General features: G+C 36.8%; 1 long non-coding RNA gene across 1 annotated transcript; it reads right to left on the bottom strand.

Moving 5' to 3' along the window:
- Positions 1 to 47,204: 47,204 nt before the first annotated feature.
- On the bottom strand, positions 47,205 to 138,524 carry LOC147579802 (uncharacterized). Its single transcript, XR_015251825.1, has 4 exons — positions 138,470 to 138,524; positions 125,816 to 125,946; positions 47,927 to 48,023; positions 47,205 to 47,281 (listed from the first exon to the last, which is right to left on the bottom strand). It is a non-coding gene; the product is annotated as an uncharacterized LOC147579802 (long non-coding RNA).
- Positions 138,525 to 144,179: the final 5,655 nt, after the last annotated feature.

Raw genomic sequence — 144,179 nt, 5'->3', positions numbered from 1 at the left:
AGAAGAAGAAGAGAAACAAAGAGCTGAGAACATTCCAAAAATGATGAAAACGGCATAGTTTATTAAGTTCATAATTTTTCTCATATTATCTTGACTGGAGAGTGCTGAACTTCTTAAATCTCTGGGGTGGTGCCTTTCATCTGTTTTAAAGTATTCTTGTGCATTATATCTTCAAACATTGCTTAAGTACCATTCTTCTGCTTTTTTTTTTAGACCCTACTTATATACTGGACAATGTCCTGCAAGTCTCTTAAACTCTTATTCATTCAAATTTATATCACCTGGCCTTTGAATTCACTAATCTTATCTAGCATGTGCAATCTAATACTAAGCCATTCCCATGCAATCCTAACTTCAGATATTGTTTTTATTTTCAGATCCATAGTATCCGCCTAGAAAAAAAAATTATATTTATCTATAGAAATTCTCCACCTTTTTATCAAATTTATCCATTTTTTTCTATTTTCCATAACAAATTTTAATAGTCATTTCAACACCCTTGTCTACTAATTTCAACATCTGGATCATCTGAGGGTCTGGGATGTGTATTTCTCTTTGATTGTGGATCACATTTTTCTCCTTCTTCATGTTGCATAATTGTTTTATGTATGCCAAACAGACAATAGAGACTGAACTTGATGTTATTTTCCCTTAGAGGGCATACCTTTCCTCTGTCAGGCAGACAGGGTGACTGGGTCTTTTGAACTAATTAGAAATTGAGCTGGGTAAGTGTTGGGTTGCCACTTTAGTTAGACTAAATCACAAAGGTGTGAGCTGTTCTGTTTATTATAAACTTTCCAGCACACAGAACTTTGGCTTCTAAGTATTAGGACCTAGAAATAGTTTTTATTGAGTGTTTCAGTCCAGTCTCCCTCCTGCAGAACCCTAGAAAAGAGCCTCGTGGAGAAATATGGTTGGGGAAACAGCTATACATTTAGGACTTAACAAGTTTCCAAGTGGCTATGCCATCCCTCCATTCAAAGCTCCTCTGATCTCTCTTTCCCTCAGCAATGTCTGTCTCAAAACCACAGCCTAAGACTGTACTTGGTAAAACCCCAGAGGGACATGGTTGCCAAACTCTGTCAATACAGTACATGTCTTCAGTTTCTGGAAATTAATTCCTCTAGACCTCTTGACTTTCATAGACATAGATATAGAGATATAAATAATATGTATATATAATTTCTAAATTCATCTAGGTTTTCTAGTTTTTACAGAAGAAGCAATGTTCTGCCACTATTTTATATATCCTAAAGGAATGTAGAAGTTCCTGTAACTATAAAATAATTTAATTCAATTAAAAATTTTCCATCCAGAAAACTCCATGCCTGCATGACTTCATAGGTAAATTATACCAAATTTTTAAAGAAGCAATAATACTAATCTCACATAAGCTCTTCAAGAGAACTGAAGAAGAAGAAACACACTCTTATATTTTTAGGCAGCATAACCTTGATATCAAACCTTATAAGAAAGGGAAATCACAGCCAAATCTCTCTCATGAGTATAATTGCAAAAACAAAGCAACAAAAATTGTGAGATTTAACTCTAATCTAAATTTATTTGCAAACAAACACCAAAAGAATAATACATCACAACCAGTTGAGTTTACTTCAGTAACGTGAGGTTTATTATTTGACAACATAACTTCCCATATTAACAGAGAAAGAAGTAAAATCATATTTAATATCTCAATATATTCAGAGAAAATACTTAATAAAATTCAACAATAGTTCATAATAGAAGCTCATTGAAAACCAGGAGTAGAAGACAACCTTTTTAATCTGATGAAAATTATTTCAGTAAAATTGTAGCAATGCCCTACATAATAGTGATATTTTGAAAGCTCTCCCTCTACTATCAGCAACAAAAAAATATTTCCATTACCACAAATTTAATAAAGATATATGAGAAGTAGCAAAGAAGAAATAAAAAGGATAAGATTTAATACACAGAAAAGGGAAAAGAATCTAAAGATTGGGTACAAAGTCAGTAAATAAAAATTAATAGTTTTTTTAAGCATCAATAAATAGAAAATAAAAAATTTAATTTTATCATCTATAACAGCATCCAAATACATTACATTTTTAGTAAATAATCTAAGGAAATATGTAAGAAGTCCCACACAGAAAAATATAAAATATTATGAGAAGAAATAAGCAATATTCAAGTGAGAAGTGAGCCAATATTTTCTGTAAAGAGTTAGATAAAAAACATGTTTAACTTTGCAGGCTAGATGGTCTCTGCCACCTTCACCACCCAACTCTGCACTGTAATGCCAATGTGTTCCAGCAAAACTATTTTCAGACAGACAGGAGACCGTGTTTAGACAACGGACTATAGTTTGCCAGTCCCTGATTTAAATAGTCGGAGGAATAAAATATATTAAGGTATAATGAAGGCATAATAAACATATCTATTCTCCCCAAATTGACCTTTCCATTCAAATCTCTTGCAGGCAAAATTCAGGAAGTGGGTTTTTGTCATTGCTGCTTTGTAGACATTGACAAACCAATTCTAAAATGAAGTAAATTTACCCATGGCAAAAGTTTGCCAATCCTGAAGAACAGAGCTAAAATACTTTAACAGATGTTGAGACTTATTTTAAAGCTTCAGTAATTAAGAGAGCATCGTATTGCCAATAGAAAAGATGCCAAGATCAACAGAACATAACAGACAGTCCATCAATTATTTACATATACATACAGTAGATTCATGACAAAGGTGGTGACAAAGCATGGAGAAAGAACGGTCATTCTAATAAATTATTCTACGTCGTCTAGATAGGCATATTATAAAAGAAAGTATTTCTGATATTATGTATAAAAACCAATCATAGGTATATAATAGATCTTAATAAGAAAGATAAAACAATGAAGCCTCCAGAAGAAACTACGAAAGAATATCCTCAGTACTTTGAAGTAAGCCAAAATGTCTTAATCCAGGACATATAAAGTACTAATGCTAAAGGAAAAGACACTAAAGGTTAGAACTTCCATTTATCAAAGGATATTTCAAGAGAGCAAAAAGGTAAGCTATTGATTGGGAGAAGATATTTATAGAGACTCAGTACATAAAAGAAGATCTCAAATGAAAAGATGCTCAACATTTTGACACTTTAGGAAAATGTAAATCAAAACCACAAGAAGAGGGGCATCTGGGTGTCTCAGTCGATCAAGGGACCGATTCTTGATTTCAGCTCAGGTCATGATCTCACGCTTTGTGGGATCAAGCCCCATGTCAGGCTCTGCACTGACAGCATGGAGTCTGCTTAGGATTCTCGGTCTCCCTCTCTGCCCCTCCCCTGCTCATGCTCTCTCAAAATAAATAAATAAACATTTTTTAAAAACCACAAAAAGACATCAACACATACCAGTTGGAATGGCTAAAATAAGACTAGTAATCCTAAATGTTGATGAGAATATGGGACATCTAAAATTCTCATAGAGAGTAGATAGATTCTAATTAGTAGAACCACTCTGGAAATATAAATTCTATGCTAATATTAAATATATATATGTACTATTAACAATTCCATTTTTAAGCATATTTCAAAGAGAAATGTATGCACACAGGTATGCATACACGAGAATGTTCGTAGCAGCACTATTCATGATAATCTCACACTGGAAACAACCCAGATGTTAATCAATACTAGAGTGGATAAATATTTTGTGGCATAGTCCGTCAGTGGAATATTACACAATAATAAAAATGAATAACCTGTCCCAAACACGATATGGATAGATCTCACCAACATAACATAGAAAATAATTTGCCAGACATATTATTTCATTTAAATAAATGTTTAAAAACAAGTAAAACAAGGGGTGCCTGGGTGACTCAGTTGGTTAAGTCCTACTTTGGCTCAGGTCATGATTTCATGGTTTGTGAGTTCAAGCCCTGTGTTGGGCTCTGTGCTGACAGCTCAGAGCCTAGAACCTGCTTCGGGTTCTGTCTCCCTCTCTCTCTGCTCCTCCCCTGCTAGTGCTCTGTCTCTCTCACAAAGAATAAATAAAGATTAATGAAGAAAAAGTTTAAGAAAATAAAAATAAGCAAAATGAACTATAATATGCTAAGTCACAATAGAAATTTTGGGAAAGAAGGAAAAAGTAGTCACAGAAAGAGCATATAAGAGTTAGCTGGAGGATTTGCTATACTTATTTCTTAGGTATAACATAAGTGATAGGTGATAATTACATACTTTTAAATTATTCTATTAGTTATATGCATTCACATTATGTTACAACATTTGCTTAATCAGGTAAATGAATAAGGATTGTTTTTTTCTAATGCATGGAACAATGACCAGAAGGATAAACATCAATTTTAAATGCTCATTTCTAGATGGAGGTTTTGCATACTTATTTTAATTCTTATTTGGATCATTATACTACTAATTTTCCTCTTTTTAAAAAATAGGATCTTGGGGTGCCTGGTTGGCTCAGTCGGTTGAGCGTCCGACTTCAGCTCAGGTCATGATCTCACGGTCCGTGAGTTCGAGCCCCACATTGGGCTCTGTGCTGACAGCTCAGAGCCTGAAGTCTGTTTCAGATTCTGTGCTCCCTCTCTGACCCTCCCCCGTTCATGCTCTGTCTCTCTCTGTCTCAAAAATAAATAAACGTTAAAATTTTTTTTTTAAATAAAAAAAAAAATAGGATCAAGCGTGCCTGGGTGGCTCACTGTAACCAAAGTGTGCAACTCTTGGTTTTGGCTCAGGTCATGATCTCAGGGTTCATGAGATTCAGCCCCCTGCCTCTCTCTCTGCTCCTCTACCCCTCAAAATAAATAAATAAACTTAAAATAACAGGATCCTACATTCTTCTATATTAAGAAAAAAAAACAATATGATTTTTTAAATTAAAAAACAATTCAAGTTTGTCAGGACTGAATGTCTGAGAGGATGTGAGAGTCATTCACCAATATGGATAACAATAAAGGGAAAGGGGCAAGTTTTGGCAAAAAGAAAATCCTGCTGAGAACTTAGTTTCCTGGAGGTGGAAGTAGCAAAATAGAGGAGTCAATCACAGATAAAAATTGAGTCAAGGAAGAAGGTATAGATTTAGGTCTTGTCAACAAAATGTGACATTTCACGGAGAGAATGGGCAAAATTTTAAAGGGAAATGTGGATCGTAAATCTGTGTGCCAATTTTTATCAAATATCAAAAGTTTTTGATTATGAGTGTGTTGGTTATACACTTGGAAGGAAGTCTTTACTCTTGGATATCTCTATTTTATTATTTTTATTTACTACTGGGATGAATATTGTATTACCTAGCACATTACCTCGTACATGGTAGTTTTAAAGTGAATGTTTGATTAATGAAATAAATGTTTACCAAATTTGCTGATAATTCAAATCTAGGAAGAAAAGTAAACACCCAGGTATCAGAATCAGGACTGAAAATATCTCAATAGGCTAGAACAGTGTAACCAAATTTCAACATTACACAATAAGAATAACTATTGTGTGAAGTCCCGAATATAGTTAAAAAAAAATCACTTCACAAGTATAGGATGAGAAAAAAAATGTATCACATAGACCTTAATGTGAAAAGACTTAAGGTTTTAAGTGACACAGAGCCCAAGATAAATTCATGAGGTGTACAAGGCTACGAAAACCTAGGTCAGTTTTAGGCTATATCAATAAATGTAGCGTCCCAAACAAGAAAGTTAATAGTCCCATCAGACATTTTGCTGGCCAGAACAAACTGGAATGTTGCACTCTGCTCTGGCTGCATGTCCAGAGGAAGGCAGCCAACATGGTGAGGTATCTGGAAACCTGATTTAAGGATGGTTGATTTTTGGAAAAGAAGAAACCTAAAAGGGACAAGGCAGCTGTCTCTGAGTACTTAAAAAGCTGTGATGGGTAAGAAGGATGTGATTTTCTATGAGACTTTATAGACCAAATAAAGAATTAGTGCTGAATTCTTTGGCTTAATGTAAAGAAAGAGATTATAAGGTAGACATGTCCAAAACCAGAAATGGTTATTCATGAGATCACTGTGTCACTGAAACTTTTTTTTACTATGTTGAAACATTTCATAAAGTGGTACATTAAACAAATTTCAACAGTTTAAACAATAATAATATTAAAAAAAACATGTATTTTACCCTAAGGTTAAGGAAAAATATAGTATTTTAGAAGATATTTCTATCTTGACTTCATAATTATCCCGTTTTCTTTAGAGTTTTACCACCTATGTAGGTTTCCCTAAATAATATATTGTTAGCATTAAAGTACATAGGAATTAATCATGCTGTATATATTACTCTGCTTCATGTTTTTTTCCCCCTTAACAACCAAAAAATAGTATCCAGGTATCAGAAAGAAAAAGAGAAGAACTCATCAGAGAAATAGGAAACAAAAAATAAGCAAGCAAAAAACCATAAAGAGGTTTATACAGAATATGAAACACAAATGGTTCATAAACATAAGAAAGCAATTCAACCTCATTTGCATTGAGGGAATAACAGATTAAAATCCCCATTAGATACATTTCACATAACAGCATCCATGCTGATAGTGATGCATAGTGATGGTTTGTTTTCACTACTGAATAGCACTCCATTTGTATGAATATCTCACAATGTATTCATCCACTGATGTGCATTTCAGATGTTCCCAGCCACTCTTAGGCAAGACCCTACTAAGAACATGTTTTTTTTTTTTTTGTATATATTCTGTGATGCACAGTAAGGAGTTTCTTGGGGTTCTAGAGCAAGAAAGATACACACAAGTTGACCTTCACTTGGTAACCCCAGACAGTTCCAATGCAGCTGTACCAATTTACCATCCTGCAGCCTCAGATAAGAGTTTCTATGGCTTCAAGTTATCACCATCTCTTGGTATTTTCAGACTTTTAAAGTGGCCCATCTGGTGTGTGAAACATATCTAATTGGGATTTTAATCTGTTATTCCCTTAATGCAAATGAGGTTGAATTGCTTTCATATGTTTATGAACCATTTGTGCTTCATTTTCTGTATAAACCTCTTTATGGTTTTTTTGTTTGCTTGTTTGTTTGTTTGTTTGTTTCCTATTTCTCCGGGTTCTTCTCTTTTTCTGTCTGATACCTAGATACTAATCCTTTTTGGTTGTTTGTTTTGTAATAATCTTCTCCTGGAATGTGTTGTGCTGTTTTGCATTTGTTACGGAATTTTGAAATATTAATTTAATGACTTTAAATGTTAATTTAGCACCATTTATCTGTCTTTTCCTTTATGGTTTAACTTTATTTAACTTTTTAAACAATTCCTTTCTGCCCTGAATTCATAATATATTCTTCTTTATTGAATCCTAAAGTTTTCTCTAATTTTCACTTTGGCATTTAAGTCTTTATTTAATCTAGAATTGATCATTATTAATGGTATATGGTAGGGATTCAACTTATTTTATCATTTTCATATGATAATCACTGATAGAAAAGGTCAACATTTAATAAATTTTTATATATGCATGAGTGTGAGAACTCTTTTTTCTGTTCCATTTGATATATATGAAAACATTCATATATATATTTTATTAATTTTATAGCCTTTTTCAGTGTTGACATGTGGTAGGGAAAGATGTACATACACACATACATGTGCACTCATGCACACACACACACTGGCTTTCTTCTTCAGGAGGATGGGGCCTTAATTTCTTGGACATTGCTCTACAATATCTATTTTAGAACCAGCTTATCTAACACCATAAAAACAAAACAATACGATATAAGAAATCTTACTGAGGCTTTGTAGAGAATGCCTTTTAACCTATAAATCAACTTGGAGAGAATTGACAACTTAGACCATTGAGTCTTCCTATCCAAGAACATTATCTAGGTTTATTTGTTTTACTGTTTTTCAATAACTTAAAAAAATTGTTTCATAGAAATTTTAAATACCTCCTGTTAGGTTTATTCACTTTCACACCTTTTGTTGATCAAACACCTCTTGTGCATCATTTCATGACCTCTTGGCCATGCCTCTTATTCCAGCCCTCATGACCATATAATTTCTAACCAAATTTGGCCAGCTTAATCATGTGCAAACTTATATATAGTACAGAGCCTTTGTTCACATTTCACATGGGCTAATACCTTCCCTGAGCCTCTCTGTTGCACAGTGGAAGATACTCGTGGAAACTCATCGCACTCATCTGTAGGCAATCTGGAAGTACAAGGGAGTTAGCACTCATGGGCCCATCCTTGAGTGCTGGTTGGACAGGAGCATATGGGTAAATGCGTCCCCCTTTCACACCAAAGTACGACATTTCTGAGATGTATTGCATAAGCTCTCAGAAGTTCCTGTGGCCAAGGGTACCTGGGTGGCTCAGTCGGTTAAGCATTTGACTTTGGCTCAGGTCATGATCTCGAGGTTGGTGGGTTCGAGCCCCATGGCAGGCTCTGTGCCAGGCTCTGTTCTGACAGCTTGGAGCCTGGAGACTCCTTCAGATTCTGTGTCTCCCGTCTCTCTCTGCTTCTCCCCCGCTCTCACTCTGTCTCTCTCTCTCTCAAAAAAATGAATAAACATTAAAAAGTAATTTTTTAAAAAAAGAAGTTCTTGTGGCCAGATTACTAACACAGCCTTATCTTGGCTTTCTTTTCTTCTTTATTTATTCCCTAATCTCTCACAACTGCTACATGACATCACATTTGCTACCTACCTAATTACACAAAAACTTTTGTTTGGGGCTCTACTTTTTTTTTTTTCCAGTGTTTATTTACTTTTGAGAGCGAGTGTGTGTGCATGTGCTTGAGCAGGGGAGGGGCAGATAGAGGGGGACAGAGGATCTGAAGGAGGCTGTGCTGAATGGGAAAAACCTGATGCTGGGCTCCATGTGGGGCTCAAATTCACAAACTGTGAGATCATAACCTGAGCCCAAGTGGGACGCTTAATCACCTGAGCTACCCAGGCATCAGACTCTGCTTCTAAGTAAATCTAAGCTAAGACAGTAATGTGAAATGGCATTATCTAGTTGTTGCTGATGTACAGGGATGCAATTGACTTTTTTCAACATCAATAACAATTCTACCATTTGAGTTTCAAGTGATAACTGCTTTATATACATTACCCACTTTAATCCTCACAGACTCTATTATGCAGTTATGTTATTATACCCAACAATAAACTTTAGCATATGACTTTTGTATCTAATAATGTTGCTAAATTCATATTAATTATAATAAAACTCCTATAGAATCTTTATAATTTTCTATCTAAATGATTTTTAGTTCATTCTTTTTACTGCCTATCCTTCATTATGGATAAAAAGGAGTGCTTTCAACATTTTATGGTTAAATATGATGCTTATTATAGGATTTTTATAGATCCCTACATTAGGTTAAGGAAAGTTTCTTTTATTACGAGTTTGCTAGGAGTTTTTATTTAAAATGGATATTCCGTTCCATCAAATGCTTTTTGGTTGTTTTAACCTATTTAGCAATTTGACATTTGGTTTCCTCTACTCTGTTAATGTGATAATTTGTTTAATTGATCTTAGACTATCATTGAGATAAGCCTACCTTAGTCATGATTATCTTTTTTATATATATCACTCGATTTTATTTGCTATTGTTATTGTAACCATGTTTAATACTAAAATTGACCTAGTACTTCTTAATGGTCTTGCCTGATATTCAGTATCAAAGCAATATTAACCTTATTAGATGATCTGGGGAATAATCTTTTTTGTCTTCTTCAGGAGTTTGTGTAAATCTAGAATTATCTTATCACTGACAACTTAGTATAACGGGCCCATAAAACTATCTGAGCATGGTGCTTTCTTTATGGAAACATTTTTAAACTCCAATTCAGCTTTCTGAATGATTATCTAGTTAGTTACATATTTTTTCTTGGATCAGTTTCAGAAACTATATAAACTATTGACTTCACCTAGGTTTTCAAACATTTTGGCATAGGTTTTTTTATAATATCCTAGTTTATATAACATATATCCTCCTTTTCACTTCTAATATTGTTTATTTTTAATTTCCACCAAATTTTTTTATTTATCTTGTCAGTGTTTCATCTAATCTGTTAGTATTTTTCAAAGAACCAAATTCTAGTTTGTGGATTTTTGTTGTTGTATTTTTCCTCATTTTCTATTTTATACTTTCTGTTCTTAATATCTTCTTCTAGTTTTTTAGGATTATTTTGCTATTCTAATATTTTAAGTTCAATGCTTAAGATTCTTATTAATTTTGAGCCTTTCTTTCAGGCTAATAATTTCCTTCAAACATAACAAGGTTATGACAGTAGTTTCATTATTATTAAATTATAATTATATTCTAAATTTATGATTTATTTTTGGTCCATGAGTATATTTAATAACATATATTTTAAATTTCAATCATTTTTTCCCCTATTTTTAGGGAATTTATGATCTCTGACTTATGGCACTGCAATTAGATAATGTGGTATTTATGCTATCAACCCTTTGAAATTTGTTGTGGCTAACTTTATGGGATGGCACATGACCAGTTTTCATAAATGTTTTATATGTGCTTGAAAAGAATGATTGTCATCTAATTGTTGTTTGCAATGTTCCGTATAGGTGAATTATACCAATTTTGCTGATTATGCTGTTCAAATCCTCTCTACACATAGATATAAAGTTATTTTAATTGTCTTGTGCTAAAGACTTAGAGATATAGTACCAATGCTGATGGTTTGGCATACATTTCCCTGCAGTTCTGTTAGTTTTTAAATCAAACTTCTGAGGTAATTGTGTACATAAAAATTGAGAATGTTTTAATTTTTCCCGAAACGTATCCTTTTCATCATTTTTAGTGTTTCTCAAAATCACAAGTAATTCTTTTTGCCTTCATGTTTACTTTGGATGATACTGATATTGATGTAGCCACTTCTTTTGGTTAGCATTTGACTTGAAATCCAGAAAAGTTGAATGACAGGCCCAAATTCACACAAATAATCCACAGAAGGAGAACTAGGACCCAGACTGCCTGCCTCTCAGTACAGTACTCTTGCTAAGTGTCCCAACAGAATGAGTAAAGAGAGCAGAAGAGAGAATAGAATGAATGTATGTGACAAGGAACCATGGGGAATAGCAGTCACAGCTATAGAGGAACAATGGGGGACAACTAAAGTTAATGCAGAGTTTGAATTTTATGACAAGGTGTCATGACAAAATAGGATTTAAGGGAGCCTATAATTTTAACAATATCCAGGAGAGAAAGAAGGAAATAAGACTGTTTAGGAGGGTCCTTGCCCTCCAAATTTCATATAACGTAACGAGAGCTGGAATCAAGGCAGTGGGAATGAAGAGGAAAAGGTAGACTCAAGAGCCACCTTATGGAGAAAATGACATATCAAAATGACTTCGTGGATTTTAGAGATGAATAAAATTGTAGAGTCAAAGATACTACCTCATTTATGTCTGTCATACACTGACAGCTTCATTATTTCTTAGGTTTGAAACCAGAGTTGGGAAACAGTAGTTGGCCTAGAGGAAGAGAGAAAATAATGAGTTTTCTCTCCATGTATTGAGTTTGGTATTTCTAGTAGACAAGTGGAAATATAGGATTAGGAACAAATCCAGATCCAGATATGAAAGGTTTTTTGTTTTGTTTTGTTTTCTTTGCTGATGATGAAGGGGGCTACTTGCATGGAGATGATAGTTTGGATTAGGCTCTGTGTTTCTTAAACATTTCTGTTTTTTAAACATCAAGTATCATTTTTTGCCAAAATTTTTGGATTAAAAATTTCTGTAATTTTTTACTGTCATCTTTTAAAAGTTGATATCAGGGATAATGGCTTCATGAACAAACTTCTGGACAGCCCGGAGAGCTTTTTTGGACAACCACTGTACTCCAGGTTGCTCTTGAGAATCACTGTATCAAAAAGAAACGTTTATAGCTGCAGACCTTTCAAATTCCTTGTAGACCTCCCCTTCAAGTATCGACAAGGCTCAACCCTGTTTAATTCACAACCATTAAGATCAAAGCATTAAGTGGTACATCTGCTTGTGTAATTATCACTAATGCCAGAACACAGCTTTGTGAATTTGGTCACAATGAACTCTGAGGGAATAAGCAGCTGGAAAGACTCTAAGAGCTTTCTCCCCAGAATCTAAAAAAGTGTACTCAACCCAGTGAATTTTTTTTGCAGTGAGTTTGGTTTTGTTTTTTGTTTTTCCAACTGGATATAATAAAAATGTCTGAGATTTTGCTACATAATATGATCTTTTTGGAAGGGTCAACACTAATGTTTTAGGCCAGTGCAGCAGGCTTGAGTTCAACTCTGGAAGTATATAAGTTTCAACAGGATTCTAACAAATCCACCCAAAAGAGCCGGCATTTGTCCATAGATTATGTATGTTGACCTCCTCCACTGTAGAGTAGGGGAGTCCTGGGGGAATCGTTTAGTTGTCTGAGTATCAACTGTAAAATACTTAGAGGTTCTGAAATCACTAATTCAAATCCCCACAAGGCCCACTCGGCCCTCACTACAAGGTACATTTATGGAGTATAATACTGTCTGCTAAGGAGGGCTCCAGGATGAGACTTTTATATTAATGCCAAGCACATGGGACTCTGGTTTTAAAGATTCTGAGCCATTTTTGATATCAGGAGAGGCTTGTCTTAGCGTTCTCAGCCAAAATTTCTGGGACTCAGCTGAAGATTTGGAGCCATTGAAAACTTGGCTATATATATGTAATCTCAGATTAATAATAAAAGACATATTTCTTTGTTTAAAATATCAAAATATATTAGAAATCTAGAGAAAATAAAGTCCTTCAAAAATGTCTCCCTACAATAGAACTAGAAGAATCTATACTGGCCAAGTTTTCACCTCTGAACTTTATATAGAACCATGAAGCATTTCCAAAAATTTCAGTAAATACAAAGTTCTTTACAGCTTCTTAGAAAAAGAGATTTTTTTCTTCGCTTTCACTGAGAAATCTGCTAACTGTCTACTGTATCTTCAAGTACCATGTCTTGTTCCTCTCATCCCTTTTTCATGCAAAAATGACAGGGGCATGAATGAGACTAACTCTACTTCTCTAAAGTCTGTCTCAGGGCCCCTGAGTGGCTCAGTCAGTTGAGCATCTGATTTCAGCTCAGGTCATGATCTCAGGGTTCATGGGTTGGGGGCCCATGTCGGCCTCTGTGCTGACAGCTCAGAGCCTGGAGCCTGCTTCAGATTCTGTGTCTCCCTCTCTCTCTGCCCCACCCCCACTTGCGCTTTGTCTCTCTCTGCCTCTCAAAAATGAATAAATGTTAAAAAAATTTTTTAATTATCTCTCTCTGTATCTCTGTGTCTCTGTCTCTCTCTGCCTTTTCATGTGTAGTTCCTCCTGCTGTCTAGGTTGACCTCTCCTACACTCTTTTAGTTAAATCCTAAGAATACTTTAGCATTCAAGCTGAACTGTCACTTCTTCCAGAAAACTTTAGAAACTCTGTCTTTCCTCTCCTTTGGCCAGGTTAGGAATCTTCCCCTACTTCGACAGTCACTGTTGCTTCTTTCTGTCATAACACTACTCCGTGTGCCTCACCCTCCATGGAGAGTTCCTTAAATCCAGACTTCCTTACTTGTACCTGTAGTCCCAGCACCTAGTTTAATAAATATTTGTTAATAGGTACCTAATGAATCTCTGATAAACTACTTTTTCTCTCACTTGGAAGAGGGACAAAACAAATGGTCATCTTTTAAAGTTGTTAACAGATTGCATTCATTCATTAATCCCTTAAAGGTATTTACTGAGAAGCTGTTATAAGTCTGGCACTTTAAATACAGAAACCAGAGGATGAACAAGTAAAAAATTGTCTCTCTTCTCATAAGTTTGTATTCTAGTTGGGGAGGCATACAATTAAGCAAACCAAAGCAAACAAACAAACAAACAAACAAACAAGTAAATCTACAATATGATATCAATTAGTGTTAAGTGCTATGAAGAAAAAGCATTCAGAGCCAGGGATAGAAAGTGAATGTGTCGAATGGGGTAGGAGATCTTGCGGGTGGGGAGCTCAGGGAAGCCCTTTCAGACCTGAATAATGTGAGTGAATGAAAGCTAGCTGTAGAGAGATGAGCATTCCAGTTAGGGGAACAGCAGATACATGGATTCTGAAATGTAAGCACATTCGATGTGCATGGAGAACAAGACCCAGTGTGGTTAGAGCAGAGAGAGTGAGGGCAGAGTAGGAAGAGATGGATATAAAGGTGGTTATAAGGAGACAGATATAAAGAGCTCAGACCATGGAATCTCTTAGAGACTTTATATGAGATGTATACAATGCAGCTGTGAAGGGAGCCCATTTGAAGACTTTGATAAAGGACATGAGGTGATCTGATATATGTCTTAGAGGGAACATACTGGCAGCTAGGTAGGAATCAGAACATATGAGCACACAGAAAATCTTTAGGAAGTTCTTAGAGCCATCTGAGCAAGTGATGATGGTCATTTTAGCTAATGTGATCACAGTGGAGGTGGTGGAAAGTAGTCAGATTTCAGATCAATTTTGAAGGCAGAGAATAGGATTTGGCACTTAATATTGCGAAGTTATGTTATAAGTTTCTTACAGAGTAAGTTAGGATCAGGCTAATCATATGACTAGTTACAGTGTTAACACACACACATACACAGACACACATGTGCAAATATACGTACACCCAACAGATACAGCTAATGACACAGAATACAGGAAACCGTTGGTTTGGTCTTATCTGAGGTTGTAGGTACCATTTGCGGATGCTATGGGTGACTTAGGATTCATCTCATAACTGCTGAACAACTGCTCCAAATGAACCACTTCTGGATGCTCTACCCAGCTGGTTGGTCTACAACCATAATTCATCAGCATTCACTTCACACGTGCATTACCCATTACCACACATGCATTCAGCATTACTGAATGTTAGTGTGCCCATGGGAGTTACTTCTACCCCTCTGCTATCACAAAACCCTGGTTCGGTGCCAGCCCAGGGAGGCTGAGCTACCCCAAGATGCACTCCAGAGATATGATAGAAAAAGGAGAGGTCTGGAGTTTGAATCTTTACTCTGCTACTTAGCTAGCTGAGTAAACTTGAATTACTTACTTAACCTCTCTGAAACTTAGCTTACTCATTTGTGAAATGCAGATGTTTAACAAACTTGAAGAGATGAAAAGAATCTTCCCCATCCTGCATCCTGTCCTTCTGGACCTCATTCAAAGTCTTTCCCAGAAAATTATGGCATCAAGGTAACACTGGTAAAACCACCAACAGGGACATCAGTGGCATATTCAACATTCACAGCCACTTCCAAGGTCAGAATCTGTCTCTGCTTTAAAGACCTTTAGTTTGGAACAACTCGCGTCTACAGTGACATCACCGGGACCGCTTGCTGTCTCTGTAACAGAGTCCAAAGACAGCTTCCAGTGTCGAGTTTCCATTAAAATCCTTGGCACTCTTGAGGGTAATAATACTGTCAGCATGGCAATCCACAAACACAGATGATAATGATGTCTCAGAAAGGGCCATCAAACTGAGATGTTTTCAAGATTTGGCAAGTCAGTCTCTTTATCCTGCCCTTTCGGTCACTGAAGAGCTAAGGCCACTGTCTTTTCATTAATTTTAAAGTAGCGTTTTAAGATAAAGGCTAAAATAGCTCCCAGTGGGAGGGAGAGAAAGAGAGGGCAGATAAGAGCCAAGGGTTGAGTGTTGAGTAATGTGTCAATACAAACAATGGAAATCATCAGCAGACACTGAGGGCAAATTGCTTTCATATATAGAAATTATACCACAATAAAAGACTGATAGATGCTTACACAGCTGTGGTTATTAGGGTGACATAACAGCGTTTGTTCAAAGCAAATAATGGAGTAAGAAGCAGGCTCGATATGACAGGCTTTCAGACCTTACCAACAATAAAGAAGGGACAAGTACCAGATAAGGCAATAAAATAATCAGGGAAAAAAGAATAAAGTTGGAACCCTAGGTTGATGAAGTGGCTGAAATGTGAGAAGGGTTTTAACAAGGCTACTTTTCTAGTGTATGAGGTTAATTCTAAATATCTAATAGGTTAGCAATTTTCAGACAATTTGACAACCTGTGTGTAATTGAACTGGTGTTTATGAGTTACTTGTTTTGTTTCTATTTGAAATTTGATTTGGACCGTGTAATGATGGGTGCCAGAAGGGAGATGGCATTGGCAATTGGTCCTCTCTAGAAGGAGACACCTATGAGCCCAACAGATAATGTAACCTAAAACCTCTTTCCTGGAAGTACCTTAGAATGTACAATTTGGATAAAATGTATTATTGGATATGGTGGTAAAGAATGAACTAAAACAAGTTTGTGTCTCTTCTGTTGACATCATCTTTTGATACACCCCCTCAATTAAAACTAGGGTCTCTCTGCCCAAGTAATGATATGCCTTCTTCCTTTCCTCGGACAAATTTTACCTGAGCAATAGCATTTGGTTTTGATAAAGATACCCTTCAATGCCATAAGAAAGACAATCACTGTATTTACTACGTGTCTCAACCTGATATGTGGTTCTGGAATGCCACTCATTGAAGATGCCAAGGAGATGAACAACTTCACCTATCATATAAAGTTGAGTATTATCGTATAGTAATTATTACATAGTCATATTTCCAAATTTATAGCAAAAAGCAGAATCTATACGTATTGTTAAAAAGTGATTGGCATTATCAGCCAACAAACACTAATTCAAGGAATGCTATAACCCACTGACTATAATCCGCTGATTATACTTTCTGCCAGCTGTATCTCAGGCCCTGTGACACACTTAAACATGTCTTGTTTCTTCGGAGCATGAGAGTCCACTGGCAATGGAAGAGTTAATCATGAGTTTGTAAAGCTTAATGCCTTCACAGTCTCATTTGTTTCTTTTTGTTCAAAAGAAAGAGGCCCGGAGAAAGTTTGACTGACATTTATGATAATTACATTTGAAGATTAAAATAATTTAGGGTTTCGAAAGGTTTAAAAATTATACACCATATTGGGCCTCACATGATTATGGCTTCCTCCATATCATTTTAGTCGGGTGTTGAAATCCATTTGATGTGAATGTAATAGTCATTTTAATGGATATTGTTAATTCCTTGTTTTCAGCATAATAGATAAAGGGGGTTTTAATTAAATTCATTGTGTGAGCACTTATCAGGGGTAAAAAGGTTCACAGAATTATTATTTTTCTGGCATGACATGTAAAGAACATTGTAAAAGGGAAGAGAGCAAAATCAAAGTGTGGCTGGCATGAGAAGTCAGGCTGGCTTCGTGTCCTGTGCAGATGATGTGATGGGCAGGCTTCAAACCCTGCAAAGTAGAGCCTTGAAACCAGAGTTTCCATAAGGCACCAGCAGGATGTAACAACATTGCTCTCTTTCTTCTTCACGCCCGATGGAACTCTTAAGGTCAGAGTTCAAGTTTCCCCAAAAGCCTCAACAGAGAGCCAAATCCTACATCCTATAGTGGTCAGCTAGAAAAATGGCAAGAAATGGCAAGAGCCTTTCCACTTTCTGCACCAGCTCGGAAAACCATAAGGCAGCCTCTCCCTTGGGGTTTCAGGGCACTTCTGGTTATGATCACTGGATAATCACCAAAAGTCATTGGCTTGGTCACAAAGGAGCTATGACATCGTGGAGGGTAGCGTTCAGGGAAAGAAAAGCCCAACAAAAACTGCTGAGATGGTAAGTTTATGTTGGTGGAAGAGGAAAACCTGAATTATTTATTCTGTAGAATTTTCACTACATATTATCGATTGACCATACCTCTTTGGGTCACTAAGCTCAGAAACTCTGCCCTTAGCTTGCTACTCACAAACCTTTGTCATAAATTCCTCAGTGTTGTTAGACTACATTCAAACAGCATTATCATTAAATGTAAAATTATACTTGGAGCTTCCACTGGAAAAAAAATAGTTATAAGTAGTTCCAGCCAGTTTAATAGCAAACGAATGCTACAATGAAGAACTCCCTACACTCCTATCTAATCTTTAAAATTAGGATGCTAGATTTAAGTTATGCAATAGGTATACATATGCACACATATAATATGGATATGCTCAGAGTTTTTTCTGGGAAGAGGAGTTACACATGGTTTTATTTTCTTCTCATATGATTACATTAAATGATAATGAATATGCATTACTTTTAAAATCTGTACAAATGCCCTGACAAATTGAAAAAGTAACTAACTTATATACAAAGGTCTCTCTCTCCAACACTTGTGTGTATGTATGTGTGCTTTTCACTTTTCCCAAATCAAATCCAATTCCTTACACACTCAACATTTATCCTGACAAACTCTTCAAGATTCAGAAGTAGTTGGTGCACAGAGGAAGTCATAAAATGTAACTACATCACATTTCTTAACTTTCTCAAATTAAATGGAAGGGTGGTTTTAACACATATTTAGGGAGACAATTTCTACTTCTAACATGAATTCCATGATATCACTCTTCCATTCTTGATTAAAATTCTCTGGGGCACTTCTTGCCTTGACCCCCTTGCCACACATATCTCAGTGTTTACCACATGGCTTCTACTTCCCACCCCCTAGTCCCTTAAAATTCCTCTCCCAAACCTCACCAATGACTTCCAAATTACCCATTTATATTTTTGTTTGTTCTTTCTCTCCTTTGATCCTTCTGCTATCTTTGACACATTTATACTTTCTCCTCCTTCTTTAGAAATCACAGGTAAACTGATTTTTATTACTCAACATTCTTGTCATTCTTCTCTAATTCCCAATGGCTATTCTTGTCTTCTCTGATTTCAGTGGCTATTCTTTCCTTCTTTGTTTCACCCATTCTCATTCTTTTCCTGGCTTTGCTTTCTCCTTCCACTCCCCATGTGAAAGCCATTCTCCAAGTCTGTTTCCAGTCTTTGTGCCATTTATTTCAGCAAACATTAATGAAAAACTTGCTCTATATATAGCATTGTGTTAGACACTGGTTTTGGACTGAAAACAAAGTGATGTGCACACAAAGGAGAAAGTGGCAGATTCTGCTTGCAAAGGGGTCTGGAATGACCTCTACTGGGAAGGAACAAGTCTCCTAGGTCATAATATAGAGATTAAACTTCTTAGACTTCATCCCATGGACAAAAAGAAACTGAGAATTTTTAAGCCAGGAAGTAACATCAATTTGCATTTTAGAAAAATTGGTGAAAGCAGTGAAAGCAATGGAAGAAAATGCTCAGCTAGAGTTGAGGGGACTTATCGGAACTGTTGGCCAGGTGAGAACTGGTGCAGGCATGGCCTAATGCAGCATCAGTGAAGATGGAAAAAGGGAGATGGAGGACAGGTGCAAAGGCAGTGGAGAAGAGTCAGGATAGAAAAGGGAAAATCTACAAGATTTGATCCTGATTCCATATAAAAAGGAGGGAGAGAGAGAATGGAAACAAAGATGACTCCTGGGATTCTAAATGAATGCTGCTGCTGCTGTATCTTATAGATAGGCAATATAGGGAGAAGTGGATGTTGGTGGGAGAAATGGTGACTTGGGAGAAACAGTGAAATTGAGATACTCAGGAAAATCCAGGGAGTGGTGGCTAGATGGGTCCGGAGTTTATGCTTTAAATTGGAATATAATTTGATAATTTGATATTCATAAGTATAAGAGAGCTCAATCATACGATTATAATACGAAAATAGATGAGGCAGTCAGGGTGACAGAACAGAATAAGGAGAAAATAATATCAAGCCAGAGACTAGGAAGTAATCAGCACTTAACTGATAAGCAAAAGAAAAGTCAGCAAAAGAAAAATAAATGCTTGCCAATTCTAGAAACCTACCTGCACTGGCAGTCATATTCCCTGTTTTCTTTCTTGCTACAACAAGGTTGCAAACAACCTTGCAAGTAACTCCAAAATCTGTATCAATGACTCAGTCTCTCTTCTAAACTCTTTAAGAAGGCTCTCCAAATCTGAATCAGGTCTATTTTCTCCAGACTTTCCTACCATAACTCTTTTACACAGCCCTTGATTTTTAGCCAATCCAAATGACCCCTTTTCTTCAAATTTTGCATTCACTACTCTGCCTCTCTGCTTCTACTCATGCTGCTCTCTCTTCCTGGGATTACCACGTCCCCCACACCCAGCATCTCCATCAGCCTTAATTCATCATGTTTACCCATGGCTAAGAGAAGCTAAAAGAGAGCCCAAACTGAGATCACTAACATCAAAGGGTAAAGGAGGAAGAGCACTAATATTTATTCAGGATTTGTTAATATGCTAGGACTGTGCCAGTCTGTGAATGTGTGAGTGCTTGTGAATAAATCATTTAATCTTCACAGCAATGCTAGAAAGTCCCTTTTATATATGAAGATACTGAGACTCATTCATTACTTAATATTTATCAAATAAATACCTATTATTTTCTGGGCAGTGTGCTAGGTGTTAATAAGTAATGGTGAATCAAACAGAGTCTCTAGGTTGCCCCTAAGAAGGGCTAACAATTGTGGGAGAGACAAATAGTAAAAATATAATTATGTAAATAATGTATAATAACAAGTTGGAGCAAGGGCCATAATGTAGAAGGCTGGGGAAGATAATTCAGGAAAGCAGGCTTCTTTTCTAAGGTAGGAACACTTAAGCTAAGACTTCAATGATGAGTACCAATGTGAAAGGAGGAACAATGATGTGCCAGGCAAAGGAAGGACTCTGTTGAAAGTGTAAGGAACTCATGAAAGGCCAGTGAGGCTGGAGGGGTTGGAACAAACTGGATAGAGGTGCTCTGTAAGACTGAAAAAGTAGGCAAGAACAAGATTTTGCATGTCCTTGTAGGCTGTGTTCAAGAGTTTAGATTTTACTCACCAAGCAATTAGAAGAGATTGAAGGATTTTTAAGCAGCACAGTTACATAAGGCTAACATTTAAAACAAATCAGGAAAGCTAAATAAATAAAGTCATTCAGTTAACAAATGGTAGAGCCAAAGATTAAATGCTGGGTCTGGTGCCTACCATTCGCAGGAAATTTGTAATCTCAGTCCAAAGCTAATCTGAAATTAGGTACGGGTTTTGGACTGAAAACAGTGATGTGCACACAAAGAAGAATCAGGAGAACTTCTGGTTTGGTGTGGGTGGTCTCAATTCAGATTCTGATGCTTCTCATTCAAGCTCAAAGACTTAGCTGACAACCTGAATTATGTAAACTTTCTCTTTGCCACATGGAACCCTAGAGCTATCTTTCAAGGGATGGGTGACTTAAAAGGGCATCAACCTTTAGCAAAAGCAAACTTGGGTGCCTTTCCACTCAGTATAATCCCCTAGAATGACATTTGTGGTCCAATAAAGTGTTTGGGATGGTGCTGCTGTGGCTTACTAGAAATACAGCTAGCTAGCCAAAGGAAGCACAGGATGATGGAGACTGATTGCCCAGGCTCCAAATCTGGCATGACTGTTCATGAGCTGTATAACCCTGGGATAAGAACTCTGAGCCTACTTTCTCATCTGTGATGAAATGGTGGGGATGGAGATCATCATAACAATGATACTTCACTCATAGAGTTGTGACGATTAAATGAACTAATATATATAAAGAAAGCACTTCAATAATACCTAGCACAGAATAAGTGCTGTCTATGCGATACCTGTTATGTCACCAACTAGACCCCAAGACCTGATCTTCACTGCCCACCTGCTAGTACTCACTGACCTTTGGCCCCACATATTTCCTTAAGCTCTTTTTCCAGCTTATCTCTTAACTCAGGCAAATAGAAACTGAAACCACCCCTTGAGAAATAGTGACTTCCCTGATAAGACCTCCAGCCAGCCCAGACCACCCAGACCAGTTTCAGTGTAACCTCCCCCGCCCCCCCCTGCCCCGCCCCTGACTCGCATCTGCCTAGATGGAACACAGTGTGACCTCTAAAATGACCAAAAACCAACTCTACCTCATTATAATATTAAAATCTCCACCAAGGAGGAGCACAAACCTAATTTACATAACATATAATATATGTAAAGGCATGTTTCCTTAAGGTGCATGTGTGGACTTATGCCCACATTTACATACGATGACAAGGTTTCCCTATCTAAATATTCAGCCTAACCCTAAATAAAAGGAACCTATCCACCCTTGCTCAGAGAGCCATGGCTTTTCCCCATGATCTCCTTATTTGCTGCAAATAAAGTTTACTTTGTGCGACAATTCCACCTGATGTATCTGTGACTAACCAAGGAGTAAACTCATGTTGGTTGGGTTATAGGATTACTAATAATTATGAAGTCATTCTTAATTTAAGGTGTTCCTTAGGGAGAAAAATGTATATAACCATTTGTAACCATTGTTTATAAATAAAACTGGACTTTTAAGGTGGAGAATACAAAGCAAAAAAAAAACAAAAACAAAAACAAACAAACATGTTCTTTCATATCCCCACTGCAATATGTAATACTTGTGCTTGCCAGATGTTTCATGACCACTTTGGTGCTTCTGTCCCTACATGAGAACTAGGAAAGCCCATGTAAGTGGGCTCTGTCCCATCTGGAGTCTAGTGAAAGGTGTATCCTCAAAGCATCACTTGTGAAAACACAGTGGCTGACAGGATCCAAAGCTATCCAGCAAACTTCTGAGATTGTTTCTGGTGCTTATCAAATCAACAACCACTAATAAGGAACAGAAACAAACCTTAGAAACCATATCAGATTGAACACTTCACTAAGGGGACAACTCCTCAAAAGATTCTAACTAGATTCTAGACAAATTATTTGAATAATATTACAACTGGCCTCCACACAATAATCCCTGCAAGAGAGAATGCAGAGCTGAGGAGGGAGGAAGTGGGTCCTTCCCTGATCCCATTACTAACAGGGAAGAAATGCAAAGGCTTTGAATTCATTGGTTATTTAAATGGAATGAGTTACTCTGGTGTATTTCTGCCATGTTTTGCCCGTGCCTAAATTGATGTAAGGAGAGGAAAGAAAGGGAGATTTAAAAAATATTTACAAAACCAAGAGGAAAAAAAAGTGTAGAAGGGGACAATGGATAAAATCAGGGTAACCTTAATTGGGAATGTGAGGGGCTATGGCAAGGAAGGAAGAGCAAAATATGAGTAACTAAGCACAAACATACAACTTTCACATATTACAACTGAAAATTGATTTAAAGAATAATAAGGAGGGCTGGGGCGCCTGGGTGACTCAGTGGGTTAAGTGTCCGACTTTGGTTTGGGTCATGATCTCACAGTTCGTGGGTTCGAGCCCCATGTCGGGCTCTGTGCTGCCAGCTCAGACTGAAGCCTACTTCATATTCTGTGTCTCCTTCTCTCTCTGCTCCTCCCCCGCTCGCACTCTGTCTCTCTCTCAAAAAATAAACATTAAAAAAAATTTGAAAAAAATGGAATAACAAAGAGGGAAGAATGCTGGGGAAGAAGAAAGAAGCAATTCTGCCTTCAGCCTTATGCCATTGTGTACATGACACGAGGGGGAGATCAGACTGACTTGAAGGAAAGTTACAAGACTCAACTGCATACTTTGGAAGTCTGACATCCAACTCTACAAATTTACCTTCCTATTTGGAATGTTGGCATTGAAGCCAGAATTGCACCTATCTTAGGATAAGTGCAGTGTATTTCTCGTTGACAGTGTATGAGTAGAGTAGGTGAGGGGGTAGGTGCATAGTTTTGCATATTTAAAATATTTTCTAATGAAAAAGTATTTTAAAAGCATTAAATCCCTATGATATTAAATGCACCCATCAATTAGAAGATATTTCACAATTCCAAGAATAATAACACGTGGCGGTGGCTGGGGGGGGGGGGGGGGCGGGTCCAATGTATAGTCAAGAAGCACAGTGTTTGCAGACTGCCTCAAACAGCATCAACAATGAATAGAGCAGTACCTATAATTTTTCCTTTTTAAAAATCTTTTTGAAAATTGGAGTTGGGGTTTTCTTAAGAGAAAATAGGTATCCTTGGCTCATTCTCCTCTTGCCTTTATGTTAGGCAGCTTCCTTCAAACATTTCTAAGGAATGAATGAGTTTCTTGCATGGTTTATTTGGAAATCTGATACAAGTTATGGACAAAACAATTGAGCCAAAAAAAAAAAAAAATCATGAGAATGTATGTATTACAATATCTAGCCCAAACCAAAAACAGGTTGGAAAAGACAAGCTGAAAAATGCCCAAGGACTCAATTCCTTGTGTGACTCATTTGTTGACTTTAAATTACAAAACATTTCTTTAAAAATTTGCAAACTTACTATTTTATATCACTTATTTAGACCACAAAGCAACATGTATTTATTATATCCAAAGACAAAATTAAGGAAAAATTTTAAGTCTTCCATACTATTTCTGCCTAGATAATTGTTAACCTTTTGACATGGATGCTTATATTTTACATAGATATATTTATATAAACTTAAATAAAATTGGAATTATCTTTACACATTGTTTTATAAGCTGGCCTTTCACTTAATTAACACCTAAATTTTTACTCTTCCAAATTATGATCTTTCATAATTACATATAATCTTCTTATATAGCTATACTCTAGATTATTCAATCAATAACTCATTGTCGGTTATTTCAATTGTTTGCAATTATAGTATTGCAATAAGCATCCTTGACATAATTTTGGGAATGTAGCAGATTATTTATTTATACTAAGTACATGGAAGAAGAAGTATTTGGTTAAAGAATATAAAGATTTTTAAGACATGTGATATATATTGTAACTTGTACCATTAAAGTGTACCAATTTGCCTTTCTGCTAACAGTATATACAATCATCTACATTGATTAAAAGACAAACTAGAAACCCTGAAGTTAAAGCTACATAACAACTTCTGCTTCTAACTAGCACCAACCAAGAAGATGTCAAGAACAAAAACTTGTAAGTAAAGCAGAGTAAACATAGTTTTTCTTAAATATTGAGTATATAAAATTGATGCATTTTTATGCATTCATTTCTATGTCTCTAAACTTTTTAAGAATCTCATCTAATATTTTAAGACCATGGTAGAGAATGATTTGGATAGGCTTTGGAGTGAGAGAGAAGTGGGTTCAAGTCCTAGTTCTCCATTTGAATACTGTGGATTACTGGAACTCTATGAGGTGAAATTCTTTCATTTGTAAAGTGAGGGTAAGCAAAGGAGTCTGGTTGTTGGCAAGAGATGATGAATGGAAATTGTCTAGCACAGTGCTTGACTCTTAGTGCTTCTTCACTCCTAGAGAATCTTCCATCTCTTTTATTTTTTTTTAATTTTTTTAAATTTTTTTTAACATTTATTTATTTTTGAGACAGAGCGAGACAGAGCATGAAGTGGGGAGGGGCAGAGAGAGAAGGAGACACAGAATTGGAAGCAGGCTCCAGGCTCTGAGCCATCAGCCCAGAGCCTGACGCGGGGCTCGAACTCATGGACCGCGAGATCGTGACCTGAGCTGAAGTCGGACGTTCAACCAACTGAGCCACCCAGGCACCCCACTTCCATCTCTTTAAAACGTGCTCCATTCATGGTATTTTTTAAATACCATGGGACTATGCTGGGAAGTTGTTGCAATGAATCTAAAAACTTTTGTGCCCATTCTTTTGTTAAGTGTTTTTCTTTCAGCTGGCAATATTAAGAGATACAGTTAAACTTTGGATTGTGAGTTACTTGCTCTGCGAGTGTTCCGTAAGACAAGCAAACATTTCTAACCTAATAAATGAGCAATACCTTACGAGTAGTATGTGACACCAAACATCACATGATCACAACTGAGCCAATGGTTCTTGAAATTCACTTCGATATACAAGTGTTTGGATTATAAGCATGTTTCCAGAACGAATTATGCTCACAAACCAAGATTTTTAATGTAGGACACAAATCCTCACATAAATATTTAGGAGAAAGTTTTACTTGTGCAAAGTTTTAAAAATTAGAAATACCAATTCAAATTGAAAAAAAGCAATATCTGTCCAGAAAATACCAACAGTGGTATCTAAACCCTTGAAACCCTTTCCTCAGGGAATCTGCCCATTAAAACAGCCATTTTGGTCTCTTTGTCCTCATTGTTTTCATGTATTTTTCACATCTTCTCTAATGATTAACTTTTCCCATAAAGCCCATGCATCCTGATTTCTTCCTTTCTGCTCCATTTTGTGATTTAAATTCTATCAGGCAGGAGGGGTGGGGGGCCAAAAAGCTTATAATGAGAGACACTGAAGGATAAAGTGGTAGAGACTTGTCTAATACACTGATGAATAGCTAACATAATTGACTCAAGCATATGAACAAAAGAAAGTCATGAGAATTAAAAATGTGTGGGCATTGAAATACGTCATAAACAGGGGATTAGCCCAATGAGTCACAGAACCATGCTGTCTGAATATGAGAATATGGATTGAGAGAGGAAAATAGATGAATTTCTACCTTTTGTTCCAGAAGGTTTTTTTCATTGTGAATGTTAAAACTTAACATTTTAAAAATTCTAATACTGAGTGTGAGTGTATGTGTTGACTCATGTCATCTTGTCAGCATTTAATGTTCGCTGCAAAGTTACCCTTGCATTCCCTCACCCTGGGAATCAGCATTCCATTCACGAGAGCTACAACTGACCAAATGTTCATATTGGCCTCTATCATGGCACAAAGATGAATGCATTTCAAAGGAGGATGCTTGTCCATTAGGTTTATATAAAATAAGGGTTTTTTAAAAAGAAATTATTAAGTTGTTGCTATAAACTGAATGTTTATGCCCCTTCCCTCAATTTATATGTTGAAGCCTAATTCCCAAGATGATGGTATTGGGAAGTGGGGCCATTAGGAAATAATAAAGTGTGGGTAAGGTCATGGGGGGTGGAATTCTCATGGTTGGATTTGTGTCCTGTGAGTACATAAAGAGTGCAGAGCAAGAAAACAGCCATCTATGAACCAGGAAGTGGGTCATCATTAGACATTGAGTTGATTGGTGTCTTGATCTTAGACTTTCCAGACTCCAGAACTATGAGAAACATCTCTTATTTAAGCCACCCAGTGTATATTTTTGTGGTAGCAGACTTAGCTGATTAAGACAGTTGTCAATACTGATGAAGTTTGTCACAGTACATCAATAAAGAAAAGAAAAAATAATAGGATAAAGGATTTATTCTATGTGATTATTAGCAAATGGAAGCAGGTAACATAATATTTTCCCAATGAAGTCTATTTTAGTTTATCATATAAACCAGATCATACACTTGTCAAATCTTACAGAGATTTTGAAGGTAAAAATAGAGTTCAAACTATAACCTTGGATCCAGTACTGTATCTCTATGTTATCAACACATCAAAATAGTCTACAAAAAAAAAAATTGTCCCACATTTGAAACCATTTTTTTTTCAATTCTCAACTATAATCTCACGCTAGAAGTTACTCAAAGAGGCAATTTCTATAAATGATTAAAATCAAGATAATATATACTGAAATGGTCACCATTCCAAATGTTTAATCTTGAATAGAAAACACAAATCTTGTGTCTGTGCATAGTAGACACCACTGGTGTTATTTTTTTGTTATTTTTTTATTTTTTGCTAAGAAATCCCTGATGTTATTCTTGTCTTAGAAAAGAAATATGTTGAGAGAAAGTAAGAACCTCCTCAGACATTATTGTTCTAAATGAATCACGGGAATTCCATTTCTTTTTATCAGTGATGATTTAGCAGGAGACATCTAAACTAGTTCTAGCCAATGAGACATAAGAATTCAGGTCTGAAAGGGTCTTCTGAACACAAAGGGAGTGACCTGAAAACAAAACCATCACACCAAGGGTGGCAGGATGGAAAAGTAAAACCTGAGGTCAGTGCACACTGGCATCCTTCTAACAATGAATGAATCCTAAAATTCAACACCTTATGGCTTCCTGTGTAATGATATAATGCATGTTTTCGTTTTGTTCTTTAAACTACTTTTAATTAAATATTTTGTTACTTGCAGCTGAAGTTACCATAAGTTATCATGGGTTAGATATTAAACATTACCTCCAGAAATGGTCATAAACTGCACACCTACTTAGCCTCTAGCCTAATCCTTTTCTATATCATTGTGTCTTTGTCCATTATGTTCTTTCCATCTGGAGTCCCCTTCCTCTCTTTCTTTCCTGAGCTAATGACCCAATAACTCTTCTGCAATGCTGTCCTACACCCCCCTGAAAGAATAAAATTACTCCATTACCTCTATTTCTGTGTAATTTAGCCACCATAGTTATTATTGCTATTATTGCACAATTACCAAACATTATACTTATACTCTGTGCCAGACATGGTGCTAAACGCTATACATGTATTGCATCTTGTAGAAGATTGTTCTATTTTTTCACAAATATTTATCTGTTCTTGCTGTGCCATGCTCATAGAAGGCAGAGTACTCTTATTTTCTATTGTCTTGGCCATGTGCCTTGATTTGTAGTTAGATATAGGTGGAGAAGGAAGACTTAAGGGAAACACATACAGGACATATTAGAGTTCTCCAGAAAAACAAAACAAATTGGATGGACGGATGATGAATGGATGGATGAAGAAATATTATGGGGAATTAGGTCATGCAATTATGGAGACTAAGTCCCAAGCTTTGCAGTTGGCAGCTAGGGACCCTGGAGAGCCAATGCATGACCCCAGTCTGAGTCCAAAGTCCTGAGAATTAGGAGAGCGAATGGTATAAGTGCCATTCCAATATTGACAGACTGAAAACCCAAGAGTTAATGTTTCAGGTCAGAAAAGACCTATGTCCAGCCCAAGAAGTCAGCCAGGAGGAGTTCCCCCTTACTCAGCCCTTTTGTTCTATTCAAGTCTTCAACTGATTGGATCGGGTCTGTCCATATTAGGGAAAGCGATCTGCTTTACTCAGTCTACCAATACAAGTGTTAATCTCATCCAGAAGCACCCTCACAGACACACTCAGAACAATATTTGGCCAAATGTCTGGGCACTCTTTGGTTCAGTCAAGTTGACACATAAAATTACCCATCACACAATATTTCCTTAGGTAACAAATATATACTCAATGTGTTAAATGCCTACTCTATGCTTGGAATAAATCTTCCTACCAACATCCCCATAGTAAATGAATTTTCATCTTTCATCAAAGAATTTTAAAGTGATCTTCTTAGAAACTGTGTTGTTCAACTGAATCATTTATACAGGTAAGAAAAATAAGGTTCAGAGATAGTAGGTGACTTTCTCCAAGCAACATAATTTTATTGGTAAAGACAGAGGTAAGACTAGAGCCGAAGTCAAGAGCAAATGCTCTTTCCATTATACTGCATGGTTTCACTTCTCCTTCTCAGTATTTGATTGTGAATCCCAATCCCAGAAAGAAAAAGAAATTAATAGACATACATGCATAAGCCTCGTGAAGTGTTTATCTTGCTGCAGATTTATACACACCAAGCATTTATGAACACAGAGAGAGATAAAAGCTTTATTATAGCTTCCAAGCAATAGTAAAATACATTTAAGATATAAAAGACAAGATTCCCATAGATAAAAATGCATCCTTTGTAGTTTTTCATCCATTAGAAGGAAATATAATAAAACACCCAATTTCTATTCCTGAATGAAACATTTCAGAAGTTTAATTTTTCTTGCTAACATGCAAGTAACCCAATGATGTTCATCGAAAAATGAGGGCGAAAGGTATTAAATTCATCAGCATATAAATGACTTTTCTAGAATGTAAAGATGGATCACAGTGAAAGACATCCATGATTTCAAACATTATTACTTACCAAGGAAAAATAAAGTTTTCACACTATCATTTACAAACTATTTCACTGAACTGTTCTTGATATTATCATTTTCTGTTTTATGATTTTCCCTCAGAGAAACCAGCTAAAAAATAATGTGTATGACTCAATATTCTTCAAATATGAACACATTTCTTCTTTCATTGTTTCCCTAAACAATCCTGTTAGCACAAAATCATCGGTAATTGATCCACACCAACTGAATATAGGTGGCACCAGCTCAGAGTGAATTTCAAAATGGCTGTCATTTTGTTTCCATGCCAGAGAAAACATGATATAACTATGAAGACAGATAGGAATAAATGCTGGTAAATGCTTACATACTGCAGTTTAATTTTAGTACATAGATACATAGATAGTTGAGGACTATTATTTTATGATCTCTTATGAGCTGTTAATAAAAGTATATGATCAATCAAAGACCTCTCATAAATTGACTAAAGTTTATTATTCATTCATCCATTTACTCAGCAAACATGTCTTCTTAGGCTAACAAAGGTCAGAAGCTACGCCTGGTACTATCAAATATTTTAGAAGCTGATTCATAAAACTTAATAGCTAATTGGATATGAGTAGAAAAAGAAGAATTATATGAATACAATATGGATTCTACCTTTAAGGAGGCACAGTGTTCAGGGTGGCCTAAGTAAATAATGGAGTCCAGGCATGTAACAATAATCTATGGAAACAAGGGAAGAGGACAACTACTTGTCTGACAAAGATTCAGATGGCTACTCAGAGGTGATGACATTTGAGACCAATATTTTTTTAATATTCTTATTTTAGAGAGAGAGTAAGAGAGCATGAGTGGGGCAGAGGGAGAGAGAAAGAATATCAAGAAAGAATATCGAGCAGGCTGCATGCTCAGCATAGAGCCCATTGTGGCGCTCAATCCCATGACTCTGGGACCATGACCTCAGCTGAAGTCAAGAGTTGGACATTTAACTAACTGAGCCACTCAGGTGCCCCTTGAGGTCTATCTTTATCTGTCAATGGAAATGGATAAGGTTATTACTGAAGAGTGTGAAGAATATCAAAAAGTCTAGAGGCATAAAATCTCTAGTTTTTGTTGAACATTGAATAGTTCAAAAAGAAAGTAGTATGTGCAGGTATGAAAGATGGGACTGGAAAAGTAAGTTGGGGCTAATCTGTATGGTGGGCTGATATATTTAAATATATCCCTTCACCAATGGAGTTAACACTGAAATGTGACAAGATTAGTGATGAGCTCTAAAAAAAAAATAGAAGGAGGAATTTAAGAGAGACTTGAGTCAATGATAATAGTTAGGCAAATATTACAACCCAGGAAAGAAATTCTGAGCACAATGAAGGAGGGGGATTCAAATGTACAGTTGATCCTAAGTACTTGAAATTACTCCTACTTACTAAATTTTTTTGTAACTCCCAAATCAATACTTGTGTTCTTTTCATAGTCATTTGCAGACAGTCATGGAGTGGTGAAAAATTTGAGTTGCCCAATGTGCATATTCCCAGCTGAGATCGAACAAGGCAAAGCTCTGCTTTCCTATTTCAGTTTTCATATGGAAAACACATGTCCTTTTTTTAAAAAATGTTTCAAGTTTTTATTTAAATTCTAGCTAGTTAACATATAGTGTAAAAAACACATTTGAGTCTATTTAGTGCCATGTTTTTTATATCTTTGTGCTTTTTGTTGGTTATTTCACTGTTTAAAATGGTCCCAAGCATAGTGCTGTCTAGAGTTCCTAAGTGCCAGATGACTGTGATATGCCTTATGGAGAAAATACATGTGCTAGGTGACTTCATTTAGGCATGAGTTATAAGGCTGTTTGCTGGCCATGAATTCAATGTTAACAAATCAACAATATATCATAATCATGGTTTCTTTAAACAAAAATTCATAAACAAGGTTATCCATTATTTAGTTGACAAAGATGTTGTGACCAGAGGCTCACAGGAACCTAACCTTGTATTTCCTCTAGTAGCAATGGTTCAGTATTCCTAATTTATTGTTCAAAGTGACTTTACAGAACATAATCACTGTGAAAAATAAAAATCAACTTTATTTTAGAATTTATAAGATTCAACTGTGGCCTGGATGTGGGGGACAAAGGAGAAGTCAAGAAAAAAATATTATCTTGCTTGAGTATCTGAGAAGATGATAATGCTTTAACTTGCAATAGGCAGACAGAAGATGGTACTAATTTTAAGAGTTGGCATTGACTTAAATTTTGAATAGGTTAGATTTGAATATGTTCAATCTAAGAGACATACAGGCAGAGAAATTTAGAAAGCTTTGGAACATAAAGGTGTGAGATTTTGGGGTAAGGCCAGAGCTGGTGATATAGACTAGAAAGTCAGCAGCATGGAGATCAGGGTTGTAGTCAAGGAAATGAATGGAGCCATGATAGGAAAGACATATAATAAGAGAAGTGGGGCTGAGGGAGACCAATTCTTCTTGCAACAGTAAACAGAAAGGAGTCAGAAAGGGGCTCATAAATAAGCAATAATTTAGGAAGAGAGCCAGGGGAAAGGGAAAAATAAAAACCAAGGAAAAGGAGCAGGGTAAGAGGATCAATCCTCCAAAAGAGTCAAGTGAGAAAGAGACTACAAAATATGACCCAATCTTATAAGTGGAAGACCTTTGTGACATCAGTAAAAGGAACTTCAGGAAAATAGTGGTAGAGAAGCCAGACTGTAATGGGAGGAGGAGGTAAGGAGGATGACCCATCAGCAAAGGAGTAAAGACAGTTTGCTCTTGCAAAGGCTTTGGCAGTAAAGAAGATATGAAAGGTAGGCTCTCAGCTTGAGGACAAGGCAATTTACTGCAAGCAGGCAAGCAAGCAAGTTAATAAATAAAATAAAATAAAATAAAATAAAATAAGAAGAGAGGAGTTCATGAGGTTTGCCTTCTGGGATCATCTGGAAATTTTAAGTAAGATAAGTGTATTCCTTCACTAATGGTATCTGAAAAACTTGATTTAAATTACTATTTCAATAAAAGGGAACCTGGGTGGCTCGGTCATTAGGCATTTGGCTCTTGATTTTGGCTCAGATCACAATCTCACGGTTTGTGGGATCAATCCCCACATTAGGCTCTGTGCTGGCAGTGAGGAGCCTGCTTGGGATTTTCTCTCTCTCTCTCTCTCTCCCTTTATTTAAAAAATAAATAAATGAATTAATTACTATTGCAATTCTATTTTTTTAATTGCTATAATTTACCTGAAGCTTAAATTGCCACTTATCATTCATGCACTCAATACATTTTATGGAAACCTACCATGTGCCCAGCATGATTCTAGACACTGGGGATATAGTAGTAAATAAAATAGACAAAAGTTCCTGTCCCTATGAAGATTATGTCCTAGCATATCATGTATTCTAGGAAGAAAAAAGGCATTCTCCAAGTATAACATTAGCCAATAGATATACAGGAAAGTCAGAAAATTACAAAGAAAGAAATAAAAAATAAAGATCATGTCTTTTAGAATTTTGTTAAGAATATAAAGGAGTTTCCAAAAACTCACAGTAAAGAATGACAAAAATGACCTTACTAACCAATGAAAATAGCAACTGAAGATCACTTCTGGCAGTTTTGTGGTAAATAGAATAGCACAGAACATTGGAACTCTACTTGCTTATTTTAAAACTATAAAGTATAATTTTTCAACTGGCACACAAGCCTTTTGAAGTACCAACTGAGTATTATATTCCTTTGGCAAATCCCCAATAACCCTCGCATAGGGATGAATCCATCTAATTCAATACCTCAAGGGCATCCTTATATGCCCCTCAAGGATAGTTAAATAAGACACATGATGCTTCTTGTTTCAAAATCAGAGATTCAACCATCCTAGAGTGGTATGGCCTTGGGGTTGAAATCCAGTGTAAACATGAAAATCCATCTTCAACCTTTAAACTGCTTATCCCTTAAGTGACAGCTAAAGATAGACCCAAGACTGACAGAAACATTAATGGATTTTGTAACATGGTTGAGTATCCAGAAACACAGTATAATGACTGTTTTGCAGTTATAGCAATGAGTAATGATGATTTTTAGAAACTTATATGCACCAGTTATCAACCTATATAAACAATTTGATATATAATAATTGTTTTGTTTGGATGTAATTTTAATCCTGGGTATCCCTGAAGCTCAAACACTTTATTAGTTAATTCCTAATCTACTCATTTTGAATTTTTGCTAGACCAGAAAAAGGCTAAAAGAAAAATGGTGTGTTATTGAAATCACAAATGAGTATGGTACTGCAAAGTTTAACAGAATAGAAAAATTTTTGAGTACCTAAGTTTTTTTTAATCAATCCTTAATTAATATATTATAAATTCTTCTTATCCATTCACTTTTTAGGAATTTAACAAATTCCTCAATGGCCTTTGACCAACACTTTAGTTACCAATTGGAGGGATTAAATGGTACAAACTTGCAATTATAAAATAAGTAAGTCATGGAGATGAAAAGTACAGCATAGGGAATATAGCGAGTAATACCATAATAACTCTGGTGACAGATTTTGACCACAATTATCATGGTGAGCATTTCATAATGTTTATAATTGTTAAATCACTATGCTGTACACCTGAAACTAATATTTTGTATCAATATACTTTAATATATATAACTCAAATTTAATATTTCTATGACTATGTCTCAATTAATCTCAGTTGCTAAGATTTAATGCCATTCCTATTTGGTTTCTAGCTGAAAGGCCCAATTTTTGTACATATCCTGGATATTCCTAAATAATTAACTTCTACTAGTCAATATCAGTAACTGTACCTATTTGAGATCTCAAACTATTTTTATTTTTCTTCTCGATAAAGACAGGCTATCTAAATTACTTACATCAGTAAAACAGTTGTCAAAATATTTCAAAAGAATTAAGCTAGATTTTTAACTCTGAAGAGACAACTGTTAATTTATTCATACCAGGACATTGGAATCTTGATGCTACCAGTTGCCTTTTGAAGTGTTTGCCAAGAAAACAAAAGTGAAACACCGACCAAAAATCCACTGTTTTATTTATGAAGAGATGATGTGAAATAAGAATTTAGATGTAAGATAAAAGAATAAAGGGAGTTGTTTTTGTTTTGTTTTGTTTTTAACTGGAGTATCAACCTAACCTAAAATGGAGACATCTAGGCACATATGATAGAGGCAATTGAGAAGTCATTTTAAAAATGATATGAATTTGTATGGGTACCCACCAGAAGAACTAAAATTAAAATGTGGGGGAAAAAAACCTCACAAAACTGGTGACACTAGTAAGGATGCAGAGCAAACCAGAATTCCATTTGCTGCTCTTGGTGTATAAGTGGACACAACCACTGTGGAAAATTGCTTGGCAATATCTACATACCCTATGTCTTAGCAATTCTACCTCCAGGCATAAACTCAACAGAAATGTACCATATGTTCACCAAAAAAATGCACTACAATATTCATAGAAGTACACTTCATAATTGCCCAAAACAAAATATGCCTCAAATGCCCACCAATAGCAGAGAAGTTCAAAGAAATTATAGGATATTTGCACAATGAAACACTATGTGACAATGAAAATAAACAATCTACAAGTATGGGCAACAATATGGATGACACAAATAAAACAGGTTAGTGAAAGAAACCAGATACAAAAGAGTATGTACTGTATTCTTCCATTTGTACCCAGAAAAAAAAAAAAAGTAAGGGGTGGGGGGGGGGGTGGAATCTATTGTTAGAAGTTTTGTTAGAGCGCCTGGATGGCTCAGTTGGTTAAGTGTCTGACTCTTGATTTCAGCTCAGGTAAGGATTTCACACTTCATGGGTTCAAGTCCCACATCAGGCTCCACACTGATAGCATGTAACCTGCTTGATATTCTCTCTCCCTCCCTCTCTCTGCCCCTTCCATACTCTCTCTCTCAAAAAAACAAAAAACAAAAAAAAAAACCAAAAAACAAAAAAAACCCTTGAATTTAAAAAAAGAGAAAGAGAAGTTGAGATTGTTAACTCAACCACTATTAGAAGTTCAGAGAGTGGTTAGTCATGACAGGTGGGTAGTGACTGGAAAGAGTTACATGGGGGTTTCTGTTATGCAAGTATTGTTCTATTTCTTGAGTGTTGTTTATAAAAGTTAACTTCAAGTTTATTAAAATCCACCAAGCTATATAATTATGCTCTGTGCACATTTTTTAAAATAGACATTTTTAGAGCAGTTTCATGCTGCTCCTCAGCATAATTGAGGGGAAAGTACAGAGGTTTACCATATAACCCCTGACCCCACATATCCTCCCTGCATAGCCTCTTCCACTGTCAACATCCCACACCAGAGTGGTAGATTTGTTATAATTGATGAACTTACATTGTTATCCCAAGTCCATAGTTTACATTAGGTTTCACTCTTGACATTCTGTGAAGTTTTAACAAATGTATGACAAGTGTCCACCATTATAACACCAAATAGTTTCACTACCCTAAAAATCCTCTATGCTCCACCTGTTCGTCTCTTTCTCTCCCCAGCCCTTTGCAACCATTGATCTTTTTACTATTTCCATAGTTTTGCCTTTTCTAAAACATCATATAGTTAGAATCCTACAATGTGTAGCCTTTTAAGATTGGCTTCTATCACTTATCAATATGTAGTTAAGGTTACTCTGTCTTTTCATGGCCTGGCAGCTCATTTCTCTTCAGCACTGAGTAATATTCCATTGTCTGGGTGTGGTAGAGTTTATCCATTCACCTACTGAAGGACATCTTGCTCGCTTCTAAGTTTGGCAATTATGAGCTGGCAATTATGAATACAGCTACTATACACATACCTATGCTGGTTTTTATGTGGATACAAGTTTTCAACTCATTTGAGTAAATACCAAAAAGACTGACGATTGCTGATGTAATGTAAGAGTATGTTTAGTTTTGTAAGAAATGGTCAAATTGCCTTTCATAGTGGCTGTACCATTTTGCATACCCACCAGCAATGGATGAGAGCTCTTCTTGCTCCACATCCTTGCCAGCATTTGGTGTCAGAGTTCTGGATTTTGATCATTCGAGTAGGTGTGTAGTGCTATCTCATTTTTGTTTTAATTTGCATGTCCCTAATGACATGATATGGAGCACATTTTCATCTGCTATTTGCAATCTGTATATCTACTTAATGTGCTATCTTTTAAAGCCTTTAGACCATTTTTTAATTGAGTTGTGCATTCTCTTATTGTTGAGTTTTTTTTTTTTTTTTTTAATTTTTTTTTTCAACGTTTATTTTATTTTTGGGATAGAGAGAGACAGAGCATGAACGGGGGAGGGGCAGAGAGAGAGGCAGACACAGAATTGGAAACAGGCTCCAGGCTCTGAGCCATCAGCCCAGAGCCTGACGCGGGGCTCGAACTCACGGACCGCGAGATCGTGACCTGGCTGAAGCCGGACGCTTAACCGACTGCGCCACCCAGGCGCCCCTTATTGTTGAGTTTTAAGAGTTCTTTGTATATTATGGTAATAGTCCTTTTTAAATATGTCTTTTGCAAATATTTTTTCCCAGTTTGCGACACTGTTTTTGAATATGTGTACTTTTTAGTATTGACATTATATCATTATTTTGTATTAAGCAGTTTACCTTTGTTATTGTGGTATATATACATAATGCAAAATTAACTAAATTTAACCATGTTTAAGTGTACAGTTAAATGGCATTAAGTACCTTCACATTATTATGCAATCACCACTACCTATGTCCAGAACTTTTTCACCATCTCAAACTTAAACTCTCTGTCCATTAAGTAATAACTCTCCATTCTCCTTTTCCCCCAGCCCCTGGAAACTACTATTCTTTCCATCTCAATGAATTTAACTATTCTAGGTATCTCATATAAATGGAATCATTTTGCCCTTTTGTGTCTGACTTACCTCACTTAGCATAATGTTTTCAAGGTTCATCCATCTTGTAGCATGTGTCATAAGTCCATTTCTTTTTAAGGACTGAATAATATTTCATAGTACATGATTATTTTAAAATGTCACATAAATGGTCATTACATCAAAGTCATGAAGCCAGACATCCTTGGCCAACTAGCTGATAACTTGTATAATACCATGAGCAAGTTGTCCAGAATCATGTGTAAATGATATACATAATCACTTCCATATATTATTTAAGGGAAGTGAGAGTGCCCTTGCATTCTCAAATGTCTCCCTTCTTCCACTCCGATATGTTATTGCAAATTCTATACAGGCTATTTCTAAACTCAAATATTCCTGAAAATAGTAACTTACAAGACAATAACACCTTAGGATGGTTTAAATATACTGCTTTCTTTTGTGACAGGAAAGATCTTAAGAGGAAAAGAAAGAAAACATTTCTTCTGTTTCAAGTACATTGTGAAGTGTCATGTAATGCTCATATCCGCTCCATAAAGCAGGACTGATAATCCTCCTCTTGAAAATGAGGAAGCAGAGACTCAGGTTCAGCAACTAAGACCAGATGAACAACTGGTTTACGGGAAACTGGATTTCATTTTAAGGTCTAATACTTTTCTACTAAACCATGCTGCCTACCAGGAAGAGAAAGTGTTCATGAAAGAAGAAGAAAAAGAAAGAGAATACCAAGAACAACTTTATCAACTTCCTAATTTTGTTTAAAGCTAGTATAGGTTGTCAATTCAACTGATCTATTTTAGCAGAAGTTGATCCTTATTATGAAATGACTATGAGAGAGAGAAATGAGAGAGAGAGAAATGAGAGAGAGATAAATGATTATGAGAGAGAGAGAGAGAGAGAGAGAGAGAGAGAGAATATGAGAATCTTAAACAGGCTCCACACTGAGTGTAGAGGGACTCAATCCCATGAACCTGGGATCATGACCTGAATGGAAATCAAAAGTCACACTCAGCTGACTGAGTCATCCAGGAGCCCCTAACATAAAACACATTAAAGCTAATTTAAAATTTAGACCATACTGAACTTTCCTAATTAAAAAAAAAAAATTCCTGGGAGGAAAAAAGTGTCTGATTTGTTCATTGGACTCCAAGGAAGTCCTCTACTTCAAACCATTATGTCCACAGTGGATCCCATGGATTGTTTTTTTCCTATGGATGAGAGAGAGAAAAAAAAAAAGACAAGCTTATGTTGGGTAAGTCATGTCAGTATTTGAAATCTTTATTGTTAGGAATTTCTTCCTTAGACATTAACAAAATTCTTCTTGCTTTAAAACTATTTCTCAGAATTGATGGAGACCAGCTGGCCACTATTTTTCAAGATTCTATCCTAGAAGATTGTCAATAAGCTTTCTTTCTCCAGGTGAAATAATTTTAATCTCTTTCATTCTATCTCCTAAAATAATCAGAATTGTCTTAGACTTTAATAAGAAGTGTCAAGACTGAGAAAGCAACAGTTCATCTGCAGCTATTCAGCATCAGCCATAATCCATAAATGCCAAGTGTATCTGCTAACATCAAGCATAAACATGAAAGTGGTTTTATTAGTTTAGGCACATTAAACTGACATAATCTAAACTGATATTTATTAAAACATGGGAAGACATAACTCTATCACCCAAATTTTAAAACGTATTTTACTTTAGTGTTGTAATTTTATAGATTAAACTATAGAGAGAGATAGAGATAAGAAAAGGGAGGAGTAAAAATGGAGATAGAAATGGAGATAAAGATCATGAAATTAGATTGCTTGAGATAAGACTTGAAAAAAAAAAAGTCACAAAATCTATTGTTATTAAAGTTCTTTAAAAAGCCCTAAAATCAACAGTAAAGGAATCACAAAAGTTCTCAACTTTGCAGAATGAAGTAGTCTTTTGTGTGTTTCTTGAAATGTAAACAAAGCACATGATACCTTTGTGGTGGTCTGTTACCCTACAATATAGAAGTCAAGCAATATTAGATCATATAATAGTCCAAGAAAAACCACTTTTCCCTTCGACCTAGTTTCAAAAGCATTTTCCCTTGGCTTTGAAGATGAATAAATATGCTTGTTAAAGTATTGGATCAGGCTATCCACTCTTAGTAGTGGATTCTATTAATTATCAACTAGTCCCTGTTAAAATAATTTTAAAATTTGCTTGGAAAAAACTCTTTATTGTATAAGCCATCTAATTTCTCTGTTATTTACTATATAGTTGCATATTGGTTGCTCAAGAGATTTCTAGTTGTATTTAGCCTTTGAATATCCCTTTTAATAGAAATAAACTTAAACAATATTCCCATTGCTACACAAGTATCACGATTAAAAAACTTAAAAATAACCTCTCGTTTTAAACCCCTTAGTTATTCCATAAATGTTTAAATAATGGAATTACCATCTTCTTCAATGAAGACATTTCTACAAAACAGCCATTATTATCTGTTATATTTCTTAAGCACCACTATGCCTGTTATATAAGCAAGATTTATAGAAAGTAAATTTTTGCCCAGCAACAGCTAAAGGAAAAACATTAGCCATAATCCTTGGTTCTATTAAGACAGAAAATATTGGCAAAGAGATTGTGATCATTTCCTTTTCAAATTGGTTGGCATTTCCTAGCTCCAGATGCACTAGAAATTTGAAGCTGACTTGGGAGAATAAGTAATTTCATACTTTTTGTCTAGTAAATGGTTCAGTAGTCCTCCCTTTAGTACTCAGACAATACCTTAAGTTGAATTGCTAATTGAACAATAAAAATTTTAAGATAAGAATACATTTGCAAATTAGCATATTCCCATTGCTATTTTGTGATAGATATAATTGGTTTTGGAAATGTTCAATTTACCAGTATCTAAAAGGTAGTACCTTAAGAAACTGTCTAGTTGTTTATCTTCTCAGTAGTTTAATAATGATAATTTTTTAAAAAAATGAGTTTTATACATAGGCAGTCAATACTAATTACTAGTATGAATCTGAATGTTTGAAAACTTATCAGAATATTTACAATTAAATAAAAACTAGACTTGGTTGACTATTACAATTGCTTTCTGATGAAAGACAGTAAACATTTATCAAAGTTCATCTTTCTTTTGGTATGTTGTAGAACTAACCATGTTCTACAAAATATTTAGTGGAGAGGAATATTAAAACGAAGAAAAAAAGATGTTTAGCTTTAACAGGCAATGACGATATCTACTAGACTCTTTCAACCTTCTGCCCTTCCACTACTATTACCTGTCTTTGTGGGTAACAAACTCACAACTCTGTGAGGAAAGGGTTTATGGATAACAACACCTACATTTTAGAGAAGTTAAATAAATTGAGGTCACACTGTAAACAATGACAGAAACTTGATTCAAGTTCAAGTGAGTCTAACTCAAAAATTACATGGGCTTTTTTTCATTGAACCATTATATTATGCTTTTCCCTAGAGCAAGGACAGGTACTGCTATCCTCACTACCACCATCACCAACATCTTGACTCCTAATCTCTTGAACTATATACATCTAAAACCTCACATCAGAGTAGTATGTATGTCCTAGAACAATTTAAGATAGACTTGGGGATTCCAGGGAACAGAACCTAACTTGAAAGTGACCTCAAATCTGTATATTAAAAAAGTTATAAACAAGAAAGCTTGTTCTGCATAAAAGAAGCCTCTGAGAACAGTGGAGTCAGAGTAAAAGGAACAGAGAAAAGCAGAGTGTAGCCCACATGTTTTCAAATGCACCACTCTGTACTATCTCTGCGTTGGGGTACTTCTCTACCTCATAGTTCTTCTAAAGAACCCATCTACATCAAAATATTCATGAATAGTGGCAGATTTTACTGAAGATTTTGTAGGGAAGATGGAGGAAGAGATTTAAATTGCACATTATCTCCAAAACCTTTAAAGTCTTCCATTAGATATTTCTTTTCTTTTCCAAATCACTACCAGGACTTATTTTCCCTCTTCTCTTTTTCCACATGCTGCCCAATCTTATTGACTCTTCTCTCTCCCAAATTCTCAGGATCTTCAAACACCTCTCCCCTTCAAGATGCTGAAAATTTCAGCTCTGCCCCAGGGACTAACTCCAAATTGCATCCAGTGCCCTTGACACTCAGAAAAATAAAGACTTTCTGATTTACATCATCCATCTACCCCAAAGGAGGCAATGAGAAGTTATATTTTCTGAAATAAACTTAGCTCACCAGAATCACTGTCCATAAAAATTTATCCAGATCGCTGTCCATAAAAATGGTGTGAACTGATACATTCTCCACAGAAACTCTGCCTGTCTCCATGTTAATTCTGAATGTCCTCACTTCAACCAGACTTTCACCCTTGGTTACTTCAAATCTTGAACCTCAAGTCTGACTTTGGTCAAAAATCAGAATGGACCCTGCTTCCAAAGATATCCATCAATAAAAATCAGCACCACCCCCATTTATTTCGCATTTCCTGTGCACTTGGCAATGTTCTGAATACTTTAAGTAATTTAAACCTCCCAATAAGTCTATGAAGTAAATATCACTTTTCACATCTGCCCCTTGACCTTTTCCTTGCATGAAACAAGACTTTCATCTTGGTGCTCACACTTTAGTGATAAAGAGACAGTGTTCTCAGTAACAGCCAGGTATAACAGAGATGGGTAGGTAACAATTATTCAATACTGACCTTGATCTCACATTTTAATAATTTAATGGGACAAAGTATACCATTATTTAAATTTAATTCACAGAAGTTATGTAGTGGTTAATAACTTCTCTTCCCCCCCCCCCCACCTCTCTCTCTCTCTCTCTTTTAAAGTAGTCTTCACACCCAGAACAGAGCCCAATGCAGAGCTTGAACTCACAACTCCGAGATCAAGACCTGAGCTAAGATCGAGAGACAGATGTTTAACCAAATGAGCCATCCAGGCACCCCGAAGTAGTTAATAACTTCTTAAATGGTGTTGCCTACATAATCTTCCCCAATTTTCACAGCAATCTGAGAAGCAAATATTGTTGTGGCATCATTTTCACATACCAAAAAAGGACACTCATAAATGCTAAGAATCTACACAAAAACATACTAGCAAATGGCAGATATAACAGCTGTCTTATGCTCTCCCTCCAGACTTAAGCACTTCAAATAATATTGTGACTCTATATAACTATATATATATTATATATAGTTAACTATATAAATATCGCATTAACTATATAAAACTATATATATTATATACAGTTGAGTACAAAATACACTACACACACAGATAGTAGTATGTGTTATAAGGGTCAAGGACAAGATGAACCACTTTGGCATGAAGATTATTTTGAGCTGAAGGCAAGCAAGCCCTCACAGCCTCAAGAAAAACTTTTGTCCTTCCCTTAACTACATAGAAGAATCTAAATTGGGGGTCTTCCTCAGAATAAGGCTGATTATCAAAGATAATTTTTATGTGAGTAACCTATTTGTATGGCAAAGTAAATATCTAAATACTGAACATCTACTTTTCTTATTACTCTGTAAACTGCATTCCTTTCTTCTGAACTCCCAGATACCTTACCCCCCTCTCCTTAACTCAGGATGTCATACATACTTCATTTCACCTGTCTTTGAAATTTCCAGGTCTGTGTGGATTCCCCATGTGTATGCCATTAAATTTGATGTTCTCCTATTAATTGGTCTCAGGTCAAACAGATTCTAGTCTGGCTAGAAGGACCTTTGAGGGGACAGGAATTCTTGCTCCCTAGTAAAGTGTATATGTGTGTGATTGTGTGTGCCAAAGGAATGGCAACTGGCTTAACAAGACTGACTTATTTAATACAGAGACTAATGACTCAATAGTTGCCCCTCTAAAAAAAGTAAAAAGGTCAAGTGCTGTGAATTGACTCAGAAATTTATAACCATAACATGAAAAATCTACTTTAATTTCATCATTTAAGTCTCATATTATTTATCTGTAGAGATTATTGTATTATAGAGATATTATTATAGGGTTTTGCATTATTTCAAAAAAATACAACTTTACTTTGATTTATATATGGATGGGTACTGGGGGGTAAGGGTACCACAATGTGTTCACAGCTGAGGGTTTCTAAAATTCTAAACCCAGAGCTGATAATATAGAACATTCCTTCAAGCCATGTCTAATGAAAGGAGAAAAATAGGGTGGTAGCTAGAAGGAAAAATGTACGTAAGGAACCTATGAATGCATAGGTAAACTGAAATCAAGACAACATACATTACATATATTACCAAGTGAATATGAATGGCAAAGCACAGATCAAGTTTCATATACAAAAGAGCTTCTGAGGTGTACCTGGGTGGCTCAGTCAGTTGAATATCTGACTCTTGACTTCAGCTCAGGTCATGATCCCAGGGTCATGAGATTGAGCCCTGCATCAGGCTCTGTACTGAGCATGGAGCCTACTTGGAATTCTCATTCTCTCTCTCTCTCTCTCTCTCCCCCCCCCCCGCCGACTCATGTTCATTCTCTCTTGCTCTCAAAAATAGAAAAATAAAAATAACTTATGAGAAATGAGATGATGTCAATCACAACAATAATTAACATTTTGTTTACACAGGATAATTTGCCAATAACATTATATGTGTCCTTTGCTTAATCCTTGCATTGATTCCATGATGAATAATTATTATTATTATTATTATTATTATTATTTTATTATTATTATTATTATTATTATTATGCCATTTGTAATTCGGTATGTGTATATATATTTACTACTTAACCAAAAGCAGTTCTTTCCGTTATATGCCTTTAGTTTCCCAAACTAATAGTTTTGTTGACCATTTGAAGTCCCAAGGTAAACACCCAAAAAAGCAATCAGACAATCTCCTTAGGCATTGTTAAGGAACAATACCTGAGCCAACTGTACCATGAGGTATTATTATTATCATCATTTTGTAGACAAGAGAGTAAGTCCTGAAGGAGTTGCAAGAGCTCTGAGTCACCCAGCTTGGGACTGGCTTTAACCACCTTTTCCAAAGTGTGCCACCAGCAGTGGCATTCTCTCAGGCAAAAGAGCAAAATGTGGAGCTCCCAATCCACATTGATTTACAAAACAAAGAAATTAGAGTAATTTCAAACTCAAAAGTTGAAAACAAATGGAGTAATTCATGGCAACTCAAACATTAGAAACTGAGGAAGTTCTGTGGCAACAGAAGCTTAATAAAAAGAATAAAATAGAGTATAGGTAGGTAAAATGTAAAATTTAACAAATGTGTTCAAGCTAGTTCTTCCTGTGGAGAATCTGTGTGATGGGGGAGGGAAGGAGAGCGGAAGAGAAATAATGACTAAAAAAGAAACCAGGGACACATCCTAAGAGTAATGCAAGGAATTCCACTGAGGACAATGAAAAGAAAATAGGAAAAAGTTTTGATGTCATAAAATCTCAAACATTTGGGCAAGTAAGTATTTGAGTTAACTGCTTGAAGCAAGGCTTGGAAAATGATTCTTTAATGTCTTCTTAGAAAGAACAGAAGAACATTAAGTAATTTGATCACAATCATTAGAAGAGAGGTTTATATAAAATTCCCTGTTTCTCAGAGCCTCCCCTTAACTCTTGCTACCCATATCACCATTTTTGATCCCAGAATACTGGAAGCCAAGACTGTGCAATCATGAATAGAAAGCAAACATGCCATGGCGGGTTTGTTTGCCCTTACTCAGGCTTTTTCTGTGGGGTGTATATGGTAGGAGTTACATCACACATGTCCAATTGTATTCAGTTCATCAGCTGATTACAGACATCCCTTCCAGGAAAGCTTCCATCCCTGATATGCTCAACTCTATTACCCAACTCTGAGCCACAATGAAAGATTCATGAGGACAATGACAGTGTAAAGGTGTGAAATGCGAGATATCCAGGAGAAGATGACATTCATTGCTCAATCACAATGTGTTTTATATAATACAGTGTGGCAAGTTGCAGACATGATCAAAAACATTTCTTTATAAACTATGGCACCTCATACTTTAGTTATCACCTTTGCAGATATGCAAAGTAATAGCTCACATAGGCAGAATGTTAATGATGAGCAGAAGGTGGCCATACCTCTGAACAGCTAGTACACATTTACTTCCAAAGCTCATACCTGAAACTTCCATATTTCATTCAGTAAAAAGTTTATTGGACTCTCACTTAGAACCTTTTTAGCTTTATTTTATACACAATTCTAAGAAATCTAGTAAAACATAGATTAATCTAAATCAAAATCACAGGCTCTCCCATATATTAGTTCCCATGTATTAGTAGGAGATTTAACCTTTCAAAGCCTCCATTTACTCACCTGTAAAACGGATATTTCATAGGATAAGTATGAAGATGTAATCAGCACACTCATGTAAAGTATAAACACAAAGCAAGTGCCCTTGAGTTTAAATGCAGATATTGTTTCATGGAATCTGGTACCACATTGTGAACCAACTATCTGATCGTCAGGGAAAGAACAATCCTTTCCAATGCCAAAGAAAAATGGGCTCTTCTGGAATTCTTGAGAGACTGATTATACATTGATCTCCACAGAGGAAACTCCCTAGGGGATTTTCAAAGGTAACTGTAATTTATATGATTGTCTTTTATTGCTAGTTAATATCTCCTTAAGAATTCAAAGTGCAGAGCAATCTTAACCTAACTAGCCCAGAGGTAAACAGCTCTTCCTAACCTCATTGTACTGCATTACAGCACAATATAATAAAAAATGTTCTTGATGATGAATAAAGTCATCAAGAAAGGGTTAGGTGTATGTTTCTTCACTCTGACAAAGACAATGGAATAAACAGAAATGTTTAGGAAAAATATCCATTTAAAAGCCTAGAATTTTTTAAACAATGTTTTCTCAGGAAACCTCTAGGTTTCAGTCAAGAAAACTCATTCATTCAAAACAAAGCTGATCACACTGCCAAAATGAAGGACCACTGTCTTCCCATTCATTTACAAAGATGGTTGAATACTGTATTTTCAGTACTTGGACTCAAGACTACCAAGGTAACTTCTTCAGGTGGTAAGAAGAGTTACCTAAATGTATGCCATTCACTTGCTTGCTCTACTAAGTTATCTTTTCTTATTGACTTGTGGGAACTCTTCACAATATTTCCGAATTGTAAGAAAAATTTCCACAGTTTACCCTTTGTTTTATGGTTACTTTTTTTGACAGGGGTCTTAAATTTTAGTGCAATGAAATGTGACATATGTTTCTTTTATGATCCCTGAGTTGCTATCATGTAAAGGGAAACTTTTTCCAATCCAAGATGATTAAAATATCCTCCTATGATTAAAATATTTCTCCTATTTCCTCTGTGGCTTTAGCTTCACATTTAGGTCATTAACCCAATTGTAGCTTATGTTTGCATTATGCAAGGTAAACAAATTCCCAAGAAAATGTCTTGTTTGAAAATATAATTCTTTGCCTCTTAATCCATGCAAATAAAAGCATGGATTTTTATACTATGCCTTGGAAACATAAATGAGATAAATTTTTCATGTTATTCTAAGTTATCAAACATTCATATCTGTTAAAATAAGTAAACATTTTGGTGTCATGATGAGAAGGAAAAGGGAACTAATACTTACAGAATGCCAAAAATGTGCCAAGCACTGTCCTAGGTATTCTATATACACCATTTCATATAATCCTAATGTTAAAGCTGAGATTCAGAGGGGATGATAACTTACCCCCAAAGTCACATCGCTGGTGAAGTGTAGCAAGTTCAAAAACAGTTTGTTCTGATTTCAAAATGTATATTCTTTCTGCACAAAGACACAGAAATGTTACAACATGTCTAGGGGATGCAAGATTATAATTTTAAGTGGTTAATGCTATTGTTTCCCCAAATGCTAAGTAGCCCATTTAATGCTTGGGATAACAGTTATTATCATCATGTTGTATCAAAGTATATAAAGAGACTAATGGTAATATAAATGGAACTCTATTCCTGGGTAAGATGAGGGCTGGAAAATGTATTATTATCCTTTTTTTTTAAATTCTGCTTTCTGAATTTTTAGACTGGCACATAGTAAAGAAGTGATATGATAATCCACAAAAGTTATAGGAAGTCGGGGAATTTTGTACTGCGAGGTATAGCACTCAGCCTCTATCTACTCATCCATATGACTAAGGATGTAGGTATAAACCACTTTGAGAAATAAAATCAAAATAAAGTAAATTCTGGTGTTTTGCACATATAGCCCCAAAGAAATATTTATGTTAATGTTATACATACTAATTTTCCTATTAATACCATATCAACACAAAAAGTTTATAGCACATTGGTGCACAAAAAACATTACTACATACATTATCACAATTGAGCTCTACATTCACCACATAAGAGGAAAGCAAGGCAGGCATTATTGCCTCAGCTTTTACAAGGTGACAGAAGTTGTGTTACTTACCTAGATCTCAAGGCAGGGAAATGAATGAATGAATGAGCAGGGGCTATAACTCAGCTCATGGGATTCCTAATTCAGTTCTTCCCACCCTGCTGTACTCCTTTAAAAAGAAAATAAAAACCCAGCTTTAATTTTAAAATTCAATGAAAGTCTAATAAAGTAGTTTTTAAGTGATTTATTTTATTAACATCTGCTCTATAGACCTATCCTCTTATAATTTCTGTCCCTAGAGCTATTTGAGAAGTTAATAGGACAAGTATCTGTCCTTGAGGATTGAAAAAAATAGCAGGTAGACAAGAAAGTCTGCTGGGTTTCACACTAAGCCAATAATTAATGTTCATAAAGGATTTACAACCACTTTCATATATTTTTGGAAAAAGTTCAGTTCTGGAAGCACTGATACACCTACTATGTACAGAGCATTTGGAGGAATACTAAGAAAGTACATGGTAAGGGCGATGCTTACAACCAATATTTACTGTGGCTATCTCTGAGAGTATGGGAGTTCTTTGGTATAACTCTATTTCCAAATTTTTATGTAACTAGCATGCATTTGTTTTGGAATAAGAAATAAATAAATAGAAAATGTATGGAAAAGGTATAGTGCTTTTTGTTTTCCAATAGAATAGGCCTCCCATGTTAAGCCTCTTTGAAAAAGACTGCTATGCTGAGAGATGAAAGCCACACTGATTGAGCAATGTCTATGTCCAGGAATTTTCTTAGATGGTTAGAAACATTAATCTTACTTACTTCTCACCACAACTTTTCAAGGAAAATATTATCATCCTCATTTCATATATCTAGAAACTGACTCTCAGTGAGATTATATAACTTGCCTTTGGTCACACAAGGTTTCAAGACCCCAAGTACAGTAAGTACTCTTTTCACATCCCCATGATCCCTTTTCTTTTTAATCCTAGAGACAATAGGCTTGCCTGATGCTGAGAATGCCCATGTGATTTATGACTAAACCTGAAAATCATGGGAAGTCCCTAGGAGTGCCATATTTATTTTTATTTGTGGTTCCCTAACACACCAAATATTAATTCTTAATGAATTATTCCTAGCTCTAATAAATTATTGCACTGAATCTATTCTATCCAACCAATTGGTTTGTTTGTTGACCAAGTTTTCCCATTAGATAAATGGTAAAAAAAAAAAAAAAAAAAAAAAAAAAAAAAAAAAAGTCAACCACTTGTTTTAAGCTAATATAGTTCAAACAATTGTCTGAAGTATTCCATAATTGATATTAACTACATAGCTAATGCCACCCTGAAATTTTAAGTTGTACATTCCAGGTTAGAAACAAAACATGGAGCAACCAGAAATGATTCAAGTTGAACATAAAGAATGCCACTCAATGAAATAAAAATTCTAGAATTATAAAATTAGCAAAACAAAAGGGTTTTTGAAAAGTCAGCATGTAGTCAGGAAAGTTCAGATTGAATTCATATGGATCATTAAGACGCTAAAGATTCCAATATGTAAAGAAAGATTAATATTTACAGTAAAAAATAAGTAAAATGATTAGATGTATTTTAGAAATAAAGTTACTTCTGGCCATCAGGAAAATGACTTTTCTTGGAAAGTTTTGGTGACTGAAATAAGGGACAAAGGGATTTCTGGGTTATCAATGAGGTTCTGTTGCTTGATGTCAGTATTGGTTAAATGTGACGCTTAGTTTGTATATTTTCAGTTGTATATATCACAGTTCAATAAACATTTCTAAGAAATGACCTGTAGCAGTGAGGACTAAAAGCACCCTGACTGATTTTTAAATGATGGTTTTTGTGTCTTTGCACTACAGATTTTTAAAGAAAAATAAACAAGAGCCATGAAAAAAGCTAAGGTATAGTGGATATCTATTCATTTGCAAAAAGAAAATGACAAAAGAAAATCTCTTAAAATCATTTCACTAAAGGAAAAAAACATGAATTCCTCTTAGGATTCCATAAGTATTTAACCTGGGATAAAAAGGAGTGATCCAAAAGCCTCAGAAACAACAGGCCCCCAATTAACTTTCTTCTTACACACATATGCAAACATGCACAAATAGACTCACACACAGATACACACACATGCATGCACTCCAAATCATGTATACCATCCCTGAAAATAAGTCTTTGTTTTATAAAGAGTCACTTTTGAGCAGGACTCAGACATTTACATTTCTATGGATTAACTTTAGGATAATTTTTATTAGTGTCATAGCTGACAAGCCAAGAATGCATTGTAGAGCTATTGGTAATCCATGAAACCTTTATTTTTAAAGTTGATTATTTGAACCCCCAATTCTATTTAAAGCCTATTGGAAGATAATTTTAAAATAGCACACTTAATTTCAAGAGAAGCTAGTTCTCAGACTTCAGAATTCATAAGGGTTATCTGGAACATTTGTTGACAACACAGACTTCGAATCTTTATGTCAGGACCTCGATTCAGTAGATCTGTGGGGGCAGTGCCAAAAATCTAGGCTTTTCAGAAGGTAATTGCAAAACAGATAATCAGCACACCACACCTGGAGAAACACTACGACTATTAGAACTTCAAATATTAAGTTCCTGCCAAACTCCACACGGGATTCAGAAAGATCACAATACAAGCAGTGTGCATGGACCCAGATAACCAGAGGGTTTTCATCGTGGAAATCTAACAGCCAGTGATTTAACACCACGCTGGAGTAAAGCAAGGGAGAACAGCACAACAGGACAGGTGACTTCACGATGTTCTCTTAATGAGTTTACCAAGATGTACCCTGGCTGAAGTATTGTACATTTATAAACTTTGTTCCAGTACTTTCACCAACCTTCATCTTTTGAGCCACAACAGCTTATGTGAGGGGAATGGGTACAACTCAGTAAACTTTTATGACACTGTGACCCATGGTTGGCTAAGACTGAACAAAGACTTTGGCTAGCTAGCAGGCAAACCCTCCATTTGGAGACAAGTTCCATCCATGGAAGCTGTGACTCAACTTGTCAGAGCAAGTATACAAGCATTACATCTGGACTGTCATGAGTTGTCAATCACAGGGTGGCTTACTAAGTTTTCTGCAATCCAGAACCTCATCATACCAGAAGCAACAACTACCTTGTTTACCGTCATTCTTAGGCAATCTTTCTCTACATTATCATTCTGATCATTAATGTGCTTGGGTTGACAAGAGCCAAATAAAATTCAAATGCAACCCAGAAACAACAGAAATGTGTCATCCTGGAAAGGACATATGGTCCGTCCAACCTAGGCACCTGCTTCTCATGATGAGTAATGCCAGATGTTCCAGGGGAAGATATAAGTCTCTATTACACATGTGCTTTATGCAATTGTGCAATGATACATCACAAGGGAGTTTTCTTTTTCTGACCCTGGGTTAACCATCAGTTGCAGCCTAATATTTCAAGACATCAGCCCTTGAACTCATTACCCCTACATCCTTTACAATACTCTTAAGAAAAGAAAGGAAAAAACAATATTTGAATATTTGTTCAATATGTTTCCTGATCAACCCTGGTCCAAAGCAATTATACTTGTAGACAACATTTTCTGTTTTCCATTAAGGAAATGGCCAGATATTTGATATAAGGACAATATTTGTTGGATAAAGTAGATAAATAAGACTAGCTCACATTTGCAAATAGCTTAAAAACAAAAATCACTATACCAATAATGTTTAAAGTTGGTATTAAGTATTAGATTCTGGTATTCCAGAATCTGTATAACTAAGCATAATCCAAGTAAAAATGACAAAAAAAAAAAAAACAAACAAACTAGTAACAATTGCAGGAATTATAAACACTAATGATTTCTTTTTGATTATATACTCCTGAAAAAAATTCAATGAGCAAGAAGCATAACTATACTATGGTTTATTCGTTTGTTGAACAGATATTTATTCACTTCTCATTCACTGTGTTAAGGGCTAGGGAAGTAGTCATGGGTTTTACCATTATATGGTCCAAGAAGGGAAATGGACAGTTGTTAGGGAAATAAATAGATAATATAATGGCAAATTGAGATATATGTTCTAAAGGAAATCAACATGGTTATAATAAAGAAAAACTGGAGGAACCTCCTTACAGTTTCAGGTAAATTTTCTCTAAGAGGTGACTTCTAAGTGGAAATGAAAGGTTAAGAAAATTAAGATTATACCAAGAGCAGAAGGGGAGTATTCAAGTAAAGGAAATAATGAGGCAAGTCTTGTGGGTAAAACCAAGCTTGGTGTGTTTTAAAAGCTGAAAGGAAGGGGAAGTCAGTGTGCCTGGGAGTCGGTAAGAATCAGATCTTGCAGGACTTTGTAAGTTCTTGTAAAAACTTTGGGCTTTATAATAAGTGAGATGGGACGCCATTAAAGAACTTTAAGTAGAGAAATGGCATGAACATTTTTATATTTTTAAAAGATCACACTGGATACAAGGGGGAGAATGTAATAGAGGAGGCAATAAAAGTATGGGGAGGTCTGTTAGAACACTGATTCTCTAACTTTAAAGTACACATGAACATCTGGTGATCTGGTTAAAAGCAGATTCTGTGTCTCCAAGTCCAGGGTGGGGCATGAGATTCTGCATTTTTTTTTTTTTTTTTTGAGATTCTGCATTTCTAATAAGCTCCTAAGTAATGCAGATGCTACTGGTCCAAGGACCATGCTCTGAATCACAAAGTATGAGAAAACTTTTACAGCAGTCCAGACTTTTGTCTCTTTCAAGATGATGGCTTGATCTAGGATCAAAAATGTGCTAATAGAGGAAATTTGACAGATTTGAGATATATCTGGGTGTTAGAACTATAGCATGCTTCTTTACATTGTAGCAGTGTATGTATTAAAAAGGCCTCTGAAACCAAAATTTCAGGGAACCAGAAGTTCTGGTCTCAATACTAGGTATGGATGGAGATAACAGGGGAGGAATTAAAAGCAGAGATGGAAACTTTCAATGTGTAGGACAGCTTAGCTTGAGGGGGATACAGCTGGTGTTGAAGGAGGTGGTGGGTGGGATAGAGCTATTGCTTGGAGCTCAGCCTGAAAGCCAGGGAGTAATCAGCAGTGTGTCAGTGAGAGTAGGAGACCACAGATGCACAGGAAAGAAACCTGAATCTCAAACTCAGAAATTTTATTCTGCCTCATTTTAGTTCTATGTCTCTGAAAAAAAGGTCACTATTTTTCTATTTCTTCGTTTAATAAAATATGATGCAATGAGATCATGCACGTGAACATTTAGCATGGCACCTATCACAATCAGAAGATATTAATAAATATGAGGCAAATTACACTTACAGGTTTCCATGGGCAATCATTTCTGTTTCTTCTGAAGATATGAAAAGAAAAATGCTTATATAGCTGTAGGAGGCAGTGCTTTCATATCATGGAGTGTCCGTATGCAACCCATGTTATTTCTGCTCTGGCAAAGGTACTTTCTGACAACGAAGTTAGAAAGCCTTTTCTTAGTTACAGGCAATAAATAAATATCACCTTTAAATTCAAAAATAGTCCACACTTCCACAAATGCTTCAAGGGTAATTTCCAATTAAATATAATTTTGTTAATACAGAACTAAAAGAGCTTACCCAGTCCCTTCACCATATATGAAAGCATCCCTAAAAGGTAGCAGACTCTTATGTTATTGAAACTCTTAGGAAGAGTTTGGCAAAACTGAGGCTGGCTCTTTCAGGTCACCTTGCAATGGCTAACAAGATTTTTTTCTTGATTCAATCTCAGTCTTCTACTGTTGTTTGTTATATTACTTGTATTAAGAACAGAGCTTGTTGACTTTATCTTTCCTGGCTATATTTAAAGTCATTCATCTTTTCCACACTTGGAGAGAGAATGGAAAATAGCTGGTCCCCATACTCTATTACTCAGGTCTGGTGCAAAGTTAGGCTGACTTCAATTAAGCCTCTTTTGTAATCAACAGCAAATATTTGCATACAAGCAAAGTTTCAAAAGTCCTCCCAAAGCTGTTTGATCTCTAAGTGGGTAAAACATGACCCTTGTAAACATACTCTGCAGCATTAATTCATAGGGATTAAAGTTTTCCCAGTGATATAAAGGCAAACTCCATCTTTTCAAATTATAAGTTCAAACAATTAGCTTCTTTAAAATCTTAAAGGTCATGGGCTTTATAGCTCATTCAGGATAGGGAAGAATTTATAGAGTACATCTTGTACAGCCTTATGAGTTTATTTACTTGCTGGACCCTCTGCCTGAAATAAATGACCCAAGGTCTTCTCCTAAAACCCACTGTATCAACCCCAGGCAAGGCAGATGGAGTCTCAATGCCCATGGTCTTTTTCTTTCTCTCCACTAAAATAATTCTCAAATTCTGAAAGAAAGTCTCTAAAATCTCCATTAACAATCCAATCTGATAGAAAATAAGTAATTATTTTGGTCATTATCATTGTGCATGCTCTCTTAGGCAACATTTAGGACCACGTCCAAAATGTGACATGCAACTCTAGCACTCTATAAGAACTCACAAAATATTTCTAAGTCAATTTCTCAGTTGCACAGAACTTCTCCAACTCAGAGGAAACATCCAGGCATTTCCCACCCCTGTGAAGCAATCACTCTTCACTTCCACTCACAGCCAGGGCAAAGAATTAAAGATACCAACCACACAAACTATGTGAATCCTACAAACCAGTCCTTCCCTTCATTTGGTCTCATAATAAATAATGTCAAGTATTTGGGTTTCAGAGATGAAAAATCTTTCAAGAACTTAACAGTTATCTCTCACCTGTACTTCTGAAATGGCCTTGATCAGGTTCTCCCTGCTTCCAGTTCACTTCACTTAAATCCATCCTACACACTGACCCCAAAGGGAGACATCCAAGATGTAGATTTGATCATGGTGCTCTGGCAATGGAAAAGCTTGTCTTTAACACATCAAACCCATTGATATTCTTGTCTGACTCTCTCACTAACCTGTAACACCTTTAAGGCAAGGATCAAATCATATTCATCCTATTAATCCTACAAGCTAACACCAGGCATGGCATTTAATAGATATTTCATAAATGCTTATTGAATGAGTAAATGTTAGTTTTTCAGAATCACAGATTCTCTTAAATGGAGATCAAGGAAGAAAGTGGGAAAACATAGTAAATGACAAAATGCCAAACTACAGACTTTCTGTCACATCCTCCTTTTGTTCTGCAGAGCAGTTAGAGTAATATCTGAAATAAATACTTTATATCACAACCTTCTGCTACATCCAGAGCTTCTGAGGTCACCATCACATTCCAAGTGATATGCAGGGAAATCACATTTCTACCAACACATTACTACTGAAACAAAGCAAAGCTGTGCTCTAGGTTTTAAGTAGAATGGAATAGAATGATGTTTTCTGAAAATTTTCACTAAAATGGATTTCAGTACATATCCTCCAGTAATGATATCCCAATATCATCTGCCTCTCTGTGCCCACCACATACACACATGCACACACATACATGTTTCTGATACTGCAAATCTTACTTAGATATATGGGGGCTAAAGCTTACTCACCCTTAACTACCATTCCTCCTCAGCTCCCCTAACTGCATTATAATCATAGTCATTACTGCCTTAATGATAGTAATAATGCTTTGTGCTTCTACAGCACTTGTCAGATGATCTCAAAGCATGACTGCATCGTGACTGTAAAAATTAAGAACGTTTGCCTCCTCTGGAGATGGTGTTTATAATAAGGGCGGGAGCTCACAGACTTGTCTGACTCCCACAAGTCAAAATTATGAGGAGGCTTGCACAGATTTGTTTCTTTTATGTAGCTAGGAAAGGGTGATTTTATGGACACAGGTCAAGACAAGTCTCCAGAGGGGCCCATCAAAGAAGAAAGACCTATTTCTTACCCAACACTCATGACCTTATCAAATATATTTTATACTGACAAGGAGGAAGAAAAAATTTAATGCTTACATAGTTTAAATCTGCAAAGTGCCTTTCAAGAAATGACAACAAATTGACCAGCTAACTGATGTAGTCTTGGTCTCCGGTCTCAAGCCAAACTTTCTGTATGACTCAAATTTCTCATCTCCATTTTATGAGATGCTTTCAAAGTTCCCTCCATATATCGCTGCAAGTTCTATATGGTCGCTATTATAACGATCTTCCCACAATCCCAGGAAATCACTTAGGAAACTCTAGAAAACATAAGATACCCAATTCATGCTTCTTGGGGACTGACCCATCTATGAGAGGGGTCCTAATTCATAATAGGCAAAGATATATCGGCCCCAGTCTAAGAAATTTCCCTCACCCACCCCTCCAGAATATATTCAGTAGTTGCCAAGTACTCATGTAGTGCCAAGATAAGGCAAAGCACTGGGAACAATAATAGTAGAGATGTAGGTAGTCTCCATCCATGAGGAGTGCCTATTCTTTTAGGCTAGAGATCATGAGAGGGGAGAGAGATAATTGATTCTGCTTTCAAACCATGGCTGACCCAAGAAGTTTAGTCTCTGTTTGGGAGAAGAAAGATGAATTTAAAATACAAATGAGATCATATTGTTCACCAGCTCAAAACCCTTTGATAGCTTCTCAGCACACTTAGAATGATACCCAAATTTGAACCATGACCTACATGGAGGTCCCTGATTCTCTTGCTGCCTGCCTGTTTCTCTAGTCTCATTTTCTTCCTGTGACCCTTCCAACTGAAGGCACACTCACTTCCCTTCTCCTTCTCTAAAAATCTAAGCTCAATCACCTCCAGGCTTCTGCACTTGCTGCTCCATCCTCTTATAACATTATCCAACTTGCTCCCTCATTTCATTCAGTTCTCTCCTCCAACCTCAACTTCTCAGAGAAGCCTTCCTTGACCACATCCTCTAACATGGCTATCCCAGGTCATCTCTATCTTGTTAGCCTACTTTGTATTTCTTCGTCATACTTATCCTTATTTGGCATTATAATGCATGTGTTCATGTGGTTGATTGGTCACTATTGGTCCTCCCCACCAGAATGTAAGCTGCATATGGGCAAGGATTTTGTTGTGTTCATTGCTGTAACCCAAGCACCTAGAAAGCTCTCTGCACATAGTATCTGATCAATAAATATTTATTGATAAATAAGTAAATAGTGGAAAGGGTCTCTATACCCACATTTCACCTAATAATACTGTAACTGGATCACCTATTTGCTCTTATACCCTAGGGATTCTTTAAGGTCTTCAAGATGAGAAAAGGAAGGGAATGGGTTTTTACCTGCTAAACCAAGACACGCGGATATAGGCTTCAAGTAATATCTATGTGCCCGGATTCATCCTTTACTGCCCATAATCCCAGGTCTCTCTCTCCTTTACACATTAGGTACTATAATTATGATTTTATTACTGGAGACTGACTGTCCAGTCATCAGGAAGCATCTTTCACTGACATGTGTTGCCCTATGGACATAGATAGACCTGATAACTAAACTTCTTTGTCTACATCTGCTCGTATTTCTTTTGAGCATGCTTAAACTTGATTCATTCACATATCCCAAGAAAGTATCCCTATGAGAGCAATAATAGGAGTTGGATTGCTTTCATAGAGTTTCATGTCTATCTTGTTAGCCTCCAGGGGTCAATTTTTTTATCTTGCTTTCTTGTGGGGTATTTCAAACTATCAAAACAAGTTTGTGCAATGAAAAAGCTACTTGGTTGGATTCACCAATAGTCTGGATGCCTATCTACAAACACACAATCATTCTTTGTGAAAAATGTTAATGGGCAAAATGCAAGGCCACAAAAACTCAAGCCTACCAAAATGAAAACACAAATCATGAGATACAGCACATTGGTGCTTTTGAAATTCTGATAGGTTCAAATAAGTCTTGGAACTTAGTGTAAATGTCTCAATCATAATTGCCCCAATTCTGTATAAAGCTGCCTCCCCAACAAAGACTGCTACCTCCTTTCTACCCTAATGCCCAATAAGGACATTGGTTCCTATTGCCAGGAGGCACCATTCTATGGTATGTGATAAAACTGGCTGATGGCACAGTCTTTATACCTCTTATGTGATTTAAAAATCACTTAACAGTCAGCTTGGTCTCATTGGCTGACTGCAATACTAATTCAGAAAATGTGGTTTACAATCACAAAGTATAAGCCTTGTTTTCTCAGCAGTATTTCATGTCATCACCTGTCTTTCTAGAAAATGAGGTAAACACCGCAGTCTTAAAAAAATATATATTTAGTAAAAGTCATGATGTTGGTTTTCTTATAAAACCATATTGGGCTGAGCTAAAGAGAATATTAAAAACTGCTTCTCCACTTCTGAACCTAAAAGTGAACTAGAGCTATGTAGTCACACATCCATCTGTTCATCAATTCACCTATCCTTTCTAACATGCACTAAACATCTACTCCAGGGAAGACCCTGCTGGAACCAGAACTGTAAGTATTAACATGACACGGTCCTTTCTCTAAATCAATTATCTACTTCAACCAAAGTTTTTGTCTTCAACAACAGCACTAACTTTTAGGTCCAAACATATGTAGTCTGGGTAGCTTTACTCCTATTAATTTCCCTTTCATGACTCTCTACCAAAGCTTTAATTGAATCCATACTACATATCTATGATTTGGGATTCTCATACTTCCCTGATTATTCATAGTCTATAATTTCTGAAGTTCTTTCACATGTATCATTTCAGTTGATCCTCATAACAATCTGTGAGGTAGGTATCATAAACTCATTTTGTTTTATTATTTTAAGTTTTTATTTTAATAACCCAGTGCTCATCACAAGTGCACTCCTTAATCTCCACCATCTATTTAACCCATCTCCCCACTTACCTCCCCTCTGGTAACTATCATTTTGTTGTCTGTAATTAAGAGTCTATTTCTTAGTTTGCCTCTCTCTCTTTTTCCCTTTTGCTCATCTGTTTTGTTTCTTAAATTCCACATATGTGAAATAACATGGTACTTGTCTTTCTCTTACTTATTTTACTTAGCATAATGCTCTGTAACTCCATCCATATCATTGCAAATGGCAAGATTGCATTCTTTTTTATGGATGAATAATATTCCATTGTATGTATCATAAATCTCATTTTACAAAAGCAGCAGCAATTTCAGGAATGATGTGTCACTTGCCCAAGGTAGAAATGGACATTTCTGACTCCACATAACCACATTGTGGCTTTGAGTTATCAACTGTATTACCTCCTTTTAGTCTTCTTTGGTTGCATACTCTACTAGCCCATATTTATTAAGTATGAACTAATTGTGTGCAGAATATTCACTAGGCAGAAGCTACAACTAGCTTCCTCTATAATTTCTAGACGAATACTATAAAATATCATGCAGAATCTTACTTAAGTAAATATCTACATCTCCACGTCAGAAAGGTTCAAAGCTTTTCTCCATAACTCATATTTGTTTTTAAGCTGTCTTATTTTGCATAGTTTTTAAAATTTTTTAATGTTTATTTTTGAGAGCAAGAGAGCGAGAGAGCACGTGCACGTGCTTGAGTGGGGGAGGGGCAGGGAGAGAGACACAGAATCCAAAGCAGGCTCCAGGATCCAAGCTGTTAGCACAGAGCCTGATGGTAGGGCTTGAACTCACGAACTATGAGATCACGACCTGAGCTGAAGTCGGACCCTTAACTGACTGAGCCACCCAGGTGCCCCATGCATAGTAGTTTTTAGCCACAGACCCCTTTCCCCATGCCCCACCTAGAGAGAAACATAAGTGGATTAGAGGAGAAAGGGTAAGTCATATTGCAATTCTTTGGCAGTACTTGAGAAACACAGGCAGATGAGCAGCTAGATGCACCAGGGCCCATGGCAAGGGTAAATGGGAGGCCATGAATGTAGATGACTACACCAAAGTTCAGGTTACATAGATAGTTCTGTTATTTATGCTTTTCAACCAGAACCACTTCCCTCATTGCCTTCATCTCACACTTGCTGCTTGTTGAGCTACTTTAAACCCTAGTTCAGAAAGATGGCCCTTAAGATAGAAAGATGTGAAATCAAAAGCAGATGCTTTAATGTACTGGGGTCATGTCTGGGTCGGGAAATGGAAACAGGGACAGCAGGTTTTTATATTCTCTTGAGCAAATCCCAGTACATTCTTTAAAATGAGGCAGTCAAAAAATATAAATATTTCCATTAGTCAAAGGATACCAGACCGAGGTTTGTCAAATCCAGTGACTGTGAGAACTTCTCCAAGTGGAAATGTTTACAAGAATACTGAGACAATCTCTGTTACCAAGAATTTTAGTGAGACATATGCACCCTTCTCTCTCATTTTCCAGATATTATAGCATGGAAAGGTAAAGAAAACAAGAATTAAAGGACATAGGAGCTGAAAGGAAAAGGGTGGGGAAGGTGAAAAGAAATGAGGACAGAGGGTGGCTGGTAAAAAGAAAAAAAAAAAAAGAAAGAACAAGTTTTGAAATCAGATCATCATTAATTTAAATTCTGGCTTTTGCTATGTGTCTTTGCCCAAAGTGTCTTATCTCTATGGTGGACACAGTTACATTTAGTCTAGGATAAATGTAAATATTGAATGAGACATTAAATGTAAAGAGCCAGCATGGTGCTTGACAGAGAAGATCCTCAATAAAGACAGATGGTAGTGAGTGGTTTTTGTTTGTTTGTTTGTGTTTTGAGTAAAAGGATTAAAGAAAGAGATGTTCTTACTATATAACATGTCATTCTCAAACTAGAGTTTTAAGAACTTTCTATTTCTAAAAAGCTGTCCAGAATCTTTGAAATGGACTGTCATTTGAACTTTTCTGATAATTCTGTAGTGTATGGATAGAAAGGTAAAGCTTCCCAAGATAACAACCGAAAAAAAATTTTTTTGAGTGCACTGTTCTCAATCAGAAACACTTGTGGAACTTTTGAAAGAAATCAGATATTCAGGTCTGACCTCCACCTAATTTGTTTTCAGTAGGTCTTGGACAGAGCTTAGACATTTGCACTTTTTTTTTTTTCAGGTCCACACATGCATTCCAATACCCAAACAAGGTTGTACATTGCTGTTGTAAACACTACATAAAGTTGGGCATTTGGGTACTGTGAGGCTCCTCCTACCACTATCCTAAATCAATGCAAAACATCAGTAGGAAATAAATAGACATTCAACATTGCAACTTTCTTTATCAGATTAAAACCTACAATTTTAAGAGATTTTATTTTCTGCATCTATTTACCCAAACTTCCTCTGTGTTATACCCTTCTATAAAACCAAGATGTGCCCTATAAGGAAAACTGTGGAAACGCAGTAAACCCTTCCTCTAGAATGTACTCCAAGCTTTAACCAGTCATGGGTCTATATAATGATATTTATCATTTAATGACAACTACTTCAAATGTGTAGAGAAGCACACCCTTGAGATTGGGGCAATGACTGGATGCAGCATGTCATGTTCTCAAAAGTGATGGGGGTAACACTACATAACTTGACATTTTGCTTCAATTTGTTTGGTGGCCTCCATCTGCTCAAGAATAGATTGGTGCATGGAAAATGAATTACTTCACTTCCAAATGGGTCACCAGGGAATTAAAACAATCAAGGCTAAAAGGCTAATAAAGTACCAAGTTCCAGTAGAAGACCCCTCATTGTCCACTGATCCTTGTGGAGTACAATTTTCATTCAAGATTACAGATTTTATTGCTTACAAAACCACCATTTCCACCATTCTAAAAGAAAAAAATAGTTTTAAGAACACAAAGTGCTTTTTCTTATAAAGTTAGCCATTTTGCAAAGTTTGTTTGCAAAACCCAAATGAACTTATAATGCATTTGTTTTTAAATATGCAACAGAAAAATTGTTCCAAATAAATTTTAAAATGAAATGCCAGAAACTTGGGAAAATGTACTCAGTGGGCCAAGAAAACAAAAGAATGGATGGTGATGAGAGTTTCCCTTCTCTTTCATCAGGTTCCACTTAGCTAAGGTCAGTCATGAAATTATAGATAAACAAACAAAGGAACTTACATTTAAACATGGTACATTCCTAACAGGACTTCTCAGCATAGAGGGAAGAGGCCATCTCGGTGCTTCCCTACCTCATGGAAGGACCAGATGCTTCTCATCGCTTGGGGAGCAAGTTGTGAAGGACACTAGTGACTTATAATTAAAGTGAAGAAATTCCATTCAGATGTACTCATAAAGGGAAGTGACAGAGACACAAAAGAAATGCATAAATTTAAAAAAAATTAAACCCACTAAAACCTTAAAGGCCTGAAGTGACCCCAGATTGTAAAAAAACAAAACAAAACAAAACACAGATTAGCCTTAAAAGAATAATCCTTTTGATAGGAAACCACATCAATTGAGATGAATTTTGAGGAAAGAAGGCTGAGTTGGTCAGAAAAGAACAAATATCTTTCTTTAAATTTTAAAAAATGTTTATTTTTGAGAGAGATAGAGACAGCTCAAGTGGGAGTGGGGCAGAGAGAGAGAGAGAGAGAGGGGGAAAGAGAGAGAGAGAGAGAGAATGAGAATCCAAAGGAGTCTCCAGGCTCTGAAATGTCAGCACAGAGCCTGACATGGGGTTCAAACTCATGAACCAGGAAATCATGACATGAGCCAAAGTTCAACATTTAACCGACTGAGCCACCCAGGCGCCCCAACAGATATCTTTTTTATAGATTAACAATACAGATCAGCTGGTGAAAAGGGAAGGGTGGCAGCTCATTAGTCCTCTAATTATTTATCTTCTTTAGGACATTGGAGGCTTTTACAGGAGTTTCCAACACTGAGTTTACTAGTAAGCTTAGTCTTATCCAATAAGTTTAAGGTAAAATAATTTTGAGATACCCTAAATATTTTCTGTTTCTCATAAACATTTAGATATAATGGAAGTTTCTATTCAATATGTCATTTTATTCCATGGCTTATTTGCTCTTTCTCTCTCCTACATCCTCTGTCTTCTTTCTCTCCTTCTCTCTTTGTATTTTTTTAATGTTTATTTATTTTTGAAACAGAGAGAGACAGAACGTGAATGGGGGAGAGGCAGAGAGAGAGGGAGACACAGAATCTGAAGCAGGCTCCAGGCTCTGAGCTGTCAGCACAGAGCCTGACATTGGGCTCGAACTCACTAAGAGATCATGACCTGAGCCAAGTCTGATGCTTAACCAACTGAGCCACCCAGGTGCCCCTCTCTTCTTTGAATAGAAGAAAAAGATCCAATGTCTTTATCTCTGTGTTCTCAAGATGTCAAAGCAGAAACACACCTCTGTGATGATGAAAGAGATTAATTTTTCCATTGAAATAGTCCTTCATACATTTTTGAACCTGAAAGGAAATTACAGAAGCAACCTAGCCCCATAGGCATTGCCATACAGGCAAGGGCACCATCCAAAATATTTCTGTGTGACATTAGTTGAATTAGTACAGTGTGGGTATATGGCAAAAGAGTGGCCTGATATGGAAAAGGAAAGAAGAAAATGATGCATCAAAGATATTTGTACCATTTGCTTGCAGGTTACCAAAATACTGGCCTCCTCTTGGCAGCAGGGATAGCTAGGACCCTCCAGCTTTAATTTTTATATTCACATACTGAAGTCACTGACCCTAAATTGACTTGTGTCACTGGGGGTAACTTTACATTATAAATGACTAGTTCTAGTATTTGAATACTTGGGAACCTATCTTCAATGCACAGATGTTAATGAAAGTCTATTAAGACTTGCTTACCAGATTCCACCAGATGTTTTGATAACAGCACATTCATAAGCCTCACTCTTCAGAAGTAGCATGAAATAGAGGAAATCACAAGAATTGAATGAGCAATAGAGACCCCATTTTATTTATTTAAAAAAAAAAATTTTTTAACATTTATTTATTTTTGAGACAGAGAGAGACAGAGCATGAATGGGGGAGGGTCAAAGAGAGAAGGAGACACAGAATCCAAAACAGGCTCCAGGCTCTGAGCTGTCAGCACAGAGCCCGATGTGGGGCTCAAACTCACAGACCGTGAGATCGTGACCTGAGCCGAAGTTGGACACTCAACCGACTGAGCCACCCAGGCACCCCTAGAGGCCCCATTTTAGACCCAGCTCCACCACAGGCCATGTGACTTTGAAAATAATAACATTTACTGAGAAATTAGTATTTTCCAGGAACAGATATTAGCACCTGACATGTTAAGTATAGTCTATATAATAGCTGTATGAATTAGATGATATTATTATTTTATTGATGTTGAAACAGAAAGAGAGTTTCAAATGGCTAGTTAGTGAAAAGCTAATACTTGAACTCAGGGTGCTAGCTGTTCAGCCATGTTCTTAACCTCTATGCTATATCATTCTTCAGCATAATTTCACTTGTTTGACCCTCAGTCTTTTAATCTATGAGAATGTAAGGATTGTGATGATTACATAAAACATGAAATGTCCTTAAATTTTAAATAGTTATCCTTCAGAGGACTTCTAATCCCAGCCAGTCATGTGGAAGTAACAGACCAGATTTATCCTCCTACCTCAAATAAGAAAACCAGGGAGGTCAGAGCAGAGCGGTGGGGGGTGGGGTGGGGGGGTAATGAAAGAATGCTATTCAAATATTTGACAACTGGCAACTCAGGCCAGTGATCCTTGAGAAAAATGAGACAAATAAAATGATCTCTATGATTGCCCCTGCCTACTGTGTGCAGTGTTTCCAGGTTGCAATACAGAAAAGGGATCCCAAATAGAACCGGAAGTCTTTCTGAATTGAGGAGACAAGAGATTGGAACTCAAGGAGGCTAAAAAAGCTAGAATTAGTAGGGCAGAGTACTAGAGAGGGGGTTACCCAGAGAGCAGCACCCAGAAATCTGAAGAGGGGATGATCTCAGTTTTTGGCTAAATACTGATGATCATGTGTGTGAGAGGAAACTATCCAAGGGTAAGAGAAGAAGAAATGAACAATTCCTGAAACTCACACAGGACTGAGAATAGTTCTGTTCCAACCATACTGAGTAGGAAAATCTCCTTATACCTGGGGTATTGAGTAGAGTCCTCAGTATGGCGTTTCCTTAGAAGTTGGGCTAAATTAGTCTTAGAATGAAGGCTGCCTTTGGATCTGTCCTAATGAAACTTAAAAACAAGGCTTAAGAGGATCAAACTGAAACAATAAATTTAATTGTAACCTAGAATAAAGCCAAATAGTACTTAACAAATAAAACAGAATTCATCATTCAAGTACATATGGTTCACAATGTTAGCATCTGATCAAAAATTACAGGCATGCAAATAAAGGGGAAACTCTGACACATTTTTAAGAGAAAAATCAATCTATAGAAATAGGTCCAGAAATTAAAATATGACAACACTTGTAGACAAGGATATTAAAACTAAAAAAGTTTTCAAGAAGGTAGAGGGACAAAATAAGATCATGATAAAGAGAGAAATGGAGTATGCAAAAAACACAAATCAAACCATATCTGACATGAAAAAAATGCAGTGAATGGGATTGAAAATAGATTAGACATTGAAGAAGAAAATATCAGTAAACTTGGATAGAGCAATAGAAAATATCCAAAATAAAACAAAGAGAAAAAAAAAAGACTAAAATATGAACATACCATAAATGTGGGACAATATCAAATGATCTAACATGCAAATGGAGAGGGGAAATATTTGAAAAAAATATTGGCAAAAATTTTCTGAATTTAATAAAAACTTAAACTCACAGATCCAATAAGTTCACCACACCCCAACATGAAGAAAACCAATCCAATGCAAATCACATTTAAATTGCTGAAACAAGTAATAAAGAGAAAATCTTAAAAACATTCACTGGAAAACACATTACATATAGAAAACTGAAGATAATAATTACAGCAGACTTCCTTTGAGAAACTATGGAAGCAAGAAGACAATGTAGTGACAGCTTTAAAAGTACTGAAACAAATTAATAAATAAACAAACAAACAAAAACCAAACACTTTCAACCAAGAATTCTACATTTCTATACTCAGGAAAAATATATATCAAAAAAGAAAGTGAATTTAAAACTTTTTCAGACACACAAAAATTTTAAGAATCTATCACTAGTAATCTTTCAGACAGAGGGAAAATGATACCAGACAGAAATATGAACCTACACAAAAACAAAGAGTACCAGAAATGGTAATATGTGACTAAATACAAAAATTATTTTTTGCATTTTTTAAATTCCTTTCTTTGGAAGATAATTGCTTAAAATAAAATTAATAATAATATAAAATGGACTTTACAATGTATGTAGAAGTAAAACATATGATACTAACAAAGGATTTGACTTGGCAGGAGTCACTTAATTTGAATTTAATGATGTACAAATGGGAGTATTTATACTAATTCAATCACTTCATTGAAAGCATTTAGCATAGGCCACCTGGGTGGCTCAGTCAGTTAAGCATCCAATTATTTTATTTTTTTAATTAATTTATTTATTTAGAGAGAGAAAGAGACAGCAAGAGTGGGGGAGGTGCAGAGAAAAGGGGAGACAGAATCCTAAGCAGGTTCCATGTTGTCAGTGCAGAGCCAGATGTGGGGCTCGAGTCTAAGAAGTTGTGAGATCATGACCCAAGTCTAAATCAAGAGTTGGAGGCTCAACTGACTGAGCCACCCAGGCACCCCAAGTGTCCAACTCTTAATTTTGGTTCAGGTCATGATCTCGAGATTCATGAATTCGAGACCTGACAGCACAGAGCCTGCTTGGAATTCTCTTTCTCCTCTCTCTCTGCTCCTTCCCTTGCTCACCTTATTTCTCTCTCAGAATAAATAAAAATTTTGAAAAGAAAAAAAAAAAACACAAATCACTTAGCATAATGTCTAGAACAGAGTCATTCATTAATGTTAACCATTGATCTTACATATATTCCTGAATAGTTTTATATGGAACGTATGAGTACATTACTCAGTGCCATGACAAGCCATACTGAGGTTGAGGCAAAAGGGAAAATCAGAAATGCTGATCCTGTTATTTAAATTTTGATTTTGTGTTCATCATGGACGTCTTGCATTAATTTTTATTTTTCTTAAATATTGTGTTAACATATCACTAATTGGGAAGGGGTTGATGCCTAAATCTAGAGCCTCACCCTAGTCCCAGTCCTATATCACTTATGTAAATAAAAGAAGTTAGGAATATTCCTTGATTACATAACCCGCTGATCAAATATTGTGGAGATACAGGCCTGCTCTGAAAGAATGGGAGATGTTAGTGTCTTGAGAGTGAAGCGTTTTTTCACTATTCAAAGCATATCCTATACCTTCTTTCAAATATGCTGCTGTCCTAAAAATGTTTCTGGAAAAAATTCAGTTTCCTTAAAAGTTACTTGCACAACTCTTCGTAAAAATGTTTTGCTGGCAAAATGACCTCAAACAAGAATAGCAATTTGGCAATACTCAGTGTTCAGTTTGTCAGGTATTGTCCTGAGCATTCTACATATGTAAAGTGACTTCTCTGAACAGTCTTATGAAATAGGTAGCATTTTTATCTCTGTATCTATAGATGAGGAAATTAAGGTCCTTTAAAATTACATGACTTTCCCAATATCACACAACTGAAAAGTGGCAGTCTGGATCTTCAACTAGGTTTCTTAATCTGGAACCTCACTCTTAACCACCACACTAGATGGCCTTTCACTCCCAAACTTAGGAGGCAGAAATCAGGATGTTGGTAGGCAACAAACACATCCAGGACCCCTTTGTTCCTGCTTTTTATGTTCCCGGATATTGACTAGTATCATGGATGGGTAATCATATCAACAGCTGGCTCCACTATCTAAAGATTCAGGAACATAAAAGAACATTCTCAGTGATTTATAGTTAAACCGGCTGATCATTGGTAGAAAGAGACACACAACACACACACAGACACATCCTGGGAGTATACATGGGAATTCATTCCACTTGTCAAGAGAGATTTGTGTAGAAAGCAAGAACACTTGGATCACTTAGGCATGTGCCCCCTTTTTCTCATTATGATATCTTTGCAGTCATGAAGTCCTCTGACAGCATGTCAATTTGGAAAATGGTATCTGTGCTGAAAGCTTGATGAGTACATCTTATTTTTAATGCTAACTAATTCCTGCTTGCAGATAATCCTCTTCGAGTGATGTTTACATAAGATACACAGAAATGACAGGATAAAAATAGTTACTATGAAATTCTCCACAGGCTATAAACAGCTTTAACTTTTGGCAAAAGGACTTTATTATTTACATACTCAGACAAATATAGGTCACACTCTTCTCAGATTATTAATGTTCTTCTGCAAATAACTGACAGTGTATAAATATACCAACTGAACCCCTTACTGTGTCTTAATTAAATTTCAGCAATCTTGTTCAGAGTCTTATATATTTGGTTTATCTTAGGATCATCATTAATATATATCAATAATATTGCAGTCAGAGATCTTTTCTTGCCTTCTTTTTTAAAAAACAAATACAGCCAGAAGTAATTCATTTCCAATGATAGATAATGTCTAACTCCAGAATTCAAGTTTCCAATCCCTGATGGTCCAAATGTCCATAAACTTCAAATAACATCAACTCAAATACCATAACCCTAGTTGTGAATTAGGTACAGATTCTGCAACTGAAGTAAAGAGCACACTGGTTTACATTAAAACAGTTATTTCTCTGTCAAATCCTCACAGCAAGAACAGAATCTCAGTTCAACTTTTTTAGGCCAAATGAAGCATCATGTTTATAAATAAAGCCTTCAGTCCTTTTCCTCTCTATGCAGTAAATTCTTTGCAACCTCTGGCGTTTGCAGTACGAACATTTGTCTGATTTAGTTGCAGGACAAAGGTACTCTGTTATGGAAAAAGAAGCATTTCTTCACTCACCCATATCCCCAAACATTCCTAAAACGTAGGTGTCTTACAGGGTCTGTGGTAGGTGGAATAATGAATCCGCAATATATGTCCACATATTCATCCCTAGAACCTGTGAATTTGTAAATTACATAGCAAAAGGGACCTTCAGATGTGATTGAGGTTAAGGACCTTCGGATGATAAAATTATCCTAGGTTATTCAGGTGGGCCCAATTAATCACCTGGGTATTTAAAACAGGAAAACATTTGTCAATTGGGTTTAGAATCAGAAAGAGAGATATGAATACATAAGAATAGCCAGAGAGATGCAGTTTGCTGGCTTTGAGACAGAGCAGGGACTGCACTTGGGTTCCCTCAACTGTGACCATGAAATCCAGCTTTACTTGTTGGCTGAAACCCTATTCCTGTTGAGTAGCATGTCTTACAGGATGCAGAAACAGGATGTTTACCAAAGGAAGGATTCACTACAAAGACTGGTGAAGACCAAACCTAACCTGTCTACACCAAAGTAGACCCCAGTGCTGACCTTTCACCCACTTTTTCTCTCATTATAACACTAAAATTCATACCCCAGGGTGGAGATTTAACATGCTAAAGAGACATGCACATGTTCTATCCACTCTGACTGTGGGCCCAACTTCCTGTATCTCTCCCAACCCCTACATGTTTAGATGTCACTCCTTTCCTGCTTTAGCCTCTTTAAAAAAACGTTTCCTGGCCTTTGTTCTGAGAATCAGCATGAAGGACCCTTTCCTTGTGCTGTTTCCCTTGTGATGGAGCATAAGCCTTGCATGGAAACTCTCATTTAGCCCCATTTGGCTCCATTACTTGGAGAGCCCAGGGACTGGAGTCAGTAACAGCTCTGAAGATAGAGGAAGGGACCACAAGCTAAGGAACATGAAACACTCTAGAAGCTGAAAAAGTCAAGAAACAGACTGCCCCTTAGAGCCCAAAAGAAATACAGTTATGGCAACATCTTGATTTTAGCCCAATCACACCCGTGTCATACTTCGAATCTGCAGAACTATAAGAAATATGTGTTTTAAGCCACTAAATTTGTAGTAATTTGTTACAGCAGCCGTAGGAAACTAAGACAAAATATATTCAAGTTAAGAGGCAACTCAGGCACTTCACAAGGAATATCACTGCACCTTTACAACAGGTATTTTTAGCATCTATTCCTACCAAAAGAAATGCATTGTAATGGTTAATTTTATGTGTCAGATCAACTAGTCATGAGGTTCCCAAAATAAACTTTATTTCTGGGTGTGTCTGTGAGGGTGTTTCCTGAGGAGATTAGCATTTGAATCATGGACTCAGTAAAGCAGATTACCCTCTCAAATAGGCATCATCCAAACCATCAAGGACCTGGATTAAAAAAAAAAAAAAAAAAAAAAAAAGGTGAAGGAAGAGGTAATATTCCCTTTTTGCTTTCTGCCAGCCTAAATTGGGACATCTCATCTCCTATTTTCTGCCACTCTGACTAGGATTTATACCCTTAGCTTCCCCAGTTCTCAGGCCTCAAATTAAATTATACTATGGGTTTTCTTGTGTCTCCAGCTTGTAGATGGTACACTATGGGACTTTTTCACCTCCATAATCTGTGAGCCAAGCCATCTCGTCAAAATAAATATGTTTATCTATATATATACAGCTATACATGTATCTTACTGGTTCTGTTTCTCTGAAGAGCACTAATACAAGAACTTTCTTCTCTTTACACAGAACCATGTATGCTATTAGGACATAAAAAATTCATTAATCTCCTGTTTTCCAGGAAATAGAGTGTTCTTAGGTACTGAAACCAAAACCAGAGAACTGTAAACCTCAAACTTCAACAATTTCTCACATATCTCTAAGATATAAGAGCCCCAGAATTTCCTAACAATGAGCAACTTTGACTTCTCAAATCTTGGGTTTGCCATCAGGTTGTAAGGATAAGAGGTGGGTAGAGGAGGAGAAGTAAATGACACAGGCCTGAGTCCTGGGTGGTTTCCTTAGAGCACCAGGTTTCAAATACACCTGGCAGACCAATTTTCATTCCTTAAACAAAAGTAAACCCTTGGATTGTGAGTAACTTGTTCTGTGAGTGTTCTATAAGACAAGCAAACATTTCTAATACATTTTAACTTGATAAATGAGCAATGTCTTGCAATACAAGTAGTATGTGATGCTGAATGTCACATGATCACAACTGAGCCAATGGTTCTTGAAATTCACTTTGATGTACGAGCGTTTTGGATTACAAGCATGTTTCTGGAATGAATTATGCTTACAAACCAAGGTTTTACTGTATTGACTGTGCATCTATAATTTCCTGGCACCATGCTAGGTGCTGGGGATAGAGTGGTGAAGATGACAGGCTGTGCTTCCATCCCAGAAAGTGGAATTTACTGAGTTTAGAGAACAATGAGAGCCAATAAGACTGTAAGAATTTCTCTCCAGCTCATGAGCACCTGGGCGAGAATTTTGCCAAGTATGAAGAGAAATGACTTAGTAACTAGTGAGACTCACTTCACCCTCCAGGTGACTTCCAGCGTTGCATCTAAACTCATTCCAGACCGCAGAAGTCTTACAACTTTATTCTATCCTCTGCTCTACAAAATGTTTTCCCTCTGCATAAGCTGAGCAAGCCCTTTACCCTGGTTGTTCTCAAATTCTAGTGTGCAAAAGAACCACTTAGAGTGCTTGTTTACGATATAAGTTCCTGAGCTCTCACCAAGGTAGCCTAATTAGGTGGGTGTGACATGAGATCCAAGAGTCAGAATTTTTAAACAAATAGTCCAGGTGAAATCTGATGAGATGACTGCAGATTATACTTTGACAAATACTGATTTAACTCCTACATGTTTCATATCCATAACGCTATGATGTTATTACCTTTTAAAAGTATATAATTTCTGATTTATTCTGAATTTTAAAAATGTTTATTCATTTCTTCATGTTGAAGAAAAAAAATCACACAAACAATACATCAGTCCACCTTCTATTATACAGAGATAGCCACTGTTAATATTTGGTAGGTCTTCTTCAATTTATTTCCTAAGTGAATTTAAAAAAAAAATTGAATTTATGCTGTATGTCAAGCTCTGGGTTGAGGCCCCTGGGTGACTCAGTCAATTAAGCATCTGACTCAGCTCTAGTCATGATCTCATGGTTCATAAGTTTGAGCCCCATATTGGGCTCCTTGCTGTCAGCACAGGGTCCGCGTCAGATCCTCTGTCTCCCTTTCTCTCTGCCACTTCTCTGCTGGTTCTCTCTCTATATCTCAAAATAAATAAACAAACTTAAAAAAAAATAAAGCTCTGGGTATTGCCAATTTCAAGGAAATATTATAAGCAATTACTTATGTAATTAAATCCTTCAAAAACAGATTCGATTTTTATTAGTCTTCTTTTAGGTTGCTTAGTAAAGCTTATGAATTTTCTGTCAACTATATATACTTCGTGATAACCTTATTCTTAGGTATTTTCAAATTTTGTGACTATTGAGAAATCGTTTCTATTGTTTTCACATTTTAAAATATAAACGTAGGAAATCTACTAATTCTTATTGTTTAAGTTTAGAAGGATACCTTATTTCATTGTCTTGCTAGTTCTAATTAGCACTTAAGTTGATTTAGCTTTCTATATGATCTTCAAATAGTAATTGTCTCCTCCTTTCTAATATTTATAAGTCATTGACTTATTCCATCTGTTAAAAAGCAATAATAAGTGGTAATAACTGATATATTTACTTTATTCCTGATTTTGACATTAGTCTAGTCTTTCACCTTTAAATATTACATTTTCTATTTATTTCAGACTGATAATTTTAGTATTTTAAGCAAGTTTTCCCCTGTCATAGGTTACTAAGGCTCTTATTTTTCAGGTCAAGAGGTGTTGCATTTTACCAAATTTTTTGCATCTACCAAGAAAACAATATATATATATTTTCTTATCAGCTTAGTCTGGCTTTGTAAAACAAATTGAGAAGAGGTCCATCTTGTACTAAGCTTTGTTTCAGAGAATAGATTTATCTTTTCTTCAAAGATTTTAAAGAATTTACCTTTAAAAAACAAAATTAAATTTCTGAAAATTTATTTTTGATGCCGTGATTGTGAAAAATACGTTGACTGAGTATAAAATTTTTAAGTCAAATTTTCCCCCTCAAAATGTGAAGACTGCCTCATAGCATTTAATATTTTAAAAGAAATTTAATTCATAAACAACTTATTTCTTCTGCCTGAATGTTTGCAAGAATTTTTCCTTTTTTCCCCAAATTTAAAATATGTTGAGTTTAAGTATAGGTGCAGTTTCTTTTTATTTTGCCTGAATTTGATATGATGATTGCTTGCAAGGTAAAAACTCAAGTGTTCACCTGTGGGAAATTTCCTCCTTTTCATATGCTTTTTATTATTTATCTGTCCTTTTTTTTTTCTCATATTACTAGATTGAATAGCCTGGGGCTACTCTTCATATTTCTTACATTTTCTCTTATAATTGTTAAACTTTTGCAAGAGTTTTGTGATAATTTCTCAAAGATAGTTGAAAATAGTCATAATAGATTCATCCATGTGTTTTCCAGTTTGTCTTCTATGTTTATTATGGCAGCTTTGAGTTAACTAGGAATATCCCTATGAAATGCCAACTTCAGATGGATTTCTACTTCATTTAACAGGGTGTTTCAATCAAGCACGAACTATAAGCACCATAGCAGTAGCTCAAAATATATGTATCAGATTTTACTGAGATTGAGATTTGTGTGCCACTTCCTATATCTGCTGATTACCCCACGATTAAATTGTCCCAAGACTATGTCACTCTGAAGAAAGAACCAAACAGCCTGTGAGTCCCCACAAGCAAAGGAAACCAGCCTGGTAAAATCCCTTTAATATATGCTAGTTCAGTCTCTCCTTTATTAGATTCTAAAAAAAATTTAATTTAATTGTATTATAAAATTTTTTGTGGCATGTAGACCTAGTGTTCAGGGTGATAAGGGGTTTCCCTTCTTATTATGGCCCTTTGCAGATGGGCATGTGGAACAAAGACTAAGGTGACAAACAGATTCAGACCATGTCATCATATGAAAAGAACACCATCCTTCTCATAAACACTTCAATATAAAGACAGAAAACAAAAGAGTGGAGGATTAAAACAAAGCATTCAAAAACTGTGGGATAATAGCAATGGTTTAACATAAAGATTACGGAAGTCCAAGAGAGAAAGAATAAAACATCAAAAACATTGAGACAATGGCTAACAGTTTTCTAAAACTAATGAAAAACAACATACCACAGATCTGATAAGCTCAGAGAATTCCACACTGGATAGACATGAAAAGACACACCTAGACACACCATAGTCAAACTGATGAAAAGCAAGGTAAAGAGAAAATCTTGAAGATAGACAAAAGGAATATGCATAAGGAGAAACAAAGATATGAATTACGCCAGATATTTTGTCAGAAATTATACAAGCCTAAAGGTATTAGACTTACATACTTAAAGGATGGAAGGGGAAAAAAAACAGTAAGAAAACAAACAAAAAACTGCACGGCCAGAATTGTGTATTTAGCAAAAATATCTTTCAATAATGAAAGGAATTTAAAGTCTTTTTCATTGTTTTTCATTGTTTCATCGTTAGATGTGTACTCAAAAAGTTTTAAAGAAAAATCTTTCATGAAAGAAGTATGATACCACTTAGAAATAAGGATCTTACAAAGACAAATTAAGAGCAAGAGAAATAGCTTTTTAAACGGAGGCTCTATAAGAAAGGTACATTGTTCTTATTTTAATTGCTTTAACAACAATTAACTGTCTAAACCAAAAATAATGTCTTGCTGGATTTATAACATGTAGAAGTAAACTGTATGAAACGATATCACAAAGTATGAGAGGAAATTAAAATATATGATTGAAAGTTTCTTATGCGATATGTGAAATAGTTTAATATAATATCAACTATTTTAAACGAAAGTTATGTATTCCAACCCTGGAGCACTTTTGAAAAACTGTAAAAGAGGTATAGCTAATCAGCCCATCATGAAAATAAAATTGAATCAACAAACGTAGAAAAAGAGGAAAGGGGGAACTAAGAATACATGAGGCAAGTGGAGGAGAAGCAGCATGTCAAATCCAAGCATGTCAGTAGTTGCATTAATATATTGTCTAACACCCCAATTAAAAGGCAAAGATTGTTAGACTGAATTTTTTTAAAAAGCAAGACACAACTATATTTTATCTGTAAGAATCCACTTTACCTATAATGATATAGACAGGCGAATAGTAAAAGGTTGAGAAAAGATATGCCATGCAGACAGAAGTCAGAAGAAACTGAGAGTGGGGCGCCTGGGTGGCTCAGTCAGTTAAGTGTCCAACTCTTGGTTTTGGCTCAGGTCATGATATCACAGCTCATGGGTTCAAGCCCTACTTTGGGCTCCATACTAATAGCACAGAGCCTCCCTTGGATTCTCTTTCTCCCTCTCTCTCTCTCTGCCCCACCTCCTCTCTCATAATAAATAAATAAACTTAAAATAAAAGCGAGAGTGGCTGTCATATCAGAAAGACCTCAGCACAGAGAATGCTCCTAGGTATATACAAGGACATTTCATAATGAAACAACAACTGTAAATATTATTGCACCCAAAAGCAGAACTTTAAAATACAGAAAACAAAACTAAAAGAAAATGTCAAATCTACAATTCTTGTTGGATATTTCCAAGCTCTTCTCTTAGTAATTCATAAAACAATAGAAATCAGTGAGGATATAGAAGACCTGAACAACACTATCAACTAAATTCATTAAATTGATATTTATAGGATCTTTCATTCCACAACAGAATAGCACACATTATTTTCTAGTAATATGGAACATTCACCATGATAGGCTATATTCTGTATCTGAAAATGAATTTCAACAAATTTTTAAAATTTTATTTTATTTTATTTATTTTTGTTTAACGTTTATTCATTTTTGAGAGACAGAGAGAGAGCATGAGTGGGGAGGAGGAGAGAGAGAGCGAGCGAGTGAGCGACACAGAATCCAAAGCAGGGTCCAGGCTCTGAGCTGCCAGTGCAGAGCCTGACACGGGGCTGGAACTCACAGGCCATGAGATCATGACGTGAGCCAAAGTTGGATGCTTAACTGACTGAGCCACTCAAGCACCCCAAATTTTAAAAATTTTACATCATACAAAATATAATTTCTGACCACAATGAAATTAAACTAGATCAATAACAAAAAGATACCTAGAAAATACCCCAATATTTAGGAATTATAAAATTGTTTTCTCTTTAAGTCTCTCAAATGTATTTTTTTCTCCTTAAACCTAAATCTATTTTTGGGGTTTTGCCTCAGAGAACATCAGCAGCTTCCCTTGCTCTAAGACATTAAACTTTTCAAGTTTTTTCTTTTAATAACCCCCCAAACCCCTCTATCAAACATAGAATAATCTGTTGACAGATTTGTGATACTGCCTCTGAAAAATTTCACAATCCCACTTAGCCCCAGTTCAGGTTCTTATTACCTCCCCTGTGGCTATTCTATCAGCTTTCCAAACAATCTTCCTTATGTCAGTTACTCCTTCAATCCAGTCTTACAACAAGTGTTATCTTCCTAAAACAGGGTTTCCAATGAAGTGTGCACAATGATCTGTTAATCCTTTTAGATATACTATCATAAAAGCATTTCTGTGACCAAAAATATTAGGAAAACATAGCTTATTACATCCATCTCTCTGAGCCTTAAAATGTCTCTTGGCATATTAAGATTATTTGAAGTATTGAAGAACAAAAAAGAACTCTTTAATTTTGCTTAATCTACCATGTCCCAAATTTGTTTGAAAATTACATTGCTGTTGGTTTTCTTCATATAATACCTACCAATAATCTAAGAATAAGTGTTTAAAGAATGTCCTTCAGCAAATACTTTCCTAAATCACGACATAACTTCATTTTTCTCCTCCCTTAAAAATCTGATGGTTAGAAGTGGTTATGAAATGACACCCAAGTTCTGTTGCCTAGCTACAAAGCCTTTCATGGTCAGGCTTCAACCTTCTTTTGAGCCAGTCTTCCTTATACACCCCATGCTCAGTTACCCCAAACTGTTCATGCCTCAGCAATTCTGGACTAGTGTCCATGACTCAAAAATACCTTGTACTTTCTTCCTGCTCATCTTGTTCTTTCTCCCTGTGTTTCCTACTTAATTCCACCTATCCTTCCATATCCAGCCCAAATATAGCATCATCTATGATGAGATATCATTCATTTATTCAGAAAATGTTATCTACTACGTACTAGGTACTGGGGTCTATTCCAAGAAAGCTCCGGCAGACAATAATCTCTCTTTCCACAGTAATTCAACATCAAGCTCTGCCTATATTACATCTTTGCTTACATTTTACATATATTAAAACACTTATCGGGGCGCCTGGGTGGCGCAGTCGGTTAAGCGTCCGACTTCAGCCAGGTCACGATCTCGCGGTCCGGGAGTTCGAGCCCCGCATCAGGCTCTGGGCTGATGGCTCAGAGCCTGGAGCCTGTTTCCGATTCTGTGTCTCCCTCTCTCTCTGCCCCTCCCCCGTTCATGCTCTGTCTCTCTCTGTCCCAAAAATAAATAAACGTTGAAAAAAAAAAAATTAAAAAAAAAAAAAAAAAAAACACTTATCAAAAGCTGATCCTCAAGCACACTAGGCACTCTCCTCCTAAGGTTTACAATTGCTATTCCCTCTCCCGGACTACTGTATGGCCACTTCCTTACTTCTTTAAGGTTTTGATACAAATGGGAGTTTCTCCATGAGGCCTCTCTCACCATTCTTTTTTTTTTAAAGTAGATGAACCTTCATAATGTGGGTGGGCATCACTCAATCAGCTAAAGGCCATAAGAGAAAAAAAACCTCAGCTCCCTCCAAGGAAGCGGGAATTCTGCCTTCAGACAGCATTCAAGCTATGGTACAACTCTCTTCTGAATATCCAGCCTGCTTTCCTACTATGACAACTAAACTTGCCAGAAACCACAATCTTCTTACCCAATTCCTTAAATCTCTCTCTCTCTCTCTCTCTCTCTCTCTCTCTCTCTATATATATATATATATATATATATATTTATATATGGATATAGAAATTTATATCCATCTGTGTCTCTATCATCTATCTATCTATCTATCTATCTATCTATCTATCTATCTATCTATCTGCCTACTTATCTATCAAAAGAGAGATACTACTGATTCTTTCTGGGGAACTCTAATATAGTAGGCACTCAGTAAATATTTGTTGAATAAGTAAATGGTTTATCATTAGTTATTTACAGCTTAGACTCTGAGCTCTTTGAAGAGAGTATAACTTATCCTTCTATTTGTTTGGTGTCTAACACCATTAATCATTCATCCATCCACCCATTCAACATATACTTGTTGATTACTGACCTCATACCAGACATTAAGCCCATTCCACATACATACCTTGTACTTCCCTACCTATGGCTTTAACCTTCCCCCAGCCCTGCTCACTTATTCTATCTATCCTTCAAATTCCAGTTCAAATACAACATCTTCTATAAATAGGAAGCCATTCATCTATTCAGCAAACATTAATTAAATATCTACTATGTACCAAGTACTGGGTTATGTTTGTTGAATAAACATATGAGCTTCTAAAAAGTGTTACATAAAGAGAAGGGGGCATGATTAAGAAAAACATGTTCATTAAATTTGAACTTGTTAGAGAGTCTATATGTTAATATCATCACAAACAGCAAAACTGCATACATCAATTGTTTGGAATCATCTCTGAAATGGAGTCACCAGTCAGCTGAAGGACCATAACACTGGAGCATTTAGTACAAGAAAGAAGCACATTCGTATGAAATCAGAAGGTCAAGCAAATGCAGGAGGTAAGAAGTGAACAAGTTCAGATAGGAGTACAGCAGGTTGGGGTAAAAAAGAAGAAAAACAGAAAAGGGTTTTCAAAGGAACATCATTTTTGCACCTTGGCCATATTTTTACCATCCATCAAAGGTGATTAGTCCAGGTTAAGCATCAGCACTAGCAAGCTAAAGCTTTATGTATGAGGTGAGAAGCAGTCTTCTTGGCTCTTGCCTTGCACTAAAATGATATATGAGAATAACAGAGATTGACAGCTTGAAAAGGTCACTTGTCCAGTCAGCCTGGCATACCTCATCTTGCTTCCATGTCATAATAAACTTCACTTGCAGACCCTGTCTGAAAGCCATCCATATGCTTTGGATGCTCTGGGAATGGAAAGGTCACGTTGGACCTGAGTGCCTCTCGGTCACGTGTGGGTGCTCCTGTTTGCCACTGACTTGCATATATTTCTATTTAAAGCCACAACCAGGTAAGTTGCCATCTCTTGTTCAGCCTGTCAGCCTGGGTCTGAATCATAAATTATCTTTTTTTTCATTTTACAGTCAGAAAAATCTCCTCTTCAATGATAATAAAATCAGTGGACCAGATTGTGCCCTTTGTTACTTATGTACAAATCCTGCTGAAGTCAGCAGCACTTAAGGGCATGCAACTTTGGGCAGAATATATTCCAACTTTTTTTCCTTGCTGGATTTTTATTACCTGACATCTTTCTGATTCCTCTAGATTGCACAATAAGGGAAGGGTGGCCCAGTTTGGGTAAAATAAAAAATGACCCAAACCACTGACCTAAATCCTGTCTTTGAAATTTAAAATTACATTTACTAGGAAGGAAAATAGTTTTTTTGAGTGTGGGTGGTTTTCTTTTTCAAAACCCATTTTCAAATGTTGACCTCCTGAATGTTATCATACCAGTTTGGATTGGAAAACAGAAGGGTAGGTAAACATTTTTTTAAGCTTGTTGGGGGGAGGTCATCCTTTCTGAATTCATTATCTGCAAAGAAGCAGGAAATACCAAGAACTTTTTTTTTTTTTTTTCCAAAAGATTTCCTGGTCACATTGCCAAATTTGACTCCAAAAGTAAATCATCCAATTTTGTGAAATATTGAGACTTTTTGTCTTCCCTTCCTTCAAAGCTGAACTCAGGTAGTGAAGAAGCAAAGGCAAGAAAGCTTTGCTTGAGGAAATAGATGAGGGATGGAGGTGAGGTGAGGAATTCTCCTTTGCACAAATAAAGGGGCCACAGGCATGGTTGTCACATAAATGACAGGCCCTCATGATCTGATGTAACGACAAAGACTAAACCTCACAGCTTTTCCCTTGAGATGCCTACTGATGTCAGCCTTTTACAATAAGATGCCTCCTGCCTCCTCTAGAAGCACTCTGTAAAATATCCGACATAGAGGACTCTAACGCATTGTAACCATATACTCAATTATTTAGCAATTCCCTATCTGAGATTAGAGCCCTGACTTAATGGGACATGACCATGCAGGCACATTTCAATAAGAAAGAGGAAGGATAGATGTGATAATGGAGGAAGGAAAGATTTGGAGCAAAGCTCTTGGTGCATTACATAAACACTTATCCCACTGTGTTGTCATTCTTTGTATAGTAACTAGTCCCTGACCTAAACTGATCTTAAAATTGGGATCCTTGGCTCGTTTATTTTTGTTTTACCAGCACCTGGCATAGTGCCTGATCACATGGAAGCAGTTTAACGTAGTGCTTTGATTTTACAGTCCTGGGCTTGAGTTCAAATTTTGCCAATTACAAGTTCTGTGACTTTGGATAAGATCCTGCACCTCATAAATCCTAATCTATAAAACGAGCATAGTAATTCCTTCCTTCAAATATTCTTCTGAGGATAAAGATATACTTTTAAGTACTTCTCACAATGCTTGACAGTTTGCACTTAATAGAAACCATAATTATTACTATGCATTCAAAAAATTTGTTGAATGAATGAATGAATGAATGAACGGTTCAATCAATGGATCAGCCCTAAGTTAAGAATTAACAAGGGGGCAGCAGGAGTATATGAGTGCTCGGTCATAGGAAGACATTTAAGGGTTGGCGTGGGGGTTCCTAAAGAAAGCACGAGGCAATTAACATCCATCTTAGTTCTCAGCACAAAAACTCATCACATTTGGTGGGACACTTGAATAGGATAAAAGTCCCCAAATAGCACTAAAGTAGCAATAATTTAGAAATAACAGTGTTTCACAATGTCAACACCATGCACTGGCAATCTTTCAGCCCTGTGTAGCTATTTAAGTAAAACTGTGTATGTGCTCTTTTAAATTCTTATAGAGCAAAGTCACCACATGTTCTAGTAAATATGTACTCTTTCCTGCTGACATGATGTTTATTGGGCTTTTGCTCTCATTCTAGTCATGCTCTGCCTCATACTACATCATAAAAAGTAACATTATAGAGAGCTTACTAGGCACTCAGCACATTTCTCAGTACTTTACGTGAATCAATGTACTTAATCCTCAACTCTATGGTGTTAGTACTACCTATGTGGAAATTACCATTATCAATTTTTACAGGTAAGGAAACTGAGGCACATGGAATCAATAACTTGGCAAAGGTCACAGAGGTAGCAGGAGTTGCAGTGTATATTTGAAGCCAGACAGGTAGACACTAGAGTTCTTAACCACTAGGGCATATGCTGCACAAGATACAGTAGCTCCAGCTGCCTAACACAGGCACTATCAGGACATTATTTGTAAATTACACTGTAGCTAAATAAATGTTTCATATTGGGGGAATTAAGACTGTATACCTGAGGAAGCTCATTATATACAACATGAGGTCTTTTGGCAGATGCACAGTGTCATTGCAAATTCTGCTTAAGTCACAAATATGCCAAGGACCAATATGCCAAGCTGAGGAAGTGGGGCAAAACTTGAGCGTATTTTCAAGCATGTAATTCCCAATGGAATCATGGCCTGTCATGAGATCGCAGCAATAATCCCTATTTCTACCAGGATGCTGTCAAAGTCCTCTTCAACCCACTTTCCAAATTTTCTACCAATGGAGTAGACCTGCAGAAAGCAGCTGGGCAATCAAGAGGCATAGGCAGAGCTCCCTAAAGCCTCCTAGCTAAACTTACAAATCATTAGCAATTGCTCTCTCATGATAATCTTGCTTAAAAATAAATTTGAGCATGACCATCACCAAAAGAAAGGATAACAGTTACTGAATATAGTAACCAGCATGGGGAATACAGACTCTTCCTTTCAGTTTGTGCTCTGGGCCCATGCCTATGTGCCTGTGTACCTACAGGTCTTAGCAATGTTGCCATACACAAAGTTACTTGCCCTTAGAAACTTCACTCACACATATTTTTATATCTGTGCATGAGGTGGTTAACAGACCTCCCCACTTTGATTTGTTGCCCTTGGATTGATTATATCTAGATACTAAGATTCAGCAATAGCATCCATTGTTAATTTTCTGTACAATAGCAGGATTCAGTAACTCTTGTCTAACTGAATGTGTCAAAACCATTGCAATTGTACGCTGTATTGCATCCAAATAAAATGTTAGTTCTGTCCTAGAACAGGCATATTGGATTGCATATTTATTAAAATTTGTAAAATAGGCCAAGGACTTTGGGGAACTCAACTTTGTTACCCCTGGGATCTTTACCACTGCAAGCTACCTCTCTCCTCAGCTGGAACAGTCATGACCAATAATAAAGAGCTGGTAAACTCCTTTGAGAGTCTCAGTTGAAAAGTTCTTAAAGAGTCCTTAGAATACTTTTAATTTTGCATATCACCTTTCATCTCTAGAGCTGTCCCTGCTGACTTATTCATCTTCTCTATTGTCTCTACCTCAAGAGAGACATGCCCTTAAAAACAAGGAGCATTCCCACTTGGCAGATGGAAAAAATGGGCATTTGATTGGTTGTGCTCTGCTCACATAATCAATATTCCATAAAGTCATACAGCATAGATAGAATCCTTATCATGATAGGAGAGTGCCAATTCAAAAGTAATCCTCACCCTTAGATCCCACCGAGGTAACAAATAGGTTGAGAACAGTATTTCCAGTAAGATAAAGACTGTAGAACTCTATGTTTGTCATTATGCTTTGAATACACTGCACCCAAGTAATGGTACCTGGTCAAGAGGAATGTCCACAGCCTGCTGCCCCTCTTATAGCTATATGCCGATAACAGGAACCAGCAAGGTAACTGGCATGGGGCAAATAAAGCTACGGGAAGATACCACTAAATCCAAATAACCGTTGTATCTTACTTAGCTGTAACATCTGCTCTACCACCCTTCTTGCCCACCCCAATCCTTTCTCTTCATGTAGCCTACAATGATTTTTACAAATACTCTATCAGGTCATACCCTTCCCCCACTTAAAACTTTCAACAGCTTCCCATTGCACAAAGAAAAAAAGTGCAAATTCTTTAGCATGGCCTTCAAAGTGCTTTATAAGCTGGCCCCTGCCTACCTCTGCAACCTCATCATAAACCCCTTCTCCCTTTCTCATTTGTTCCATCAATACTCCTCTCCTTTAACTTCCTAAACCATGTCAGACCCTTTCCCAACCACAGCATATACTTTTCCCTCTTTATGTAGCACATCCCTCCCCACCTGTTCTCCTCTCCCAAATGACTGCCCTCCCCTAGATTCTTCTCATGATGGCATCTTATTTTTCAGGTTTGCACTTTATTGCCCCTCAGACAGGCCTTTCTTGACCTAGACAGATATCCCCCACTCTTTCCTATCACAAAACACCCTGTTTATTTTTTCATTCACTTAACAAATGTATTTGTATACTTATTATGTGCCAGTACCTGTGTGAAGCGTTGTGGATACAACAGTTAACAAAACACACAAAAAGATGCGTGCATTGATGAAAATTTTAGTCAGAAAAGCATATGGTGAGAAAAATAAATGAGTATCAAAAACATCTAGGTACTTTATTTTAGATACTGGAGCTAGGGAATGTTTTACTGAGAGGCTAGCAGGTGAGAAGAGACTGCCAAAGGGGACCGGCAAGTTTCCTTGTGACTATCCAAGGAGAAAGTGTTCCAGGCAGAGGGAGTATCAAGCACAAAGGTCCTGAGGCAAGAAAGTGCCTGGAATATTTGAGGGAGACAAGGGACTGCGCTGGCTGAAGTAGCGGACAGCTGTAAGAGATGATGCTGGAGAAGTAATGGTAGGGTCATATGGAGCAGGACCTTGGACATCATAGCAGATTCCTTGGCTTTTACCCTCACTGAAATCGGAAGCCCTTGGAAGTTTTTGAGTGAAGGGTGATATGATCTGCTTTGCATTATATAATTCATCATCCTGTTTGCTCCCTGGGGGAATAATTTGAAGGACTTATGCAATGAATGTTTGTGTTCCCCCCACCCCACCCCGCCAAAACTCATATGTTGAAGCCCTAAGGCCCAATTGTGTCTACACTTGGAGATAGGGCCTGTGAGGAGGTGAAAAAAGTTGAATGAGATCATAAGGGTAAATCCCTAATCTGACAAGGCTGATACGTTTATAAAAGGAAGATACACCAGAGCTTTCTCTCTTTGCATACAGGCAGCAAAGAAATGTCATATGAACACATTCTGAAAAGGAGGCCAGAACTGGACTATCCTGGAGCCCTGATTTCAGACATCCAGCCTCTAAACCTGTAAGCAAATAGATTATTATTTAAGCCACCCAGTGTATATTTTATTATTGCAGCTAGAGCTGTGTTATATTTTTATCTTTTTTTTTTTTTTTCCCAAAGACAGGGAGTGAGAATGGAAAACTTTGTCTCCTTCATCACATTTAAGAGAACTTGTAATTTAAAAGATCTGCCAGTGGGTGTTTGTTTCAGATCATCTCCACTCACTGTCATCTCCAAGAGGCTCGGCTCTGGGTGTCTACCCCCACGGCCCAGTACTGTACCTCACAGGTCATGTGTGCAGAATAAATATTTACTGAATGAGTACTATGATGAACTTAGGATTTCTCCTAAGAAGGTCCCATACATTTAAGATCTTTGTTTTTGAATTAAAAATAGTTTGTTCTTGTTTATTTCTTTAGAGCCTTCTCTGAACTGATACTGGGGTATCAACTTTCCTCTTTTGCATTCTTTGATTCCACGACCATTTATTCAACACCTGCTATAAATAACCAGGGCTGGGATACAAAGATGAACCCTCGCTGCTTACTTCAAACTTTTGACAGGTTTTTAGGTTTTCCTTATTTAATATCATAGTTTTAGTAAGAGTTCAATAATCAAAACAAAAAGAAATATGTGTTTTCATGAGTCAGGTGTCTTTAATTTCTGTAATTTTTTTACTGGACTGCTTAGTAGTCATCTATTAGAACTCACATGGTACCTGTTCAAAATGTAACTTGTATATGATAGACTACAGTTTTAAAATTTGGATCACTGTAAAAAACTTTATTAGTTTCTTAGGGCTGCCATAACCAAGTACCATAAACTGGGGAGCTTAAATAACAGAAATTTATTTTCCCATAGTTCTGGAGCTAGAAGTTCAAAATCAATGTGTCAGTAAAGCTGGTTCCCTCTGAGTTCTGTGGAGGGAGAATCTGCTCCATGCCTCTCCCGTAGTTCCTAGAGGTTTACTGTCAACCTTTGTCATTCCTTGGCTTGTCAATCTCTTCCTTCATCTTCAAGTGGCATTCTTCTGTGTATGCCCGTGTTCTAATTTCCCCTTATTATTTATAGGAACATCAGTCATGTTGGATTAGGGGCCTATCTCACTTCTGTATGACCCCATTTTAACAAGTATATCTACAAAGGCACTCTTTCCAAATAAGGTCACATTCTGATGTATTGGGGATTAGGAATTTAGCGTATGAATTTTGGGAAAACACAATTCAACTCATAACAACTCTTAACGAAGGAATAAATAAAAGCTCTTCTCAAAGACTCCTCCACCTTTCAGCCCTTAATAACTACTTGTCTTTTGATAAGTGTTGGTATTCAAAGTTGGAGGGAAAAAGTGGAATTCACATTCTACAACTTTTATAAGAAAAGCACCAAGGTATAGCCAAGAAAACACTTTAGCAGGAGTCATAAAGCCCTTTTTTAGTCTCACATATCTGATAACATCTGATTCAACTAACTTTATTGAGGATATCAGTGAGTTTCCTCATATATAAAAGGCAGGGTCAATTTTCATCATTACCAATGTCTCAACCTATCCCAGGAAGAAGAAATAAATGTTATTATTTGTGGTGGGCAAAATTCTAACATGACCCCCATGACCTGTACCTCCTAGCGTTAGCCCTAGTGATTGCTACCTCATGTGGCAAAAGGGATTTTTTGGTTGTAATCAAGATGACCAATCTGTTGACTTTATCACAGCGAGATTATCCACAGGGACCCACCCTAATCACTTGATCCCTCTAAAAGCAAAGTTTTCTCCAACTGGTAGCAGAAGAGAAAGTCAGAGAAATTCAAAGTACAAGACAGATTGTTATAAGTGAGGTTCTCCATTGCAAAGATGGGGGGGGGGGGGGGTCCTTGCCCCTGAGGCAAGCAGCCTCAAAGAGCTGAGAAAGGTAGCAGCCAACCACTAGTGAGAAAGTAGGGGCCTCAGTCCTAAAACTTCAAAGCACTAAATTCTGCCAACAACTTGAATGAGCTTAGAAACGGGTTCTTCTCTGGAGACTCCAGATTAACTAAACTTTCAAGACCTTAAGCCAAGAATCCAATCAGGTCCACCTGGGCACTGACCTGTAGAACTGTGAGATACAAACAGGTATTGTTTTAAGCCAGTAAGTTTGCAGTAATACACAGCAACAGAAAACATATTATTACATTACAGTGAGAAAACGAAGAGAGAAACCTGGAAGAATGGAGTGAGAAAGAAACCAGGTGAAAACTGAGTAGGACAGAGCACCATCAAAGGAAAGAAATGAGGAAAGACATAAAGGTGGAAAGAGTTAAGATATATGAAGTTTGCCCTAAATATTTCTTTTTTTTTTTTTTTCTCTACAATTTTTATGTATTTTGAGAGAAAGAGTGAGCAGGGAAGGGCAGAGGGATAGAGAGAGAATCTCAAGCAGGCTCCACAGTGTCAGCATGGAGCCTAACACAGGGCTCAATTCCACCAAGCAAGAGATCCTGACCTGAGCCAAAATCAACAGTCCAACACTTAACCAACTGAGCCACCCAGGCGCCCTTGCCCTAAAAATTTCTTTTTCTTTTTTAAAAAAATTTTTAACATTTATTTACTAATGAGAGACAGAGAGAGACAGAGCATGAGCATGGGAGGAGCAGAGAAAGGGGGAGACACAGAATCCAAAGCACGTTCCAGGCTCTGAGCTGTCAGCCCAGGGCCTGAACTCACAAACCAAGAGCATGACCTGAGCCAAAGTCGGATGCTTTACCGACTGAGCCACCCAGGTGCCCCTAAATATTTCTAGTTAGAGATAAAACATGCTTAGGTTTGTTTCTTTGACTGTTCCCCTGTTTGCATGGAGTGGTGATAGTACATCTGACACACATAATTAAATTGGACAATTAAACTGAAATCATGATCCGTATTATCTAAGAAATGATAATCCAATAAAAAAATAGAAAGGAAACTCCTTTCCGCACATGAGGAAAAGAATAGAGAGGAAAAAAAAGGATGGAGAAAGAAAAGAAGATAAAGGAAAGAGAGAAAGGATAGGGGAGGGAAAAGAAAGAAGGGAAGAGAAGGAAACTGCAAAAAAAGTTTTTTAGAGGAATATAAAATTCTGTATTGAAAATTGAATGAAAGTGTGTCAGAGACAAGCATGGTGGTATCAAACTTCTCTCAAAGTTCTCCAGAAGCAATAGAGAAATTGCCATTTCCATTCTGCCTTTTCAGCCTTTATGAGCTTCACTAGTTGCCTGGCTGCTTAAACAGCCTTCAATGCCATCAAAGGAAGAAAAAGCTCCACAGCCATGACAGACAGACAGACAGACAGACAGACAGACAGAAGAAAGAAAGAAAGAAAGAAAGAAAGAAAGAAAGAAAGAAAGAAAGAAAGAAAGAAAGAAAAAAGAAAAAACAAGTCTTTACCTCATGTAGGTATTTCTGAATCCAACAACTATGAAAACACAAAATCACATCTGTTTGAAAGAGACAGGTAAGCCAATAGCAATGTTAGACATTTCCAATAAAATTCAGTAATTGAAAAGAAGTTTTATTAGGAAAACATCATTTCTGGATTTTTTCCTCAGCAAGGCAGAGAAACTACTCTGACATGGTCAAATACCAAAGAGAATTTTTTCCTGTGTTCTTAAGGTTCTATGGCTCCTTTATAGTATGTGGGGACATTGTACCTCCACGTTCAATGCCCAGCGCTTTGAAACAAAAACACAAAGACCAAGTTGGTGTAGAATTTACAGTAAAAGGGCATTAAAGAGCCAAAGGGGCCAGGCAATTAAAACAACAAGCACCAAAAAATGAGCAAATTCTGTGCACAGACAGCTAGTTTCATGGAAGAATTCCTTTTTTTTTTTTTTTTAATTGAGCTATTAAACACTAAAAAACAAGAGCTGAATACGCAGGACAAAGTTCGGCTATACAAGCTGGCCTTTCCAAATAAGGAATAAGGAAGCAGATATTCATCTAGCAACTTCTGTTCAGGGTTCTAAGAAATAACAACTCTATTTTCTTTGTCTATGACTACCAATATTACTTGTAAAGCATTCTCAACAAGTTGGTTAAATAAGATCTTTTTTTTCCAGCAAGAGCTGAAAGGCCTCTAACGGAAGTATGCTTTCAATAGCTCCTCTTGCAGTGCTCAGGAAATTCTACATGATTATTGCCATTATTTCCTACATGGATGACTGTTATATAATTGTCTATTCTCTGTCTTGTGGCCTTCGGAGGACGATTAATGTGATGGTTGATGACCGGCCAAACCCCAAAACTGTCAAGTGACCCAAAGAGTTGTTTATGCCAATCTCAGGAAGGAAAAGTACTACATAATTACAAAATAACATATTTAGACCAGGGGTCAGCAAACTTCTTCTGTAAAGGCCCATAGAGTAAATATTTTAGAATTTGTGGACCATGTGGTCTTTGTCACAACTACTCAACTTTGGCTGTAGTGTGAAAGCAGCCATAGATGATACAGAAATGAATGAGTGTGGCTATGTTCCAAACTTTATTTATGAACAAAAATTTGAATTTATTACAATTTTCTTATGTAATAAAATACTATTCTTATTTAGATCTCCTTCAACCACTTAAAAATGTAAAAATTATCCTTAGCACACATCCATACAAAAACAGGTGGTGGACTGGAATTGCCAGTAGGCCCATAGTTACCCTTTCCATATTTATACTATTTTATGTGTTTTCAGAATCCATCGCATGATTATACTCTTAGATTTAACACCTGATAAAAACATAATAAAATTTGGTTAAAGTTATACACAATGGTTACCAGATGCCCACTGACTACTGTATTTTGTGAAATATTAATAGATGCTTACCTTTTCTAATTTACTGTAATTGTATTTAGTTGGTGCTTTTAGAGCTTCTAGTCATAAAGAAAATATAATGCAGAAAATCTGAAAGCCCCAACTAATTTGACTACCTATCAATTGCAATTTTTTGACACTGAAATTCTGTATAATGTCATAAAACCCTGAGATTTGTTTTCCAGAAGACAGAAACTATCTCAGAATTATTTGGTGTTATTTATTTGGCCAGGCAATTATCTCAGAATTATTTGATGATTTATCACGTGCAATAGCACATTTACAAATGACCTATAGTCAACATCTGCCCTGTCCTTAGTCCTCTGACATCAGTGATAGTATTAAATGAATGAAACCAAAGAATCAAGTTAAGGTCGACTCTAATTGCAGATCTTGGGGACAGCCCTAGTGAGAGTTTTAATGTAGCTGTTGCTATTATGCACACAGTGTGATTCATAGTTCAAAGCAACACTACCCATTGTTGGTACAGCACTGTTAGTATGTGAGTTGTCCAATGCATATGCCTGCATAGTCTTCATATTAATACAAAATAAGGTTACTGCTACAGAGTTTTCTAACCCAGTTCAATTCAGTCAGTAAATCAACCACCTTTTACCAACTCTCTGACTTATCCAAAGCTTCACAAAATTCCCTTTATGTCTGCTTCCCCTTAATATACAAATGCAAGTTATCTCTTACAGTTCAGTAGATCTGGCAATTGCTTTTCCCAAATTATCATTTTCCCTCACAATATAATTGAATTTAAGTTTTGGGGACCTAGTTAGGCTCCACTACCAAGAGAACATGATTCAAGTGTTTGAAAAAGAAAATAAATCTTAGTGTTTTAAGCCCTTCCATTCTCAACAGGAAAATATCTTTCTTCTTGGTTACACAGAATAAATGCCACAGCTTTTGTCCTTCTTTAATTTAGCTCTGATTTATTCTCTCCTTCAAGTCTTCTTTGATGTGCGAAGAGAAAGATGTGGCATGGATCTCAGAGTCCACTCCTCTCTAATCCTGAGACCCTGTGCATTTCATTTTTAAGAGGTCCATGCTTTATCCCCAGTCTCTTCAGAGTCTTAAAATTCTCCTTCTTTCTTAGCATCCTCTATCTTAAAATACAATTATGCCTCCCCAAATTGAAAACCAATCTTTACTTCCATGTTTTAATAAAATATTTCAAACATATCTAGAGTAAAATAAGAAGTCATCTACCATTTAAATGAACCCATGTTAGAGTTTGGTCTTATTTAATTTGAACTTAAAAAAAATAAAAATAAATAAAGCATATCAAGTGCATTTGCAGTATCCTTGTAGCTCTGGTTGGCCCCATTCCCACCTAACACCTCTGTCAACTCCTTCCCCCACTAAGTAACCATTCTGAATCCTTCTCATTTAGCATTTTATTCTTTTGCTACATATTTATGGGTCTATGTAGTTTTTAAAATAGTGTTCCTTTGAGTGTTTAAGTACATGATATCATACTATATGTTCCATTCTGAAATTTGTTCATTAAATATATTTTATACTGTATATATTTGAGATTTATCAATATTGATACATGACTTCAATTTATTCATTTTAACCTGATGAGTAATATTCATCATATAAATAAGACACAAGTCATTTATCTTTCCCTTATGATGGACATTTACATGGCTTCTAATTGTTCACTACCAAATATAATGTCAAAATGGACACTTTAGTTCATGTCTTTTTCTGGGCATGGGTAAAAGTTTCTTTAAAGTAATTAGCCAGATGTGCAATATCTGGGCCTCAGGCAGTGTGTGTTTTCACCAATTGCATCTCCAAAATAGTTGTTTCAATGTGTTCTTTCACTGTTAAGGTTTGAGGCTTCCCCACAGCCTTGCAGCAATCCGTGTTGTCAGATTTTACATTTTATACTGTCTGATGGGTTTAAAGGTATCTTACCATTGCTTTCCAATTTGGTTTCCATCATTGTTTAGCTATAAAACTGCTCTTCCCATGGACATCTAATAATCACCTTCTTGCCAAATCTCAAAGACTTCACTTGTACTCATCATTCTGCTTGACCTCAATCGCATTTGGCATACTGGTAAACACCAAGTCCAAACTCTCTTCTCCCTTTGCTTACATTTAACAGCATTCTGGGGGGAGAGGAAGCAGATAGCAAGATGTTCCCGTAGAAGTTCATGTGTAAATCTGGTAGATAAATCAGGGAATGTATTCTTCAAAGAAATATAATAATAGAACTTGGAAAATTTGAAAAAATACATAGCTTTCATAATATGAAACACTTAAATTAGTTTCCAAACAAAAATACTCCTAAGTTTGGGGGTTGTACAAGAAACAGTATGAGAACACATTCATAATAAGCACTACATTTAATGCAACATTTAATAATTATTTCTAAATTATGTTTAATATAATTTATGTGTGTGATGTATTTTATATTGATAAACCAAATGCTTATTGAAATGTAATGTTTTATGTTTTAAAAATTAACATAATATATTACTATAATATCAAAAAGGGGGTGGTGGGTGTCATGAAAGCTATTTATGATGATGCATCTTCCATTTCCTTTTCCATGAGCTATGGTTCATTCTAAGGAAGTTAGAACACAGATTTAAAAATAAGATCATTTGAAACTGGCCCCAGGAACCTTTAAATGGGTCTAAATGAATAGCTATACATGGAAAATTACCAAAAATACTACTTATTGGAGCCTATATACATATATATATATATAGAAGTTTACTCAAAAGATATTTTCTGAGCAATGACTCATCAGCTCTTCTAGGTGAAGGGATTGAGTGATGAATAAGAAAGCCTCTTCCTTCACACAACTTAGATTTTAGACCTCTATAAAAGTAATACCAGGCTCTGATCAGCATCTCCTGTTTTTCTAAGTTCTTTGAGTGATGGGGGGTAAGTGTTTTTGTTGTGAGTAGGGTAACTGTCAATGTTAGCAAAAATAAAACTCCAAAATATTATAAGACTGATACCAAGACTCACAAATGTAAAAAGATGATGTCCAAAATTCTCAGTATGGTCTAGATCTAAATATACAGAGTAATGGTACCAAATGACATTCTTGAATGGTACTTGAATTAAAAAAAATTAAGTAAAGTTCCTTCTAGTCCTAAAAAAAAAAATCCAAACTATTATTTGGCACACACTTGAAGTTGGCAGTTACTAAAACCTATAACCAAGAATCCTCAAAGACTATGAAAATTTTATGTGAAATAACCCCTTCAACTGCAAAAAGAAAACCTTGACTTCTTTGGTGACTTGTATTAAACCTTGTATTCCAAATGTTTCCAAGATACTATGGTGTTTCTTTATGGTAGAAGTAAAGTTCTTGATTAAAGAACATTATGATGTTTCTTTGTGTAATTTCTGTAGTCAATCTTCAGACAGAAAACTCAGCAGAAAATACCATAATGCAAGTTTGATGAAAAAAAAATCAATCCTTACCTTTTATTTTCTTTGGTTCACTTGGGATGATTCTATCACTGGGAGAGTCTATTTAAGTATTCATTCTGAATGTTTAAAGATTCTGTGGAATAAAACTGTTCTTTTTTCAAACCTTGGCAACAATCACAAAGATGTATTATCTTCATGAAAGTTTTTCTAAACAAAGGAGCAGAATTAGGGAGGAGAAAGATTGTGGTATATGCTCTTCCTATTCTAGAAACATTGGGCTTGGTAATCTAGATTGCTAGCAAAAAAAAAAAAAAAAAAAATTGAATAGGAAGAAAAATCATCAGTTTAGGTGTCTTGTGCCATTTGTCCACAAGCAATGAATTGCCAAATGCTGCCAAGTTCTTTTATAGAAGAACTCATCTCACTACTAAGATGATCAATATGAGAATAACATTACATGAAACACCAGTTTTTTTTCCTTTGCTTTGTGAATATATGTTATGTGGATCAAAAAATACTTGTGTTCCATGTTGAGGTCCTTTGATTCTCAAAAGAAAATATTCTTGGCTAAATTTATGAGCTGAAAGACCAAGTGACCTATTTTTGGAACACCAGAGAAAAGACCAACTGTGTCAAACTTGAAAAAATTATAACTGTCAGTGGATCTTGGCTGTTTGGCAGATATACTTTAAGCATTGAGTATACTGAATGTGAAATTTCAAGAGAAAATTTCCAACCTTTCTCATTATAATAAATTTTTCACATTTATAGCCCAAACCAGTTATGGATATAGTATATTAATGCTAAAAAATCTAAGTATTGTCTCAAGTTGGTGAAGATTTCAAGGACCATGTCTTGAAAATGATTTTAAGGATGAAAAAAAATGAGTCTCATCTACTCCTACAAAAAGAAAAATGTGGATGGTATTTTCTTGATGATGTGGCTAAAAACCCCTTTTGGAAACTCACAAATATTTTCTAGGATTGGACTATCCACAACTCACTTGATGGAGAAGTTTTAAAATATGCTTAATTCAGCTTCCAAAGTTAATTTTTATACAATCATAAATGGAGTAAAATATCACCCCAGAGGAAATAAACAGGTTTTGCTTGTCACGTATCAATATTCATCAACATACACATGTGACACCTGTTTTCTTCACCTTCAGCAAACAAGAAAAATAACCATACAACAGAAGGCACACTATTATGCCTATTTCCCACATAACTTACCAGAGAACATTTTATAGCACCCAAGCATATTCACTTCTCACATAATGCATTTTTGGTGGCAGGAGGGGGAGAACGCATGCGAGCAGGGGAGGAATAGAGGGAGAAAGAGAATCCCAAGCAGGCTCTATGCTGAGCCCCTATGCGGGGCTCAATCCCATGACCCTGGGATCATGACCTGAGCCAAAACTAAGAGTCAGATGCTCAACTGACTGAGCCACCCAGGTCCCCCTCACATAATCAACTTTTTAAAAAATGAATGTAGGATAAAGGGTAGTTTTTTTTTCTAAAATTACCACTGAAGTACTGTTTTTATCTAACAATTTTAAGTGTTTGTTTATTTTGAGAAAGAGAGAGAGAGAGAGCTCAAGTGAGGGAGAATCAGAGAGAGAGGGAGAGAGAATCTCAAGAAGGATCTCACTGTCAGCACAGAGCCCAGTGCAGGGCTCAATCCCATGACCATGAGATCATGACCTGAGCTGCAATCAAGCTTAACCAACTGAGCCACCCAGGTGCCTCCCAATTTTAAACTGTAAAATTTTTTTACATTGAAGCTACTGTCTTTCTGATCTACACAGTTTCTTTGGTGGATTCCTTGTCTTGTTATACTTCCTCACTAGAAGACCTTCCCAAGACTTGGGTTCTGATCATTTTCTTTCTTCTCTCGCTGTCCTCCCTCCTACCCTTCCTGCCTTTTTCTTTCTTCCTTCCTTCCTTCCTTCCTTCCTTCCTTCCTTCCTTCCTTCCTTCCTTCCTTCCTGACACACATTCAACCTGATCATTTCTCACAATCTGAACTATGATCTCTGTGCAGAGGACTTCCAAATCTGTGTTCTTGACATTTAACCAAATCACCATCATCATAATATTTACTTCTTTCAAGTCATTCACCTAATATGCACAGGGCACTTACTCCATACAAATCCTGTCACAGGAACCTGGAGTACAACAGTATGATAGAACACAAAGCAGTCAATGTAGCTGACTTTGGAACTGCCTGCCAGTGATCTCCTTATACGTGTGCTCAAATGTTGCATTCAACACACATTGCTTAAGATTCATCATTTTCCTTTCCACTAGCTATCTTTCTTGATTAATATTTTTTGTCAAGGCTACAATCATTTTCTTTTTAATCCAGATGTGTAATCGTGGGGTTAACTTGAATATTGGAAGGAAGGAGAAGAGAGGACATATTTTTGCTTCCACTCCACAACTATCTACTTTTATTTCACATCTGTTCTTTCCTATCATGTTCTAATGAACCCCTCAGAATTCAGGGTCTTTCTATTCCAATTCCTTCTCTAAAAAGGTGGCACATTATCTTTAGAATATCATCTGCATAATGTGACTTCTTCGTTCAAAACTACCTTTGGTTTACCACTATCTACATAATAATATCTAAACCTGTAATTCTAACATTCAAGACAATCCACAAAGTATAAGACACTTTCCAGCTTTATCTTCCATAACTCCCCAATATATATTTCCTGCTAGAGCCAGACCATTCTCCTCACTGTTCATAAACCATACTTTAGCATTTTCACCTCCATATTCAATAAATCCTGGAATGCTTCCCTCAACTCCCATACCCACTTTCTTCCCTAGTGGCTAGGTTTTACCCAATAGAAGATAGACCTGTAAGTACCATCTCCTCCTGAAATATTTCCTTCTCTTCCAACCAACATTCAACTCTCTCAGAAAGCACGGACTATATTTGGTTTATCTTGTCACTCTTCATGTTTGGATGATTTAGCTTTAAAGAATAAATACATTTTATCTCTCATCTCAAATTCAATTTCCTTAAGGTTTGGACCTTCATTTTTTACTTTTACAACTCTTAATGTTGTGACTCTATTTGTCTAAAGGTTTACATTATAGAATGACTTGGACTTTTACAGATTTAGATGTTCCACAGTCTAATCATGTCCCATAAAAGCATGCACATGTGAAATATCATGTAAGATATCTAGCTTTTTATGAAGAGCACAGTTGCATCCCCTTATAGCAATGTTTTAATGGGATCTCCTGCGTGACAATGTTCCTTCTGTTTATATAAGGTCTCAAACCAAAGAATAACTCAGTGCCTCCATGTGTACCATTCACGATGATCCAATCAGCTGGGCTTTTGTGTCATTGTAGAAAATTAAACATCATTTCCCATCTTTTACGTGACAGCAGAACAAGTGGCAAGAATTGCATTTTGATTTTATGTTCTGTGAACGAAACTTGGGCATCTGATTCTATTAACTGAATTAGTATGTAGAAAACCTTGTGAAAGACTGGCTATCCAGACAAGTTTATAAACATCATTTGCTCTCTGCACAAAGGAGTAATGGTGAGAGATGACGGGGAAAATATCAGATGCATTTACTGTGACTAACAGCACTAACACGGCCCCGTTCTTGCTCCATTACTGTTTATTATCTGCTTTTCAACAGTGCTCTGCATTTTCTCCAAAGATTCTGATGTAGAGATGAGCAGAGTGTTCCTCAAGCGAGCACATGCTCAATGTGCAGCACATTGATAGCAAAGTGCTGACGGACATTATTCAAGAATTTCGAGATGTCAGGAACTGCACCCCTGTGGCTCATAATGGGAATCAAGCGCAGCTATTAGATTTATTTGCCAAGGCCACACCACTTTGGCTGACAGTGCCAGAAAAGACAGAGGCCCTCACCCAGTGCCTCCCAATTAATGTGTTTACAATTCCTGTCATTCTACTAAGCGGCTTGTGCCTGAAAGTCATAGATAATTCTGTGGTCAGAGTAGCCCCATCTCCCTCCTCACCTCTTTCCAAGGAAAATAAGTGTCCACTTGGCTAGTAATGCTTCTGAACAGACTCCAAAGGATTTGTGAAAAGATCATGGTGTTAAGATCAGTGTAATCTAAAAGAAGAGAAATCTAGGCTGGACCAGAGCAAAGGCAATTCCCTAGGATATGAGTTTTCAACAGTTTTCCCTGAAGGAAGATTAGGAAGCTTTATTAGAAGTTATTTTTTTAACAGCTTTCTTGAAGTATAATTGATATAGCATAAATTTACCCCTTGTAAGTATATAATTTCATGCTTTTTAGAATATCCATAGACTTATTCACCCATCACCACAATACAGTTTTAGAACATTTCCATTACTTCCAAAAGTCCCCTTGTGTCCCTTACTTGCAGTTGATCTTTATTCCATCCCAACCCCCAGCAACCACTGAACTACTTAGTGTCTCTATAAATTTGTCTTTTCTCAGTATTTTATATACATGAAATTATGTAATACATAGTCTTATGCATTGGTATTTTTTCACTAAGCCAGATGTTTTTGAGGTTCAATTACATTTTAGCTTATAATTACATTTAGAAAATCCAACAAGGCCATTTCACTTATTTCTGACATCTTGTGGACAATTTTCTATTGCTGAGTAGTATTCTATTGTATGTTTGTCCATTCACCCACTGATGGTCGTTTGGATTATTTCCAGTTTGGGACTATGATGAATACTGTTGCTACAAATATTCATGTACATGTCTTGTCTCTGTGTGGATGTAAGCTTTCACTAAAAATTAAAGTAATCCTGTCTTCCTCAAAACTAGTTCTTTATCCTCAATGCCTTAATTTCCTCAAAAACTCTATTGAAATGGTCAAACTCTACAGAAAATACTAACACCAGCAATATTTTAAAAAAAATGAAAAGCTAGACTTGATCCACTTAAATCTACTGAATTCTTTATCTGACCCTTTCTAAATTTTATTCTGTGTCCAAGTAAGTATATACAGAGAAATGACATAAGGTCAACTCAAAATGCTAGATAAGGTAGACTTTATCAGGGGTTATAAACTTTTTTCTTCCAGGTGTACAATAGTCTAAAGAACACAATAAAACTTATTGGCACCAACTTATTCTGTATCATAGATTTCTTGAGACAAAGAGAGTAATAATCTATTAAGACTTGGTAATCAGTTTAAATAATGTTTATTCTAAGATGTATTTAGCTATGTACTCTTTACCTCAAAACAGAAAAAAATTGCTACCAACTTATAAATATGCAGAGTATTTTCCTGGCAGAGAGACTATCTCTCTTACAGACTGAATTGTGTCCCTCTAAAATTCATATGTTGAGGTTCTAACCCCCAATGTGATGGTATTAGGAAGTGGAGCTTTGGGGAGGTAATTAGCTTTAGATGAAGTCATGAGAGTGGGGTTCTCCTGATGGGGTTAGTACCCTTATAAGACCAGAGAGCTTCCTCTTGCTCTGTCTGCCATATGAGGATACAGCAAGAGGCAGACATCTACAAACTTGGAAGAAGACCCTCACCAGAACCTGACCACATGATATCCTGATCTCAGACTTTTAGACGAGAACTGTAAGAAATAAGCCACCCAGTCTATGATATTTTGTTATTACAGTCTGAGCAGACTAAGACAATCCCTTGCTATCACCTTCATCCCACCCCAAGAAAACCTCTTCCTTTCTCAAAAAAAAAAAAACCAAACAAACAAACAAATGATACCATGGAAACTAAAATGAATACCATTTTGTTATGTATTTCAAAGTTAACTTCTCATCTTAAAATTTTGTGAAATTTAGAAGATACAACAAGGCCATTTCACTTATTTCTGATATCTTGTGGATAATTTTTCAGAAACCATTCTTTCAAAATAAATATGTTATTGCAGAGTTTTTACACTAAAAAATGATTTTAATTTGCCTTAGGGCCAACATTTTTAATGAGGGCACACATCCCTGAAATTATAATGTAAATCACTACAAAATGTGCTTTTCTTTATAAAATGTGTCCAGAATAATTCTTTAGAAGCACAACCCTTGGTAAATTGATGTGTGCTCAAAATGTGCATAATTACTCCAGTGCACGTAGTTTTAGCTGAGCTCTCTAATAAATGTCCCTTGTTTAGTTGGCAGAAGGTGTATGAGGGAAGAATGTACCATCACCAAATGCCTCTTGGGACACTCTGCCTCGTGAACCCAAACTATGCTTAGCATTAATAACACAGTAACCACAGCAATGACTTTGTGCATGATAAAATAGATATGTACAAAATTCTGTACAACCAAAGAAAGCAAATAGAATATTATCAACAGGATATGTCTCTGGGACAATCAATAAACAGGTAGAGTCTATGGGAATACCTTTACATCTTGTAAAGGCACATGGCCAGACAAAACTTCAGCCATAATCAGCACATTTACCTATCAAAAAACAAGTCATTATAATTACAAAACGCTACTGTCAGCACTCAGAAAACATTTATCTGAGTAATAGGAGTTTAAACAGAAGTTAAATCTTGCTTCCTTTACCATCTTCTCGGTTGTCAGAAAAAAATAAATGGCGTTCTCTTTATACTCTGCTTGTATAGGAGCAGCAGATGCTTAGGCCATACTAAAAGTGAGGTGGCCACAGGATATCAACTCTAGGTATCCTATAGTTGGAAATATCAGTATGGAGCTCAGAAGAGAAGTCTAGCTGGAGATTTTCAATGGTAGTTCATCAACATATGGATGCAAATTGAAGCCATGGCAATGCCTAAACCAGTAAAAGGACAATTTGCAGACTGAGTAGAGAGGAGAAAATCTTCCTAAGTGTCCACATACAAGGAACATGCAAAGGAGGAGGAGTCTGCAAATGCTGGCAGGCAGTCTCAGAAGCCAGAGGAAATGAGCGTATGGAGTGCATGGGTGAGGCCCGGTATACTAGCCATGAGAAATGCTACAGAAAAGTCATGGATGAAAAATCCTGAAAAGCATCCATTTGATTTCATAGTTACGAGGTTGTTCAAAACCTTAACCAGACCACAGCAGACTGGGAAGTAGAGAGAACAAAGAGAACAAAGATACAACAAGTGGGGATTATTCTTTCAAGATGTTTGGCTGAAAAGAGGGAAAGAGATATGTCACCGGTGGGAGGAACAGAGGATATGAAATTGAAGACACTTATTTGGTGAAGACACTTATTTGGGTAACCCAATAGACTAAAAGAGGTTTGGGTACTAATGAGAAAGAAATAGATGGGGTGCCTTGGTGGCTCAGTCGGTTAAGCGTCCGACTTTGGCTCAGGTCATGATCTCGTGGTCCGTGAGTTCAAGCCACGTGTCGGGCTCTGTGCTGACAGCTCAGAGCCTGGAGCCTGCTTCTGATTCTGTGTTTCCCTCTCTCTCTGACCCTCCCCCCATTCATGTTCTCTCTCAGTCTCAAAAATAAATAAAAATTTAAAAAAAAAGTAGAGAGGGAAAGATGGAAGACACAAAAAGAGGGATTTTGATTAATTTTAGATACTCAGCCAATAACAAATTTAAGAATGAGTGATTCACTTCAAATCTCTCTGTTTCAGATACAAGGATCCAGGAGTTTACAGAGATTAGCTTACTTGACTAGCTGTGCTACCAGTAAGTGGCATAAACAAGGTTCCATCACAAGTATAGCATTTTACAACCCAGGGCTCTCTCCACCGTACCACAGAGCAGGCTTTTCAATCCTAAGGATCTGCCAGGGTGTGCTTCATGTGGTGAGGTGGTAAATTCAGTAATGTCATTAAGATCTGAGGAGGACACATTCTAGAAAGCCAAAATTCCTAGCTCCTGTTACAACCAGGAGATCTAACGGCTTCCCTATACTGAAACAGGTTTCTCCCGGTTTTCAAGATCCCCTTACCCCAATTCATTGTGTGTGTTTCTGCTTTCCTCTCAATTTGCCTGACTTGGACCCATGGCTCTGCCTTGACATCTGTCTTTGTCAAACTCCCATGGTAGGGTTGCAAGATAAAATTCAGGATGCCCAGTTAAATGTGAATTTCCTATATTAAACCTACTAGAATTAAAAACAATAATAAATGTGAATTTCTAATAAAAAATATTTTCATTTAGTGTAGATATGTCCCATTCAATATTTGTAACATACTTACGCTAAAAAGTCATTCACGTTTATCTGATATTCAGTTTTAACTGGGCATCCTATATTTTTGTTTATTTGTTTTTTGCTAAATCTGAACCCTACCCCAGGGGCCAGAGAGCCTGACTGACTCTCTTCCCCAACACTCATACCTTGCATTGTGTAGCAGACAGATCATAACTCTGTTCTCCAGTCACCACCACTTGAGGTTCACATTGAGAAATATTTATATGCTCTGCTGGTATAAGAGTTGCCCAAATATCTGAAAAACCCTAAATCATATATTTGTCTTAACAGTGAAGTCTATGATTTTTTTTTCTTGATTTGCTTCCTTAATCATGTGTAGTTCGAATAAGGATCAAAAGGTCTTAGTATTCTAACTAAGACAGACACTAATTCATGGCATATAAAGTCAACAGAAATGGGACAGAAGAAAGGAAACTGCCAAGGGACACTTGGGTGGCTCAACTGGTTAAGCATCCGACTGTGGATTTCTATTCACGTCATGATCTCATGGTTCATGTGACTGAGCCCCAGATCAGGCTCTGCGTTGACAGTGTAGAGCCTGCTTGGGATCCTCTCTCCCCCTCTCTCTCTCCCCCTCCCCAGTTTGCACACTCATGCTGTCCCTCTCAGAATAAATAAATAAAATTAAAAAAAAAAAAAAAAAAAGGAAACTGCCTCCTTTTTTTTTGTTTGTTTTTCCTCTAATAATCCACAAAGCAGATAAGGAGCAATAATCGCATTTAATCCCTGCTGGTTGGTTGATACATAAGGGGCAATTTTGGTAAGAAAGTCAGAGCTGTATCCTCTTCATCTTATCTCAGAGGACTGCCTGGAGGTCAGCAACTCCTGGCACTCACACAGGCTGACCCAACATGATGACTTAAATAATAAATGCAATGAAATAAAGGCTCAGTTCATTTATGCAATCCTGCCCTGATCTGTTAACCTAAGTATATACTTAGTGCATATGAGAAAGAATGGTAGAAGTTCATGGTGTGTAGTCTGTAAAAAAAACCAAAAACACATTTGGCCCCAAGCATTTTTCCCCTTCATTTAAAAGTTAAATCATGTATTTCAAAGGTAAATCTAAGCCATGTGTCTCACTCCTTCCCTTTAACAGCAAACTGCACTGAAGGAGCTCACTGTCATATCAAGGATTTCCAAAATGTCATTTTTATTCCAAATGAGAAAGTCGCATTTTTCCTAAACACACAACATTCAATCTCAAAAATAGATATTGTGCTAACTCATGTCTCATGAAATACAATAATATTTTCAGTTGATCAACCTATATCATTTCTGAAAAAACTTGTCATTTGATCAATTCATCAACAGCTTAATATTTATTAAGAACCTGTTATGTGCCAGGTACCAGACTATATACTTTACAAATGTTAGTTCTAACCTTGATTACCCTGGAAGGGATGCATTATTAATTTACTTAATGGATAAAAATATTAAAGCTTCAAGAGGTTACATAACATGTGAAGCAAATAAAAGGCTCATACAACTTCTGCCTAACACATAAGCCCACAGTCTCCACTTTTCCAGAAGGTAACATGTTCCCTTACAGATAAGAAAAGCTAAATCATCCCTATTTTCTATGAGTTGATAGTCTTAATACATGTAGACAGACAAAAAAGCATATTGACATGGAGTTGACTAACCCATATTTAACTCAGTGGAGAATAATGCACTAAAATGGTACATGCATGTATCTAAAAAATCCATCTTTACAAGAAATTAAATTGTAAAATTCACAAAAAATAAAATACTCAGACTGTCCTTGTTAAGGTGATGTATAATATATTCAATCTCTAGTACTCACAACTTTTTTGAAGGGTTGTTAATTATATGGAGATCATATTTTTTGGTATTATGAGGGTATAAGAAAAGAGAAAGAACATTTTCAAAGTGTATGCATCAGAGAGCCACCAGGCAATAGTGAATAAAAATTCATATTCTGGATTCTGACACTTTTGAGTTTCAAACCAAGTTCTGCTGCTAACTTACCAATTACTCAATTATGGGCTCTTTGCTTAACTACTCTGTACCTCATTGTCCTCAACTATGAAATGGACATAATAATACCTATCTTACAAATATATTATAACAATTAAATGAGTTTATATTTAGAAAATAGTTGCCCTAGTTCCTGGGACAAAATAAGCATCCTGGGAATGGTGGTTGTGGTTGTAGCTAAACCATCAAGTAGAAAAGTTTGGCAGTCATAATAAAGTCATGGAGGCCAGTGAGGCATTTTCAAACAATTATAGCCCTTGAATAGGAAAAGGAGAAATGTAGCTAAGTGCTGGACAGCACTGGAAAGAAGAGGGGGGAAAGGTGACCATCAGAACCAGCACATAAAAAACACAAAAGGGCTCAGTAACAAGCATGGCATGTATAACTAAGAAAGGCTACTTACATTTATAGCCATAAATGATCTTGAATGTTTCCTACAGGAAAAGGTGGTATGAAATGTCTCCTTAAGACATTAAGGAGATTATTTTCATTGGATCAGGAGAAATAAAAAATTAGGAGATTCAGAATTTCTATGGTTTAGCCATAGAAGTAAGCATTAGCCCATGTGCCTCTGGTCTAAAAGTAACTCTATTATTACTAGTGAGAATCATACATTGGAACTTTGAAAAAGTGGAAGAGATGATTAATTGTCATTATTTTGTGTTTGTTTAGTAACGATGAAAATATGCCCTTGAGAAAAAAACTGAATATATCTACTTGGTTATTTTGGTGTTTTCTTAGAGTAAAGGCCAGCAAACTACAGCCTGTGACCAAATATGGCCCATTGTCTGTTTTTATAAATAGAATTTTATGAGACCACAGCCTCATTTGCTCTTTTACATACTGCTTATAGCTGCTTCTGTGCCACAATGGCAGAGCTGAATAGTTGCAAAAGACTCTATGACCTGTGAAACCTAAAATATTTACTATATGGCCCTTTACAGTCACAGTGCGCTAACCTCTTTGTTAGAGGGAAGAGGCAAGTATTTTGTCTTAGTCATCTTGGGCTGCCATAATAAAATACCCCACACTGGATAGCTAAAACAATAGACATTTATCTTCTCACAGTTCTGAGGGTTGTAAGTCAGGGTGCCAACAAAGCTGTGTTTTGGTGAGAGCTTCCTTCTTGGCTTATAAGTGGCCACCATCTCATTGTGTGCTAACATGACTAGGGGGGTTGGAGGTGAGCATGAAGAAAGAACAGAAATTCTTTGATAACTCTTCTTTTAAGGACACTAATCCTAACCTATCAGGGCCCCCACCTTATCACCTTATTTAACTTTCATTACCTCCTTTCAACCCTATCTTCAAACACAGCCACCATGGGTGTTATGGTTTCAACATATGAATTTTTGTGAGACACAATTCAACCTATAGCATTCTTCAAACCTAAAAAATATGATTTGGTCTTAAATATCCATGATCATTCTTTCTAAATGTACCTTCCAATGTGCCTTTCTAAACACATCTAGAAAACAGGTTGAAAACAAAATACAATAGGGGCGCCTGGGTGACTCAGTTGGTTAAGCATCTGACTCTTGATTTTGGCTCAGGTCATGATCTCACAGTTCATGAGATTGAGCCCTTTGTTGGGCTCCATGCAGAGTGTGGAGACTGCTTGAGATTCTCTATCTCCCTCCCTCTCTCTCTCTCTCTCTCTCCCCCTCTCTTGCATGCGTGTGCACACACACACCTTTTCTCTTTCTCAAAATAAATAAACATTAAAAAAAAAAGAAAGAAAAGAAAGCAAAGTACAGTAGAAACCTCTCCTGCTGACTAAGAATAAAGAGACTATCCATAAACTTATTCCCAGTGTTACCCTTAGCAAAGCATTTGAGCTTAGAGAAAAATAGAGATGAAATGACTTCTGGAGGGCAGAACAAATTCCTCCACTGAGAAACTGAAAGGCACCTATTAATTCCTTCACCAAATGGTAGTTTCCATCATGTGGATGCCCTTTTATCTTACTGAGGAAAAGAGCAGTGAAAGTACTTGAGGATAATCTGTGACCAAGTGGGGTTAAAAAATTCAAATAAGCATTGATGGGTCAAAGTCAGGTTGTAGGCTTCATCATTCTTGCACTGTTTGCAAAGAGGATATAACTATTTCTCTAACAACCACAGAGTATTTTAAGAGACACTACCTCATTCATCTCCTGAGTGCCCTTTGAAGTAAATGTCCCATATTTTATTTCTATTTTATAAATGGAAAAACTAGGGCAGTGAGCAGTTATGTGCCTCTCCCCACAGTGAATCCATCACTAGAAGAACTAAAGATAGAAGAATTTTAAATCTTTTTTCTATGCATTCAACCACAGTTTCGTGTCTTGAAGACCTCTCCATAAATAAAGTCTTCTGTGCTTATTAGATAAGGTATCACTCGTCAAGATCACATGTGTATTTCCTGCTATGCCAATATGGTGGAAGACTCTCTCACTTTGGCACTTTTAAGGACTCCCTTATCAATTATAAGTAGAAAAACATGAACAATAGGAAAGAAATGTTAAAACAAAATAGGTTATGGCCGAAGCACCAAAAGTTGTACTAGATGAAGATCCCCAGACCACACTGCCTCATGACCTAGAAATAGGCTCTAGCACCATCTAGTGGGAGACCAAAGTAACTCACGGATTATTAAGAGTGTTGTTTGCCATTCTGGGGCCTCCTTTTATCAAGAGGTTTGGATTATTTCCAGATTAAAGCTTCCTTGGGCTTACTCCTAAATAAGCAAGTATATCTTTTATTGAAATCATTGTAGAAGTACACCAAGGGTTGGGCTTGGGTTATATGTTGTAGTTTACCTCCAATGGCACAAAGTAAAAATGGCAAGGGCTGGGAGTAGAAGAGATAGTGGTTTAAATACATTCCACCACCAGCTTTTCGACTTTCCATAAATTACCCAGGCTCTCCCAGGGCCCATTTCTTCACCAGTACCGTGAGGTTAATGTTCATCTGAAGGGTAGTTCTGATGCTTAAGGGAGATCTTAGTTTATTCCTATTTGTTTATACAGTGACTGTCAAGAAATATTAGTTTTCTCTTTCCCCAAAAATATTTCTGTGATATTTCCATAGAGCACAACATTGGCTTTTTAAGGATACTCTAACAAAGTGTCAAAGACCGGCTTAAACAGAATTTGTCTTCTCATACTTCTGAAGGCTGGGAAATTTGAAATTAAGGTGTAGCAGGGTTGGTTCCTTCTGAGGACATAAGCAAAAGATCTGTCTCAGGCCTGCCTCTGCTTAACCTTGTGTATTTCCTATCTTTCCTCTGTACATGACTGTGTCCAAATTTCCTCTTCTTAGAAGGACAGCAGTCATATTGGATTAGGGACCATCCTAATGACCTCATTTTAATTCAACTAATTCTTTAAATATCCTATCTCCCAACACAGTTGCATTCAGAAGCAGTAGGGGCTAGGACATCAACGTATCAGTTTGTGAAGGGAGCACAATTTAGCCCATAGCAAGTAAATAGTAGAGGCAGGACAAATCCCCAGCCCTAGACTAGTGTGACTTAGCCATGCTGCCTCCAGAGACAGGTAAGTAGGAAAATACAGTTTTGCAGATCAAATGAAACATACCATTTACTTTTGTTTAAGGCAAGCTGTAAGATCTTTTTCCTCCAGGATCATAGGTTTCTGAGATAAAAAGGACTCTACAAGTACAACAATGTATTGTTAATTATAACAGCCCCCTAGGGTGCCCTGGGCAAATAAGAAGGGGAAATCAAAACATTTGTTCTGTCCCCTAAATGGACTGAATCAGTGATTCCTGAGTTATTATGTTACCCACCAGTGCTAAACCAACTTTAGGAAACTTCATTTCACTATTTAGCTGACTCAGGAAGGGCTTATTGTAACTTCTAGCTAATCTATAGTACAATTCAAAATCTTCAGCTGCTAAAAAAAAACTGCACTCTCCAGTTTCTATTCTTAAAAAAAAAATGTGTCTGCCAGCATTTTCAAAATGTATTTTGTGAGGTGCACATATGTTAATATAAGTATAGCAAAGATTGTCCACCTCGTTGCTCTCCTATTAAGCAGATTTCCTTTTACAATCTCCCACATAGCCAGCCTCTGCGCTTCAGGTTTAGAGAGAACAGAATTGCAATGCTTTCCCTGCCCGCTGTACCATGACTTTTACACCGTTTTTCCCTTCCAATCTCTCCACCACAGCTATTTGCGTGTCTGGTATCCAGTTTTTCTCTGCCTGGGACAAAATAAGAAGTCATAATAATAAAACACAAACAGGAGCTTCAGAATCCCAAACAACTGCACTCTCTAGTTATCATTATCATTATTATACCATTTATATTTTAAGTGGCTATTTGAGTCTACCTCATAAAAAGAGAGAAAGCACTGGGCAAAGAGAGCAATATCAAGCAGTACTCAGTTTTGAGAATACAAATGGAATTGGGTCTAAGAGGTCAGCTATGAATTTTTCTTCTAGAATTGCATATCCTACTCAATTTCGAAGGTGGCTTTTTATATATTTACCTCATGGTCTCATCATCAATGTTATTTTTTAAGCTTATTTATTCTGAGAGAGAGAGAGCAAGAGCGACTGAGCGAGCATAAGCAGGGGAGGGGCAGAGATAGAGAGAGAGAGAGACAAGCCCAAGCAGACTCCATGCTGTCAGAGCAGAGCCTGACATGGGGCTTGAACCCACAAACCACGAGATGATGACCTGAGCCGAAATCAAGAGTCAGAGGCTTAACCAACTGAGTCACCCCGGTGCCCCTCATCATCAAATTTAAATGCCTGAGTAGGTCACCATACCTATTAATGCATGGTGTTTCATGTGGGTGAGCCAGTGGATGCCATGATTTATCTCCAGCTTCAACACATCATTCAATCCTCAGCTATCATCTAACCTACTACCTGCATTCTTAGCTCTTTCTCTTTTCCATTTGACAGCTGCTCCCTTCCTTTCCCTTAAGCTGACATACGAACATTACTGTTTCTACACCCAGCACCTATATCTTGGTTTCTACTACCATTCTCCAATAAACTGGGACTGGTTCAAGGGGATATACAAGATGGGCCCAGAGCATCTGGTAGTGCCAGAAAGTAAGAAGGTGCTCAATGAAAAAAATATATTTTTTTTAATTTTTAAAAAGGATGGAGCAAGTCAAAGAAAAAAAAAGACCTACCTGAAAGAGTTCCAATGGCCAAAGCTGGGACAATATGAACAAAATAAATAACATGGAGCTGAATTATAACACAATATAAAATAAATATATGTTAGTCCATACTGATATAAATGATTGAATAAATACATGGAAGAGAAGAGACAAATCTTTCATACAGAAAAGTTACAAGTAATTTATGTAGACACTCCCCCATGCTATGGACTGAATGTTTGTGACCCCTCCAAAAATCATATGTTGAAATCTTAGCTCCCAGTGTGATGGTATTAGGAGATGGGGTCAAGTCATTAGGGGGTGATCAAGTAGAGCCTTCATGAATGGGAGAGTGTCCTTATAAAAGAGATTGAGAGAACTCTCTTTTCTCCACCTTCTGAGGATACAATATGAAAGCAGCTGTGTATGAAATAGGAAGGGAAGTCTCACTAGACACCTAATCTGCCAGCATCTTGATCTTGGACTTCCAAGCCTTGAGAACTGTGAGAAATAAATTTCTGTTGTTTATAAGCCACCTGGTCTATGGTATTTTGTTATAGCTGCCTGAACAGACTAAAACACCTTTCCAGAAGATAGGGCTTAATCTCCCCACACCCTGTTCTTCATGTAAGCTGGATTTATGACTCACTTCCAAAGAACACAGTATGGAAAGGAAAAGTCATAAACTCATAGTGGAGAAACCTGGTAAACACTAATTTAAGGAGGTAATTAAGCTTAGTATCTCTAGTGCTAAGTCATGTTAATACCATGTACTCCCTCATATGATGTAATGAGGGGCATATTTGCAACATTTGTCCCCAGAACCCATGGGATCCAATATAATCATGAGAAAAACATCAGACAAACCAAAACTGAGGAACATTTTATAAAATACCTCAACAATTCCCCTCAACACTGTCAAGGTCAAAAAATAAAACAAGACAAAGAATGAGATAGTCATAGATCAGAGGAGGCTAAAAAGATGTGACAACTAAATACAAATTGGTGTTCTGGATGGGATTCTGGCACAGAAAAAGGACATTAGTGGAAAAACTGGTAAAATCTGAATAAAGCTGGAGTTTATATAATGGTAATGTAGCAATGTAACTGTCTTCGTTTTTGGTCTTGGTCCTACACTTGTATAAGATGTTGACCTTAGGGGAAACCGGGTGGAGGACATATAGGATTTCTCTATCATCTTTGCAACTTTTCTGTAAATCTAAAATCACTCTAAACTGAAAAGATTGTTTAAAAAATTAAAATGCAGGGCACCTGAGTGGCTCAGTCAAGTGTCTGACTCTTGATTGTGGCTCAGGTCATGATCTCATGGTTTGTGAGTTCAAGTCCCTCATGGGGCTCCATGCTGACAGTGCAGAGCCTGCTTGAGATTCCCCGCCACCCCCCGCCCCTCCCCACTCACATGCATGCTCTTTCCCTCTCCAAATAAATAACAACTAAAAAAATAAATAAAAATTAAAATGCAAAAATAATTCTTGCTCTTTCACATGTTGTTCATGTACAACTTTAGTTTGCCACTACAGAATCTTCCTTTAGGAAAGGGCAGTAAAAAGATAAAGAAGATTACTCAAATGAAGATAGCAATAACCCTGGGGGATAGAAGCATGCTCACCTCCACCTATTTGAAACATGATTCACATACCATAAAGTTGACTCTTTTAACGTGTACTGTACATTGGTTTTTAGTATATTCACAAAGTTGTGCAACTATCACTACCATCCAATTCCAGAACATTCTTTTATTACCTCAAAAAGAAACCCCATTCTCTTTTGGGAAACCAGTCATTCCCATTCCTCCCTCCCCATAGCCTCTGGCAACCACTAATCTATTTTGTGTATATATGGATTTGCCTTTTTCTGGGCATTTCATATGACTGAAATTCTACAATATTTGGCCTTTTATGTCCATCGTCTCTCACTTAGCATCATGTTTTTAAGATTCATCCATGTTGTAGTATAGTATGTATCAGCACTTCATTCCTTTGTATGGCTTTATAATATTTCATTGTACTGATAGGTCACATTTTGTTTATTCACTCATCAGCTGATGAGCATTTTGCTTTTCATGTTGTTTAGAATGAATAGTCCTTCTATGAATATTCTTGTACAAGTTTTGTGTGTGTGTGTGTGTGTGTGTGTGTGTGTGTGTGTGTGAACATATGCTTTCCTTTCTCTAAGGTATACACCAAGGAGTGGAAATGCTGTTTGATATGATAACTCTATATTTAACCTTATGAGGAAATGCCACTGTTTTTCAAAATGGCTTGGCTGTGCCTTTCATTCACATCAGCCATGCATGCGAATTCCATTTTTTTTTGTTTTTTACAATTCTAACCAATACTTGTTATTGTCTTTTTTATTATAACCACCCTAATGATGGCTTTGATTTGATTTGATTTCACAATGTGGCTTTGATTTGCATCTCTTGATGGCTAATAATGTTGAACATCTTTTTTTGTGTTTATTGGACATTCTTAGATCTTCTTTGGAGAAATGTCTTTTCAAATCCTTTCCCCATTTAAATCAAGTTATTTTTCTTTTTATTGCTGAGTTATAATAACTGTTTATTGCCTAGGATAATAGACCCTTATCAGATATATGATTTGCAAATACTTTCTCCCATTCTGTGGGCCAACTTTTCACTTACTTGATAGTGTCCTTTGATGTACAAAAGTTAATTTTGATGAAGTTTATTTCATTTATTTATTCTTTGATTGTTGGCACTTTTGGTGTCATCTCTAAGAAATTACTGCCTACCCCAATAGGCAAACATCTATATTTTCTAAGACTTCCATGGTTCAAGCACTAACATTTAGATCTCTGATCCATTTTGAATTTATTTTTCTATATGAAGTAGGGGTCCTCTACAATATATTTTTCTTTATGTATTATTATGAATAATTATTGGTCGTAGAATCAGAATTCCAAACCTGAAATATCAGTTCTACCAGCTACTAGTGTGAGGCATTTTCCTTTTCTGGGATCCAGTTCTCACCAGTATTGGAGGGAATTAAATATCTTCCCTGGAACTTGCTTCAATTTTCAAGATACATTTAAGGAATTCATCCTTATTTTGTGCAATTAAATGCTGAAATATTTATGGATGAAAATATAAGATGGATTTGCTAAAAAATGAGAAAGATATCCAGACACAAAGAAAAAAGAAAAGAGGAGATGAGCGGCGATATAGTCAAAGTAGGATTGACCATGAATTGCTAATTGCAGAATACACCTGGATTTGTTATAACTACTTTAAAAAAAAAATATATATATGTACATATGTATGCATATATATTATATATTAATTAAAGAAATAACATAATCAGGATTGCCAATATTTTAGGTAGTCATGTAAAAACATTTTTAAAAACAATAATAATTATAAAATGATCTATTATTATAACTATAATGAAAGATCGCTATAAAAATAATAGGAACAATACCACCTTTATATAAAGGGGATTTCTTAATTTGGGGGAAAAATAGCTTCATAAAATCTCATTGACTTGTCCTTACATTTTTCATCTGGCCATGGATTTGGAATGGTCCCTGGTCTGATTCTTAGGAAACACTGAATCTGATTACAATTCTGAGGAATTATCCATAAAAGCTCAGGTTTATGATTCAGTCTACTTGTTTGACAAACACAAAGAATAACATGGTGGTAAGAACTAAATAGTCTCAGGTAGAATCCTGTCGAGACCAAGCTTCTAATGAATGAGAGAGTATTGCACTATAGGACACTAAGGGAAGCTCCAGCTTTATTCTCAATAAATTTTTCATGAAACACTCATGACTACAGACTAAATCAAAATAACTGTGAGACAAGAGGAAAGTGAGAAGGAAAACTGTTATAACCTTTCTTGAGGTTTCTTATTTATTTTTATTATTGAAATTATTCATGGGTTCAAATGCATTGTATAGTAAGTTTTAAGTCTGTGTCTTTAATTGAAAATTAATAGAATTCTAGTAACGTACAAAGTATAAAGTCTAGCAAGAGACATCATTCATTTATAAGATTCAATGTACTAGAACTCTTTTCATTAGAAACCATACAATTGATTTCATAAATATTTTGAGGAAAACAATTATAATTTCCAAATCAAAGATAGAAAAAAGAAATTGAACTTTTCTTTGGTTTCTAAATGATCTCTAGACAAATAGCAAATTGGTGTCTCCACTGACTCAATACATTTTGGACTGTTTATCCAAGCAAGGTAATGGTAAGATCTATAAATTCTGTAAAAATAACATATTATATATATATATATATATAAATATATAAATATATATTATGTGTTTATATACGTGTGTGTATAAATATATATATATATATATATATATATATATATATATATATATATATATATATAAAGTATCACTTGTATTCAAGAATGGAATAGGCATTAAACCATTACAACTTTGAACTTGTCTTAAGTTTATTTATATGTTTAACATTAGTATTAGTTATATATTTTTGGATGGTACTCTGAAATTTCAAATTATCCCCTTTATCACCTTTTTTGGATATCAGGTTGTATAAATCTTTACAAAGGGATTTTGAATTTACAAAGTGCTTATTTTTGAAAAAGTGATTCCTCAGCATAATCCTGCAAAATGGATTCATTGTAACACAAGTATTTTATAGCTGAGAATTCTGGATTATTGAAAATTTTAATGAGCTGCTTTCCTCAACTTCCTCTGTTTTCCTATCCCCATGCACCACTTCCAGACTATTCTCCTTTACTAGGGTTTGGATCACTTTCCTTCTTTCTTAAGTTTATTTATTTATTTTGGGGGGGGGTGATGGGGGAGAGAGAGAGAACTTGCATGTGCACAGGGAGATGCATGTGTGTTTGCATGCAAGTGGGGGAGGGAGCAGGAGGGGGGAGACAGAGAGAGAGAGAGAGAGCGAGAGAAGAGAGAGCCCCAAGCAGGTTCCATGCCATCAGTATATAGCCGACTTGGAGTTCGATCTCCCAAACCATGAAATCATGACTGGAGCCAAGATCAAATTGGACATTTAACCAACTGATTCACCCAGGCACCCCTGGATCACTTTCAATTAATCATTTAGCAAATTTTTATTGGGTACCTACCAAGCACTAGACATCGTTTGTGTTATATGGATATAGCAGTGAACAGCAACAACAAAACAAAAAATTTAAAAGGCACCTGCACACATTGAACTTCCCGAATCTTTAGGGAAATATGAGGAATCTTACTTCAACAACTCATTTAACTCAGCACTAATTTAGCCTTCCAGTTAGCTCTATTGTGACCTTATATCCAATATTTGGTTCACAAGCTTTTATCTTATACACTAATAGAGGCTCATATTTTACATCCTGCCAGACTAGTTTGTCTTTGTGACTTGATATTCCAAAAACATGATGGAGGGGATAATATGAAAGTTCAAAGAATCACTCACAAAATATGTATGTGATATTAAATCTTAATAGTATAAAGAAATTTAGAATAAGTTCAAAGTCATACTGATTTAATGCCCATTCCATTCTTGAGTGCAAAGTGGTATATATATAACAGAAAATGTTTAACCTCATTTTTGTAGAATTTATGAATCTTACCATTACCTTGCTTGGAAAAAGAGTCTAAAATTTATTGAGTCAGTGGAGACACTAATCTGCTATTTGTCTAGAGATCATTAGGAGGCCAAAGAAAGAAAGATATGATTCTCAGATCCTGCAGGCAATGCTTTTAAATATGGCATCCTTCCTTAATTTTTCTAGCTCATTCAAGGCTGGAGTCATGCTAACTAAATCCTTATTATTCAGCTGGTGCCCCATACCTGTCGCCAAGATCACACCTCACTGGACCACTTTGACACTGACCAGCAGCTGAATTATTTAGTTCTATAAATAGCATGTTCCCTGCTTGTCTGGACATCTTTTCCAACTGTTTAGAATAGTTTTTAAAATACTACCTCCCTAATTCTCCATCCATCGACCTGAGTGGGCAGGTCAAGAGGTTGGGACTTTAGAGTTGAGTCCGTTTACCTGGTGCTTAACCGTCCTGGTCTGGCTGTCAGGCTGTCTCCTGAGCCCAAAACTTCCTTCTCAAATACGATCTATAGCTACATTCACAGGCAGAAAATCTGATGGGATTACCATTCCAAACTCAAGAATTCCCTAGATAATCTCAGTTACTGATCCTTTTCCAAAGTTTATAACATTTTGCCCTGTAAGTTCAGCATTATCTAAGTAGATGGTTATTAGAACTTTCTACTGTCATGACACAGAACTAATGGCAATATTTGAATTACTCCATTGGATTAAATTTGAATATCCAAACATGGAAAAATAGCATTTTATTCAATAAACTTCATAGTACTCAAAGAGAAGTTGTTCCTAAATTCAGTTTTCTAACAAATGTCAGAGTAATAATTCAATAGCAGTAGCCTCATCAATCAAAATCAGGGTTCTTTGAGGTCAAGACTGAGGTATTTTGGCAGCAAATGATATGCAGATGGGTCCACAGATCATAACTTCCTGATCATGCTAGAGTCACTCTAGATAGATTATTAAAAGAATGGGGAAGGGGATGGGAATGGGGACAGGTGTCTAATTATGGCTCTAGAATGAGCTAATCAGCTTTGTCTTATCACCAGTGTGTCTTTTTAGTAAAAAGGAATGATTTAGTCATCTTCTGAAAGATGGTAAGGTGGGAAACTTCTCCGGCATCCAAATGTTTATCAGATAATAAAAGCATTTGTTTTTCAGTTACTTTCCCATATGCACGCTCCCCTCCCCCTTCATAGATTTGCTGAAGCAGCAACAGGAAGTGTTCCTTAAGTCATACCAAGGTAACAAATAAAGCATTGACACAGAGAAAGCAGACTGAAACCACAAAGTTAATTGAGACAGTGTTTGTCAAAATGTGACCACTTCAGAATCATGTTTATGAAATGGTTTTCAAGTACCATCTGAAATCAACGGAGTCAATCAGAATTTCTGAGGAGGGATTCACGATAGCTATATTTTTAGAAAATGGGCTTCAGGAAGTTAATCTTGCTGAGTCTAATGATACTAAAGTCTGAAAAGTATTAAGAGTAGACACAAAGGGAGAAGGAAGCCCCTTTGGTGGAGCTGGTATTGAGAGTATTTAACTGGCCTTGGCAGGGAGAAGGGATTCAGGAAGAATTTGATGTTTGAACTGAGAAGAAACAATAATAGCGGATATCATTTTTAGTCAGGAAAAGGGGTCTTTCCTCACACATGCTTCAGAGCCTGAAAAGGCAATGTGTAAGTTATTAGAGATATCACCCTTGACTTTGTGCAAGTCTCCTTAAGGTCAAAGTAGTCAAAGGACACATGGGCTAGGAGAGGGCATTATGAGGTAGAAGGGAAGAAGGGGAAAGGGTTAGGCTGATAGAAAATAAGATCCATTGCCTTTGTGGCCCATAAAGTGAATATCTAAGGAGTAGATGTGTACTGGGTTTATGTGACACTAATGCAAAAAGCCACAGAGAAAGAGTTCTGCAATAAATAGCAAGCATCAAAACAAAACAAAACAAAACAAAAACAAAGAAAAAAAGCAACTCTGCTCTTGCCAAGGCAAAAACCAGGTAAAATAATTTTGTTCAGAATAGTCATATGGACTAAAATTAAAAATTTTCTCTTTGTTTTAAAAGCAGAAACTATAGCAGAGAAGCACATGTTTCTATATAACAATGTTATTGCCTATCATACAGACAAGGTGAATGTATATGAGGAGTTTAATTTTTCAGTGTGTATTAATAATTAACCTGCTCATTAGGTTTATTAGACAGGATTAGTCCCTAATTGGAGAAGAGCAACCGCGAGGCAAATTATTAAAATAATTGATGGAACTTTCTTTCTTGACTTTAAAAGATAAAGTTTGGCAGCTCCAAATATTTATATGCCCAATATGAGAAAAGAATGGAGAGATTTTGGTCGTAAAGAACTGTAAAGTGTGCCAGCTGTGATGCATTCAGGTCCAAAGTGGACTCTTTGAGTACTGAAGTATGGTTTAATACAGATACTGTGGAAAGAGAATTTTAAGCCTAGATATCTAGTGTTTCTCTGGTAGGAGGGGATGTTGACAATGAAGGAGCTATGCATGTGTGACAGTGGGAATATATGGGAAATCTTTGTACTTTCCTCCCAGTTTTTCTGTGAGCCTAAAACTGCTCTAAAAAACAAACAAACTAACTAACTAATAAAGCCTTTAAAAAATAGGTATGTTTCTGTGTATTGACATAGCAAGTCTTCTCCAGCACATGAGGCCACCATATTGCTGGTCATTACTGATGCCATATTTGGTAAGAAGACCACAGCAGTGTGTCTAGGTAGGAATACACATATGCAAATTGACTTTTTAAAACTACATCTGACATGGCTTTGATTTCTTAAGATTTTACAGATTTAATAAATAAATGAAGGCCTCTTTCAAAAAATCCATACTTAAAATTTTATACTAGGAAGTTGAAGAATAAAGTTTGCCAAATATAAAAATAAGTGATATTAAAGATGATTGTATCTAATACTTTATCTTACTTTTTCAATCCCATCCCAAATATTACCAAATACTTTTAAAGACTTAGGAACTATCTCTTTCTAGATTCTAGGATATCTTTGCTGATTTATGCCCTAGAATATTACAGATAAAAAAAATTAAAATAACTCTTTGAAAAAGGCCTGGCTCCATTGATTTTGTGGAGAGGCTCTTGCTTGGCTGAATTTAATTTAAATGTAGTCCTTTGTTATTGCTTCAAGAGGACGACAGTCATTTCTAACAAGCACAAATTATTCAGAGCATGACCCTAAATGCTGTATTTCAAATAGCAAAAGAAAACAAGCTACCCTCTAACCTACTTCACACTGCAGGAAGAGAAGCTGTGTGAAAGAGAGCTGCAAAAGGGCAACCTGACCCAGAGAGATTTACCCTCACCGGGGCCCTGCTCCCAGCTTTCGTGAGTCTCTGGATGGGCCAGTTGCACAAATACAAGAAGATCAGGCCAGCATCCTGGAAGGGGGGAGGGGGCTCGGTATCACCCTCCTTGGAGAGCTCTTTGCCAAGTTCTAGTTAACCCAGTTACAGTAAAGCCATTGTGGACTCTTTAGTGGAGCAAGTCTCAAATCTACATGGCATGCACGATTTTTTGATGGCCATGGCCACAGCCAGTAACTGCAATTTAGTGGCTTACACATTGTCATGAAAGGGGGCGGGCAAAGGCTCAAGAGCAGTGGATTTTACGGCAATAGGAAATAGGACACATTTTGTGCAGTCGCCAACTCCTTTGCATTTCTGAGGATGAAATGCCCCCTAGATCAAAGTGACAAAGTAGTTAGGATATTCACGGGACAGAAGACAAAAAGAGTTCATTCACTGCCAAAAAACAGCCTTCTGTTAAGTATTTAGAAGTTTAATAACAGTACTTACATGAGAAGCAGAATGCAGGAGGGTAACTTGAAAGTGTGCATAGCTTAACAGAAACTGGTCATTCTTCAGGAGAGTAGACAATCAGTGATTCACTAATTCACTCATCATACACATATGGGGCATGGAGCTAGGTATTATAAGGAGTATAAATATACTCCTATAAATAAAAGCTTCTACCTTTAAGGAGGCTGTAGACCTATGTAATAATTATAATATATTAATAGAATTATAATTAAATTACTCCTATTAATGAATTAAACCAGTATATATAATACAAATTATATAGTATCTATATTATTACATATAATACATATATTACATAGAATGCATTATCATATATAATATATATGCACAACCTGAGGTGTCAGGCCTATACAGCACTTGCAAAGTGGATGGACAAAAACTAATCTTCCAATTTTAGCTCAGCACCCTCCTTAAAGGGATAAAAGGAGTATGGTTAAAGAGGCAAGAAAAGAAACTTTTTTTTGGAGGGATTTGTTGAAATATTGTGCATTTGCCCCTCCACGTGCTCCCACTCTACTAATGAAGAAGTTGGGGAGTACTTCCTCCTTACTTGAGACCAAATGAAAGACATGTTAAGAGAAGCACCTGGGGAGATTGGTCTGTTTCCCTTTAGAGTTTTGGGGGTACAGGGTCTAAAGGAAGACATATTCTTGAAAAAAATCTCCAGACAAGAAGCTGCCAGAAGCTGCCTATAGTATGTGATTTGTTCTCTGTATTGAGGGCAAATTGTGCTTCCCCTAATAGCAGGGACAAGGATGCATAAATATTTTCCAAGTACCGCATGTGGTCCACAGCACGTGGGAAACAGCTGTTCTAGAGCAGTTAAGGTCTGTTACCTAAGAAGGCTGCCTAGAGGGACAATGAGTTTAAAGAAATGAAGGAGGATTAGGGAGTGGAAGATAAAGATGCCTTCTGCCTGCATCTGATGGAGATCAGCACACTTCATTCAGCAGTTATATTATATTAAGGTACAAAGTCTAAATCTCATTAAGATACTTGAAGATAAAGTGTTATGGGAGACAAAATTTTTAAGTCACCTAAGACTTGTTATTGTCTTGTGTCACCGCATAAAGGCTGGATCTAAAAAGGTTGTATCTATAAACCCAAGTGGTCAAAAGTGAAACTTTAAGTTATTATCCAGATATTTAGCTTGCAATACTCCAAGGTTTTAAAAACATAAAGAGTTTGGAAGTTTGGGAAACTATACTTTTTTTATCTACATGCCTACCATATTAGATAGGACATGAATAAAAAATGCAGACTCAGACTCAGTCTAAATGTATTTGGTCCTTTAGCATATAAAGCCCTTAGAACAATACCTTTTTAAAATGATTTTTTTAACGTTTATTTTTAAGAGAGAGAGAGAGAGAGACAGAGAGAGACAGAGCATGAGCAGGGGAGGGACAGAGAGAGGGGGAGACACAGAGGCTGAAGCAAGCTCTAGGCTCTGAGCTGTCAGCACAGCCAACAGTTTGAAATCACAACCGCAAGATCATGACCTGAGCCAAAGTTGGACACTCAACTGACTGAGCCACCCAGGCGCCCCAAGCAATGCATTTTAAGAGAGAATCAAATAGGTAATTATGGAGGGTTTGCACCCTCTTTCGTGGAGGAGTTGAGATGGGGAGACATAGGAGAGACCAAGCCAATTTCTCCAGCCTTAGCCCTGCTACTTAGAAGGGGGGAGGTTAGGACATTCAGAAAGCAAAGGACAAACCATGCCTCCATACCCCAGCTTCCTTCCTCTTTTACCCCATTAAACTGCCCCCCTCCCCACTGCCTCCTTCTCAAACCCCTTGACTACTTAGCCAAACAGGCTATGGCCTTATGAGTCCTTTCAAGACTGAGGCCATTGTTTGCTGCAATTTACAGACAGCTAAAGTATAATCCAGAGATCCAGAGGTCATGTGCTCTATTACTCCTCTGTTCTAAGGTTTAGAGAAGTGGCCCACTTATCATAGTGTACAGGTTGGTGGCAGTCACAGAAGGAGAATCCTGATCTTCTGCTTCTCTAATAAGACTCTTTTGACTACAGTATCATAAATGGAAGATGCTCAGGAAGGAGTGTGGGGTCACATGCACAGACCCACACCATTGCCATGCCCCATGCTATATGGTAGTTTGGGACCACAATTTCAAGCAATTTTATTTGGTGTTGGGCAGCAATCAAAGAAGAAGTAATTTGGAAACATCAAAGAAATTTACAAAACCACTTTATATACTATGAAGTTTTACCATGTGTTGTGAGGCACATGACCAATTAAATAAAATGGGAATGGCATGAAAATTCCATTAATGTTCATGTCATCTCTGCCTAGAAAAATCACAAGATTAAGGAAATTCAAAAAAAACAAAACAAAACAAAACAACATTCCTCTAATCTCCAATCACCTGCAATTCTTAGTGTATGAACCTCTAAATCTTATGTTGTTATTGTCTAGTCTAGACAGATGCTTCAGGCAGAGGGCCATGGTGTTGTCCCTAGAGCCTGCACTAGAATTAATTTTGTTCTCTGCAGGGTTCCTGTTCCTATGTTGGTGCATAGGTCCATGTCTTTCTAGGAACCATTCTTAGATAACAGTCAATTTCAGCCAAGTCTTCACTCTGCAATGTTCCAGTCTCACAGTGCCTGTAGACCTTCACAGAGGGTCCTTGCTATAAAAGCAAAAGGCTGAACAGAACTCACTGCTAAGAGTCTCCTACATTTGGAAGCACGTTCTTTGATCTGATCACAGAGATAAAAACAAATAGCTCAAACAAAACACCTAAGTCTCTCGTAACAACTGTTCTTTCAATGGCAAACAAAAAGCAATTTTTTTCCATCATATAAATAAAAAAATATGTACTAATGAGACTTCCAGAATATTGGAAAGTAGGATTATGAATAGGTAATCACACTTTTGGGAGATTTACAGATTTCAACCAGTTCAGCCCCAGGGTATGATTATCTCATTAGTCCTGTACCCTCCAAACAAATATAGAATAGGTTGGGCGTAACCAACGAACAATGCTTTTCGCCAAAAACTTGTGAAGTACAAACTGTGGATTCAGTAGGGTATGTACCAGGCATTACCTAAGTGGATTTCATGCTTGTGAAAAGGGAGCAGCACCTGGCAGAGCAAGATCTCCAGGTTCAGAGCCGTTCACACATCTGCCACATGGCTAGCCTCCCAAACAAACTACATTGTCTTGCAACCATCCTGGGCCTCCCCCTCTCAGAGTACTCCATGTTCTTTCTATGCCACAATGAAACTACCTCTCCCTCGGGCTTGTTCCCTCAGCTGTCCCTGGAAATGAATTTATTTTCATCCACTGTTGCTCCTAGGAGGCACATAAGCAACGTGAGAGTCCCAGTGGCCCCTGGAAGTTTAAACCTACTGCATTGGCTTCAATTAGATCCTACCCTAGAAGGGTTCTCGTGAAGACAGTGAGCTGGGAAGGGAACAGGCATTCTGCTTGAGAGGAATGCTCATTAAGCAAAAAGAGTGGAAAAAGAAGCAGCAACTGGTCAGAAGAACTGTTTCATCAATAATGGCTAACATCAGGGGCACCTGGGTGGCTCAGTCAGTGAAGTATCAGACTTAGTCTCAGGTCATGATCTCACAGTTGTTGAGTTCCAGCCCCACATGGGTCTCTGCTGTCAGCACAAAGCCTGCTTCAGATCCTCTGTCCCCCACCCCCTGCCCCTTCCCTGGTCATGAGCATGTGCACACTCTCTCTTTCTCTGCTAACATCAAATAAACCCCTACTATGTGCCAGGCACTATTCTAAGAGCCTTACCTGTATCAACTCCTCTAATTCTCTCAAAAATTTCATGGGATAGATGCTCCTAGAATCCCCATTTATAGAGTAGGAAACAGAAGTACAGAGAAATAAAGTCAATTGTTCAAGATTATAATGTTGGAACAGTCCTGCTCAATCAAAGACAGTCCTGCTCAATCATAATACAATTAACTGAACACTTGGTTGATTGTGTTAGTGTTAATTATGTGCCAGGCACTATGCTTTATGAGTTCTATATGTTTTATCTCATTGAATCCCTACAACAACCTCATGAAGTAGGTGCTAATATGATGCCCATTTATACATTGTCCTTATTTTACACCCAAAACTCAGGAATGTTAAGCAATGGATTGAAAACAAGGTTTGAATAAAGAGTTGGGTTTTTCCACTCACTATTGCCTCTACAAAGTTTTATCCAGCCAGTCCCTGGAGAAAGTGGGTGGGATGCTTAGAAGACATGGTGGGTCCTACTATTAAAGGTGGTCAAGGAGGGGGCAGACATTTACTCAAATGAGGTACTCTTTTAAGGTCATTTCTGTACTTCCATATACCTAGGGATACACATTTATATTCATTCACATTTGTTTTCATGTCTTTTTTGTATTCTTTTCCTATCTGGTTTCTATTGCCTTACCCTGAGGTTGCAAACTACCTTTCCTTTTCCTTTTTATTTTCTCACAATATCTGGGCCCCATCTTCAATAATTCTTGCTGCTGCTGCTGCTGCTGAAGTTTGGGATTATGAAGGCCCTGAAAAACAAGTCTGGATTGTCTTCTTATAAAACAGACATTTCCTTGCCTAGTGTTTGTGCCTAGAGCGAGGATCACATTGTTCAGACTTGTAACGGACTGGGTGCTCCTCAGACAGCAGCTCTACCACACCCAGGCATTACCTCAGGGGTATTTTCTTTCTCTTCAGCTCTGGGTCTATAGGGTGATGTTATGTTCTGGTACACTTGGAAATTTGTGACCAGTCACAGATTAATAATACAAAGTGATCCACATTGATGAAAAGTCCTTAAGTTATGAATCCATTATTGTACTGGAGTCAGTTTCTCCAAGAAAGAGGATATCATAACATGTATAATAATTATTACTTAGTATGTAATAAGCACTTACTATGTGCCACTCTACCAACCACCTTACACTTATCATCTTGATTAATCCTCACACACAAAAGAAAATTAAAATACGTATTAAGACCCATCACCTAGTTACAGGTAAGGAAACTGAGGCTTTTAAAGATAAAATGGCTACCCAGGGTCATACAGTTGTGAGAAATGAAAATAGTATTTTAAAACAACCACTGGGCTTTGGGAAGCCTGTGTTCTTGACCACTACCTAACATGGCCTCCCACCTTCCCAATATAATCTATCAACACAGCATCCCAAAGTTGTGCCAACACAAAAGCATTTATGGTGCCACCTACTAGAGCTTCTGTGAGGGACATCTGTGTGGATGTAAGTTCTCGCCTGAGCTAAATTGCTGCCACCTTGACTACAAGTTCAAAATGGCCTTCACTCAGCGAGACACTTACTGGGGATGTTCTTACTGTACTTCCAAATATCATCAAATCTGTACAGTGGATTTAAATTCAGAGTATAAGTCTTGAAGCCTATCTTCCTCTTCCCTTATATGCTTGCTTATTGGTGTGCAATCATACTCAGAATTATAGTTTGAAGAACTGGAGGTAGGATCGTGTATGTACCATAAAGACCCTACTTTATGACACACAAATTTCTTTGTTGCAGTTACCATTTGGGAGAGGGGATTTGATTTCACTTTTTGCCATTAAGGCTTATCTTTTTAAGGTATTTAACTTCAAAAACGGCAAAATAATTAATTTTGGCCACATGCTTCTTATAAAATAGTTTTACAGTATAGTTTGTAGCACAGCTACCCTAAAACCATGGATGTAAAGGAAAAAAATATCATATATAGAAAGACAAGAATCAATTAGAGGGAACTTTAAACGAAATAAATAAAACGTTAAGACTATATGGGGTACTGGGTAGCTCAGTTGGTTAAGTGTCTTACTCTTGGTTTCAACTCAGGTCCTGATCTCATGGTTCATGAGATCAAGTGCAGAGCCTGCTTGGGATTCTTTCTCTCCCTCTCTCCCTGCTCCTCCCCAGCTTGCGTGCAAGGACTCTCTCTCTCTCACTGTCAAAATAAATAACTAAACATAAAAAAAAAAAAAAAAACAACTTTAAGACTATAGAGACAGATCTAGCTAACTAAAGATATAGGGAATCCAGATTCTAGATGGACTTGAAACAACAATATTGTGGAAGTTTTACTCTAAAACTTCCTTAGAAATGAGCTATCCCAGTGCCCTCTCTTCCAGGTGAGAAAAGATAAGGCCTGTAGTTTTGGGGTGCCTCATCTGGGATGACATAGGTAGTCAGGAGCTGAAGCAGGGCCACATTGTATAGTTCTTTCTCCGGTTTGTCACTTTTCCTTGCCATTTGCAGTTTTGTTTTCTATTTAGTGTTATCCCTGACCTTCTTTCCTCACCTTCTTTACCCAATGATATTTTTTATAGAAGAGCTTTCTGCCCCATTCAGGAAAAGATCTACATTCAAGTTCCACCTCTTACACTAACTCACTGTGGACAAATCATTTGCCGTGGTGCGGGCCCATTGCTGTAACTTCACACTCTATTTCTCCCTATCCTCTCTTTCCATCTCTCTCTCCTTCTCCTCCTCTTTCCCTCTTTCTCTATCATTGATCCCAAAACGAAAGCAATGACTGCACCTGAGAGCACAGGCAGCATTAACAGAGACAACGGACTCTGAATTTTACAATTTGGAAAGCCTTTATATCTCAACCAATTACTTTTTTAAGGACCTGGAAGCTACAAGCAAGTGATGTAACATGTTCTCTTGATGACAAGCCAAAGACAAGATTACATATTGGTCTTTCTCATGGACATTCAGCCAGAAGTCAAACATTACCTTCCCCTTTTACTATGGTGAAATAAAATATTTGTGTCAGATGGTTCCAATGTATTTCATCACCCTAGTTTTCCTTTGATAGGAACTCTTATGTCAGAACAGATCAATGGTGTTCATCAACTGATGTCAGGGTTCTGAGTAGCCAACACCAGATACTGTTCTAGAAGCTTCTCTAGCCTTCTGCACATAGCAGGGGGAGCCGAGGGCACTGCTCTTCAAATGCCAGTGAGGAGAAATAAGTTTTTGCACCTTCTGCAGACATCAGGAGTCTTCTCATACTGTCTCATGCAGTGTCCCTAACTGCCACTGGACATGGTACAGAGACAGGTGCCAGCTGGCACCTTACCTGCTGGCTGGCTCTCCAAAACAGGTTCAACTCATTAAATCAAAGTTAATTGCCAAGCCAAGATTATCCTGACCCTGCATCAGAAAAGGTTGAAACCCTGCCACTGAAAGGTGGTGGCAGGGAACGTGGGGAGGAGGTTCTGGGTACAAAGATTCTGGCTGAGCAGCTGCATCTTCTTTTCAATAGCTACCTCTTACTAGATCATGTTATGGTTGAATTCTATCCATCCAAAAATCATATGTTGAAATCTTAACTCCCAAATACCCCAGAGAGTATCCTTATTTGGAAATAGGGTTGTTGCAGATGTTATTAGTTCAGATGAGGTCATCCTGGAGTAGGGTGGGCCCCAATCCAGTGACTGGTGTCCTTATAAGAAGACACAGCTTCACGGAGATAATACCATTTGAACATGAAAGTGGAGCTCAGGGAGATGCTTATACAAGCCAAGGGATGCCAAAGATTGCCAAGGTCCACCAGAAGTGAGGACAGAGTCATGGAATAAATTCCCTTCATAGTCCTCTGAAGTAACCAACCCTGCCAACACCTTGATCTTGGACTTCAAGGCTCCAGAACTGTGAGACAATAGATTTATCACACCCAGTCTGTGATAATTGTTAGGATAATGCTAGAAAAACGGCTACATACCATATTTCCAAAATTGTGAGAAACTTAATATAAAGCTCTAACAATCTATATATTCCAGCAACAGGTTGCTAGACTAGAAGGTATAATTCACTATAGTTAATATTTTTCCATATTGCATGATACATGCTCTATTTCCACTCAACAAACACCGTCATCTGAATGTCTCAAAATAAACTGAAACAACAAACCAAAAAACGAACTCATTAATGAAACTTAGATCTTTCTGCATAATCCTTTCCAAAGCAGAGTAGCATTCCCAGCATGTACTTAACATCAGCTAAGGACTGGTACACTTGAGATCTATATTCTTTTCTTCCCAACAACAAATATTATTGTGTGACTGCTCTGCCAGGCACACTGAGAGGCACTTGAAACCAAATGGTCTCAACAGTAAAATAGGTAGCTATTGTCTTCCCAGTGGCCCATGTTCAGTGAGGAAGATAGATATTGATCGAATAGTCATTCAAATATGTGAGAACTATTAACTGTGACAAGTACAATGAAGGGGAAGCATCACCACATTCTGTAGACAGGCACTTTGCCTGTGGACCTGTGGACAGGCAGGGCAAGACTTAATCTGTATTCTATGTGAAGGCTGCAATACTATGAGTTTTCTCCCATCAAAAGAGAATGCTGAATATTACATTCAGGGGCCGAAACCACCTGCCAAAAATAATCATCTTAATAAGAAACATAGGCCCCAAAAGAAGGAGGGAATAGGTGTTGAAATTGGTAAAGAAAAGAATCAAAGAGGCAAATGAGAACTGGAGAAAAATAGGAAAACTCAAGACAAGATGCTGACATTGATTACATACCCCCCACCACCACTATCACCACCCAGGATTCCAGAATAAGAGAGTGAAGACATATGCACGGAGCTATGAGCATGGCAGTGGTGAATGGCATGTGGTCGGGCATGAGATTTTGTGCAATTGAAAGGATATTACCCAAATAAAAGCCTACCTTTGTTTGTAGCTCTGTCCTTTTAAACTGGAACATCATGGTTCAGCATGCTTCTTGCTCCATGCAATTGTGAGCCCTTTAGCCCGCTGCCAAACGACATAGCTGGTCACCAAAGAAGCTGCTGAATGCTACTGAAAAGGGGGAAGAAAATCCATTGAACTAGTCCTGAACATTGCAAAAGCAGCTGCCTCTCCCAATTACTTTGTCAAGTCCCATTTTAATTATAACTCTCATCACATGTAAGGTTGTCCCATGGGTGGGGATAGAGCCAGGATCCTTGAAGTACCAACATGCACAGCCATCCATCAGGCCACTATGGACAGGTCTGCAACTGCTGCATTGCTTGCCCTTGGTGGAATTTGACAAGACAGGCTGCTTCCTTGGCATTTATATTACACTTATCAAGTGTTATATTTACGCCTCTTGACTGTTGGTGGTAACCAACTTGGATAATCAACTTTGAGATCTCCCAAACAATGTATGCATAACTGATTTGAAAATACTTTGAAAATGATAAATGCATCACTGTATGAAAACATAAATCTGTCTGTTTTCCAAAATAACTAGCTGGAGACTGGGTTGATGAGCAAATAATATCACTGTGACAAAGAAGTCCATCATGAAACAGAAATAAGCTTACTTGCCAGCACAAAACTCTATGACCCTTGATTTGTAACTCTGCTTGAGTTACATAATTCAGAAGCTGGGCTGTGATAGTTGGAGATGTCAAATCATCCTTAGGTAACTAGTTGCAACACTAGAATGCCCAGGTGAACAATGTGAGATGAAAACTATGTAATTTGAATGCTACTGTATTAGACAGTAAGACTTCAGCATGTCTGGCACATTTAGCAACATATTTGAAAATAAGTGCAGAAAAATTGGCTCAAAAGAGGAAAAAGATAGAAATGGATGGAAAGTGGAAAGAAAAGTGGAATGTTCTCAGAATGGGAATTGGTGCCTAATTAGAGCAATGGTTCTCTAAGTATGGTCCTGGGACCAGCAGCATGTCACATCTGGGAACTATTTAGAAAGTCAAATTCTCCAGAGTCAGAAACTCTGGGGTGGGGGCATTTGCTCAGCAATCCACAGTTCAGCAAGCCTCCCAGGGATCCAGATGCATGTTCACATTTGAGAACCACTGAGTTAGGGCATGAAGACCAAAGCACAGGGATGAGAAAAGCAAGACAGGGCAAACCATCTTCCCCAAAGGAGGATTATCAGGGCTGAACTTCAAGGTCTTCAGGGGAAGAAACTCTAATTCTAGAGTCTGGAAATTATTAGAGGGTCTAATAATCAAAACAATGATGATAAAGAGATGAAGAAAGTCATTAAAGAAGACTGTTAAATGCTTCTTCAACTGAATGGGTGACAGACCTGATCTGTGACATTCACAGAATTCCTACAAGTTCCCTACAAACAGTATTTTCATCCCCAGATTCTTAAGTGACTGAAATCAGCCTTAAGCCCAGGCAGCTGAAGTTTTTGTGGTCTGGCAAGTATCTGGTATGACTGCCTTCACCTGAATCTGAGCTTTTCCTTCTGAATCGTTCACTGAGTGAGAAGAATTTGAAAGGAATTAGTAAAAAACATTCTTTGAGGTTGGAAAAATACAATCTATCGTAATCATAAAATGGCTAGGTTGGTACAAGCAAATGACATACAGATAAGAAACACAGACTATTTTTTATTCTACACGGTAGAGTCTTAATTATTATATATACCTAGGGAAATTCTTAGCAGTGGTCACTGGTCAAAAGTAATGCAGAAAGGATCAAAAATCCAGGAAAGGAAAAATGTGCTACAATAAAAGTGTAGAATTAATGTGGTTTGTTCAACCTAAAGGTAAATGCCAGAGATATTTCTTTACTCTCCTCACCCTTCCAAATGTTGCAGGGAACTCAGCTCTGAGATATTAACCAGAGTTTTGTGTGAATGGAAGTTTCCTTTTCTTTTAAACTCTTTAATTTAGCATATACCAAAAAGATACTCATGTGCTTAAAGGCAGCATCCAGTTGCTAGTTTCATTCCCCCAAGCTAGCAAAGTAAATGTGTATTTTGGCAAAAGTCCTAACTAGTACTCAAAGCTGGACACACCAGCCATGTCTGAGAAACATTCTATTCAGTGTTCCCCTATAATAACAGGTGATGCAAGACTAATTTTGAAAACACTAGGAATATTCTAATAAAATAAATTTTTATTTAATAATACAATTTTATTTTTATTTAAAATTTTATTTAATAAAATAAAATTTTATTTAATAAAATACATTTACTTTATCTAAAATAAATTTTTTGCTATGCCCAACTTTTTTCAAATAGGATTGTGAGCTTCGTGTCTCTACCACAAATTGACATTTCAGAAGATCCTTTAAAAAGGATACCCAAAAGTGTTAGCTTCAGAGCCATCAAATCAATTTAATTTCGGTTTATAGAAATTACTTCACTGAAAAACTAGCATTTGCTCATTCATATCCAACTCTATGAGTACAGATCCTGAATTCAATTTTCTCTACTAAATTCTTCTCTTTTTTTTTTTTTTTTTGCACAGCCAGAGCAGCAGCCTATAGGCATATCTCTGCCAAAACTTTTGAGGGCACTAGGAAGTACAAAAATAGTGATTTAATATTTTCCACCTGTAGCTATAACTCTTCTTTAGTACTTATTGGTCTCATGCTGGCAAGACTAATGTAATGCTTTTGACACACCTGAATCTTATAACTTTGCCTACTGTCTTTTACTAGCCACTAAGAATAGCCTTAATTGTTTGTCTTTTGCTTTAAGACAATGCAATTTTAGTCTGGGGAGTCTTATCAATCCTACAGATCATCAACCCAAACTCAAGTCTGGTTTGTTCACCAGTCTTCAAAACTGAGTTGGAAAGGAAACTAGTTCAGACCTCATGATGGCTACTAATGGGAAGAACTACTCTTAGAAGCACCAGCCTAGAGGGTTGCTCAAAGGAATGCAAAAGTTTGGCTGAGGCTAAATTTCCTTTGGGACTTAAAAGGCTGACCAGTTATTTGAGATGATACATAGCCAGCTTTACTGTGATCTGTTCCTTATTCTCCCTAGGCAAGTAGCTTTGTATGAGGTTAAGGAAGCCAAATACCTTAAAGGACTCAGGTATCCAATGTATCAAAGCTTGCCCTCCCTCCCACACGTGCACTAGCTCTCGCGCTCTCTCTCTTCCCCCCTCCCCCCCACAGGTTTAGGAACCCAGATTCCTGGAGTGGAGCGTTTTTAACCTCAGAAGCACAGTACTCTCTTGTTTCCCTTCTTTTCATGAGCATCTAAATAGGGGTTAACACTGATTGGAGCCATGTGGATTGCTGTGCCTCAGGTTTCGTCTATTGTATAAATCTTACTTCCTATTCTTCACATTCCCCTAAATTTTCACTTATACCGTGTACATGATATATGTCAAACCTCACTACAATAGAAACCTTTGAAAGACAGACATTTCCAAACTCCTCAGCCATGATCATCTTTTTTTTTTTTTCTATGCAATGTTATAGTTTTCCCTTATAACAATTATCTAGACTGTCCTTGGGAGTTAGTCTGAAAGAAATTGATAACTATAAGTAAACATAAATAATAGAAGAAACCAAACCTTGCCATTGGCAGAGCACTGGTTTTCTTAATATCATTCCACAAAATCTGATGATTTACTGATTGACTTGGAAACACAGTGTACAAGAATGATTTCATGTACAACTCATTTGCCCTCCATAGTATCTCCTGGTTCTATCCCTAGTTTATAGAAGTTATTCAGTCTCCCTGGTATAAAATGAGGCAGTTGGCCTGTATAGTCACTAAACTCCTTTTTAAGCCCTCAAAGTTTTTGACTATCCTCTAAGAGGCTCAAAGATTCATATTTTTTCAGTATATTTCATTTACTTTCCCTACCAAGTCCAAATTACCCCACTTAATTAAACTCCATACTATCTCCTGGTTCCATCTCTAGTTTATATAAAGTCATTTGGTCTCCCTGGTATAAAATGAATCGGTTGGCCTGTATGGTCACTAAATTCCTTTTTAAGCCCTCAAAGTCTCTGACTATCCTTCTAAGAGCCTCAAAGATTCAAATTTTTTCAGTATATTTCATGGGCTTTCCCTACCAAGTCCAAACTACGCAACTTAATTAAATTCAGGTCAATATATTCCTTTACTCATTTAACAAATATATAGTGAACATCTATGGTCCAGGCATTCTGCTAGACACTGCCCTTAAGAACATCATAGTCTAAAATTTTTATTTATTTCATATTTGGTAGATATTTTTTGAAAGGCTACATATGCTCTTATATAGTACATCATCCATTTTTTGTGTGTCTGTATAGAATTGCTCAACTTGGTCTAGCACTGTTGAGACTACAGACGTTTTCAAATTCAGGAAAATATTTTATCAATTTTGGCCCTATTAGACAAATAACTTAAGAGATGATCTATACATTAAGTACGAAACAAAACAATAGTTTATCCAAACAAATTAAAGAAATACTATAGATATTTTTTTCCTAAAATTTTCAAGCAAGGTAGAAATCAATCTTTCCAATCCCTGATTGTGAAGACACTTGGGATGAGATTCAAATGAGATTTGAGGACTATATTTCCTAGTATGCTATTTCTAATTCTTAACCATTACCAATTATTACTTGAATCTGTACATAAATCCAGTATAAAGTTATATCAACTAGGCAAATAAATTCAAATTTTATTCTGATAACATTTTTATTAAATTCTAGTAGACTTCAAAGTCCACTAGTTAGTTTGAGACTTTAAGGGCTGTGAAGCCATGTAAAGTAAGCCTACGAGATAACTTATCAGCATTCCTAAGCATGCCAGAATATTATCTTCCCATTGTTCTTCATCCTATATCTTAGGAAACATAGAGCTGTTCACAGATATAGGAATTTTAACTGAACCATATTTGAGAAACCCTAGATAAATCACTATGCTTCTGAATATCTCCCTAACTGACAAAAAATTATCTGAATGGCTCCATTAAAGGTGCCTTCTTTTGGGTTCAGACACTGTGTCGTAAAGAGTGGTCTGGTTACATTAATTATTCCTATTCATTAGTGCTTAGTCTATTCCAGACACTGTGATAAGTGCTTTATGCACTTGTTCCCCAAAACAGTGCTCTAATATAAGCAATATCTTTTTTCTCCCAGAAGTAAGTAAAGTTAGGATGGTCACCTAACAAATAGTGGAGCAAGCATTTGGTCCCTACACTCTTCCACTATGTCACCTTGGGACACTGTATTAAGCCATCATTTTTCTTGGCCCATCATCAAGAATTTTATTATATTATTCTTATATATGGCTGAAAATAGTGAGAAATATTTTCAAAAGCAGGGAAGAAAAACAAATGATTCATCTGGGCAATGGGGTGTTTCTCAGGGTGATAATAGAAATGGTCTCTCTAGTGAAGAGTGGTAGAAAAAGATACACAAGGCTGCAAAATTTGGAGGAAATAAATACAGTAATAATTATTATAGCTAGTATTCACCAAGGACTTACCATGCATATCTCCTGTACTAAGTGCCACACATATCTTAACTGATTTAAACTCCCAAGATCAGATAAAGATCTCAAATTTGGAGAAATCTCAAAGAAACATGGACACAGGAACAATAAAATATACCAAACTAATTTTGTCTGCTTCAAAGACATTCCTTTGCATAGATAGCTACTTTGAAAGCAACCACGTAGCTATCTGGACACATCACACTTTTCTTTCTTTTTTTTTTTTTTTTTTTTTAATTTTTTTTTTCAACGTTTATTTATTTTGGGGACAGAGAGAGACAGAGCATGAACGGGGGAGGGGCAGAGAGAGAGGGAGACACAGAATCGGAAACAGGCTCCAGGCTCTGAGCCATCAGCCCAGAGCCCGACGCGGGGCTCGAACTCACGGAGCGCGAGATCGTGACCTGGCTGAAGTCGGACGCTTAACCGACTGCGCCACCCAGGCGCCCCACACATCACACTTTTCTAATCAAGGACCTACAATCTTCGAAAAAGTATATAACAAAGGAGACAGATCGAGGCCTAACACAGCCTAAACTTTATGACATTTGGGGGCCCTTCTTTAAGAAAAAGAATACAAAATTCATTGTGAAAGTACACAGTGGTTACAACTGATTGTTATTATATAATCTTCTGTTTTCAAATTTTACACAAACATGATTTCGTTGTTAGAGTTCTTTGCTAGAGACTTGGAAGGGGATCGTGCAGGGGTCTTAAAGCTTGAGCTTCACATGATTCACGGGACACCTGTCTATGACAATGAACAAGAGTGAAGTGAATACACTAAGCAGGATGTTAAATCATCAATGCAGTTGCAATTTGAAGGTATCTTTCAAATTAACCACCAACAGTCCAACTATTTAACTAAAAGAACTTTATAACTGCAAGATCTGAGGAACTGAAATAAATGTTGCAACTGATCCAACTGGAGACTGAGGCACATGCAGTCAGGTTCAAAAGTGAGGCTAAAGGTACTTGCCTGGCAGAATGACAGAGTGGCATATTGTTACACTCCTTAAATCTCTTCTGGGAAGCAGCAACCACCTCTCCCTCTTGAATGTGTCAAAACACATCAGAGCATTAGAAAACAACTCAGACATTTACCACATTTCCATTCTTGTATATTGACCCAAGGGATAGGGAGCGGCAAGTCTTGGTGAGGCAGTGAGCATCCTGTTACACATAATCTGCCCAAGAGAGCAGAATTCATTTCTTGAATTGCTATCACACCCTAGGCCCCTTTGTTTCTCAATAATAGATGGACTCATTTTTCTTTCCACCTTGTAAAATCCACTTAGAAGGAATTTAATGCAGCCAGAGAGCATTAAAAAATTCCTTAGTGGGACCACCCATTAATAAACTTACCCTAGAGAGATAAAGAATAATGAAGTATAGATACAAGAATCAAAGGGACCAGGTGAACAGGATCCTAATGGCTTTCATAGAGAATGATCTAATAAAATGAACTGGCATGGTTTTCCTTTCAAAAGCAATCTTGAAATGAAAGAAAAATATCTTATGCAGAGTGAAGCATACAAATTTAGATGATGGACAGAGACTGACTTCCTTATTTGCACCCTTAGATTTTTCAGAAGGCTGAAGAGATTGAACCCTTCCCTGCTGTTTGTTTGATTTGGTCTGAGTTGAAGCCAAGAGATGTGGTGATGGAAGTTTGGAAAAACAATTAAAAAGAAATGTATGCAGTGGTTTTTCTGGGATCCTAATTAACTGACCCATTTCTAGGTAACATTAGGGAAGTTGTGGGCAGTGATTATTATCTCTTTAAAGTCCTAATTAAAATGTCAAACTGTAAGGTAGAATGTCTTCAAAGCTGCATGTAATTTGATTGTGTTGGCTTATTGGAAAAATGGCCTTGGAAATACAAATAAACCAGCCACTAAAAAGATCCCAGAAGTCCAGGCTTTATTCCAGAAGTATAATCTGTTGAACCAATAGCATTTTATAACTAACCACTCACCAAGTGGTAGACATCCAAATGTCAAAGCCAGTTTCATAACATGGTAACACATAACATGCTGCAGAACGCCTTGCCATAGAATACTTGGTTTGAAAAAGGTTTTGGCATTAGTTTACCTATAAAGGCTTATCACCCAGCTTTAAATGTTCTCATTTGATGAGCTTCAGAAATGGCTGGCATCCTACCCACTCTCTAAATTAGTCTGCTAGAGCTTTGGATCTCTAAAAAAATTCCTGCATCCTATGACATACTTCTGCTACAGTCAAGTATCGAAATCTCAGGCAGAAAGAAATTCCTTTCACATTCATCCATGAGCATTAGTAAAGCTGTGCTTCCCTTAAGAAGGTGATATAGTTAGGACACCTTGGGATACAAGTAAAAAAAAAAAAGCCAATCAAAAAATGGCTCAAACAATAAAGACATCTGTTGTATAACAAGTACAACATTTGATTCATACGGCATCACGATGAGATCAACAATGATGAACTTTCTTTCCATTTTTCCACACTGTCACTTTCAGTGTGCCAGCTGCTCCCCTCATTGTCACACTTGGGTTGGATGAACTCTAGGCATCACTTACTCATATAATAACTTCCAAGGGAGAGGAACAGGGGCGTTGCCTCCCATGCATCTCTTTTTGACTTTTCCTAGACACTCCTCACCAGTTTGCCATCTCATTTCATTGCCCATAATTGCATCACATGCCAATGTTGTCAAAGAGAGTCACATGACAGGATTAGCTTAAACAAGACTCATCTCCCACCCCCATCACTAATAGAGACCCAGTCTCCCCTGACCTACATATCATACGATACTGTAAAAACAAATCATAATTCTATTTGCAAAGGAGAAAATGGAACAGTGGCTGCTGCTTAAGCAATCAACAGTGTCCACCCCAGTAAATGACATGTCTACTATACCACTGTCGGGAGGGTCTGAACACGGAGTTCCTTTTCTAGTGGTGGGCAGATTTGAACTGATATGTCACTCACATTCTCTCTTCTATCTCCACTTGTGGCAGCATTTATATAAAATATCTAGCTGAGAGTCGTGCCTAGGTCACTCAGTTCATTAAGCATCCAACTCTTGATTTTGGCTCAGGTCATGATCTCATGGTTCCTGAGATCAAGCCCCGCATAGGGCTCTGCACTGACAGCATGGAGCCTGCTTGGGATTCTCTTTCTCTTTGCTTCTCCCCTGCTCACTCTCGTGCTCTCTCTCTCTCTCTCTCTCTCTCTCTCAAAATAAATAGACATTTAACAAATATATCTAGGTGAGAACTTTGGCCACCAATAAGAGCAAAAACCACTTCTACCTTAGAATTCATCAATTCATTCACTTGTTTATTCACAAATATATACTGAGCATGACTGGGTGGGGGGCCCTATGTTAGAGATACAACAAGTCCAACATGGTCTCTAATAACAGAAAGTTTATAATCTAGTGGAAAAAATACATAAAGATAAATAGGCAGTGTAGTATCATAGTTCTTTAATGGGGAAAGTGCAATACAGGAAATTACATAAGTAGTATATTTTTTATAGTAAAAGTCCAGGATACTATATAGGTGCACACAGAAGATGTACCTCATCGCATCTCCTAGAGAAGAGATTCCTGGGGGTAAAAAATGGAGAATGATACTAGGAGGAGTTGTAAGTAGAAAGAGTTAAAAGATGATTAAATGAGGCTTATAGCTTTGGCCCTCATCTAATTAATTTTGACTTATTCAGTTAACTTCTCAAGAATATGGATACGACTAAAACAGAGATTCTTAGTTTGGGATACATGGATGTCATTCAGAAGATTATTGAACTTAGAGAAGAAAATACACATCTTTACTTTTATTAACCTCTAACTGAAACTTAGCACTTCCTTCAATAATATATATGGGCAAAAAATCACAGTAGTGTTACCGTTATCAATTACTTTGTCAACAACAGAAATAACAGATATTTCATATTATATTACAGTTGACGCAGATATCTCAAGAAAGTGTTCAAAATTATGGCATTTATAAGACCTACTGCTAGATTTTTTCTTTAAAGCATTCATTGTTTTAAAACATGTATAACATTTTGATTACTGTATTTCAATATTAGCTTCCTTTTGGTTCCCTATATTTTATTTTGCGCATCCAAAGGCAGTAGTCCAAGAGGGGTTCATAGATTTCACCAGACTAATAGGGGTGCATTTCATCCCAAGTCAGACTCCGTGCTCATACATGAGAGACTTGAAAATATTAAGCATTTAACTTTTGTTTTAATTGTACACCCTGCCCAGTTGAAATTTTGTATTTGATGTTCAGCAATGTTAGCTCTGTGGCTACAAAAAATAAAATATTCTTTTAGAGCTGCAGAAGTCTTTGGGTGTCTGGATTTGTCATTTTCTTTCTGTATGAGCAATCCAAAACCCATTCCACACCAAAGTCCTTATTATCATCATTGCTGTTCTAATGGCCAAGTTCAGCAGCTTCTTAGGCACTTTCTTTAGTAGATCCTTTATCACAATCAATCACAGATGATTATCTGATTAAATAAGATGCTACTGTATGCTGTGGACTACTAGCATCTAACTTCGTCATTGTGCTCAAGCACAAGAATATGACCAAAGCAATCCCCAAATCCCCATTTTGGAGTGTCCACTTCCTTAGACCACTTGTGGAACCAGTTTTTTTTTTTTTTTAATCATTCAAGGTTTTAATCATTCAAGGTTTTTTTGGGTTTTTAAAAAAAGCTTATTGATTTTGAGAGAGACAGAGACAAATACAGAGACAGAGACAGAGACAGAGACAGAGACAGAGACAGAAAGAATGCATGCATGTGTGGGGACGGGGAAGACAGAGTGAGAGAGAGAATGTCAAACAGGGGCTAGATCGCATGACCATGAGATCACGACCTGAGCCTAAATCAACACTGGGACACTTAATCAACTTAGCCACCCAGGTGCCCCCATTTGTGTTATTGAACAGAGAAAAATTTTTTTTTATTTAAAAAAAAAAATTTTTTTTAACCTTTATTTAGTTTTGAGACAGAGACAGACAGAGCATGAACGGGGGAGGGGCAGAGAGAGAGGGAGACACAGAACCAGAAGCAGGCTCCAGGCTCCGAGCCATCAGCCCAGAGCCCGACGCGGGGCTCGAACCCACGGACCGCGAGATCGTGACCTGAGCTGAAGTCGGATGCTTAACCGACTGAGCCACCCAGGAGGCCCTGAACAGAGAAAATGTAATATGAAGTTTTAAAATTTAGTGTAAATTTATTAACTAAAAAGGCAAGAATAGAACATTGAGGCAGAGTTCAATGAATTGTTTGTATAAAGGACCACATAATCAGCATTTTAATACAGCCAGGTAGTCTCCATCACAAGAATTCATCTCTTCTGTTGTAGAACTAAAGCAATGGGGCCCTTGGGTGGCTCAGTTGGTTAAGGGTCAGACTCCTGATTTCAGCTTAGGTCATGATGTCACTGTCATGAGATCCAGTCCCACCTTGAGCCCCTCATTGGGCTCTGCTCTGGGCATGGGGGGGGGGGGGGAGAGAGAGAGAGAGAGGGAGAGAGAGAGAACCGAAACAGCAGTAGATAATGTATGTGTATTTGCCTACCACTGCACTAAAATATCATGGAGGTATCAATTGCAGGAGGCACCCACACTCCTTGACCTGGGAAAACAAAGGGAAGAGGTTGGAACTTTTTAAACTTAGAGGAAAGACCTTGTGGAGCTGAAATGCAGACTCCTGGGAAGGGAGCACTAGTTGGGGCTGAGGTCTCTGAGGTGGTGCTATAACCCAACTCTACAAATGTTGAAAAGCTACAGAATGAATCCAGCTGTTGTTGTGCAAGTAAACAGCTGATTCTAAGGGAATAAGTATTGCACAGTAATAGGAAGCAGGCAGGAAACAAACAGGAAGCCCATACAAAACCAACAGGAAGAAGAAAATCCTCCCTTCTCTGTCCCCCAGTCTTGTCCTCTATCTCTAGTGCCCCCATTGGCATAGCCTTGCAGGGAGCCAGGTGGCCATTCTGAAATGTGGTTGGCAAAGTCTTTTCCACGGTATCACAAAGTGGAATTTAGAAGAGTGAGCTTGCAGCTAAGAAGCTGTTGCTTTATCACTGGCACAGACATGGTTCATAAGCTTCACCAAACTACTAAAGGATATACAGCACATGAAAACAAGTTAAGAATGAACGGGCTCAACTTTTTCATGGACTCTGATTACTGAATAAGCCCAATAAGTAGTCTGCATGAATTGTTTACTTCAGCAAACATTCATTTTTACCATGCCCTAGATGAGTATTGAAAAGTATCATCTCCCTTGTTACCAGTTTGAAAGAAGATAAAGAACTTTAACTGATCAGTAAAGGCAATGACCCCATTTAGGTCACTTTTAAAAAAGAAAGGGCCACTAATGCTGAAGCAGGTTCTCCTGCTATTATTATCACTGCTTCTGGGCATATGCAGATGGTTCCATAATCTCTTCAAAACCTACTGGGAAATTAAAAGGAATATTAAATCAATCTAACATTTTTAATAAAATAGTAATGTTTTTTAATGGAGTCCTTCATTGCTATGGGTGGCAGAAATGGACTGGAGACAGAAGAGATGATAATTAGTAGGCTATTTTATTTATGGAAACTAGTCCCTGGTCAAAAGGACCACACATTCTCCTTGGATAATTTCAACTGTTAAAAACCACAGGGATTCTGAGGAATAAAAAAATAAGAATAAAGCACATTCCATATTAATATATCATAGTTGGAGGGTTCATCAAATATTCCAGGTTCTATTTTTCCCTAGATGCTTATACCAAACAATACAAGGGACCATATAATATTTGGAATTTTTTCCCTTCTATCCCTCCCATTCTAAGTCTTTGAAAAGAAATAAAGCCCTTGCACAATTATATTGTCTTCTTTGGAAAGTCTGACTAGTACCCTTCAACTCTTGATCACCTCTCTATACTCTGTATCCTTATGACACTTTTCAACACGGCTTCCTCAGTTAATAAGCACATGTTATGTATTAACTGCTTGAAGCCCAACATTGCCTGAGGTACCATAGGATTTTCAGAATGACTTCCATTGTCAACCTGTTTACTATATGGTACAGAAAGCAGAATGGAAATACATGAAACTATTGGACTCACCAGAAAGTGAAATGAGGTAATTTCTTTCCAGCATCCTAGTTCATAGACTCATCCCTGGCAAACAGAAAAGAAAACAAACATTCATGAACTGAAGTATGTAGCCTACATTTTTAAGTTAAAATTAGGATTTAGACTGGACCTTGAAGGGTCAATAGAATATAAACCAAGGGGAATGGGGCCAAGGAAATAGCTGAGCAAAAGCACAGAAGCAAAAATAAAAATTCTGACTTAGGTGAGGCAAGGGCTAAATATCTGGAGGAAAAAAAAAAAAAAACCTGTGAAATAAGATTCATAACAGTTTATGGAAATACTTGAAAAATGATTAGTAAAGTATGAACTTGAAGCAGGAACGTCAAGTTTGCAGGATCAGACAAGCTGCAAGGGGGGTTTTGAAAAGATTGATCATTAGTATAAAGAACAGTTAGGCAAGAGGAGGGCAGGCCTTGAAAGGGTTGCCAAATAGGGGTCTAGTACAGTGGCCCAGGCAGAGGTAGGTAGTAGTCCTACTTGAGCAGCAGCAGGAGAGGAAAGAGAAAGACTCTCAGACTATGGGTATTGATGTCACCATGGAAGCTACACACCAATAGTTTATCACTTTGGCAGGGTCTTTCTCAGCACCCTGGATTCCTGTCTAACCCATCAGCTTTTAGCCTGTCCCCTTCCAGCCTTCTGTGTGGATTGCTCAAGGATCTAAACAAAGACAGTGCCATGCCCCCAGAGGATGATGATGATCTGTTCTGGGTGCCATGCTGACCACACTGACTCCTGGCTTGCAGTGCATTCCTCCAGTAGTGTTTACACTCACCTCTCATCTCCCGAAATCTTTCCTTCCATCCCCCCACACTGAAGGAATGCATGAGCTTCCTTCTTTATGATTTGATTGGGGAATTAAGGAGCATCTGAACTCCTATCTGACCACTTCACACTATGATCTCAAGCCCCAACTCATCCATGACACTTGGCTCTTTGCACAGCAGCATACATTCTTGCTTTACCTGATTTCTCCAGCTTCTACCCCCCATATCTCCTCTAAAGCAACTCCACATATTATACAGGGACTTACTGTTTGGGTTTGGGTTTGGTCTCAAGCAGTTCAGATATAGAAGTCTGAACAGTAGATTTTTATACTGTATCATTATCAGCTTGTTTTATTGTATTTTTATCTCACTGCTTGGGATCTACAATCGCCAAGCACAGGAACTTTGTTCTGCCCAGGTTTAGCACAGCATCGCCATTCTATAACTCAATAAATATTAGTAAATGAGCTAGTATTTTAAGCTAGTATTTTATATTCCTTGCTAAGGAGCTGGGGATACAGATGTATATATTGGAATTTGTAAACTTTAAAAGACATGTACTGTGCTAACAGTCGAATGAAATTTCACAAAAGCATCTTTCCTTTTAATAAATGCTAAGAGATAAATTGCAGATGGGCACAAAACCTCAGGCTTTGAAATGTCACACTTAGAAAAGGTTCTTAAGAGTTCCTTGTAAAACAACTCTAAAGGAAAACAGAGGCCCGTATGACTATTTCTGTTGTTTTAAACAAAATGTCATTTTTTCTTTGGCACAGTGATCCCAAAATAGTAATTTATATTATAGTAAACTCTAATAGCATGAAAGCTCAGACTATTCACAGTTAATGACCATTACCTTTTCCTGTTTGATTCACCAGACACAGATTTTCATGAATTTTCTTTGCCATGACCCCCACCCCATTTCAGAGGACACCTCCTCTCCCATTCTCCCCCCCCCCCATTCTTTTAACTCAACAGGCTTCCCAGTCTCCTACCTCTGCAAACTATCTACTAAACACACCCAATTACTCAGTCAATGCCTGCATGTGTAGGTGCCAAGTGTTACCATTACTACCTGTGATGATTATTTTGACAACCTGAAGATATTCATTCAATCCAGCTATAAACTTAAAAGAAACTAAACTTTATACTAACTATATTTACACATCAAACCCTGGATTACTTGAACAATGTATTATTAAGGGCAAAGTTCCCAATGTTCCCTTCTTTGCCTGGAATAGAAAGAAAAAGAAAAAAAAAAGACTAGAAATATCTTTGATAAACACCCAATAAAGTTAAATGAAGAGAATATACAAAAAAAATCTAATGTTATCAAAGGGAGAAATGTCATTTTGTAAAACAAAAAGGATACAACTGAAACTTCTCAAATATAATGGGGAAATCGAAGAATAATTTCTTGCAAAGAGATAGCTGTCACTTAAATAGTTCCCGAAGCACCTTCAGGCAAATGGTCCTGTTGTAAGTCTCATGGAGGATACACAGAAGCAAAAGTCCAACTCTGTTCTAAAAGAAGCTGACCATTCAGTTGGAAAGAAAACACAAGTAAAATTAATACTAAATTGAATTAGAAAAAATCCATCACAAGTATATGCCCTTTGAAACAGGTATGCTATTTCTCAGGTTTTAGCCTAAACAATTTACATGGGTTTCTACTAATGTTTTTTAAATGTTTATTTATTTTTGAGACAGAGAGACAGAGCATGAACAGGGGAGGGGCAGAGAGAGAGGGAGACACAGAATCTGAAACAGGCTCCAGGCTCTGAGCCGTCAGCACAGAGCCCGACGCGGGGCTCGAACTCACGGACCGTGAGATCATGACCTGAGCCAAAGTCGGACATTTAACCGACTGAGCCACCCAGGCGCCCCTCTACTATTTTTTGGATTAACCTTAGAGGAATTAAAAAGAATTGATTTTTTTAAGTTTATGTCAAGAAAGAGAGAGAGAGAGAATATGGGGGAAGGGCAGAGAGAGAGGGAGAGAGAGGATCCCAAACTGACTCCAGCTTGAACTCACCAACCATGAGATCCTGACCTGAGCTGAAACGAAGAGTCAGATGCTTAACCAACAGAGCCACCCAGACACCCCACACAAAACAATTGATTTCAAAAGGTGCAACATACAATAAAATAGCATGCAGCCATTACAGTCATGTAGAAAAGACTATTTAATGATATGGAGAAATTTTTGTGGTATAGCAAGTAAAAAAATCAGGCTGACAAATACCAAATTTAGTATGAGTCCCTTGGTGTTAAAAATATATACAAAGTGTGCTTAGGTGTCTCAGTCAGTTAATCATCTGACTCTTGATTTTGGCTCAGGGTAGTGAGATCGGGTTCCGCACTGGGAAAGGAGCCTGCTTAAGATTCTCTCTCCTTCTCCCTCCCTCTCTCTTAAATAATAATGATAATAATAATAATACACACACACACACACACACACACACACGCCTGTCTGCAAAAAATCTACAGCTAAAATTCTCTAGATTAGAAAGGAAAGAGTAAAATTGTCTCTATTTGCCGATGGATATAACCTTGTATGTAGAAAACCCTCTCAGAATTCACTAAAAAACTATTAGAGCTAATCAATGAGCTAAGCAAGGTTGCAAAATATATCAAAATATGAGTATTAATTATATTTCTATATAGTAGCAATAACCAAATAAAAAATGAAATCAAGAACATAATTCTATTTAAAATAGTATCAAAAATACTTATGAATAAATTCACTAAAGAAACGTAAAACTTACACTCTGAAAAGTACAAAACATCACTGAAATAAATAAAAGGCCTAAGTCAATTGAAAAACACCCTTGTTCATGAATCAGAGTATTTGTTACTGTGGCAATATTCCCCAAATTGATCTACAAATTCAAAACAATCCCTACCAAAACACCAGCTGTCTTTTTTTGCAGAAAAAAACAAATGGATCCTAAAATTCACATGGAAATGCAAGGGATAAGAACAGCCAAAACAATTTTGAAAAAGAAAAACAAAATTGGAAGACTCACATTTTCCAATTTCAAAAGCTACTACAAAGTACAGTAACCAGGACAATGTAGTATAATATAAGCACAGACATATAGACAAATGGAAGAGAAGAATGCTTAAGTAAACCCCATTGATTTTCAATAAGGATGCCAAAGATTAGACCCCTGCCTCACATCATATATGAAAATTAACTCAAAATGGATCAAAGATCAAAATGTTAAAAGCCTAAGTATAAAACTCTTAGAATATAGAAGTAAAAATCTTCATGAACTTAGATTAGGCAATGATTTCAACCTCAAAAGCACAAGCAACAGTAACAAAAATAGATAAATCGGGCCCATGCCATTTTTTGTTCCGTTTCTGTTTTCTTTTTCTTGTCTTCTTGTGAGGTTTTTCATATCAGAATTCCATTTTAATTTGTTTATAGCATTTTTTTAGTTTTTCTCTTTAGGCTTTTAAGCAGTTGCTGTAATTATTATATATGTAATGTAATTATTATATTTTATATACATAACATATCAGAGTCTGATTCTATCAGTTCAAGTAATGTATAGAAACCTTACCTGAATTTATGTCCCTTTACCCTCCCACACTTATAATGGTAATAAATATTTTGTCTACATGGATTAAAAGCCCTATTGGTGTAATAATTGTGTTTAAACCATCAAACGTAACTTCTGTTTAAAGAATTTCTGATAGTCCTTCATTTATAGATCTGCCGGCAACAAATTCTCTTAATTTCCATTCATTTTATTTTTTTAAGTTTATTTATTTAGATAGAGACAGAGAGAGAGAGTGAGTAGGGGAGGGGCAGAGAGAGCGAGAGAGAGAGAGAGAGCGAGCGAGCGAGAGAGAGAGAGAGAGAGAGAGAGAGAGAGAGAAAGAATCCCAAGCAGGCTCCGCACCGCCAGTGTGGAGCCACCTGTGGAGCCTGAACTCATGAACCGTGAGACCGTGACCGGAGCTGAAATCAAGAGTCGAATGCCTAACTGACTGAGCCACCCAGGTGCCCCTCCATTATTTTAAAATGTCTTGATTTCCCCCTTCCTTCTTGAAGTATATATTCTTGAGGTATGCAATTCTGGTGTTGACAATTCAGATTCCTGTGCCCAAAGAGTTGTGTGGGAAAGATCAACAGCATCTCTGGACCTCAAAGACCATGGACTTTTCAGAGGTAACCAGAATGAAACCCACATCTCTGGAAAGCATATGAAGCCAAAGATTTCTTTCTTACATTGCACTTATAATTAGGGAAGGGGTCCCAATAGTAACCCAGAGTGAATTTACCACTATCTCTGTAGTATAGAAGCTTAGGGCCAAATTTAATTTGATTAAAAAAAATAAATAAAGTAATATAGGTCTTGCACACTTAGCTTTGTAAAATACAATTTAAACCTTTTATAATGATTTTCATTTTTACCTAGTTCTGGCAGGGGAATGGGAACTCTTGATCCCAGAACAATTCTACTCACCTCTTTTTTATTTTTTCTAATTTGTTCATTTAATTTCTGGATCACTGTAGCCTTCTATGATGCTATGCTCTTGGTTTTTCAAAGAAAACATCTAAAACAAGTCACCTTTTCTTACAGGGCTACCGCTACAGACTGTGGAATGACTTTAGCTTGGGCCCCAGTGTTAAAAGAAAATTCATCAAAGGGAGCATGAGTTTCAAGTGTGAGGTCTCCCTCACCTTGCACTGGAATGTCACCTGTAACTTTAAAGGTAAAAATGCCTCCTTTTATACTATCTATTCACTCTGTGGTCTGGGAATTGCAGACATTGCCTAGACAATGTGAGTCTGCTTTTGTAGTTTTACAGACATAGTGGACATTATTGGTTCTATTTAAGATACCTGGTGTACCATGTACTCTTCCTAAGGCTGCATTTTTTTTTTTTCTATTATT

The sequence above is a fragment of the Puma concolor genome, chromosome B3 (genome assembly GCF_028749965.1).
Source record: "Puma concolor isolate L17-30 chromosome B3, mPumCon1.1.hap2, whole genome shotgun sequence".
Classification (NCBI taxonomy): domain Eukaryota; kingdom Metazoa; phylum Chordata; class Mammalia; order Carnivora; family Felidae; genus Puma; species Puma concolor.
The sequence above is the reverse complement of the archived record's forward strand: the minus strand, read 5'-3'. Positions and strand labels throughout refer to the sequence as shown.